Source organism: Falco rusticolus, chromosome 1 (assembly GCF_015220075.1).
Source record: "Falco rusticolus isolate bFalRus1 chromosome 1, bFalRus1.pri, whole genome shotgun sequence".
In the NCBI taxonomy this organism is placed as follows: Eukaryota; Metazoa; Chordata; class Aves; order Falconiformes; family Falconidae; genus Falco; species Falco rusticolus.
In genome coordinates this window covers 49,156,291-49,300,469 of record NC_051187.1, presented here as the reverse complement: position 1 = coordinate 49,300,469, position 144,179 = coordinate 49,156,291, and the positions used below count along the sequence as shown (strand labels likewise).

The following is a 144,179-nucleotide window of genomic DNA, read 5'->3' as shown; positions in this document are numbered from 1 at the left end:
GTCTGTTCCCCTGCAGAATAAAAACAGGGAATGAGAAAGACAGACACATTTTATTCTGAAGGTTTCAAGACTGGCAATCGGTTTGAGGACTCTGCTAGTTTCCAATCCTCTAGTTAGTTCTCTGCACCATCTCTGTGACCCATCACTGTCACCCTGAATAACGGCGCCTTCAGCCTGCAGAAAGTGCCTTGGGGTTTTCACTGGCGAAAATGAAGGAAGCACAAAAATATTTTCAATCAGTACTGGAACAAACTTCACATTGCACAGCTGCAGTGTAAGTGCCGTCCCCCAGAGACTCTCTAGAATTTGATTAAGGTATATGGAAACTTGACTCATATTTTATGAACATTCATTTTCGTGATACATTTTTAAAGCGACAGCATATATTTCCATCATGTGGAAGAAATGAAGGCTGTTATTTTGACAGAAATAATATGTTTCTAACATGCAGCAGTTTTTGACGGCAGCTGAAGAAGCAGCACAGGAGCTGTGGCATTAGCTGCTGCGGGGGACTCTCTGGTGGGAGAATGAACCATGAACCATGGTAGAAATCACAGTGATTTTTATTTTTCGTTTTAAAAAAGAAGAATAATTGGGAAGAGCAGAGAAGCTTTAAAGAGGGAGGATGTGTTTTCCCAAGGTGCCATGGGATGTGGTCCCCAGGCTGGTGGGAGCAGAGTTGAGTGTTTGGCGGCAGCAGGCGGGGAGGGAGGCAGGGGTGCATCCCACACCCCCTGGCGAAAGCCCAGCCGAAAAAGCTGTGATGCACTCTGGGACAGAAAACAGCATCCAAGAGGGATGTGGTTCCACCTGTCTGCCCACAAAAAAGCCTTTGGGCTGACATTTTATCAGCATGGGGGGAAACACACTAATACATGGGCAAAGACTTAAAAGCACATAATGAATAGCAACGCTGGGTAATGCTCAGCAGAGCACACGCTCCTTCGGGCCATACCACGGGCTGCGAGAACTGTCAGCATGTGCTGCACCTGAAAGTGGGGAGCTCGAAAAACCATCTTCCTGTAGACCCTAACACTTCCGCAGGCTGTAACGATGCAACTTGCAGGATGCTCTGGCAACAAGAACGGGCTCTGCCCTGCCTTGTACCTGAGCCTCCAGGGAAGGCAGGGGAGCTGCTGGAGATTTACACCGCTGGTGACAGCAGAATAAACCCTGCTGTTTGTAGAAAGATGGCTGTACTGTGGAAGACATACTTTGCTAAAACATCATTATCGCAGTAGGAACTCTCTCCATCTGTTTTTATGTAAATAATTTCAAAGTGTATGATTTATGTAATGGATTTTGTTTGAATTAGTTTTCACCAGTGAGATGAGGATAAAGATTTTCTTTTATATTACACAGCTGGTTTTACTTCTTCTTAGCATCCGATACTTTTATTATTTCTATAGAAATTCCTTTACTGCAGGAGATTTATTACTCATAGTAATCTTGTGTGGTGTGAATTTCTTATAGCTCATTCATTTGGTCTTTCATGTGACTACTTTAGACTGGAGATAGAACGAAAATGAGGAGATCTAAATCTGGTAAATATTATGGAGTGGTTCGTCAGTGGTCATGCCTGCTGTCTCTCTCACTGTATCCAACATTTTATGCACATCACTCAAAGAATTAACGAACTAGTTAATTCAAACAGAGCAGCAGAACTGAATTATTTCATGTATCAAAATCCCTCAGAGATGGTGAAAAATATGAGAGACAAAGACTGTTTTTATTACAGAGCCAGACAAGGACCCCTAAACCCACAGGTGCTAATGGAAATAATACATAACAATAAGACTTGCAGGAGTAGTTTTGGGAAATGCATTGATGCTGAACACAAAGCTACATGGGTCTAGCTGAGAAGTTGTTTGAGTACAGCAAAAATCTGTTAGGTGATAGAACCAAGAGCAAATTTGGCTTGATTTCCTAGGGCGTTTGGGTCCAAAGAAGAGAAGACAGAAGGAAGGGAATTATGTATGTTCAGATCATTTTCTTTTGGCAATTTCAGAATGAAAGCTTTTGTTGATGCTTTTGTTTTGAAACAACACTACTTTTAGAAATGTTATTTGATTTAAAGAATAAAAGTAGAAATTATCAGAAGAGCAAATAAAACGTCTTTGAGCCAGTATGTGATGTTTCATGCAGCTCAAAACAACATGCATACGGACTGTGACATCTGATCATTTCCTTGGCTGAGCAGCTCTTTGTACAACCCTATGCAGAGGATCAAAGTTTAGTGACAGAAGTCATACGGTTGCATATACTGATGCTTCTCTGTATTACATTAAATCACTGCCCCTCCATTTAGAGGGATAGCCCCACAAGATATAAGACTTAAGAGTCTATTTGGTATGTATCAAAACAATAGAATTTATAAATGAAGCGTGTGAGAGGCAAGGCTGGAGATGTTAAGTAAGCATTACAGAGCTACAGCAGCAGGGCAGCACCATTTAAAACACACTTCAGAGATTAAGGAGTTTAGGAAATCTCTAGGTATCACCCGCATGGATATCTCTACAAATAAGCAAGAACAGTGAGACAGGCAGCTGGAGAGAGGAAGTCACGACGTAAGAATCTCTTTTTGTTTCAGTCCCAGCCCTGGCTGCGCAGGGGATGGATTAAGCAGCGGGACAGAGAGCAGCTGAGGATGACAAACTAATGCTCTCTGGCTGAAAGACAGAGCCCACCGAGCCCCTCTGCTGCCCACAGTGACCATGTCACATGTAACGGCAACAAGGGAGGAAACCTCAACTCACTCCAACCTCGGAAGCCTCTGGAGTTATTGCTGTGTATGACCTTACTGCAGGCCAAGGTAAAAACCTGTCTCCAAAAGCTCTGACCCTACAGTGGTCTGGGGAACAAGATCTGGCAGCTCGATCCGATCCCACCCCTACACACAGGGCACAGGTTCTCTGAGCAGGGTAAGGTGTGCAGCTCCATTTCCACTTTGGGCTACCGCGGGACCAGCATCACATCTTATATAAATCCTCCCTCTGTGTGTGATACGGAGGGGATGCAAAGTACGGAGCTGACAAGGCATCCTCAAAGCCAAGGACTGAAATAGTGTGGAATAAAACTAGTTTTTCCCTCATTTCAGTCTTTGTTTTTAAGTGAATGGATTAAAACTATTAAGCTGGTCAAGACAGAGTAAAAAGGTATAGAACAGAGTAAAATACAACCAATGGCAGAGAGAAAGAAGAGATGCAGAAGTTGTTCCTGTGCAGTGTCTGTTACCTTTGTCCGCTAAAAAGCCTTGTCAGCTATACTGGATTACTATATAGACATTTACTGTATAGACATACTGTATGTGCCTTTAGTTTTCAATGCTTTTTACTTTTTTTTTTTTTAAAGTAGATAATTACTGATATATTTTATCCTGATTAAAACACTAGGATTGCTCATTTTTTTAGTGAGAAATGGAGTTAAGCTTGCAGTTTCTTTTTGTTTCCTGTACTTAAAGCCTCTAAAAACTGAGTACTTTGACTTTAAAGCAGCCACTGGAGACCAGTGGATCAATGCATAGGTGGATTTACCTAAGGACCTACTGCATGCTTGCAAAAGTTATGTTGGACATAAAACAAAGGAAGTAAGATGACTTTTTAAACTTATGGTATACATTTCATTATTGTACAACTCCCCTGCTTATGGGGAACATTTTTAACCTCAACTTCTATCAGCTGTTATAGAGTAAAGGTAGAAGAAAAAATACACAGGACTTTCTGAGGTCTCCTTTGAGTTAGGATAATAAATCAGAACCTGTCCATTAATTTCATTCCTTGTCTGTCCTCAGCATTGCCACAAGAACATTGTGTTTCCCTCAGACTGCTGTTTTGTCCATCACATTTATCACAGTCTTTATAGGTCTGCTTCTATTCTACAGATGGGTCATTAAGCTTTAACCGCACGTATTTGATAGCTGGTACCCAAAATTCAGCCCATCCTCACAAAGGGATTTCATCCTCTAAATCATGTGGTGTAAAGAGCTCCAGAGGGCAGCGGAAGCAAGGTGATCCTCCAAACAAGATGATAACTTTCAGTAATAACCTTTGCAAACCTACGAGCGAGGCAGCGTGGGCTGGAGCACCATCTGCTGGCATCCTCTCCGCTGCCTGCTTGCATCGGGGTGCTGCACATTTTGGTTGCTCCCACACACCCCTGGGCACCACAGCTTATTGCCCCCAGGACACACGGTGGCCAGGGATCCTGGCTCCTACTTCCCTGCGGGGTGTGGGACCCAGCAGCATCACCTGGGGGGATGCAGGAAGGGAAAGGACTGTGGGCATCATCCTCCACCAAAGCGTGGCAGGAGCTCAGGGGGCTGCAAGAGCAGGGGGTCCAGCCTTCCCGGCCATGCTCTGCAGCCATGCACCTGGCCATGCACCACTGGGGCTTCCCCGGGGAGCACAGCCAGCAGTGCCACAGGGCTGTGCATCCGCCACATCCCCACTTCCCCACGACCTGAGCACAGGGGAATCTCGCAGCCGCTGCTGGAGCTTGCCTCTACTGGAGGCACGAGCACCTCCGCAAAAACTCCACATTTTTTGCTTTCTGGGTACCGCTGACCTTGCCTGAGGCCTTCCCTGAGCAGAGGGGAAAAGATTTTTGCAAGGTTGATTGGCTGCCAGGAGAAGTAAATATGTTTGTTTTTTCTCAGCACATTTCCGTAAGTGTTCTCCCTGTAGAGCATCCTTTCACTGTCTTGTCTTTTTAAGTGTCAGAGGACACTCGCATATGTTCCCTTTCCTCACATTAGCTGCTGCAAACTCAGTTGGTGTATGGATTTTTTGCCACAGGCATTCCACAGAGGACAGAAGGGCCCAGGCAGCTGTGGAGAAATCCTGGCTCGCGTGGAGGTCTCCACAACTTGGAGCATCTGCAGGTGCCAAAAGCAACTTTTTGCATGACCACATTTAATAGTCACTGGATAAAATACACAAACACTAGAGAGAGTGCAGAGGGGAGATCAGCAAGAACGAGCTCAAAAATGTGACCTCTGAGGAAAGGCCAAACAAACTGAGGCTGCTCAGAACACCCTTGAGATGCAAAGATCGAGAAAGGGGAAAGTAACTATCCAGTCATGCTGCAAGGAGAAGCAATATGTTGTTCTTTGTGTCCCTGGGAATAGGACAAGGTGTAGAGGGCTCAGCTTACCCTGAAAAAGGTTCATGTTGGACATTTTGGAGACCTCCCAATAGGACAGAAACACAGCACTGCGTCGAGTTGAATGGGGGGTCTCTATGGCCAGGACCAAGTAAGGCTTTTCTCAAGGATGAGGGAGATATAACTGACCTTGTTCCAGTGTGCAGGGGTGGATCTTCGAAGCCTGTTCCAGCTGTGCAAATCTTTGGCTCCTGGGAGCACACTCATGTGTCCCTGACATGTCCCAGGGGGAAACATCTGTCCGCTCAGAGGCACAACTCGGTGTCTGAAGAACAGGAGAAAAGCTATGGATGAAGCTATGGAGCAGATGAAAGTGGATGTCCAGAATTACAAGTTTACATTTAAGGCAGAAATTAGGCCCAAATTCTACTGTAGCCTCTTAAACCTTTCTTCCCCTGCTTTGGAGCTGAAGTTTAGTCCTCCTTATCACAGTCTCATGCATAATGTTAATGAAGATCACGCCAATGTCTAAGCATGCTCAGTGTCTGAACATTTTAGGGCCCAGTTGTATTATCATTTGTTATTCCTGTACACATTCTCAACCTTATAAGCTAAATCTGGTTAAAAAAAACCCACAGGGGCCATTTTAGACTCCAACAGACAGACAGAAAATTTGCCATGTTAGGGTAGACAATGAGGACTCTTTGTCTGTGTAAAATTGATAATTCCCATGGTCAACGACTAGATGTGGGAGGAAAGGGAAAGCAAGGAAATTTTTTTAGGAAAGACAGCAGACTGAATGCAAGACCAAGTTTCAAATGTTTCCAAATCTCTGTCACTGGCATCAGTGCACTTAATAGAAATCATACTAATATGCAAATGTTTTCAATTCAGCTATTAACTTTTCATATTTTATTTGTTTATTTAGTCATGGTATTAACAGTAAAAATATCTTTTCAGCACAGTGCCTTTGGGGATATTAAAGAAAGTTCCTTTATTATTTCAGGCAGCTCCTGAGAATAGCATACGTGCTTTATATAGATGCGGCAGATCAGTAAAAGCATTCGCTTATAAGACATACAAATCCAGCATTTCGCATTTTGCACTCCTGCAAAGGGATAACAGAAAAAAATTAGGAAAGACACAGAGCAGCAAGCTAGGAAAAATCCTACAGTAAAGCAACACAAAGGCCCAAATACTCAAGCCTCTTTTAAATCAGGTCTTTATAACTTGTGTTCTAGATTGCAGTATGTAACTCACACCAGCTTACACTCTCACCTGTTTGGGTACAAGTCTGGAAGGAAACCGAATACTTCAGGTCTGGCCTTCAGCCTGCATGCAGACCCCCATGTATGCCCCAAATGGCTCAAATGTGTCTCTGGCCAAGGGTTAAATTTTAATCTGCATTTGGTGGTAAATGAAAAAACTTAGCAAGAAAAGAAACACTGCTGTAACCACGAGGTTTTCTTAAATTTCATCTATTCCAAACCATCCTGAATGCTGTAGAGGTTGATAAAACCAGCTGGTGAGGTAGATTAATACCTTGCAGGGGGCTGATCTGCTCATACACTTCAGACAATTCATTACACAACACTACTGATATATGTAAGAAAAAGAAATGGTAGGAAGTTTCTCTAAAGTCTATTACGTACATCTGTGTGAAGATGTATGCAAGCAAATCGTGGATGAACTCAGTGATCAAGATGGCAGCATTAGAAAGCTTCTTTGTTACGACCGTACACAACTTGGGGATATTTTTTTCTGCATTTAATTTCAGTACTATGAAAGACCACCAACTTTTGCAAAAAAAGTCACTCTGTATCTTACCATTATCTGTATCCAGCCAATATGTAGAGTATACAGCTGACCCCTGAGTGGAGAGAAGCACCAAGTGTAAAATTTGTTACAGAAGCTTATGCCTTGAGATAGTATTAGTCTCCTGTTTGTCTGGACTGCATCAATACTGCAACGAAAACAAACCAAAGTCTTAAGAGGCCACAAATGCCACATTCTCTCTGCTGTGTTGAAGAAACTTTCAATTACAAAATGAGTGAAGCTAGTTAAACTCCATAAAACTGTTGATTGTGTTGGTCTAACACAATTACCGTTGTTGCAGAAACATACCTTTCTGCTAGCTCTTTTCCCTTTCTCTTAGGCACATTGCTCCAAAAACATGGAAGAATGGAATTTTGAAACTCCACAAAATGCAATTTGCATCACTGGATTTACGATGCAGTTGCTAATGGCCAAGATCAATAAACTGTTTAAGTGTGTCAGTATGCTTTGCTGGCTGCACATAGGTATGAAATGAACCCAGTTTCTGCTGTAGCCTTGTAACCCAAAGAAACAGTGTACTGGAAGAAATCCATATCCACTCACTGGAAAAGTGGGGAGTTTATCTCTGAAAGCACGCTTACACATTTGCTAGCTGTTGAATGAGATCAGTACATAAAATGGATCACATTCATTTTTGGTGCAGTTATGTCATCCTCAAACATGGGTTGAGCTCTACATGTCTTAAATTCCATATCTTACATTTGATTCTGTAATTTTTCTGCATGATTTTGTAACAGCGGTGTCCACCAGTGAACTCGGCTTCAAGTATGCTAAAACTGTGAGTCTTAAATTCATAATTCATTAAAATAAAACATTGCAGGAATGTGAAATAAACATGTATAAATAAAAATATTCCCTAACAGGAGCCGCATGGGTTTTAAGGGAGTTAAACCAAGGATGCTTCTGGCCAATTATTTGATACTAACAATCACTAGATGCTAAGGGAAGTACCTCATGAAGTACTTCTACACGAGTTCTCATGGAAATGTCTGTTATATGGTATTTCTGTGCTGCACAGCTGAGCAAAGAGGGATGCCATGCAGTGTACTGTATCACATATTAGCAAGGCAAGACACTGGCTGTATTAGGCATGGGGAAGGCAAAGCGGATATTATTTTTGAGTTAGCTAAATACGTTTTGATGTTTCTCAAATAAGATAGCAGGACAAATCCTGAGAAAGCCAGGCACCAGATAAAAAGTTATGCTTAGAATTTAATCCAACAATAATGGATACATTTCTACAGGAATAACAGACAAGGCTCCTACAGGCTACATCTATGGTAGTAAATTAAGCAGTGCCAGGAAACATATTGTTGTAGCAGTCCCTACCTGTTTTCCCAAACAGCCATGGGCATGCTGGAGAGAGATTGCCATCTCCACGCTGCCTTTGGTGGGCCCACAAACCAGCATGCATCTTCCAACAGATGTGTACTTTTTGCTTTAGCCACTCCCGTGGTGACTCTCTCCGTCACTGCAGCAAACAGTTTGATGAAAAAGAGCCAGAGGTCTGGAGAAGAGGATTTTCTGAGGGGTTCCTCCCATGTTCACTGCAGTCTCATCTCACGGATGCACTTGGAAAAGTGAAATTCTCTGATACCAAGGGCAGAGAGCTGGCTTTCATCAGTGCATCCAGCACCCCTGCCCGCTCACCCCACTGCGCTTGGCAGCTTCCTTCAACTGTTTTTGCAGGTGCTGAGGAGTGAGAGCTGCAGTTTCAATGCAATAGGCCCACTACCCACTGAGGCTGTGTCCACCCCTCCAGGAAGCACCTGGCAGCCCTGTCTGAGGAGCCGAGAGGGGACAGAAAGGCTGCAGCCACTCCCGTGGTGAGCACGTAGTGCCTATGGCTGTTGCCCCCCTTTTCTGGGATGAGTTGACAGGCTGTATGACGCCCCAGGACTGCATTCCCCTCACGAGATCCCAGGCAGGGGGTTGTGCTGGTGCCACCACCTGCTAGGGAGTTGGAGAGCATCAGAGGGAGGCATAGATGCTGAGCACGTGGCCACCATCAGTGCGAGGCCAAGGACGGCAGCCCCAGGATGAAACCATCTCCGATTGCTACCTCTGATTCCCTGCTTGTTTGCACACACACCGAATCACAAGTCACTCCGAGAAGTCAAAAGACAGCACAATAAACAGAGCCAAGAATCAGACCAAATAGGCTTGAGATCTCCAAAAGCCTTAGTCATATGAGTAGCTCACAAAAGAGTTTCTTCCAACGCCACCCTCGTACCATCAATGTCTGCTTGTCGAAATCAGCATTTTTTGGTTTGCTGCACCTTATGCAATGGCTGTGAGTGGCTTCCCCCCAAAAAACCCCCCTACCAAAACCCAATAAGCAGAAATTGAAGGCATCTCAAGCACTTGCTGAAGTCCAAACAACCGTTTAAATTACATGGGGAGGGCTTATTTACCTCCGCACCCCCAGCTGAGTTGCTCTGCTCAGTCCTGGCATCTTCTCAAGCACAGAAACACCAAATGCAGCTGAAAGGCCCCACCAGGCTGAACAACCCAAACCACTACCCAGTTCCTTTCCATACAGATTTGTCTTGCTGGTCTCCACTGGTTTCTTTTCAGGTTTAATCACAACTGTAAATATTATCTGTTTTTCTAGCTAAGAACTTAATGACGTGGGTGTGGGTCATTTGCTCCAGACACACTCTGTCAGACAGACATGTGGTTTTCAGTAAAGCCCACTGGGTTACTGGGTTTTGACAGCCATGGGGCAAGTCAGCGTGCTAGGCAAAACATCAAAATCCCAAAGCCCAGCTGCTACATTCACAGTTAGCAACACCCAGAAGAGGAAGCCAAGCTCAACTCTTCCTACACCAACCCTGGGAATTACAAAATTATTGACCCCAGCCTGGATGCACCTGGCTGCACGCAACCCCCCTTCGCCCCCTTGTCACAGGGGAGTAGCTGAATCTCCTCAGGCTTTGGTGGAGGCTGCCTGCAGGAGTGGCCCATGGGCAGTGCCAGAGGGACCTCCAGTCAGAAGCCATCTGGACCTGTCCTCAGGGCACACTCAGCCTGAGCATCACTGCTGTGCAGTCAACCTTTGCCAAACCTCAGTGCCCTGTCCCCAGCGTGCCAGTGAGTAAAGCAAGACCAGTCACATCATGTAGCACCCAGTAAAACCACATGGGAATAAAATGTCAGGGTTTTCTTCACCTTTAAAAGTAACTCAAAGTGAAGTCTCCTCAGTGTCCTTTTTTCGGTCAGACTTTTTCCTAAAATCAGACTGGGTTTTTTTCCTAGGAATTATATATTTAGACATATATATGTACATCCACACATACATATATATTTCATATTTGATAGACAGGTTGACAGCTATAAATACTTGCATTTAATTAAGGTGGTACTCCCAGTCTCCTGGCTCTTCACATCTGCACCTGCTTCACACCGATTGCGTTCTGGGTATATTCATCACAAACCACAGTTGGGATTCTGGATGTCATGGTGCTTGTTTTCACGTTTCTCCACTCTCACTGAAAGTGCCTACACATTTAAGGTCACAGGACCTTTTGCATTGGGAACACAGTTAAATCCTGGGGTTTTTTTTCAAGGCTTGTGTTTCTGTGTCATCTGAAATTTGTAACTGGCTTTGTATCGAAAATATCATTTGAACGTGCAGTTTATTTCTACTGAATACCAGTTTGCCACAGTCGAAGGCCCTTGAAACCCCATTAAATCATGGCTTACCTGCAGTTCTGTTTTTCTACAGAGAAAAGAAGTACATATGGCAAAGTACCCACTGCAGCTGGGAGCTACGTGAGGCTTGCCGTAGTATTTTAGCAGTGAAACTTGGGGCCACCCCATCATCATGTAAATCCACCGTCCTTTGTTGGTGTTGTTTGGTAGGAAGCTGTACCATTAGTGTCTCCCCAAGTCCAACAAAACAGCTCATCAGCGGGGAACCCACCAGCCCCGCTTCGCAAGTGAAAGGCTTATCACAAAGTCTTTCAATATCAGCAGGCTATTTAAAAATGGAATTTGTGGCACTCTGCAAGAGACTTCTGCAATTTCAATTAGGCTTTCTTTGGAATGGGCTATCTGAGAAAAGAACAGTTTTGGAAAATAAGGGCTTTATCTACTTATTAGCAAGTCAATAAAAGCCATGAAGACTCCAAACTTCTGCTCTGGCTTTGTGTGCTAACAGGCCAAACAACCTAGCTTCATTTGAAACTGGTTTCAGATTACTTGCAGATGGCTGGATGGAGATGAAAGACTGCATAAAGGTGTTCCTTATTCTATTCTCCACTCCCTAGACTATTGGGCTATGTGCTGACACTTGGATGCTTGTTTTACAATATCATTTGACATGTGGGATTTATGTGTCAAAATTTCATTTAAAGCCAAGAAAACGTCAACTAGCAAGTACAGAGAAGCAGCAAAAGACTGTGCTTTTCAAGACAGAAGTCAGCGAGTCGGACATTGCCAAGTCTTAACCCTGTACCAAGCACACACAGACAAAAATCTGACCCAACTGCCAGCCAACTAAGATTCCTTTGGTGTGTTCTGCTGAGATTCCGTTACTGCCTTTATCATTAAGAAAATAATGTAATAAAATGAGACCTTTTCCCTGAATGCATTAATAAAGATAACTTGTTGGTCAAGCTCCAAAACCACTGGAGCCACATTTAATTTACTGCTTTTATGGATGTAGGATTTGGTTTGCTGCTATGTTCAGTCCACTGCAACAATATAATGGGAAATTGTAATGGCATGTTTAAAAGAAAGGGTTTATAATCTATCACTGAAGCTTTAAAATGTCTTGTGCAGACATCCACAATTAAATGCTACCAAAAATGGGCATTTCACATGGTTTCACCACAGCTCACCAAAGGGGGAAGGGGGGAAGATCCAAATAATCATCAATATAGCTCTGTGTGCTAGTCACCTTCAAACAGTTTGGGGAAGAGAGCTGCTAAAACAGCTTTCAAGGGCTTGTGACCCCATTCTGCTGCTCCTCATATTAAGAGTGTCTGTGCATTACTTCATAAAATATCAGATGGCATACTGCTTTATTTCCAATCAATAGAAATAATGAGTTATCATAGAATCATTTAGATTGGAAAAGACCTTGAAGGTCGTCAAGTCCAACCATGTGAAGGTTATCTGAAGGTCTTTCTGATATCTTATGACTCATTGTTGAGAAAGGCACTGGTCTTGGGTCTGTGCCTAGTTCAGTCAGTGGAGACTTTGCCATCACCAACACATAAAGCACTGAGAAAACCAGAGCACCTGCGGGGCACAGGACCATGGGGCTGTCACACCGTAACAGCGATACAGGTGGTACGAAAGACCTGTATCCCACCAATCTCTGAAAGAGCTCTCCTTTTTAAGGGCCTGACCACAGCCTCCTGCCTTGGGCAGAAACTGCTCCAAATAGCTGCATCCACTTGGGCTTGGTGTTGCCTTGCAATGCAAGAAAAATGGGGAATGGAGTATCGGCTTGCTTAAATGTTTAAAATATCCTTTACCTGCAAAGGAGATCGTTCTTCAGTGAGGTTTTCAGGTGAAATGCCAGCCTGAAGGACTAGACAGAAATTGGCACAGCTTTGGCTGACACGCAACAGATGGGCTCAAGCTATCCTCCAACATCCACATGCGTTTCTTCCCTCCTCCTCCTCCTCCCAGGGCAGCAGGACCTCCTCTTCTGCTCAGGCTTTAGAAGATGACAGCAGGAGCTCGCTCTCCGCACCACTGAGCAGTCTCCCATGACACCATGACATGATCCAGCCCCTGGTGAAAACAAATAGAAGCTCCTGACAGAGAGCGAACACTAAACCCACCCAGTTCCTTTGGATTTATTTTAAGATTGTGGGTTTTGGTAAAGAATTTCTGACAAATCCTTTCAAATTGTCCTAGGAAATGTGCCCGTCTCTTCACTTTCAGGCAAAGGAGGAAGGAATTTGCAATTTTAATTTTACCATCAGGATTGATAAAATGCTTTGTAGGTTATGTTGGGAAAAAGCATTCTCCAACCTAGGTGACAAAAAAAGCCTTATTTAGAAAACACAGCTTGTACAGAGACTTACTCTAGCTGCAGAATTAAACAAACACTTTATTCATGCTCACAAGTTTCTATTTGTGCAATTTTTGCCAGAAGACCGAATTGGTCTGTGATATGTAATTTACTGCTCAGTGATTTTAAAGATGAATATTTGGATTCTCATTGATATTTGATTTTTATTGCTCATTTTGTTATCCAGGAGGTTTCCACATGCAGCTTTATATAAACTCGGTCTGGTTTCTTGTTCTGTTCTCAGGATACAGCGTATCTTGCTTTACTAAGAGTTTGGAAACAAATGCTCTGGTGGGTTTTTTTTTTGTTTGTTTTGCTTTTCTTCCTCTCTACAGCTCATGCTTATACTTTCTATTAATTCCTTGCTGAAGGTAAAGTCTTTATTATTGGGATTTCTATCTGGTTTTGGAACTCCTCATCCTTGCAGACCTGGTAAGCCAGGCTCCCCGCAGCAGAGGCAGCAGGGCATGGCATGTGCTGCCCACATCCACGCTTCTGCATGTCCTAAAACCTACCTGAAGCCTGCGGGCTTGTGTGTCCAGCATTGGCCCACTATGACCAGTGAGAAATGGGTGAGACCCTGAACAGCCCGATGGCACCAGGGCCCTTTCCGCCAGCTCAGCTTGATCACCGTATGGATGCTGGGAAGTCCACTCTGACCAAAGCTGCTTTTAAGAAGCTCCAAGGGGTGAAAGTCCTGAAACCTGAAGTAGAGCTCAGATCAACAGAAGGTTAAATCCAAACCACTAATCCTGACAGCTCATGCCCAGCAGGCAGCTGACCCACCTGGGAGCACTGGGACCTGGATGCTCCACTGATAAGGGCAGAGCATGGTCCCCCTGCCCACACCAGGAGCTGCCCCAAGCCTTGGCATCTCCACAAGCTTAAGCCGTGTCAAAGCCCACTGAGGAGACCCCCTTAGAGGGTCACTCCAGTAGATGCCCAAGGGCAAGCCAAATAGGTGCTGTCAGAATAGGACTCCTCACAAAACACAGCAGCAACGCTCTTGAAAAGTGGACAGAGGGAGGCGATACCCCTTTGCACGCCAGCCAGGCACTGTGACACTGCAAGCAGCAAGCAAATCCACTTCATTTCCCCCTCCCCACGGAGGGCTCGCAGCTCACCAGGTCCCCTGATTGTGTTTCACCTGGGCGCCTAATCAAACAAACTGTTCATGAAATAAGAGCTGACTGAGCAATATTTCAAACCCTGCAACTCTCCGTACAATAGAAGTTGTTTTAAAATTACTTGCCAAATTAGCTGAAGCGAGCCAGAAGCACTAACTCCTGGCCAAAGCCCTCAATGCAAGTTTGAAAGTTGAAATAAAACTTTTAGGGCACTTGAAAAAACAGGAGATGAAGGAAATGGCATTCACATTTATTACAGAAATGTAATTCATAATCCCAGTGGTGGGAATGCTAATGCCTTCTGATTGATTACAGTGATTTCTTTGTGAAAGCAGAAAGATCTCTGGATCTGAGGACGCTACAAAGAGCAAATGAAACGTCCTGTAATCATGGCTATAACTCAGGAAAGCAGTTAGGTAGGTGCCCTACCTCAAGTACCTGCTTAAGTGCTTTGCTGAATAGGGTTGTGCTTAAGTCAATGTTTTAGGGCTTTTTTTTTTCCCTTGTAATAACCTTTGTCTTGCCTTGTTCTTAGTGAATGCATTCTGTTTCTGCTTCACTTGATTTTTAAGAAAAATAGCTTTCCAGAAACAGCTAAAAACATTTTTAGAGATTTACTGCTATGTTTCTTATCGGCCATTAATACAGCATACAAGAACTAAGAACTGTCTCTAAAAATTAACACTGACTTCAGTATATCTGTCATCCCACACAAAAAGCACGTGTCTTCCAACACAACACCTCTAAACACCTCTCTTGGCACTACATATTTTCACCCAATAGTGACCTTTAGTGAATTTTTCTCTCTCCTCTTCCTGCACATCGGCTTGTAGCGTGGCAAGGCTGTGGCAGGCAGAAGGACCTGTCCCGTTCCGTGGGTATTCACCATGGCATATAAACCACCTCTTATTTGTTGCTCTGTTTATAGAAAAATGAGGTGTGTTTACTATCACAATAGCACTGAAGGCCAAAAAGACATCCAGAAAAGTCTGAGTTGCAATGCAATTGTGTTGCATCCCCCACGGACCTTTCTCATGAGTACCTGGTGCAGCACAAATGGTTATTTTGCCATATCTTTTGCCATTAAAAAAGTGCCATCATCCAGCAGAGCACTTCAGTGCTCCCCCAACTTTAAGCGTATGAATAGTCCCATCAATGTCTATGACAAATAATATGGTTCCTCTCACTGCTTCTGCAGTGGATAGGGGACAAGAGAGATCAGATTTTATCAGATCCATGTGTATTTGGAATAACAGGTAAAACAGGGTATCTCCACACATTATGCAGTTTTCTATCATTGATTAAACTCCTGAATCCTTAGAAGCAGATAACTGGGCACCAAGCATATTCCCCTCTGAGAATTAGATGCTCGCTAGTCCTGAGGTTTTAAACCTACACCATCCTTCAGTCAGTCTTGTACAAAAAACCCAGCAATTTTTAAGTTTATGGAAAATGCCTGAGTGGATTTTCTGTGAAGTTTCACATACGAGAAGTGTATGTCACTCCTCTTATGGAGGGAAGGACTTCTAAGCACCTGCAACTAAAGTCTTCAAAAGAAAGCACCACGCAGAAGTATCAGCAGAGTGGTTTAAGTGTCATTTTCCTGGGCATCAGCAGTAAAGCAAACTGTGACCAGTCAGATAACCGAAAGGTCTGCACGTATGTATCATGCATGGTTCCTGTAAATTTCTCCTATGAATAAGCACACTTTCAGATGAAGAACTGGTAATTTATCTCGATTAGCTGCTCCACTCTTGTTGCTTCAGCTACACCCCATCCTGGGTATCACAACAGGGCGTGATTGCCGGCATCCGACAGCTCCCCCTACAAGTAATAATAATAATAATAATAACAACAACAACAATAATAATGCCAAACAAACCGGAAAAGGCGGGGTGGGAAGAGAGAAAGGAAAATAATTGCTAAAACATGGCCTGTACTCAGAAATTACCTTTTTTTCCCCCAAGTAATATACATTGGAATCTCAAGTGAATGGAGTGTATAATTCTTTGTGAAATGGACACAGACTTAATGCAGAAACAAATACTCAGAAACAAATTGGCTCAAGCACACATATGCATATATGTCTGTGTTTTACTCAGACACACACAGAAACTATGACTCCTTTTATCCAGTTAATTGTATGTCTTCCCCTAACGTCTTACTTTCTGTACTTTCAAAACCTTATTTTTTAATTAAAAACACTTAGATTTTTTTTTTATTATTTTTTCTTCTTTTAATGACAAAGCCACAGCAGACTTGTGGTAGGCTTCTGGAGTGCGATTACCCAATTCCACAGCACCAGTCCCTTTTCTTTTTGGATGGTAGTCACAGACTCCAGATGCCAATGTACTGAGGCTAATTTTTTCCATCAGCAACATCTAGCTATTTGGCAGGCTGCTCTAGCATTTTTGCTGGCTGCCTCAGAGCAGTTAAATGGCAGTGCTCTCCATATATTGCCTGGGAAACTGATTTACCTGGGTGGTATTTTAATCAATGTTTTGCCCTACCCATACATTTTATGCAATGGCTTCCTACTAATATACGTGCCTGTGAATTATCTTCTCATTAGATTTCCACAAAAATATATTTTCATTTCCAGTCAGAGTCCTGTGCTTAAATGTTCTTTTGTGATTCGCAGGCTCCTGTGGTCACAAATCCAGGGTACAAGGATTCCTGCACCCCCGTGTTGAGGGGCAGTGGAAGCCATGCAATTAATTCTCCTCAATTCACCAGCCAACCTGAGAGAGACAGAAGGGAAATGGTTTCAGACTGATCCCAATTTCAACTTGCAAGTTTGTTACATCAGCAGAACACTTCCCTTCTCAGTGATACTTCCAGTTGACTAAAACTTTCTATACAATTCAAAACTATTAGAACAAACTAATTTCCAGGTAAAAAACTACTCGACCCCTATTTTTTTCCTAACTTGATTAACAAATGTTGAAAAAAAGGTGGTGGTGTTTGTTTTTCCTTTCTTTTTCTGACCAGAAGTCTTCAGGGAGTTTTATATGAATCTACAAGTAAATTTACTTGCCTCAAAGCTTCATTTTTTTATACATAACATGACATTAATGTCATATTGTACTATAAAGCTGATATAAAAGATTGGTGCTAACTTCACATACATATATGTAAAAGCACATACATATATGTAAAAGCACATACATATATATACACACATATGTGCATGCATACTATTACGTGTCCAACATCCATAATTTACTTGAAAATATATCACACCTAAGCTGAGTGACATAAAATTGGACCTCAGTAAAGGCAAGCAGAGGGCACAGTTCAGCTGGGACAAGGACAAGGCTGCAAGGAGAGTCAAGGTTCTTGGTGCCCACATGGCACTAGGCAAATGGGACAGACCTGCACCTCGGGACACTTGTGTTAGATACCAAGAAAAAAGTTCTCACACTGTAGCTAGTTAAATGCTGTCCAAGTCTGCCCGTGAAGGCGGGAGATACTCAAGGTCAGACTTAAGAAGTGCCGGTTGCAAAAGGTTTGGGTGCAGCTGATGTTGCAAGAGCATCTGGGTGGTCTATGAGCCCAACCTCCACCCCAGTTCTGTGAGCCAGGGACTCCAGACTTGCTCTCCTGGCTGTCCTCACCTCTTTCTTTCATCGGAATTTGCTTCCCTTGCAAGTGAGAGACAACAGGCCGTTGCTAACATCCCCTACAATCAAAACATCAGGCGCTTTCCAGGGAATGATGAACGGTAAGTCTCTCCCCACCAGAAGCCAATGGTGAGCTGCTGTTCAGCTAGAACGCTGGACATCTTTCCTGTGAGATGAGCCACGATGATTAAGCCTTCTACTGGTTTGTATATTAAACCTTTGCATTTTAATTAGGGGTTCAGGAGGAGAGCTGTTTTCTTTGGAAGGTGAAGGGTGTAATTTTCATTTTTTTTCCCCTCTGGTACTCCCTCCTTTTGGGAAAGTCTCCCCATGGAGCTGAAGCATGGATAATATGATTTTGCAGCAGGAAAAGTGTTGTCTGTGGAACACATACTTCAGAGAACAGAGCATCCCCTTGGCTGCAGGGTGCATGCTTCGGAGCAGGTGGACAGCCGTGAGGCAGCGGGCAGCTCTCCCCACAGCGGTGATGGGAAGCGCTGCCCTCTTCACTGCATGCACACTTCCATGAGCAAACAGAGGGCTTCCTACCTCCCTTGCAGAAGCAGGTATCTCTGTGCATCTGTGCTGTGTGGGTGCAGAAAGTGTCAGGGAAAAGCACCAGCGACGGGGTGTTAACGTGGACTCAGACTGCTCTGGGTCCCTCCAGAGCGATGGCACTGCTGCGTTGGCTGTACGCTCTGTGATGGACTTTCTCCACGTGAGAAACAGCTTCTTCATGCTGGGACTTTTCCTCCTGTGCATCTTTTCTGCAATCCCAGCTGGTCTCAGTGCTGTCACAGCCTTCACAAGAGCCATGCCTGCTTCCCCTGGAGCCGATGACAGGCTCCACACAAGAACATTTTGTCTCATTCCTATGCCTAGAGCCTTTCTTCTCCCCACCCCAAACCACAGTCTTAACCCAGAGCTGGGGAATGGAGATGAAGCATTAAAACACATTTTACTCTGTGCTGGTGAAAAAAAAAAAACAACATAGCAAGCAATCATATTTTGTAGAAAGTAGCAAACAAACATTTTTTGTAGGACAAAGCGCATCAGAATGACAAGCAATACCTTTTGAGCTTTTTCTGAAGCAAGACTTCATAGCCGTCCCTGACATGGTAGCATACAATGTCCATCTTCTCACCAACATACCATAATGGGAAATAAACTGATGACTGGAACAATCTGTAATTTTTATTTTAAATTAATGGAGGCCAGGTCCTCTTCAGGATGAATTGAAAAGCCTTCCTCTTGCCTTCAGCAGTGATTTGATGTGCTGGACTGTGCTCAAGTGTCACCAAATCACCTGCAGGCTGGTGCCTCCCTGCTGCAGCTGGAGCCCCAGGGAAGAGCTGGCAGAGCCAGGGCACTCTGTGGAAAACCAGGACAGCTGCTCCCTCCGTTTATCAGTTTCACAAGGAGCCTGCCACCAGCTTTGGACACCTACGTGCTCTTGCAAATCCGGCTCCACTGCAAAATATGACTTCTTCATGGTGTGAAAAAAAAGCATAGTTTTCTTCCTTAACAGCAGAATTGAAGAAACCTCATCCCTGTGTCAAATGTGATATTGCATAATTGTGAATGGTTTGTGAGCAATTATATATTACTTGCAGCCTGACCTCCAGAGCTACTTAGCAATATCTATTTCCATTTAACTCAGCTGAGCCACCTGATTCTCTGATGCCTTTGGCTCACTTATATTGTCTTACAAAAGATAAATTTACAGATGGAGACCCAAGTGTTAAATTATGTAAGATATGAGACCAAGATTAATCTACAGAGGCCTAAAGAAGTCATGGTTTGATGTCAGCCATTACCTCACACTGGCATCCTTCGGCCACTCAGAAATGTAAAGATGCACATGCACGCTCAGTTGATATTGCTCTTTGTCCCACGAAATGTTTCTCCTTGGCCAGCGACAAGTCAGATTCTGGGACATAAATCCCAATGCTGTTTTATCACTGAGTGCTGCCACACAGAAGATAAAACTCGCTACTCTCCCTGCTTTGCTGTCAGCCCTTTCTCCCCTGGCAGCTTGTCACATGCCACTCACAGATTACACAGCTTTCATCTACCCAGCGGTGGACACCAGCCTGCCGTGATTTTGCATGCTTGCATCTGTAGGTCATGGGGAATACTCAGTACCATTCATCCTGCTCATGCAGCCGACAACTGCCTTGCTGCGAAGCTCACTGGTGGCCACCGGGAACAGGAAGATCCTTCGCTTATGATAAGCAGCAACACCAACGTTCTGATACTGCCCTGTAATTTTAAAACTTGAGGCTGCAGCTTCTCACACCCTTAGCCAGTAACAATCTGACAGCTGCCTTCATACCAGCTGGGCTGCAACACCACAGGGCTTCACCTTCCCAAGAGTGGCAGCAGCAGAAAGGAAACACGAAGGAAATAGAGAGAGCAGTGTGACCGGTGGAGGGCTTTGCTTGTGGGCAGCAATGCCTCGTCTTTCATTTTTACTGCATTATCCATCACATATGTCCATAGGCTATGGCTTTCCAGACTCCTGTAAGATCAGGCTTCTAATCAGAGAGATCAGATGAAGGTCTTTAACAGAAGGAGAGAAATCCACTACCATGATAGATGGGTTGTAGCACTTGGAGGTGAAGAAAAGAAAAACAGCCAGCGAACTCTCCTACAGCACACAGCGACAGTCCATATGAAGCAGCCGTAGTTCCCCTTTGGGAGATGTTCCTACGTGAAGTATTCATGGCCAGCAGAGCCAATGTCCACCACAGCCAAGCACAGTGCCAGAAGCATCTCCTGGCTGACTCACAGGCTTCTGAAAACAAGGCCTTGAAGAGATCATACCAGTTTTCGTGTACTTGCATGGCTTGATGCTTAGAAAGTAGTCATCCATCAGCAAGGAAAAGCAGTGCTGAAGAAAAAGGTTTTTCCCCTTTGATAAATCTGCTGATTTTTTAGAGAATATTTTTCATTCTTTCTATGAAAAAAAAGTGCATAAAATTAAAAATTGATAGCACTGAGTGCATCACATCCTAGGTGTTCAACATGAGACGCTCCGAAAGTGTCAGGTCTTTAGAAAGCATCAGGCAGGAACCTAAACGTGAATCCTTTCTGAAGTTATTTTGTTCATGTATCCAAGAAATCTGACCCCTAAAATAAGTTTATTTTAAAAAGTGCTTCTGTAACCTGTGAATCATTCAACTATAATTTTGATGTAGCAATAGTTAATCAAATACTGCTGGATATTTGTACTTGTAATCATTGATGAGATCATTACTTTCTTACCTTGTATTAAGCTAGTATTAATCAACTGCTTGCACAGAACAGGTTGAATTATTATTTTAGGCATAAAATAGCTTGGGTTTATATTAAAAACCACTGCTTATCTCTGTCCAGCAGAAGATTTAAAGCACGGCACTTTTCCAATCTCAAGGAAAATACTCTAGCTGAGGTGGTTCCTCAGTGCTCAATGAGAAACACAGGCCTTGCCAGATAGGAATAATGGCTGTGTGTTAGATGATGGAGATTCAATGCGCTTGTTTAATTTGCAATCATACACAAACTTAATAATAAACCTCCTCAGCAAATAATGAGCATTTGATGTAGGGCATTTTTTACTAGGGACAACAAGCATGAAAGTCAAGATGAATACATTGCTTCAATTTCATGGACAATGTGAATTAGAAACAGGCTGCATACGTTCTGTTTTAACTTAGAGAATAAACTGTTTTCATTTGTCTAAAAAAATAGATTTATTTTCAATAACACTAAAACCCTATTTTTCTTCCTCCTACTGATTTTCCCAAATTTTTCACAAGTAGGGAGTAGCTGTCTTAAATATGGCCAATAAATTTTGTTACTTAGTTGGCTGTGAGACAGCAAACAATAACTTTCTTGCTATTAATTGATAGCTACAGAAAAGATGCAATGGATCACCTCAGACAGCTCAGATCAGTCTTTTCATGTTAACATTTGTTTAGAAAACACAACTTTGCAAGTGATTGATGCAAGGAAAATTGGCTACAGTCTCCTCTGCCATATTGGCTAGAAATGCCTGTATTTAACATCTAAAAGATGGATTTCCATGTTTGGTGGGTTGCTCAGGCACATTTCTCCTATGTACCAGTCCCAGCCCACATCTAAAGGTGCCTAGAGGACACTACAGTGAGAGTGACAGTTCACGGTATGTTCAGAGGCAAGGAAGAAGTAGGTGGAAGCCCCACTTCTATTCCTGCTGCCACATCTGACAGCTGAGTGGCTTCAAGCCACTTCCCTGCGCCTCCCTCTCCTGCAGGAGAGAGCAAGGAGCACCACCACACTACCTGCTCGATGGCTGCCTAGTGCCAGCCCAAGGAGCCTTGCTCAGCCCCTCTGTGCCCTGCACTAAACCAGTTACACCAGCAGACTGCAAGACAGCACAAAAAAAAAAAATTTAAAAAATCCACCAAGATGAGCAAAATCAGCTCAAGCCTGCAAAGTACCAACTACATCTATAGAGTAAGGAAGAAAAGGTTGCAGCATAAGTGCCCCTACAGATGTAAAAAGTGCACAGGAAAGAATTCCACAGTTCAGTAAAGCAAGGGGACAAAAGCCCACCGGGAAGAGTGCGGGAACAGCAAGGAAAGGCTGCCCTGAAAGATAAACAAGCAGGAGGATGGGAAGTAAACCCTGGGAAAAGAGAAAAAAGACGAAGAACAGATGGTAGTGAACAAATAAAGCCAGACACCTAGCAAGGATTATAAATCTTTTTTATATAAACATCAGTAGAGGAAAGAGCCCAATAGACTGGTAAAATATTATTTATTAACTCACAGTTTGTGCATTTTATGGTGCCCAGCTGAGCGGCAGGTGTGTAAGACCAGTTCCTGGGCACTCTTCAGGTGTGCTCCTGCCTCTGGAGGAAGGTGTTCTGTAGCTGTTTTAATGTGGATTTTTGCCTACACCACAGGTTGTGGTTTTGCTCAGAATTCCCCCAAATGCTGCAGGGAAAGAAACAGCCAAAGAGAGTTCAATGTGTAGCTATGACCAGGGAGCTCTCTGCCAAGCCTCTGTAAAAAAACATGTTCTCCCAGTTCTTCAGGGAGGACCTGTGGATGTTTTGCATGGGACATTCAAGTCAAAGGACTAAATTGCTTGGAGGAAACAAGGGTTTCAGGAAAGCTTGAGCTTTCTGAAATTGGAAAATATTCTTGTTCTAGATAAAACCATAGGAAACAGTCCATCCTTGATATGCCAAGTATCTCTACAACAGAGATGAAACTACTTCACCTAATAGCTATTATTTACGAAACTGCAAAACCATGTTATTTTTACTGAAGCAACAGAAGTGAGACAGATGGAAGGATGATATATCCGGGTGCCTCCATCCAGAGACATTGAGACAGACACCCTGCAATACAAGGTCTGTGCTAGGTCACGGGCAGAGGGTCAGTTTATTTTGCATGCTGTGGTCAGTTTGAAGGCTGGAGTCAATGAGAAATTATAATCAGTGAGTTAGCTCCAGAGAGCTAGGATAACAATTATATTTACTGACCACACTGGATCCTACAAAGGCTATTTATTACCTCTTACTAACTAATTAAACTCACTACTGATGGCATGACCAACCCATGCAGTGCCTTTTGTTATTGCCTGGACCTGCTGTTCCCCTCAAAATACTAGAGCAGCTGTCAAAAAACAGTGAGTCTATTCCTGCTGACAGTTGTGCTTCGTTGTGTTTTACATGCTGTGGTTATCCTGTGCTATTTGTGTGTCACGTCGTTACGGGCATCTTTCAACGGTGCCTCTCTTGCTTGCAATCACTGTAGAAACCCGTTGTGTCCCGAGACAAAAAAAAATCACAGCGATGTTTTGTTATTGCATTTAACCTTCATCAGTTCATACTCCTGCCTTGCTCCCGTTTCTCTGGCCTCAGTTGCCAAACCTGCAGGAACTTGAGCTCTCATTTTTTTAAAAAATACACGAGAAGTAAGATTTTATTACTGCTGTCCTGACATTTCTATATGGATTTATGTATTAGATGTGGATTGGCAGATAGATGGGTATGCAGTTTTCTTCAGGAGCCACTATATTTATTTACTATCATTTTCCCCTGTGGTGGATTGAGCACAACAGGTTAATAGTTACCTTTCCAAAACTCCAAAACTGCACTTTGTGGCAAACAGGCTAAAATGATGCCTCCTGCCTGGAAACTGACATGTAAAGCATTCTATGAGTACAATAAAACCCCAAAGGGCAAATATGAAGTGGAAAATATTAACGATAAAAGGTAAGTTGTCATGTCTGACTAAATTAGATGCATCCTATTTCTGTTTAGCTATAGTCCCCTTCAGCAGGGGGACTATGCTAGGGGACTATCACAGGGGACCGATAACACCTGTTTAAAATAAGAACATATTTTTTGCAGTACATGTGAACTGAGAGGAACTTCATTCACCTCTGCCCCCCCCCCGAGGGGGCAGGGATTTTTCTTGGCCACCGACAGTAACTCTTTGATTTGCCTGGGTACATATCCTTGGCGTGTGTGATCAGCGTTATTGGTTTCTTCTGTTCTCTGAAGGAAAGAACGAAATGTCTTTCCTTGATTCTACCCTTTTAAATTGACCCAAAGTTATGATTTTGAATATGCCTTCCTCTGTGCCCAAGGAATCACCCGTCAGGCACCCTAAGGATGACTGGAGCGGGGCAGGTGGGAGGTGCAGTCCCGGGTAGCCTCACGAACAGCCTCAGCGACCTTCTAAAGCATCTCAACCCCACGTGTGATGGGCCACCACAGCCTGTACTTTCTCAAAGACTGGACATTTTCCCAAAGGCTTCTTACATCAAGCTGTTGCGTACATTCCTAGTTCTTTTCCTCAAATGCTGTAAAAAAATCCTTTTACAAATACCGAATCTCTTCCAGGGTTGTATTCAATTTGCAAATGCTGTACACATCTGTGTGTTCGTCATCTGGAGGTGAGGGGGAAGGCATTGGCCACATCAGGATGTTATTTGTGCCAGTTAACATGGGCTTTCCACAAATAAAGACACTAAACCTTTCGCACCATACCCACAGGCTGTCGTCTTTCCAGTTTTTGACTATAAAACACTTTAAAGTGTTTGTTAGTGTCTACAGTGCATAAACTGCTGATCTAATGCTTTAGGTTTTAAATCAAGTTGACATTTGTATCAGTCATAGTAATGAATTTGTGGTTGCATAGAAATATTCCCAAACATACACATCACCCAAAACAATTCATTCTGAATGCTACGAAGAGAAAGGAAGGCCTTTTCCCACAAAGCGCGTGATTAAATGGTGAAATGTATCATCCTTACCTTATGGAAACCTCAAGTTTAAAGGGATTAAAAAAGAGATTAGGGAAGTTAATAGAAAACAGTTTAGTGCAGGGGCTCTCAGCTCGCAGCTTACCATGTGTCACGGTGGATGCCAGGCCCCCAGAAGACCATACTGTGCTGGTTTTGGTACTCTTCTCCCAGGCATCTGCTGTTGGCCATGGCTGGGGCAGGACATGGGATGGCTCCCATGATCATCACTACCTTCCTTGGGAGCTATGGATACAACGAGCCTTCCTGCTGCTGCCTCTGAAGCAAAGTTATGACACTGGGAAGAGACCACCAAGGCATTTGAGCTGTATCCTTGGGAGCAGATGCCCTTTGCTCTTCTGGTGGTACATGTTCCAGCTCCAGTACCATCCCAGAGTAAGACTGGGCTAAATGTGTGCATGGGTGCAAAGAAAAGGAGTCTTTGCAAAGTCAGCTACTACCACAGTCCCTCCACTCTGGGACCACTGATGAATGTTTATGCTCACAGCACTGACTGTTCATTAGCAGAAGCTGTCATTTTTTCATCTGAGATCACTTAACTGAAGTGTTTTGCCAGTAAATTTCTGGCACTTCTCTTCATGAGGAATGCCAGACACAGCAAACTGTTCACTAGTTGCTGCATCTACACTTTTAAATAATTGACAGTTTCATTTTGTTCAATTTTACAGAGACATTGATGTATGTGGCAGTTCCTTTAAGAGATGCCTCTGTGCTCAAACTGAAGCCACATCTGAAGAAACAGCAGACTGGCGAAGCAATATTTCTATTTGCTCTTCCTCCTTAACCTAAATACCTCCAGCCTGAAACGCCAAATGTTGGACTCTACCACCTCCTTTATCTCTCCACGTACAATAAAAAGGAAACGTATTTCCAAAGATGACATTTTTATTGTGAAATAACCTGTTGCTTTTTTAAACACTGTTTTATTTTCCTCTCCATTTTCCCAAACTCTTCACAGTCTACCCAAACTAACTCAGTTTTCTAATGCTGTCCATCATTTAAAAAAATAAATAAATAAATCTGAGCACACATTATTTAAATTATTAAAATCCACCAGGGCCTTTCTACATTCTCTAGCTTGTTTCTTTTTCAAGGAAAAACTGGTTGAGAAAAGCTGGAGGGAAGGAACAACTGGAAGGGGACACGCCGTGGTTGATGTGAGGTTTGGAGACAGGTTTTGTGAATGGCTATGCTGAAGGCAGGAACGATGGAGGTTTTGCTGTGTTTCCTCAAGGGAAACACACTCTCTTCTTGCCTGATCTCTTGCAGGTCCTTGTGACTGAGCCATCGCACAGCGCAGCTGGGTGTGCCGGTCTGCAACGCTACAGCTGTGCTAGTGGCACACAAACTGAAATTCAACCTTTTAACGTAGTTGGGACTTGGCTGATCAACATGGTGGAAGACTGGGGCCTAAGCTCTAACCCAGCATCCAGAGCCAAGAGCCAAGTGAGCAACTTGAACGTGGGCCCAACGTGCTTGCCACATGGAGAAGGCAAGCAGCCATGTGCTGTAACCCTAACCGTCCCGTTCAACCGTCACATATCTAAATACCCCACTAGACTCCACAGCAACAAACAAAAACAGAGTGAAAATGCAGAAATCTTGCAGATTAGTAGATGTGCTCTGAGCTTTGGAAAACTAGACCACTTGGATTAGACTGTTTTAACTTCATCATTTTGGTGAGGCAGGGAGGGAACCTTAATCTCTTTAGTTTATTATCATGTCTAAGCTCTTGCTCACATTTTTGATCAGATGTAGCAGATATACTCAAGAGGGAATATCGTTCTCTGGTGGGATCTTTACGTAGCTTTGCGTAACAGATTAATGACTTTGCTTGGCTGGTTTATAATGTTCTGTTGACTACAGAAGGGTGACACTTTTTTGGAAGAAATGCTTTTCCCCTAAAAAATGTTTAAGTCAACCAAAATTCTTTGTGATTTGGCTGATATTTTTTGGCCAAAAATTATTAAACATTCAAACATTTCAGAGGTTTAAATATTTTTATTTGCCATTTGAGTTGTTTTGCTTCCTGCTTTACCAAGGACTTTTAAAAAATAAAAATGCATTTATTCAGCTCTCAATTAAATTCATTTTTGGTGGTGGTGATGATTTTACAATTTAATTTATTGAATTTTCTTCACCCCTTCTTCCAGTTTTGGGGGTTGTCTACCAAATCCAAAAGCTCATGGTCTTAGCATCTCTGCCATTCAGGCAGTCATGGATAACTATTTGTCCTGCTTACTGCAATTTAGAGACATGTTCCTAGTGAGACTTGCTGCTGCAAAGCTTTAACACTCCCTAATCCAGCTGATCTGAGAGTTCGTAGGCAAAGCAGTGATGCTCAAAATGTCAGGGGGCTTATGATCACTGCACGGGCACTATGCTCCAAACCTGGGTGCACAATTTCCTAGGCGTTCCTAGAGTTGGGTCTATTTTTACCTACATGAGACTGTTTGTTTGTCTAGAGCTTGTATTATTTCATTAAATATCTCACACAGGAAGGTATTCTTCTTAACGTCCTCTTGGCTCTACTTCGCAGTGAAGAGGTAGCCTTTCATTTGTGAAATGGGGTCATGCTATTGCCTCCTCCTGCAGCTTCAGTATTTCAAAGTTAGCAATTACCCTGGAGGTAAAGCCCTAAATCAGCAGTTTAGAGGATTAGGATCACTCTCATAAGGCCTTTCTCACCTGACTGAATCTGGATTTATTTGGCCCTGAGAGGCACAAATCCAGCAGCAGGAAATGAGTGTCACTTCACAATGCTGTTATTGCTCTCATGGCTCAGCTCTAAACCCAACCCATATTCAGCATCTTCTTGAATAACGAGCGCCAGAAAAGGAGAGAATTTGCGCAGCAATCACCGAGCCAAATACGAACACGAAAAAGTCCCCACACCACATAATATCTCCTTGATTATGGACGCAAGGTTGAAGGCTCTGGTCACCTTTTTAAGCCAAAGGATTGTACAGGGAGCCTGAACTAATCCATCAGCCACCACAATTCCCAGCTCTTCTTTCGAATTGCCAAGTTCCACGACAAATGTAGCCAACACCGTGCCAAGACAGAGTGCCGTACCAGAGCAGAAAGTATCTGACTGAGCCCCTTTTGCCATAACATGTCCCCAGACTACCTTTAATTCACCAGCCTCTAGGTTAACTGCAACTTAACGTTTTCTGGCCATTGATAAAAGGTAGGAAACTGCCCTGGTCCAGGATCTGGTCCTGCTCATTTAATTGACTAGGTTATAGAGATTTTGCTCTCTCCTTGTGTCAAAAGTAAAATATAGCAGGGTAAAACAAGTAAAATACCAGGAACCTGACATCAGTACAGAAATCATTAGCAAGTAAATTCACAGTCTTATCACAGCTCTATCAAATTAAATCGGCAAATTCTCTTTTCCCTAACCTCAAGCCTCTGCCTCAGCCTTCATGAACTGGCATTATGTATTTTACTGCTGTTTAATTCCCTCGAGTCACAGCTCAGCCTTTCCAGCACTTTCATTCAGCCAGGCTGATGAGTCCACAATGATGACTCCAGTTGTCTCTACTTAAAAATTGACTTAATATTTACATTTATATGAGTTCCCCAGGGTGTGGGGAACCACCACATATAAAAACCAGCCCCTGCTCAGGTAGCTGTTTACAAACTCTTATGATCTAATTATTGAGAGCTTGACTCCCGTGTTAGTGGAAGGCATTTCACCATCAGCCAGCACAAAAGCATCACTTGCTTGCCTCTTCTGTCTGTCAGCCCCAGTATTTGCCTGACATGAACTTCAGTGCTAAGTCATTCTGCTTAGCTTCATCCGCTGTGGCTGACCCAGCAGGATTAACAGCTTGAGTCATTCAACAGCAAAGACAGCTGCAAACCCAAGCACCGACCCCAGCACCTTGTCGTCACACAGCCACAAGAAGGCTAGACCCTTCTTCAACCATCCTGCACAGGACCTCCATGAGAACAAACTCAGCACGCCCATCTAACTCCGAAGCAGGATGCTAAAAGCGCTCAGGATATTCCCAGCAGCCACAGACGGAGGACCAAGCCTCTGCTTCCTCCATGGACCTCACGACAAAGCAGTAAACATTCAGTCTTCTCGCAGGGAATTTCTCTTCACGCTGCTGTTGTTCTGTTCACCCAAGTTTGAGTATACTGGATCAGAGGTTCATCTAAACCAGCAGATCTAGTTTTTCCAGAATATGTTCCCAAGCTCCAGCCAGCTGCGGCTGAAGGATTTCCTGAGCCAGAAGCAATGTCTTTCTATTAAGACCCCTGGGCAGACCTTTCTTCCACAAACTTTTGCAAGAACATTTTAAACTTTGCATACACACACAGGCATATACACGTGGCACATTTTTGTGGCTATAGATACATTAATTCAGAGAAGGCTATGTATCATTGATAAGCAAAATGATTATTAGAGCAACGGCATGATAGGGGCCAAATAGTTACATAAGCAAAATGAATCCAATTAAAAGCCCATTTTTCTCACAGCCACAGTCTTCTGAATCATTCATTGTTCAGGCTGAAGTTTTCCATGCCTAAAGAGAAGGGTTTTTTTTTCTTATCCCCTTAAAGTCAAAGCAAAATCCCTGCAACCATTTTTAGGTTATGGGAGAGTGATTCTAACCAAACTTTTTCCAGAAGAACTACAGTAAAAACAGATGAAATTTGAAACTTGGCCATGACTGAGTAATCAATGAAAATCAGTGCTCTTGCACGCTTTGAAAGGAATTGGCTTTAATTTAGCAAAGTCGTGGCTTTCCAAAACCAGTGTGCTGTATACTCATAACTGAGATGTTGCCTGCAGGTGGATGCAGTGCAGGGTCGCTGAGCACACATACTGATTTCAAAGAGCTCTCTAAGTTGCTGCAGAACCTGCCACTCACTGAAGTCCCCATGTAGAAGGGGGATATTCTTTTATGGCTATGATGTTAAAAAAATACCATCCAGAGCTTGCTTCCACAAGATCTGAGCTAATCCAACCTTTGAGCTTCCTCCAACCTCCACCAGGTGCGAGAGGGCCCTGTGCACATTCACACTGTGGGAACAGGCTCAGGCTAGCAGAGGCAAAAGGGAAGGAATCCATCAGCCTGCTATCTTTTCTAAGAGCATTACTGGGTCTGAAAGAACCAGGTACTCATTTTTTCCTTCTGGGAAGGAAATTCCTGCAGCAGCTCAGCTTTGGAGGGGAAGGGAGAGTCCTCCCTTGGAAAACCCAGCGGTCCCCTGGCAGTGAGGGACTCCCCTGAGATGCAGATGGTGATGATTAGGACCCCTTAAGATAGATCTTACCTCATAACTCTTATTTCTTGGATGAGTGCTTGAACTCCTGTGCAGCCAGGGAAAACAGGATGAGTCCTGGGTGACCAGAGGCAGCTGAAGATCCCTGCTGTTCTCTGTGCACTTCGTGGGACACTGCCAGCAGCCAGCGCATCTTCTGAGGGTGTCCTTCGGGAGTCAGCAAAGTTACCAGCTGATTGCTCAGTGGCACATCTCCAGAGACACCTGTTGCTTCTGTAAGGAATTCACTGACTAAATAATTCAGACTAGCCAAGAACCTTGGTAGGGCCAAATGGTTAGAAAATTGATAATAGCCCAGTAACCAAGTTAGGCTACTTGAACTTCTCCCCCTGCTTTTTAGAGTGCATATTTCCTGTAATAGCGGCCACATCTGATTATTTTTAAAGCTTGGTTGTGCTTGAAACAATATAAGAAATTGTGTAATGTTGTAAGACAACATCCAACAAACAAAAGCCAGCCCCAGCTTCACCCAGTGACATTTTCTGAGAGTTCTCCTGAAATATCTCCTTATACTTAGGCACCACTCATTTGCACATTTTTGTTTCCTTTACATGAATAAATGGTTCCCACAATATCTGAAAAGTTTCACTTCAAACATTAATCTTGAAAGAAATTTTTATGAAGCAATTTCCACCATGTCAATTTATAGCTCTTTAAGATTCCTCTTCGTCATTTCCTTGGACAACTAATTACAGGAGCAGCCCTTTTTTGTCAGAATTTATAAATGCAAGAATAAAGATAGATAACATCATTCTGACTCATCTGAAAATTGGTATTGTGCTTTTTCTCTATTTTTAAGGTTTTTATAGCATTTGGATGACGCATGACAGATTACTACCTTGACTTTATGCACCGCCAGGAAATGCTGTTATCCAGCAGGCAATACTGGAACACAAAACTCTAGAAATTATTTATATGAATTAGACTTATTGTACTTCCCCCCCCCCCCCCCAAAAAAAAAAAAAAAAAAGAGCTCCTCTGTTCTTCTGGTTTAATATATTATCTATTTTGTCCTTCATCAAAGCACACAATGGCAAGCTCTGAGCCCTTGAGAAAATGAAGTGCACAAAAAGTTTGGCCAGGTAACAGCACATAGAAGATTATGTAAAAACATGATGATAGAATCACTTTTAATATTAAAAGTGCTATAATGGATGACCTGGGGCAGGGTTAGGTATGAAGGAAAGAAAATTTCTTAAATTCTGTAAAATCTCAGGTTTTGACTGCTTTACAAGTTTAAACCCTTTTGCAAAGATACACCTATACAGAATAAAACCTGTTAACGCAAGTCCAAAGATAAATGATCCATGACAATTCCTATTTCTTTCAAAATGTAGAATTACTTTCAATACTAATTCTAGTAGTATTCCAGATTGAAGTGTAATAAGCATCTGGCACAAAACAAGCAACTTGTGTGTTCTTTCCCAAACATCCAAAAAATATTTTAACGTTGGGTTAATCAACCTCTAATTACCCATGTAGGAAGGAGTGGAACACTGAAGCATCACAGCATAGGCATGCAAGAACCAAGTCAGACCCAAGAAGAGAGTCAGCTTTGAAATCCTTTGGCAACATGATATAGTTGTTTCTGTTAGAAACCCTAAATTACCTTTTCTTTTATGGGCTCCCAATCCCACTAGTCGAGTTCTTAATTTTTGTCACTTGCCATAGAAAGACTTTGATCATGTGCTAAATGGTTTTACAGTAAGTGGGTAGGACTGCAAGTAGCAAGATACAGAAAAAGGAATTTATCCTCAAGAGTCTCTCTCATTTTGATGGGTTGCCTTTGATCCCACAAAGACCGGATTATAACTTTAAAGTCTGTCCTAGCAGTGGGTGGATCATCTCAGGAACTGACCGGAGAACAAAGCACATTCCAAAGACAGAAATTGCAGGACCTGGCTTAAAACTGTGAGCTGCAATTCAGGGACTTCACCAAAAAAAGAAACCCAACACTGGTGCCAAGCCATCTGACAACCACAGAATTTGGGAGAGCATTCAGCTCACTTCCTTTTTTATCTCTTTGTCCAGCCTCCAGCTTTCCCCTTCGAGACCATCAGGTTTGTTCTTCAGCAGCCACTGTCAAGCAAAGTTATTCCTTGAATGGTGTTCCGTTTTGCCTATACCTTGTGCAAATAACAGGAACTGTTTGACATTTATGGGAACGAAACAGAGAAAAGAATCTGGCCTTCCATTCCTTTGGGCAGCTTAAATACTGAGGATACAGTGTTGAAATACTTCAAAACTGAGGAATCGGAAGACGAAAAAGTGAGAAAAGCATTCAAAATGTCTACAATAAAAGAAAGAGATGGAAACAAAAGAAGTTAAAGATTTATTTTTCCTTTGGTGAAAGCCAGCAGGGAATTCTTGAAATTCTTCAAGCTACATTGAGCTACATCTTCTAGATCTAAATGTGAAACCACACAGGATTTAAGTACATGCTTCCAAAGGCATTTCAATCACTGGCAATTTTACTCCCACAGGAAGGCTACCTCTTTTCTTCTTTTTCTTCTGCATCTTCTACCATGTCTTCAATAAAGTTGTTTCTCACTCGTAAATTTGGTTTCTGACTAGTGGGTTTTGTGAAAATCATAAAGTGATAGATTTATTGCAGAGGGAAGCATAAAATGACGTGATTTTCACGTTGTGAGCGCTCTTCCATGTATCTAAGAGATCTGTCCTGTGTGAGAATTCCCACTGAAGCCCTGGGGGAGAATTGTATTCAACTGAATTATTCCCAGATGGCTAAGTTGCAGTTTTATACTTACAGATATTGAAAAGAGGGAAACCTTGTGGGTGATGCCAAGAAGCGGAAAAGATGTTAGAGGGAAGAAAAAAAGAGTGGGCTTCTTTCTCCTGTGTCCCATCACAGAAACGGTCCACTGGCTTGAAAGCCATTTGGGGAAGGGAACTATTTGTATTGTGTTGCAGCCCTCTGACCAGAAGGAACATCCATAGGAAAAAAACAGTTAATTAAGCCACCAACAATCCATTTAAAACAACAACAAAGCCTACTGGGAAAGTTCCTGGGGAGGAGATAGTACTGCTGTATTTGGGGCATTTCCTTCAACATTTCCACAGAAACCCACCCAGTTTCCAGGCTGTAATCCATAACATCCAGCGACCGGTTCAGCCCTGGAGTCACAGATGACACTTTGCAGACTTTCAGCAGCCAGGAAACTGAGATCCAGCTGCAGGAGTTTCATTTGCACAGAGGATGCAGACCCCAGTCCTTCTGAGCTGGGTGCCACTTTCCCCAAGTTCACTCCTTTCCCCTAAAAACTACACACCTCCCCCTTAGAATTAGCCTGCTCCAAATAAAAGCTACCAATAAGCTTAACGACCCTCCTAGGCTGTAAACAAAACAATTAATTCCATTAAATTCCATTACAAATTTCCATTGCATTAATTCCAGAAAAGTTACATTCCATTTAATTCCATAAAAAGAGCTAGGAAGCTCTTCCTACCTAAATGTCTATGGTAAAAAAAAAAATATCTCCGTCTGTGGCTGACCATGAGATATTCCCCTTTAAGAAGTGTGTCAAAAGTTCTGCAAATCATTTTTAGAGGTTTCTAAATGCATTATTTATAAGTTCTTTTCCTCTCCCAGAACTCTTTATAGTTGAAATTGTAGCATTAATGGAGCTTGGCTTTACAGGCAGAGACAGAAATAGAAACAATAAAACTTTAAAACTTACTAAAATATTTTACGAATAAGCTGCTGTAAAATACCAGGCATCTACAGAGCACGCTGTGGTGAGAAATATTCTAAAGGCCTTATCATTGCTTCTTGGAGATGACCTACATAACTCACAGCATCTTCACTCAGAAATACTGCATCTTTCCAAATAAATGCTGCGAAACTTTTCCAGACCACATTCTAAAAATGCTACAATCTTTTTATATATCCCATATACATATCTTTCTTACTTTCACATCTCTAAAATGGAGTAAAATGATTCAGTAATGCAATATTAAATAGAAAAATGTGCTTTCAGTCATCTGACTACAGCTCCCCAGTTTGAGTTCGATTCCCAAAACAATTTTTGGCAGGAAGAGATATTGCAGGGAGCAAACAGAGGCAGGGAAAGAGAAAAGGAAAAAGATGTAGATTCATGAAATTGGAAGCTTGAATAAAATGTCCCTGCCTTTGAATTTTCATGCATTATTTATTAAATGTGATCATCACTATTACATTTCAAAATACCTTGATGAAAATTCAAACAAAATATTTTTAAATAATTGAATCCCTGGGCAAATTTTGAAACAACTCTATTGGTCCAAAATTCACATCAAGAAATGGCCGTTCTATACAGCCTAATGGATTAACCAGAGCTCTGTGAGTTATGGTGCCTTTAAGAGTACTGAAGTCCATGCCAATACTCACGATGCTGGACACCACCATCTCTCAGTACATTTTCTTTTGTATTTGCATTCCTGTTTTATGCATTTTTTTCAAATGATAGTATCTTCTTTCTCTGTGAAAATCAAATTATTTCTTCAAACGCAACTGTGCAAAGCAGCATTAATTCAAAAGTGTTCAATATATCTTTCTAGGCTGTACTACTGAAGAAACATGTAGAACCTCCAACATCACTTAGGGAGAGTAAGCATTACCCAGATAACTAGTAAGTGAAGGGAATCGTAATTTTACTAAGGTCAGAGACCTCACAGAGGATAAATATGGCTGAATTAACAGCTAGGTTATTTTGCATTCAAGAATCAAAAAAGAGCTGGCTGCAAATGCTTCAGGTCTACAAGTGTTTTGTTGCAATAATTTTGGTATTATAGGAATATTTGAATAGCAACTGAATTAAATTTATTTCAAGATGCTGAAAAAGTAGGTTCTGATGAGAGCCACAAACACTACTCAGGGACTAGAGAAAGTGTGACAGTAGAAAAGGTCAATATTTTTAGTAGGTGAAGAAAGAGATTAAAATAGATTTGATTACAGTAAGCAATCATACCCGAAATTCAGGTGCTCCTTAACCTATAGCAGAACAAAGTATTATAAGAACCGATAGCTGGAAGATGACGTTTTGTTGACAAATTCCTATATGAAATTAATCCAAATGCCCTCTTAAAAACTGACCAAGCTCCGTTCCAATCAGGCTTGCTTCTGCCACTGGCTCTACCGGAAAATATCTAACAATCCAGAAGAATCTACCTGTCAAAAACAATCTAGGAAAAAACCTGCCTGTCTCTACCAGTGACCTTGCTTCAGCTCTGTCCTTCCCTTTTTAAAGGTCACCCTTTGCTCCCTCTCTAGTAGTGCTCTTCCCACCACACTATTCCGCCAACTGACAATGTACTATGCAATAAACATGTAATTTTGTAATTGTAAAATTAATTCTTCATTGGCAACTGTGTTGAACGCTTTTCTGAAACTCAAATACATTAATTCCATTGAATTTATCTACAGAGTTATCTCCTCAGAGATTGCAGAGTTTGGGCACATGACCTACCCTGAAACCCGCGTGCATCCTATTGCACCTGTGTGTCATGAGTTTTCTCCAAAGCTGATTCTAATCCCATAGAGGTAACTATTCAAAAGTTGTATGAATCGCTGTTTTCCCCTTCTTGTCAGGACTCCATAATGATTTTCTAGTGGCATGCTCTCATCCCTTCCCCAATGAAATTATGTCAATGCCATACACACACACTCTTTCACAATCTCAGGACAAGGACTATTCTTTCCCCTCTATTTGAGCATCTTAAGATCTTTGAGGTAAGTTCCCACCTTATGCGCGGTGGTCTTCTTCCCTGCCCTTACTATTAACTTTGTCCTGTCATTCATTCCACGGTCAACATGATCACTCGCTTTACTGCAAATAGAGGTTAAAAATTATTTCACTTGAGCCAGGAGAGCTTATTTTTAACCTCTACTTCATTTTTCAGGGTTCCTACTTCTTTTCTTCCTTTTTACGAGCAAAGAACCTTTGGCAGTTTGTTGTAATTTTCTTAAGTCTATCCACTGACCTTTTGCAAACCTCACGCTTTGTGCCTCCTTTAAAATACAAACACTTTTTACCGGACAGTCCGTGCCCTGTTCTCTTTGCCCTGGATAACCTTTGCTATCCAGACAGTTCCAGCTAACGTTCACATCTTTGGCTTGACACAATTCTAAACTTCCCCAGCATCCAGACTGCTGGGTCCCAATGTCTTCACCTTTGTATTATTAAAGTTTGCTCTTTGAAGTCAGTAATCCTAGAATTTGGCTTACATGACACAGCTTTGATCATATTCCCTGCTATTTTGGGTAGTGTGGCTATGCCAGTGTGATGCTCCACTTTGAATCTGTTAACTAGAGCAAAGCATGTGGCAGTACAGCTTCTTATATTCAAATCAGCCCATTGCAAATTAATCTGGTTTTCTTTACTGGCTAGATACTGTTGTGTAGACATAATTCTTAGTTACAGACCTATTTCTTCCTTTTACTGGAACAGGCTGTTATTTGGTTGATGATGGTTTTTTTTTTAATTTGAACAAAACTAACTTTGGATTACAGATGCAAGCTTGTTTTGTACAGTCAAGTCTTCCAAGGCATATTAATTAGTTATCGAAGTAGAAAATAATACCGATCACCTTTTGTCAACTGTGTGAATAAATGTGTTAGCTCTATATGGCCCTAGCATGATTAGCACTACCTGTTCACCAGCCATGCATATATTATTACAGAAAAACATTCCAGCACAACAATTACAGAAAACCCTACATGTATGTATATACCTGTGCCTCAGCCAATCTTAGAAAGTACAAACCAGGAGCAGCTCTTTGGCTACTTTCTCCCGAAGTGACAGTAACCCCAAAACAGCTTTATTTTTGCTGTCCCTTCCCATGTCTTCACAGCCTATCACATTAATAATGTATGGTGCTACCACATCACCTTCTGCCTTTAGTTCTGCTCCCCTTGGGCAGCACACATTTTTCTGATACTCGTGTTCCAATTGTAATTATTATACTTAATTTCACATCCTGCACAAGCAGTTTCAGTGCGCTGCCAAGTATCTTTTTGAGAAACACAATGGAACCTCAGCTGCGTCTGCCTAACCTCATTCAGTACCATACCTGACCTTCCAGCTTCCACTGCATCACCTGCCTGATCACTACTCTTGGTAGTAACATTTTTTTCCCACCGTAACAGTTACACAATAATTTAGGTCAGAAAGGACCTCTTGAAGTCTATAATTCAACCTTCTGCTCAAAGCATTTTGAGCTTCAAAGTCACATCTATTTGACCAGGGCCCCATTCAGTTTTGCGAACCTCCAAATCTCTTGGTCGTTCCCCTTGCCTCTGTGACTCCTTTCTCCCTTATCTCCTCACCCGACTTTTCCATATAATAGAACCAGACTTGAGAAATTATGTGTGTCCTCCCTGACCTTCTCCACACTGTTTTGTAGCATCCTTTCCTCCTCCTTGACAGACTGGCAGAACTCTGCTGAAGGTCATCTAGGGTGCAAGGTCTTGAAGCCTCAACTTCTCATCACTATCCTTGATTGATTCCAAGCGACAGTTTCTTTTTTTTGTGAGACCATAGGTGAGAAAAGGAAAAAATTTTGTTTCTTAGAGATTATTTCTTGGTGTCAGATCTTCAACGTGTAATTCTGTCCCTGGCAGGCAGCACAACACTGTCTTCTGGACCAGCTGAGCCGGCAGGCACTCAGTTCTGCTCAACAAGAGTCCTCACTAGCAGATCTGCTCCATGTCTGTATGCATCTCTGCTTTTCCTTTCAACTGCAGTTTGTCTCATCATCTTTTCTCTGTCATGGATTTCCACATATCACCCTCTTTGTTCATTGCTGAGACTCACAACACCTCTGCTCAGGAGACAGACGCAGCAGATAAATGTACACACATTTCAGAAGCATGTAATCAGCAGTCACTGGAAGGATTTTGCTCACATTGTTTATAATTAATTTCTCTCTCAGGAACAATACCTTCAAATCTGTCCTTTTTTATTTCTTTGAGGCAGTTTTTTTTGTAAATTAAGCAGATCAGCAGGTGACAGGTTCAATGGCGTTCTACTAGTCCCCACTATTGCCACAAGCATCACTGATTCTGCCACGGGACACAATACCAGGCACTTTTGTTTGTATACGTGAGCATTATCATTGCTACAAAACAAGCTGTAGCAATGGACTAGCAGCTGCACACTCCCCAAAGCACTACCTAGCAGTCTTGAGTATCACAAGATCTTCCTTGGCAGCTGATGTCCCAAGCAGGCAGATGAACTGCATATGCCTTTTACTTAGTCTCATGTTTTAAAATTTAATTATCAAGATGTCCTCCTTGCCTCGTAATTTTATCTTTACACTATTTGCAGTAATCAAATTTCCTTGTTGCTTTTTGTTTCTATGGTATAAACATCACTACTTAACTCGATTTAAGTCACAAAATATCTCATTAAACCCCATCCAGAAACTGTTGGTAAGAGGTTTGTGTTACTAAACACTCATTTATCTCTAATTATAATGATGGAACATACCACATTCTTTTGATAGGAAGCATTCACATCTTGGCTTCACACCTTAACTACTTAGGAATCAGAATCCCCAGTTTTCAGTTATTAAAACGAAGTTACAAGAAACATATGAGGGATGGAAATGGTGGGCAACGGAACATTTTAGGTAGATATAGAAAAAAACTAGAGGAAAAGTGAGTGAGTTCAAGCATTATCATTGATCAAGCATAGCGTATGATATTCAGAAACTAAGTTATAGTTTTCTGCAATTCTGCTGCCAGAGAACAGAGTAGGTTGCTGGAACTTATCAGTCTCTACCTAGCGAATGTGTGATCAGCTGATAGCACAAGATGCTCCATTAGTGTGACAGAAGCCAAGATTCAAAGTGCAAAAGCTGTATGACCGTGGAGTTCAGCTTAAAGTTGAAAAACCACATGTACCTCTCAAAAACCCCACAAAAACTCCCAAACCCCAAACAAGTCAAATAAACCCAACAACCCACTGAAGAAATCCCAAACCCTTCCTGCCTACCTTAATGTTAACAGTTATCAGGATAATTTTGAAGACTAATTCTACCCACCACTTGACCTCAGGTGAAGTGCTTACAGGATGAAGCCAAGTAGAAAAGTCCCTGTCTGAAGGCGTGATTATTCTGTGCGTTCAGTAAAAGCAGGAGGAAATCAGGCAGCACACTGTAGTTTACATAAAAATAGAACAAGGAAACAGTAAGCGACCTTTCCCTTACAGACCTTCTCAAGACTTCTCTAAAAGTCACTCCAAAATAAGCATATAAAGCAAGGCTTGCATCAATCACCATGAAGCATAGAGGAACCTCCCCTCCAAATCCCGCCCGCCTTCCCCCCTTGCCCCATGCTGGTTCGACTCTCTTTTCCAGGCTCTTGAATTCCCTTCTTTTAATGCTCTTCCTGCTGGTTTACAGCCCTGCACACCGGGGAGCACGTTCTCTGCTGCCAGTGACTCTTGTTACGGTACCAGGGAGGCACACATGTTGTCCATTTCTTCCAGGTGCATTCTTTTATTCAAGTCCCACTGAAATCAGTGGAAGAAGTCTTGGGGTGTTGGATCAGAACCCAGTATTTTCAAACCTTTTGAAATTAAATGAACCCTACAGTTTGTTAAAAGGGACATGCTGGAAATGAGTCTACACCCAGCTAGATGAGGCTCGAGACAGGAATTTCCGAGGTCAATGCAAGCAAGCTTGACTTGCTACTCATTTCTTTTGCTTATGGCACCAGTAACATCATTTTAGAAACTCTTTGGAATTTCCCATTTGAAAGTTTTCAGTGAAATGCTGCAGGCATATATAAGTAACATCAAGGTATTCCTTCAGGCTGGGCTAGTGAGCGGGCATCATCTAGCTCCATCCGTTCTCACGTGTCACCTTTACATACCAGCTACTGTTGGCCGACCAGCTTTCACAATAAACAGCTCAACTTCCATGCTCTGAGTTCTCAGAGAGCCTTTCATAGGCAATTTACATACAATTTTAGGGAAGGCGATTGCATTAGGATTGTGTTAAATACTCTTAAACTTCAAAAAAAACCTGTTAAACATAAGATTATTTTTAAGTGGACAAGGTGATATGGATATGGCTGACAGTTTTAAGTGTAGTTTGTAGTTCAGCATTCCTTTTTTTTTTAACATGATATTCAAGAAATTTGAGTTTTCTAATTGGAATGAAATTTTCAGCTGATGTTTTGAATACCATGGTGGATCACTTCAGTCTTTTACCATTACATCTGCATCTTCAGGCACTGGGTTTGGCATCTAATGCTTCATCCAGTACCGGGCTTGTTTAGGTCAGTCAAACATTGATACAGTAAGGGGCTGCAATTTTTATTTTTGTGACTATCATCAGCTAAAGGATTTGTTATTTCCTATATTGCTCAAGTAACTCACGTGTCAAGAAACAGAACCATTCTGCAATTCTAGCCTACCCCGATGCCTCTCTGTATTCCTTACAGATGCTCTTCTATTATGTTTTACAAATTTTAGAAGAAAAGCATCTGACGTTTTATGACAAATAGCCCTAGCAGCAATTTAAAGTGCAAGTCTAAACCAGAAAGTTTTAGACCTTCAGTTTTCCTTTCTATAAGGCCCCTTTTCTTTTGCTTAGACATCCACATTTTTTCCAACGTTTTTAAAAAGTTGTATGTATTTATGGTGGAATTTTCAAAGCCACCAAGAGGATTTGGATGCCAGACTGCAGCTCTTTTTAATGAGATCTGGACATCCAAATCCATACACAAATTGAATATACATTAAAATTTGTATACGTGCTAGCAAACAGCTAGCAGAGCTAGCAGCTATGCAACACCCAAAAGTATACTCAATTTGATTCTGCAACACCTTAGTCATTCTAACCAGATCATCTACAGGGAACTACGCCATGTACTGCCATAGCGAGTTGGTTTAGTTGTGCCAGATACTAAGAGCAAGAGGCTGCAAAGCCATTTCACTTGCAAAGTAAGCCAAATTCTAAATATAAACCTCCCACCACAGTATATTCAATTACAAAGTCGCAACTGCCTCCTATTCCAATTAGTGTTTTTACAGGACTTTAGAGAATACCACTCTCCGTTCTCAGCCAACCAGTACCAGCTCCCTTCCTGCAAGGATTCCTCTGTGTCCTTCACCCGCAGGGGACTGGTTTTCAAGGAGCACCGTAGTCAGCACACACTGGGAGGAGATCTAATCCCAATGGCCCCACACACCTACGATGGCCAACTGGATTGCCATGAGCTGTAGAAGTATAAAGCCATATGGGCACAATTTTCAGTCTGGTACTAGTTGATGCTCTAGTAACAATTTTTATCAGTGCAGCATTTTTTGGCTTCTAGGTCTCCCAAAGAGAAGATTTAAACATAGCTCTTCAGGAAGCTACATGTCAGTTAAAGAAAACAAGTGACATACAGCACAGAGAATTGATGGCAAGCAAATGTAAACAATAGTAGGAATTGGCAGTGTAATTGACTTAGCAACAAGGGTTCATTTTTATCAGAACTGGTTTTAGCTAGAAGTGCTTTAGGAACAATTCCTGTCTTCAGCTGAGGATAAAATACAAACTAAATATGGACATGTGTAGGTAACTAGTGTTTTTAGTATCATTTTAGAAAATCGGTATATATATTTTTATAATCTGTAAATGATGGATTCCCTAAAAATATGAAGGTTTTTCTTCTTTGCACAGGAATCTGTTTGAACGTCAATTTAATGATTACTACTGGTAGATGGAATTTTGATATCCATTTGGTAGTGATTTACACCAGTGTTTTGAAGGCTGCCAACAAGCAAATCCAGAAGGCAGGCAGCCAAAATTCCAGAACAGACAACTGTCTTTTATTTTATAGCTTATGCATTTTGAGCTTAATATGATTTTCCACTAACAAGTTCTGTACCTTCTCCAAAGTGCTAAAACTGGTGTGCAGAATTGCAAAGTAACACAGTCTCCTCGAGGCAACCTAATATTAAACTCATGGTAAATTATAGAAGTTATACTGTTTACTTAGGGAAAAAAACAGAAATGTTAAAAGAACTACACATGATTTATTGCAGACACTTGCTTCAATGGTCACATTTTTAAGCTTGATTATATATGAAACAACAACCTATCAGCTAAGCGTTGTTTCCCCTTTGATACAGAATGAACAAATACATAAGAGGCAAGGAAAAGATTGCTATAACACTTATGAGGAGCACAAAGTATGCATTGGTTGTATCACACATTTGATAAACAGGATGCAAATCATATTTCATCTTTTCAGAAAGGCATCTAAAAGAAGCTGCATTTTAAGGAGCAAAAAGGGTACAAAGAAACAGGGGTTTCTCACCTTACAAGCAGAACTATAGGAAGTGGGCACACATTAGCATGGTGATGGCCAAATCGTATGCTAAATATGACGACTGAATGCTTTCTAATGCTAATAGTTTTCCATTGGCAACAGAAATATTAGTAAATGAAAAGCTACTTAACCATCAGTCTAGACTCTACAGATGAAACGAGGCCCTAGCTACCACTCTGTATCCATGAGCATGAAAGATCAAACACAGTTTCACTGTACATATTATTCTTCCACCACTCAACCATCAAAGATGATCCCTATCAGAAGAGCACGTGCTCATTACTCCTCGGAGCTATAGCTGCCACTTGACCATTACCACCTGAAACTAAAACCAGATTAGCTAAGTTGTTGACTATATAGAAAAGGTAGTTCTGTGTGCCATGCGTGCCTCCTGAACTATAACCGCACAGAACTGACCACCACAAAGAACACCTTTCATTCCATTAGAAATTACTTTACAAGTTAAGACATACAAGTCCAAACCAAATAGGCATTAGACAGCACGTTAACAGGTGAAAATAGTATCAGTTCTGAAATAATGGCCTTGAAGTGATACTCCATGTTCATTATGAACTGGGAATGAATCTTCTGCATTGCTTTGCTCTTCCTGGCACAGGTTTTTGCCTGACTATAAAACTTACCATCCTGTCTCCTTTCTTAGTACGTTGTCTATCCCAATGAATTTCTAAGCTACATCTTGTTTCATACTCCATGGCAGTAGAAAGAACAAACGCCAACTTTAAAAGAAGCACCCCTGCAGAGCAGCATGGATGCCCTTGCATGACAGTACAATGCAGGTGTAGCCTTAGAAACAGGATCTTATTTAAAGACAGGTTATGAGCCCACAGGATGCAAACCTTGACACGTATGACCAAGGAAATGACAAAAGCCACTGCACACATGCTGCTCATCCCACAAGATCACATAGTCTAACTGGACCGTATGCTTTTCCTCCGCCTGTTACAAGCTGTACAATATATACCTCTGTACACATCCAACTTGTAACAGAGTCCCAGGCACCAATTAGACCCTTCCCTATAGCCCAACTGTAACGCAGTTGATGCAAAAGACTTTTAAATATACACTGAAGAGAAACCGGAGTTACTCTAGATGTATTTTCTGTGTATTTTATTGATCTGATACAATATACAAGCATACACAACAGTATAGGCACGTGCATGTGTCTGAATATGCATACATACACAAAATGCCATATGTATGATACATACAACAAACAAGGCTAGATTATCTGGTCTTGCAGAGATACACCCAGTACAGGACTAAAAAGCAGGTTGCAGGCATACAAGCCCTTCAGAACCGTAACACTGCCTGTTCCTACAGCTGCCTGGGGACCTATTCTGTAATAGGACAGAAAAACAACAGGTATCTATTTTAGATCTGGTAATAAAGTAGATGGTTGCTTTTATCTTACCACTGGTTATTCTGTTTTCCAAGGGTGATCTGTTATTATTCAGATAATTGCGACTCGCTGGCTTTACCTCAGCAGGTAAACAAAAGGTGCGCAGGAACTGCTAAGTGGAATTCCACAGCATGAAGATAAATAAAGCCCACTGGGGAGCCACGGCAGATGATGAAACTGCATCAGGCCCAACAGGTTGTTGGGACCCAGGGGCTGAGATGTGGGAAGTCTGGGCCAACACTTGAGAAAGAGCTCAATAGGGATTATTGCTTTATTCTTTGCCCCTCCAAAACCCACCGTACTTACACATCCCTCTAGTCCCCTCTTCTAATACCACCACAGAAGTCAGAACCCACCAGCATGCTAATAAAGCTTTTCCACAGTGAAGAACTACTACCATTTATTTGTCATTGACATATTTTATGAGGAAAACAGTAAAGTTGGTCAAGTTGGTTATCAGGCACCTGGCTGCGTGATTTGCATAGGAAACCACAGTTGTTGGGAGCTGAAAGAGAAGCCTCATGGCCTCACAGTGTATTCTGAGAAGAACACGATGGATAGTTTCTGGCTAGTTTCTATTTTAACTTTTCCAGCTCCTGAAAACAAAAAGAATACTGATGATATAGCTCTGACAGTCATATTTTGCTTGTTAAACAATAACAAAATACATTTTAAGACACATTTTTTACCATGAACTAACGTCAATTAATAACCTAGACCTGAATTTCTTCCTCTGCGGCAAGTTCACGGCTTGGATCAATAAGACAAGTTCCTATCATTTTCCCATCAGATATTACTGGAGAAGCAGTAGGTGTCTGCATGGTAAGTAAAGAGAGAGAAGGAGAAAAACTGGGGGTCATGGTTGGTGGAGGGTATACAAGATTATGGGTAACGGGAGAACGAGGATATTTTTTAAATGCTTGCCCAGTTATTATATCTGGCATACGTGGTGGCACTGTCCTTATGCCAGGCTGAGCTACTGATGTTATCAAGGGAGGAGGGAAAGCCAGAGATTTCTTCTCCTTAGGGAAGCTATGAATGTGTACATTTTCATCTTCCAGTTTTGCAATATCATTAAACACTGAGGCAAGAGGTTGAAATCTGGGCTCCCAGCTGAGCACATAATCCCAGTTAAAATCGCCTCCGAGATCCTCATCAGAGGTTCCAAGCGCTGCAAGTGAATCATACACAGAGTCCTGCCTACCTGACGTCAAGACATATTCTCTTGTGAGGTCTGTCATTATGTCTTTCTCCTTTATTCCAATCTTAAGTGTTTGAGACAACATTTTATGCGCATAGACTGTGTCGCAGGCTTCTTTTGTGCCTTGTCCTTTAATGGCCCGCATGCTCTCCATGCTCTGCGTGGGAGGCACAACATCCATTTCTCCAGACTGACAGGAGAGCTGATCAGACTCCCTTGGGATCCCCGAATCTGGCACCTGTGAGCCACGCTCGCTCAGCGCCGAGCCAGTGCTCTTTCTGCAAGGATGCTCATTGATCCTTTTGATTTCCTCGTCCTCTGCAGTTTCTCTTTCAGCAGAACCGTGGCCACTGGAATCTGAATGCCTGCAGGGGACACCATCATCCTTCCCCTCTCCGATTCCTGCTAGGCTCAGCCATTCTGCTATGGCACCCATGGGAAGCCTACTGCTCTCAGTGCTTTGGATTTGCTGGCAGTCCTTACCTTCGCTGGCTGAATTCACTTCAGTAGCTGAGGAGGATACTGTGGCTTTTTTCACACAAGAGTGCATCGGATCTTTCTGGTTATGTCTCAGAATAAGCGCAGCAAGACTGACTGCAAGCAGTAGGAACACTGTCAAGGAGACCAAAACACTAATGGTCAGGCTGTATGCTGACGCTACAGGATAACTCTCAGGAGAACTGGAAACATTTACCAAAACGGTGCATACTGTGAACTTTGACTCAATTTTGGGGCTATGAGCTCTTACCAACAATTCCAGTGTGTCATTCCTTCTGCTGCCGTTCTTCTTTCTGTGAACAGTCTGAGTCAAATAAATATTACCACTGGTTTGATTCACAGAAAAGAACGGAGAAGTTTTTAGCAGGGAGTAATGAACAATTCCATCCAGTCCACCATCGCTGTCTGATGCTGTCACTCTGCCAAGCAACTGGCCTGCTTCATTCTTCTCAGGGAGATTAAAGAAATATTGATCTTGTGTAAACACTGGGTCAAATTCATCTCTCCCCTCAATATCTACCTGAACGGTAACGGTAGCCAGTGAGTCACCTTTATCTTTTGCTTGAATTATGAGACAGTACCTATTCTGACTTTCATAGTCAAACATTTGCTTTGTATGAATATCTCCTGTCAAAGGATCAATGAAGAACATGTCATGGTCTCTAGGAGCTTCACGATGAGCCAAACACGAAGACTGGATGGAGTAGGTAAGGTGTCCATAGGAGCCTTTATCAAAATCCAGTGCATTAACAGCACACACAGAAGAAAAGGTAGGCAGATTTTCACTGACAATGCAGCTGAGGCTGGGAAACAAAAACAGTGGGGCATAATCGTTGTCATCTAGGACGCTAACAAGAACAACAGAAAAAGCCACATTTTTTACATCAGTTCCTCCATCTGTGGCTTGGATGATCAAAGTGAATTTCATGGTCTCCTCATAATCCAGCATTTTCATTAAATCCACTGATCCCGTTTTCCCATCCAGGCGAAAATGTCCCTTGTCATTTCCAGAGATGATAGCATAAGTGATCTCAGCGTTAGTGCCTGCATCGCAGTCATTTGCTGAAACTTCAGTAACATGACTACCGACAGGGATGCTTTCTTTGACATGAACATGGTACTCCAGGCTGCTAAATACTGGAGGATTATCATTAACATCCAGCACAGTTATTAGCACAGTAGCAGTTGAATTCAAGGAGGGTATTCCACGATCAGAGGCAAGGAGGACCAAACGGTGAGAAGCCGCCACTTCCCTGTCAAGAACGCTGCTCAAAACAAGACCACCAACAAGTTTGTAGGATGTTTCTGACTCCATGACACTTGTTTCCACAGAGAATAAATTCTCAGCATTGCCATCAATAATGGAGTATTCAACATACGTGTTTTCACGTGTCCAGTCATAGTCAATGGCTGAAAATGTGAGGATGCTTTCTCCAATTGAGGCATCCTCACTCACTGTGAGATTGTACAGAACCCTCGTGAACTGAGGGGCATAGTTATTTACATCTTCTACGTGCACCTCTAGGGTGGTAACTGCACTCAGAGTGGGACTGCCACCATCCGTGGCTTCTATCAGGAGATGAATAAAGGACACCTTTTCCAGCTGTGTCACTGGTCCCGTAGCGAACACCGAACCTGAAAGTAAAACAGAATTAACCAAAGGCCACACTTCACACTCATTAAGACAAGTAAACGTGATTCCGAAAGCTGAATCTAACCAGTTATATTTGAAAATGACTCAGCTGTAAAGACTGCACACTCCCAAGTAACTCTCGCATCCAGAGTAGTGGGTCAATGGCTCAGCGTCTGGATGGAGATCAGGCCGGAGTGGTGTTCCTCAGGGGTCCGTATTGGGACCAGCACTGTTTAATATCTTGATCACTGATGTAGACAGTGGGATCAAGTGAACCCTCGGCAAATCTGCCAACACCACTAAGCTGAGCAGTGCAGCTGACATACCTGAGGGACAGGATGCCATTCAGAGGGACCTGGACAAGCTTGAGAAGTGGGCCCGTGTCAACCTCATCAGGTTCAACAAGGCCAAGTGCAAGGCCCTACACCTGGGACTACATCTGGGGCAGGACAACCCCTGGTATCAATAGAGGCTGGTGAATGAAGGGATTGAGAGCAGCCCTGCAGAAAAGGATTCAGGGGTACTGGTGGGTGAAAAACTGGACATGAGGCAACAATGTGTGCTTACAGCCCAGAAAGCAACCATACCCTGGGCTGCATCAAAAGCAGCAGGTCAAAGGAGGAAATTCTGGCCCTCTTGGTGAGACCCCAACCTGGAGTACTGCATTCAGTTCTGGAATCCTTAGCACCACCAAGACATGGACCCATTGAGGTAGGTCCAGGAGAGCCACAAAAATGATCAGAAGGACGGAACACCACTCCTACAAGGAAACACTGAGAGAGTTGGGGTTGCTCAGCCTGGAGAGACCTTATAAGTGGCCTTCCAATATTTAAAGGGGGTTTGTAAGAAAGATGGGGACAGGCTTTTTAGTAAGGCCTGTTGTGACAGGACAAGTGGTAATAGTTTTAAACTAGAAGAAGGTAGATTAGATTATATGTAATTTTATTATTAATTAGATTAGATATAAGGAAAACATTTTTACAATGCGGGTGATGAAACACTGGAACAGGTTCCCCGAAAGGTGGTAGATGTCCCATCCTTGAAAACATTCAAGATCAGGTTGTATGGGGCTCTGAGAAACCCGATCTCACTGAAGATGTCCCTCATCATTGCAGGCGGGTTGGACTAGATGACCTTTAAAGGTCCCTTCCAACCCAAACTATTCTATGATTCTAAGAAATCATAGCTAATGCTGCAAAGCCAAGGCCTACACACAATGATGCAGTATCAAATAAACATACTGTGTTTAGACCAGCAAAAAATTCTCTTCCTAGTAACAGGCTGAACATGCAAACTGCATAAAATAAAAGGCAAATCAAAGCTAAGGAAATAGAGGCTCCTTATTAGAGGTGGCTATACTGTGCAAGTTCATTACTGAAGGTCATTAGTTCTGTTTTGCTTTCAATCCAGTAACAGGATTATGGGCTTGCCTGTTATTTAGATAGGATTGCCAATAAGTTATGTAAACATGTTTAATTGAAATTGCTTATCTAAACATGGTGGTTGGACTAAATGACCTTGAAAGGTCCCTCCTAACCCAAAACAACCAATGACACTTCATTCATAAGCTATCTACCTCTACTTCGCTCTTCACGGTGTGTAGCTAAGCACCACAGACCAATGCTGTGTGACAATTTTCTGATCACAGTTGGAAACAACCACTAGTCAAACATAAGGACAGGTTGGTCAATACAGAGTAACAAATGGGTAAAAAAGAAAACAGCTTTAACTGGGCAAGACATTTGTATAGTGTTTATAGTTGCCATCACCCAACAAACACTCAAAAATTCATCTCATGTAAAAACCTTATTGCAAATAAGCAATAAGAACTTTCTCATAGAATAGCTGCACATCATTTTTGCAGTATCTAGCAATCTCTAAAGCCGATATTCCAAAAAATCTTCTGTATAAATGCATACAAAAAGAGAGAGACACAATTTTCCACCTCCCAGAGTGTTACAACATTAGGCCAGAAAAAATTAAATTGGTGTATATTTTAACTATTGAAGAAAATTAGGTATTTTGGAGATACACATGTATTTCCATGTTCTCAGTTTAGAAAACTCCTAAAGTTTTCTAAAGAAGCAATCTTAAATACATACTGCCCAAACCCCATTATGACAGTTTCAACTTGTACTGAAAAATAGTAATTACGAACTGAAATTGAGTGAAATCTAATACATCAGCTGAAATGTTACGAATCAATGCAAAACATGCAGCAACTTTTCTATCAAATTACATCAGAAGAATAGCACCTACAGGACGCTGTGACTAGCTGCCTCATGCATGGTTCAGGAACAAACAGAGAACTCTAGTTTTTGATGCGATCAGTTCTTCATCAATAAGCAGTTTAGCAAAAACATATGGTGGACTTTGACCACCAAAGATTTCCAGAACTCAAGTGATCACTGGCAACAGGTAAGGAAGTGCAATAGGACTCTTCCATTTACATTGAAAAAACTGAAATAATAAATTGTGCTTACAGACTCACCATTCTTGTGATTAATAGCAAACCCCTCAGCAGAAGAGAGGATTTTGTAGGAAATTATTCCATTATGCTCTGAATCCCTATCCACAGCAGAGACTGTCAGAACAGTGGCATCCATAGAAATGAGCTCTGGCAAACTCACCTGACATAGAAAGCAAAATTATATTTTTTACAGAGCTTAAGAAAAGGTTTTGAAAATTAAACACACAATTTTCTTCATTTACTCTTAGTGGAAAAAAACAAACACAGTTTTCAGCATTAAAAAAGTTTCACCTACTCATTTTCTTCTGGGACAAAACTAAAGAGTTGAGATATTGAAAACAATGCACACAATACAGCCAAAATTTATAGTAAACTTCAAATGGTAGTAAAATCTGTCTAGTTCTAGTTCATGATGATGATGAGTTCAGAGAATCACTGAATCTCTTTTTTCACCAACTAACGGAAGGAATATCTACAATGGACTGCACTTAAAATTGGATTTTCTCCCTGCTTTCAGAAACACCTTGATTTTCATACCTGGAATACAGTCTGCAGTCCCTGCCTGGAGTGTATGATTGACCATTAAAAAATAAATAAATACACGTACCCAGAAAATTCCACAACCAGAGCACTTAATCATCACTGGAGTATTGCTAGAATTTAGTTTTTTAAAATGCTCCCTTCTTCCTTCATATGTTCTAAGCCAAGAAAGTCCTTTCCCTTCTTAAGAGCTTCCATTATTTCAAGTCCAGACACAGCACTTTTGTGACCAAAGTTTCCTTCCACCTTATAAATCCAATTTCAAATTAACAGTATGATACAGCAGCTACCTTTGATGTACCTTCAACTGTTAGTTTAAATCATTTTAACAGAGAGATTATATGCATATAATAGCCATATATATGAAACTATATTTGAAAAGTATAAATATGAAAACACTTGAAAGAACAATAAAAGGGTAAAAGTCACAGAATGATGAATAGAGAATTATACGTATCACCAACTGAAAAGAAGCAGTGCATCTTACTGTCCAACCAACACATAAAACATCAGGATTGTGGAGAGAGAAGCTCACTTGTTTATGCTCGCATAGCCAACAGAGCTACGCTGGTTTGCATCAGTTAATAACCCTGCCTGCAACATCTGCTCCAATCTACAAAAAAAAAATATCCTAGCACTTGCACAAGCAAGTACTTGCCTAAACTATTCTCCAAAATCAGACACATATGAGGGTTGAGGAAAACTTAAGGCAAAGTCTAAAAATCACTTGAGCTTTAGTGGTGCTTTTTTTATTTCCCCCCCATTCCAGAATTTAGACTTGTAAATGGCCAATTTTCACAAATCCTGACAACTCAGGCACCTGCATATTTCACAGGTATCTACAGTCTGTCCCATAGTTACCTAAAACTGCTGCACCTGCTCAGAGGTTGATATGTCACCTTTACTCAGACAAGTGTTTAGATCTACACCTTGACTGAAGATTTTTAAAAGAAGCATTTTTAAATCCAAGTCTTCTGTGGTGCCTCATATTCTTGGCTCTGAGCACATCCACCACACACAAAAAGCACCAACCCAAGCAGACAGCTCAGCTCACAGGATTGCAGAACGGCGGAGGCTGATGGGCACCTCTGGGGGTTACCTTGTCCTGGCTCTGAGCCGGGTCACCTAGAGCAGGGTACCTGCCCATGGATATAGTTAAGTTTTTAGTATCTTCAGGGATGGAGACTCCAGAACCTCTCTGGGCAACCTGGGCCAGTATTTGGTACACAGATTGGCAGCCTTAGTGCAGCCGACCTTCACCTGGAGCTCCAGGCTTTGTCTCTCTCCCACCCCAACCTTAACTCCAAGCCATGACAGGTGCTGATGCTCAGCCCAAGCCCCACGGCCTGAGGGCTGATGAAGTCACAGCAAACCCCTTTCAACAGGCTCCGTCGAGAGCTCTGTACGATACTGTGCTCACTTTGGCAGCACATATCCTAAAATCCGAATGATACAGAGAAGATTAGCACGGCCCCTGTGCAAGGATGACATGCAAATTCATGAAGCGTTCCAGATTTTCTTAAAGATCTGGGGGTGCTGGCTGGCAGCAGGCTCAGCACGGGTCAGCAGCACGCCCGGACAGCCAAGGGGGCAACCCACATCCTGGGGGGCATCCCAGTATAACCAGCTGGTCAGCAGAGGGGATTATCCCACTGTATTCAGCACCGGTGCGGCCAGACCTTGAACACTGTGTCCAGTTCGGGGCCTTGACATTTAAGAAGGATGTTCAGGTCTTCAAATGTGTCCAGAATATGTCACCAGCAACAAAGCTGGTGGAAGGGCTGGAAGGAATGTCCCATGGGGAGGAGCTGAGGACTTTGGGCTTGTCTAGATGGGAGAGGAGGCGTCTGAGGGGCGACCTCGTTGCTCTCTGCAGCTCCCTGAGGAGGGGAGGTAGAGAGGGGAGGTGCTGAGCTCTTCCCCCTGGTATCCAGTGACTTGTGAGAGTGGTTCAAAGCTGCACCAGGGGAGGTTTATACTGGACACCAGGAAGCACTCCTATACCAAGAGGGTGGTCAAGCGCTGCAAAAGGCTTCCTAGAGAGGTGGTCGATGCCCCAGGCCTGTCGGTGTTTAAGAGGCATTTGGACAGTGCCCTTAGCAACATGCTTTAACTTTTGGTCAGCCCTGAATTGGTCAGGCAGTTGGACTAGATAATCATTGTTTATTACTACAACAATTATTACCACATTACATGTAGTAATAATTGTCCCTTCCAACTGAAATAGTCTAGTCTATTTTATACGTGCTCTAATACCTTTGATCATCTTAGCGGCCCGTAGTTGTCCATAGTTGCTAAAGCAGCTTTGTTTCAAAATACTGTTGGAAAACTTACATCTACAACAGCCTAGCAGTCCAATTGCTTGTCCAGAAGCCCAATAGCTGAGCTGTATGTCCTCCTCAGTCTAGCAGGGGATGCTGGGGAGGTCAAACATGTATACCTTACTTCCTTCTATGACCGCCACTGCTGTAAGGCAGGGTTACACATTACAAACTATATGTGCGTAACCTACCATACGGGCATTTGCTGCACCTCTGTGGTGCTGTGTAACTGAAAATGAAAAAAAATCATGCCATAGTAACAGGGCCAGAATAAACATACAACTTGTTCACCGTTGTCTCAGGAGGAGGAAGTTCTGAACACCGGACCCTGCTCCTCAGACCGGTCTGGATTATATCTGGTAACGCCCAGTGATGAATGCATGGTGTGTGGAGCACAGCTAGCATTCACACCACTTTCCCCCTGAAGTCAGGAATCACAAACATGAAAACTGAACAATTCCTTCAGTCCTTTTTAGCAGAATTCCTACAAAGGGGCTGGGGTTTCACCAGAAGAGCTCTGCTTTGTTTCTGCTCAGTCATAGTTTGCAGAGACCTTCCCTCCCACTGCTCACATGCATTTTTAAGACAAATATAAACAAGCACTCCTACTATTTATCATCATATATGGAAAGACATCACATGTTTGCTGTCCATTTGCTATGTTCCCACCTGATACGAATCCCGAGTAAACACTGGTGGGTTATCATTAACGTCCAAAACAAGGATGGTGAGTTCTGCTTCTGTTTGATGTACAGAATCTGAAACTACAATTCTCAGCTTATGCACAGCAGTTTCTTCAAAATCTAATGGTTCCACCACAGTGACTACACCAGTGTGTTGATCGATGGCAAATTTCATTCCAGGACTATTATCATAAGTAAAACCAAACTGAAGTGCTGGCCTGGAGTCCGCATCACTTGCTGACACTCGAGTCACTATAAAGCCAGGCAGGGCACCTGAAACAATAATTTTCAGAATAAGTCATAGCTAAAATATGATGTTATAATTTCTGAAGATTTTGCCAATTTCCCAATATTGAATCTCAGTTTTTGGTGTATTTTGACTTCCTGTTTCAGAATAAAAGCAATGTCCATAAACGCTACAGAAACAGTAGTGGATTTCTTCAAATGCATCTGCTTTATCCCAGTTTTAATTTCAGTTTCCTTTAGACCTTCCCAGATCCAGTGTAGCCTTAACTGTTTTTTTAGGAGGAACAGGAATTTCCATTATTTTCCCCAAGCATTTATTGAGTATTGTCACAGACTTCCACAAGAATATTTAACTGAGGCATCAGAGTCCCCATGTCTGTGTAGAACGAATGAATGCAATTCTGAAGCTTTTCCAAAGGAGGCCACTAGAGAGAAATGAGACCTCCAGCTAAACTTATGTAGCACAAAAGTCTTAAGAGCTCAAGGTATAGCCCTATGAGATTGAGAAACTGGATACAGAGAGCTTTTGCATTGTGCTAGATTCACATGGGATTGCAAACTGAACCTATTAGTAATCACCTAACAAAGCCTAGAGCTAACAGAAAGCAAAACATTTCCTATTTGCACACCTGGGGAATTAAGCCTCAAAAACACTGTGCAGTGTCCTAAAGCAAGTGTTCTTAAACAAAATACAAAATCTAAATAAGTAGCCAGTAGTTTACAGCTGCTGGGCATCCATGATTCCCATACCTCTCATTACCATTGGGAGCTAAATATAAGACAGGCTAAAAAATATCACTAAGAAAGACAGCCTTGATATTTTTTGTTAACAGGAGTACTGGAATTTCAGCACCTAAATCTTCATAAATTTCCAGCTGTGTATCTTAATGCATCACAAGTACATGTATTTTCAGATGCTGGGCTTAAGACTCAAGGTCTGCAAATGCTGAACTAATGTCACACAACATGCCAGATGTATGCTGGGATGAGAACTCAGGAGGGTCCTGGGTCATCCTCTTCATGATCTTCAACTGCATCAAGCTATACAGCATTTTAATGCTTCAATCAAATTTACAGAAATTATTCTTTCATCACATGAAGTTCAAAATGTCTAATTTCTGGCAATGCTGGTTTTAACACCAAGTATTTTTATTGGAGAAAAGCAGAAATTGAAGACATCTGAAGAATATGACACTGCAGTCCAAAATGAACAGATTACAGATGTATTTTTGCAGAGTTTGTTTTTTTCTTTCTGAATTGCCTATGGTTTTATTCCAAACTATTCTTAAAAACAATGTCTGAAGATTAAGAATAATGCCTCTGAAACAAAAGCAGATCACAATTTACTTTGATATTTCAGTATTAATACAATCCATTATCCTTTTTAGTACAGGTGCTTAGTTACACAAATCACCAAAAGCATCGTTGTCTGACAAATCCAGTTTTACGATAACATTGCTGTACTATCACACTTACTTTCTAGGACCTCCACTTCACCTAGTGGTTGGAGAACTGGAGCATTGTCATTAACATCTAACACTTGTATCCTCACAATACTTGTGGCAGAAAGTCTGGGGTTTCCTTTATCAGCAGCTTGTACAACTAACCTACAATTAAAGGAAGCAGTAGTTGTCACTATTGGTCAGAAATCACTGAATTATCTACCAGTGGTATAAGCAGGGGGAAAATCACAAATGAAAATATTAGCCCTTTCTGCTCCTCATTTCAAGTCTTAAATTCCATCTTTCTTTCTATAAGATTGACTGTCTGGAGGGTGTGTGTGTGTCTTGCAGGAAAAATGTCTAGGAGATTTTAGGTGGCAGAAACGTAAAAAAATCACAGAAAAGGAAGCATTAATCTATTCATTTCACCCGATTTCATACCAAACACAGGTGGTTAAACAAGCTAGCAAGACTTTCAAAAAAAGACACATTTCTCCAGCTGGTAATTCAGAGGAGGAATTAAAACTTAGGTACTAAATTGTCCTTTGGAGGAACCTCATTGTTCAGAAAGGGACAACAGGAATGTGAAAATCGGGTTATATGAAAGCATTCAAAGTAATATTCAGCCAAATTGTTTGCAGAGACCTAGAATAGCCCCTCCAGTATATTATGAATGTAAGCGATAAAGTGAAAAACCTGAATACATGCACCAATTGACAATAGCAAAGTTACCACTGATCTTAGTGGGACCAGAATCTCACCGTCAGATTGAGAGTTTGCCTGTAGGCTTCCATTTTACACCTGCATAAGGATACGTAGTAGATTCTGCTAACAACCTTTTGATTTCCACAAACAACACGGCAAAGACGACAGTACATAACGATGTGATAAACATGGATAAAAGGATGTTCACCGTCTCTGGCAACTAGTTTCTGAACAACAGTGCAGATGTTTATTGTAAGCAAAGATTATCTGGAAAATTTCACTACTCCTCAATACTACAAATTATCCAGAAGGGAATTCAAAATTAAATCTAACTCGATAGGTGCTCTAAAAAACAGGAGCAGACAAAAAACCAAACCAAGCTATGCAAAAGGATATACAAGGCAGAGTCTGGCATCTCAATTAAATGTTTTGTGTATTAACAACTGTTTGCATGGTGCATCATATTTTCTGTCTCCCTGTAGATCTTCTGAATGCTTTATTTCTCCCTCTTTCTGCTAAGTCACAGTTTCAAGTGTCGAAGAGATGTTACTCCCTAAATGTTCACATGTCAGTATGGAACACCAAGGCTGTGACTCAGGCTGCGGGTTGCAGCACTTCCATTCCTGAACCACACCAGCTCTGCTCTGGGTGTCCTTGTGGTTTTTGACACTGACAGAACAACATAACTTGAATTGCAGGCTAGTATTCAATCAGTGACCATGTATAATTCCATATAGAAAGTGTGTTTTTTCTAGAATGAATATTGGTAAGGTATACATATGGAAATATTTTACTAAAAATAATCACTTTCTAAGGTTTCAGGAAAAAACTCTCATAAAAACATCTCAGCCAAGGTATTAAAATTAAGTTTCTGTCAACACTTCCATTATAACTCCTATTATAAGGGACTTAGAACTTCTGCAGATGAAAATGTTCAATTTAGATAAAATAAACAACTCCTTGAAAATTTGAAAGAACCAATGGTAACATTTTGAAATTAAACAGGAAAACAGTTTTGAAAGCTTCTTTTGCTATTCATTTTTCACTTCAAAATGTACAGATTAATAACTTATTAATAAAAAGGAATATGAAGCTTCACATTCCTCAAACCGGCAATTTGAAAGGCTAGAATTCCAATGTAAATACTGAAATAAAATAGGCTGCCCATTAAAGACAGATATGAAAATTATTGTGCTTACATGTTCAATGCTAAATCAACAGTACACATCCTTCCTTTGAAGGACTGATTTTAGGCATTCTTTTAAAGTATTAGTCACAAAAATTCTATTATGATATTTAAACAGCCAAAAATCAGAACTGATGTTTTTGATTCAGTGAAAAACTGAAAAAAAGAAACTCCAAATGAAGTATTCTGCATATTAAGTTAAAACAAAGTATTTCCTTTAGGATACTATTATCAAATTACACTGATACTTTAAAAAAATTATCACATTCTGTTGATTTTTGGATAGGTTTTTTTATTTTCTAAAAGTTATTCTGATTCATAAGAATTCTGAGAGTATGTTTAAAATTTTGAGGTCCCATAGGATAGGAAAGCTTGCAAATATTTTAACTGATGCCACAACCATATTAAAAAAAAAAGGGGGTGGGGGGGGTAATTTCCACTGACACACACAGAGAAATCTACTTTTTGTAGAGATTGCAGTACCTAAAATGGGTGTATTAATGAATCTCGATGTTTTCTCTTTAAGACATGATTTATTTGCTTTCTAATTCCAGTTATGGCATGACCTGTAAAGAAAAACTGTCATGTCCACTTGATCGTATCTACTCACAGTTTCTTGGAAAACAGGAAAAAACCTAATACTTAGTACAAGACAGCTTATAGATGGAAAAGGTTTACAGAAGCATCTTTATCAGGTTATGGAGAAGAAAATTTGAACTATATTCTAATTAAAGAACAGAATATGTCCCTATTTCACGGATTTGGCTTGAGTGTTTTCTCTGTGTCTACATATTTATAAAAAAACATTTCCAGAGAGGGAATGGCTGTACAGTTCTTAATAAACTAAAATCCAGGAACTATCATCATTCCTACAGTGAACCATCACACTCACTTAGATCAGTAAGTGTTGCCACAGATTAAACAAGACTGTATTTCTTCCCCTGAATTTGGGAAGTATGCAAGAACCCACAGTACAAATGGGCAGCTTTAGTCCCATTCTCAACACTGTCTGGCTTGCACCCAGGCTCTGCGGGTAATGGATATCAACAGAAAACTATAAAATAAGTAACATGAGCGATTTCAAGTTAAACTGAACGAAAAGAACAATACATTTTTATAAAAAACTTGCATACAAACCTGTAAGATGAAGTATTTTCATGATCTAGGACTCTATTAGTTGCTAAAATCCCTCGTGCGGAATCAATTAGAAACGTTGCATTTTCATTACCAGATAAAATTGAGTATTCAGTTTCTCCATTCAGCCCACTGTCAAGGTCAGTTGCAAATACCTGTTTGGGAGCAAAACTGAGGCTTAATTCAAAATGGCAGAATGTGATTTCAGAGAGAAAAACCTTATACCAGAGTCATCTATTTCTGGTTACTTTCCTTTTGATTGCACAGATTTAAGGAAATAATCATAGGTCCCCAACATGAGTGTCACGTGAGGTCACAAAATCTGCTCATGAATTGCAATAGGATGCACCTGAATTCTTCCCCTGAGCAATTTGAAATTCAGCTACACAAAGCACTAGGACTGAAGGTAATCGTTTTACACTGCTTATATTACTGTAATGTTACTGTTAGAATGCTTTCTCTGTTTAGTGCATAAAAACACACTTTCTCATGGGTCCAGGACTGGCCTTTAAAGTACTACTGCTATGCAAACAGACAAAGGATAAAATAATTAAACTATTACATTTTCAGAGCTTTCATGGAATGGTTCATTAATTACTTTTTAAAATACGAACCAGAAGATGTAAAAAGGGCAGAGGCAAGCTATAAAACCAACAGAATAAGTAACATTCAACAGCAGCGACCAGGTTTCTCGAAGACTCCTCTGACTCTTTGAAGAGTTGTCTTTGTATTTTCCTGGTTGCTGAACAAGCATTATAATGAGCATGGGATCCAAACCATCGCAGAGGCAGCCAGTCAGATTGAATAAAGGAAACAGAACAGAATGTATTCTGTCATAAAATTTTGACTACACATCTGGGTTTACTGCCTTTTGATTTTTCTCCATTCCTGGACATATGTTTCTCTAAATACAATGTCCATCAGTTTCTAATCACTTTGGCCTGGAGGCATTTGTAGCTTTCCATTTATTTATTCTCTAGAGGAGGAATATCTTTAGTACCTAACATGACCCTCACTGTGACCTGACTTGCAATGCAAGAACATGCACTGAGGAAATTATGCGTTCTTCTAGTCCAATTGATGTCTTCTTTTGCTCTAATATGGCCAGCTGGAAACACTTTTGGAGAATGGATCCTTTCAGAGGAAGAAGTGTTTGCACATTTAAATTGAGACAAGCTGCTCTTTAGGCATCAGATTTTAAATTGAACACTTGGGTTTGACTCTACTAGTCTGATGAGTTGAAAGTATTCTTTTTATTGCTTCAGCCCTTTCAGTAGATGCATTAATGCAAGGCCCAGCCTATATTGTAACCAGAACCACAGCTCTGAATGGTATTTTTCAACTATTTGGAGTGAAACAGAAAAGAAAAAAAAAAAAAAAAAAAGAAGAATTTAAAGTCCAGCTGCAAAAATATTAAGAAGATAAAGAATTCTCTTTCAAGTTAACAAATTTGAATGAAAGATCTGAAACATAGGCTAGAAAAAAAATCATTGAATAATTTAGATATTCAAGCAAATTGGTAGCAACTCCATGAAACCCACTCAGTTTTTAGAGACAGTGGTCCACAACAGATCTAGCTGAAATGTAGGCATGAATGGATCAACCAAACTTCTTTTTAACTACAGCACTGGGCTTGGCAAGATAAATTTCCACTCACCTGTATGATGTCTGTTTTAGGACTCTGGCCTTCCCATACTGATGCTTTGTAATAGCTTTGCTCAAATTTTGGTACATTGTCATTCACATCTTGTATCAAAACCGTCACTCCACAGAGTGCTGAATTCAAGCTATTCTCAGCCAAAACGGAAAGATGTATTTTATTCTTAACTTCAAAATCAAGAAACTTTGGCTCTTTTACTGTGATTGCACCTGGTTTATTAAAATGAAAATAAAATCTGAATGTGACATACGTATTCAGGAAAAAAAATGCACAAATGCAGTTATCAAGTCCCTAACATATATCCTTGAACTCAAGGCAGAATTCTAGCAAGCTCTGCACCATGTCCTCCCTCTACCTAATATCACCCCCACATGCTAGTTACTGTACAAATCGTGGACAGCTAAGTTTTCACTGATCAACCATGTTGGCAATTTCCTAAAACAAGACCAATTGTAGAGCAACAGAGAGCAAGAACATGGCTGCATGATGTATGCTCCTTGATACACAACGTTGAGCTAGCTGTGTCTGAAGAGACTCTTGGCCCTCACCTGAAAATGGCAACATCTGGCCCTTCATCTATATCCAAATCAGGCAATAGTTCTATCAATTTCTGTATCTGTCTGACAGGCAAAATACAGAGCCTTTCTGATGCTGTGAGCAGCTCCCAACTGTTACTCTACCAAAAAAAAAAAAAAAATCAGTGAAAATTATTGAGACTACAAGCACAGTTAGACATCTCCACATTAAACCTGAAACATCCTTGGAAATCCATGGTCATTGTTTTGATGTCCAGGTAATATAGCATTATACTAAAAATTCTTCACTGCATCTACACATCATACATACATAATTTCTAGTTAATTTCATCAGAATTCAAATTCAATTTTGCATGGATTTTCCAGTAATGATGCCAGGAATATCCATATCCCAAACCTGTAATAGCATAAGAACCCATCTACTGTGGCTCTCCAAGCTAGTGGGGTTCAGTTCTCATTTTCTAAGCTAAGCAGCACCGACTTGTTTAATAATAATAAGATTGCTTATGCATCTGTCCAACGTTCAAGAACTGCGTGTTGAACATCAAGATTTCAGAGCTGGCAGGTAGTGTCTCTTCAGCACAACACTGAAAAATTACCACATTCTGTGTACAGAAAAAGCTAAATAGATAGCAGTAGAAGGAATACACTTCAAGATGGTAGAGAGTAACTGAAAGACTCTAGTGTGGAGTGGAGCAAATAATGAAGTTTGAGGTACACCAGCTAGGAGGAACAAGTGAAAGAACCAGATTTTCTCATTCTAGAGAAGCGACCATGAGGAAGTAATAGGGTAACAGTCTTGAAATACATAAAGAACGGGGTTTGCCATTGTCTCATGTCTACCGTTACTAGTTTAAGTAGTAATAAGTTTAAATCCCTTCAAGAAACAATCAGGTAAGTATGAATAAAAGCTTTCCAACTGCCAAGACTTGTATGAACTATTAAGAGGGTTTGCCGAATCACTATCTCTGGAGGCTTTTAAGAACATGACAGACAAACTTCTGTCAAACTCCGGCACAACTGAGTTCCCTTCTGCGTCAGAGGACAGACTAGTTCATGGGTCACTGGGTCACTTCCTAGTATACTTTATATGATTCTAGTATATAATAAATGGCCCTAGAATGGGAGAAAGTCTTCTCCAAAGTGGGGATAATTAACACCAGTGCTTGAAAAGACAAGTAGAGCAGACCTTTAGCTGTTTACAATACCTAAGATAGAATGGGCATAAATATAGCTTGAAGCACATCTGCTGTAGAAACAATGGGTAGAGAGTTACCGGTGTCAAAATTAAGCTAAGAACTGCTCTTAAAATGTCCTGAAAGGCTGCACTTCAATTAATGTCTTCTAAGAAACAGAAGAAAGGTTTCAGAAAAAAGGAAACAGAAGAAACCATAACGGTTCAAGTATCTCAAAAGATGACTTGTGACTTCCACTGCTACAAAAATTCCACTATTGTTTGTAAACAGAGTGCTTAGGAGACTCTTAAAAACATCACATAATAATTTTTCAGCCTGGCTTGATAAAAAAAGGAGGTGATATTGGAGAAGATTCACTTTCTTGGGGATAAACTTCTCTGGGTCTAAGATGTTCTTTAAGATTAATCTTTCTACCTTTATTTCAGTGAAATAAGGACTTGGAAATCAAGTGTATGGTCTTTAATTGCCCCTCATCTAAACAAAACAAAGCAATTTTAACTGTCCACCAGCATCAAACATGATAGCTTTACAGGATGCCTGGGGACATCAGAATAATCAGAGATTAAAGCCTCCAGGAACTCAGGGAGAAAGTAAATTGTTAAGAGTACAAACTATTCTTTTTTGCCTGAAGCAAAGAGCATTAAACTCAACAAGAGTCTAATGTCTCCTACATTTGGGGTGTTTTGGAGGATTATGTTTATTGAGTTTTGGAGCAACTTTATGATGAGAAACAAGACGGAGTCTCACCTTGGATCACAAAGCAGTAGTTTATCAACTCCCAATACCTGGTGATCAAAGTTAATCAGAACTGAACATTTTAAATAGGTATACTTGTGTTCAATTGTTTTCCAAATCAACTTACAATTGTGCAGGTCTCTTCATATCCCTGGTTTTACTAATGATTTATTCATTGTAACAGGAGAGTAATACTTTAAGATACCCCTGGTTCTTGCAGTAGGAACATGCTATGGTTTAGAGATCACACTCTCGAAGCGATAGACACAGACAATTGGGGGGAAAAAAATAATCCAAATGTACCTGTAATGGGATGTATGGAGAATATGCTTTCCTTGTCACTGAAGATGCTGTATTTTATGTTTTCGCCTGTAAATTTTTGTTCATAAGCTTCTACAGTTAGAAGTGATGTACCTATGGAAGCAATAACACATTTTCATCATGTTCACTTTAGAAGGTTTTATTCTAAATTTATATTACTGTGATTAATAGAAGATGCAGAGCCAAATACCTATGTACTAGGTTAGGTGCTCATTTATGAATTAAAATAGTAGATAATAAAAGTAACTCCTCCATAACTTTCACTGCATTGCAACTTTACAGGCAAGGCACTGTCTACACATCTCTGCCCAGTAAATTGCTCATCTCATCACAACTTCATCACCTGCCTAAATAAAACAATGAGATTTAATTTTTTGTAATTGCAAACTCCCATGTACCACCAGAATTACCTCTTACCTGAAGTCATATGTATTCCTTTTATTCAGATTATGCTGTCTTTGGTCATTTAAATCTCACTTTTTCATTAATTCTTTTAAGGAAAACAGTCCTTTTTTTTGTTCACCATAGGAATGCATATTACCCCTGAATCACCATAAAGAGTTTATTTTTCCTTCATTTATCTGAATTCAATTTAGATTTTAATATTTTAAAATAAATATTCTTCAAAAATTTAATTATCAGTCTTTTGACAGAGAGAATGAAAAGGTGGAACTACATGCACAGCTATGTGTGACTTCAAGCAAAATCCAAATTCCATGAAAAAAGCAGTAATTTAATATAGAATGCAAGAGACATGAAATAAAAACCCTGTTTGAAATAGGATTAGAGGAAAAAAAGTGGAACTGAATATATTATCCTGCTCAGCATCATCACATTTAACAAAAACGTAGCAAGTTTAAAAAGCATTATCAAGATTTTAAAATAATTATTACTTTCAAGTGATTTATTAAATTGTTTAGCACATGTGGAAATTTAATGGATTTTAATTATTTTAATTATAATTTATTCCATGCAACTGTGATGGAGTGAGGTTATTGTGCAACCTGAACTCCTCCAAACAGCATTACAGACAACTAGCTATTTCATCTGCTGTTCACACTCAGTGTCCTAGATGTCAGAGGAAAGGACTTTTATCTTTAGTATAAAAATGAGAGGAAATTTTGCTCTTAAGAAATGTAGCAAATATTTGTATTTCAGCGTTGTTCCTTATTAATTTCTAAAAATAGGAAATTTTAAGTGGTTTGGTATTTGCTCCTAAAGTCCGACTGTCAATAGCAAAAATATGCCAATTTTTGCTATTTAGTCAATATTTACTAGAAAATTTCTGGAATTGAGAGCCAACTGTCCAATAAGTAAAAGCTGATTTAACACTGCACTGGGGTTTTTTTTTAGGAACTAGAACAGGGAGGGTTAGGTTGAATTTTCATCGCTGAGGAACTCTGATTTACTACAAAAGTCTGGAAGCAGAGTTAAAGGTAGGAAAAAAATTAAAAGTCCAAAGAAAATCACTATTTATATTCTAATGCTGTCAACAGACTTTTTGTTTGCTTGCATGTTTAAGAAGAAAAAACCTACCAGAAATAAAGGAAGTAGCAGCTTTTCTACTTGAATCTCTTTTTTCAGGGGCTAGAGGTTAATACGTTATTGCTCTCGCCCTCAAACCCTCATCATTTCAGTTTTGTATTTTTCACGTAGTTAAAATAATTTACAACTTATTTTTGCCAGTGAATACATTTCTTCTCTTTCTGATACCTTTCACAGAAAACGACTCCTTCAAACAGCAAAATTTTACAGTTCACTGTCAACACAATCTGAGCAAACTCTGTGGTCTGCCCTGTACAGGTAAACAGCAAACGACAGCACCGTCTGCTGGAGCTCGTGACTGCAAGTCCACATGATTCAAATACTGCTTCAAGCAGAAGACACAACAGGTAACACCTAACACGGAGCAAAAGAAGAGCAATGTGCCACACTAAAATGGCACAATGAGCATGAGATCAGCACTGAAGCAAGTGCAAGGAAGGAGGGAGGTCCGGACCGCAGCAGAAAGCAGAGAGGTTTGCTTGAAATACTATGCCATCAACTTCTGAATTAGTTAAGAATGTTAAAGGAAGTGAAGAGCGATGCAAATGTTTATATTTAGGGTTTTTTTCAGTTCAATCACAGACATCCTGATTGCATTTGAAAGTCTCTCAAACTGCTTTGAATAGCCTACACCAGCCTTCACCTTACGCCTACTGCCCTGGAACTGAAGCCCGGCAGTGTGGACAGCATCTGCCTACCTTGCCAGACAGGCTCAGAAAAATGCCCTGTACTCTGTGTTAGGACATAACAGACACCAGAACTGAGCTACGTATCACTATATCATCATTCTTCTTCTCTTTCCAGTATTCATTACAGCAGTCTCTTTTCCCCTTCTTTGTCATCTAACCCTGGTTCATGTTCGCCATTATTTCTTGAGACCTCCTAGTGATGCATGGAAGAAAAAGCTAACTGAGCACAAAGAGTAGAAGAGGACTTTCAGAGTAAGAGGCTACATTTTTTTTAGACCCATTATGGAAAAAAATAGAAGATTCAACTAGTTTTACTGGTGAAACTGTCTCCAAGGAAGTGCTATGCAACCAACTGTTCCAGTGAAAGCTTGGTGAATAATAAAAGTTTCTTACCCTCTGGAGACTGCAGTGGCTTGTTTAGTTATTAACTGGCTTCTAAGTCTGTTGTAATACAGTTTATAATATTTAAAGACATTAAATATTCAATATTAAACAAAGCAGAAGAATGGGGGTTTGTGAAGGTCATCAAACTTGGAGGTCAAACACTTCAAGAAAATCTGACCACAAGGACCAATTCCTGAGGCACTCACCCAATTGACTGGTTCAGACTAAATTAAAACGAAGGACCCTTAGCTTTGGCTTTCATCGTTTATAGTATTCAGATTTTTTATTCTTTTTAAAATAAACTTAGAGTTTTCCCACTCTATTAGTTAAGGTAGAAATAAAATTAGGAGGAAAAGCCACATTTATTAATACCAGTTCTACAAATAATCAGTACGTAATGTAAATCTCCCCTGGACTGAATACACTGGTACCATTCATATTTGTAGGGGTCTCAGGATCACATATATCCTGTAAGCTAACTCCTGTGAGAGTTTTAATCATAATCATGCTTTTTTTCCCACTAAAATATTTGATATTTACTTATGCTTATATAAATAAGAAAATATTACACACAGAGCCAAAACAGTACTGGTATTTAGTAAAATCTCTCATGCTCTTAAAAGAATTTGATCTTCTTAGCAAATAGACTTATTAAATATACAAACTAACATTTTCGGATGTAACCCTCCTGTTTACCCTGAAGCTTTGTAAAATTTCCTTTAATCAAAACAAATTAAACTGAATCTTATTTATATTTTCTGTAGATTGAATGGGAGAACATGTGACTATGGCATTCTGATACCAGAGTTCCTTGAGGCATTTCCCTGATTTCAGGTTGGATTGTCTACCCTGACCCAGGAATGTATCGACACTTAGGAAAAATTAGGATGAGCTAAGTTTATCTATTGCCATAAAGCCCTGATTTTTATCTTATTTCTGTAAACCTAACAAAACTTACCTTCCCTTTTATTATTTTTTTCTTAATTAGAAAGAAACTTTAATGCAGGATTAATGCAGGTTAATCCCACGTCTCCTGAAAAGACTGAAACCCCCTGGATTTTAGTCAAAAAAATAGAAAAGTCAAAAAAAATGACACTACTCCCCTGGAAAGACCCACAAACAGGTTCTCGCAGCACTTTCTGCAAACACAAGCCTGCTGCAGCAATGAGAGAGAAAACTGAGAGCCTAGAGTTTGCCTCTGGAAACACCTGATCCCTCTGCTTTCCGGACACCTAGGAACGAGGGCCCCCCTCCCCCCGCCATACATCACCATAACTGATTCTCAGTGGACAGATCAATGAAGAGACAGAACATGAGAAATTAACACAGATTGCTGTGACATCCGAACTGTATGTTATGGAAAAAGCAATTCCCCCAGGGCACACTTTCCTTTGGGAAGTGACACACAATTAACTCCTGTGCAGTGCTGATTCCAGTAAAACAGGGCTTGGAGGCCTGGGGGTGCATGACTCACATTCACAGAAAAAAATCAATTTTAGGGTGTTCAAACCTACTTGTATTTCCTGGACAATTTCATGGAATAAAATGCATTTTTTTAAATGTCAGGACAAATATGTTTAGGGATTTTTATTTTTTGCATTTTTGCATTTGTAATGGAAGCAATAAAAGAAGCATAGGTTAAAAAAAAAAAAAAAGAAAGAAAAAGAACACTAACAAACTTCTTATCTCAAAGGTTCCATACTCAAGAGTGCTCAGTACGGAATGAAAGTTAAATAAATGCTCCTCTGCCTGAGCAGACCTGAACCTACACCTTTCCTATTTCAGGAGAGTGTTTTAACCACCAAGCTACTGCATGTTCCATGCCTTCCTGTTGGAAGCCTTCCACTTTTTCCAGAATCCTACATGCTTTTTGGCAGACATTGAGAGCGCTAGACAGATGCTCTAACTTGGTGGTTTGATGTCTCATCATGACTTTTTAAAAAGAGCCTGAAAGTAAAATATTTCATCTACGCTTTAAAAAAAAAGTCACTTAAAAAAAAAAAATCACCTTATTGCCTAGTTTTGATCTGTTAATTGAAACATCAGTAATGCTCACAGCATTATCTTTATCTTAAAACACACTGCTGAAAATTTGGCTTGTAGTCCCGAACAGGCACAGAGAAAGGAATGGCTGAGTAACCACAGCAGTAATTACTGCAACAGCTATTTTCACCCTTCATTCTCTGTTCTGTTTGCAATTAGGCAAGAATATTGACTGGTTTTCCAAAATTATTAACACATTTCTTTTTTACTGATTCCTAATCAAATATATAGGCTGTTACTCAAGATCTAAGAATTCACTAGTCTCACAATACCCTTAGGATATAAAGGAATATTGCTTTCATTTTACTGAGGGAAATTTGAACTATAAAGAGGATAAATTACTTGTTCAAGGTGACCCTCGTGAGGCAGTATTTGAATCAAGAATATAGTGCACGTCAGGTATCTAAATACATCTGGTCAATTGTACAGTGGGATTTGTGGGCAGAAAAACAGGGAAGGCACTCCTTTCCGCCCCTCATTAGAATGAGCCCATCCCCTGAAGTCGAAAAAGGTACTTGCCATATCTAACTGGCAGGGGGCATAACTACAAATATTTTCTGAATGACAAAAATTAGAGCAGTAATTCTGATCATCATACAGCAGAAAAATACAACAAATCTGTAAGCACTTTGTGATTGAGGCTGGTTTGTCTATAGGCAGCATTCAATAGCACAGGATCTATGCAGAGATACACCGTAGAAGCCTGAGTGACAATGTGCCACAGCCTCCAAACTCCTCTCTCCCTCACCCCAATCCCAACCCCCCATTCTCCTTCTTGAAAGTCCAAATCTTCAGCAAGGTTTTGTAGTAGCTTCCAGAGATACTCTATTTCATGAAGGGTTTTTTGCAAAAAAACAAGAAAAGTTGTGTCGCAACTGGTTCACACCACTCACATCATCTGAGCTTGTGTGCACTGACAAGTGAGGCGAGTAAATGCTGTTCACCCATCATTAAAGTCATTTTGCTAAAAGAGTGAACCCACTGATGCTCAGCGCTTCCCAGGCTGAGGGATAGAAACACACCAGGTCTGACAAGGTAACTTTATGTTTCATGTGAGCATCACTATTGTACATGGGCAGCAAACACAAAAGCCAGACGACGCCTCCAACTAACAGACCATGTTTCTTTTTCATGCTGGTGTACTGGAAAAGGACAGATGAGTATTTGCTACACCCAGATAAACCTTTCCATGCTGTTGCACGGGAAAAAGGTTTCCCTATACTATTCATTACAACTACCATTCCAAAAGGAGGGGAGGGTGGCAACCGCAAGAACACAAATTGGGGTTTGATGCCCACCTGCTGCACTGTTCTCTGGCATGCTTGCTTCATACAGGCTACGGCTGAATGAAATCTCCTCCTCTTCTTCCGTAAAAATAATGACCATAGCTGTGGCTGTCCGAGGTGAGATACCTTGATCTGAAGCCACCACTAGCAGCTGGGTGCTGAAGTCCTTGGAAGCCAAGGGTGCCTGAAGAATGATGTCACCTGTCTTTGCATCGATCTGAAATACGGTTTCTGCTATCAAACTAAAACCGACAGTTCCGTTTGATCCCAGGTCCATGTCCTCTGCTCTCACAGTGGCTACTGTCTCATTCACAGAGGTTTCAGCAGGCACAAAGGCCCTGATAGGGTTCTGCAAAAAAACAGGATCATTGTCATTGACATCCTCAATGTGCACCACAACACTGACAGTAGTGCTTCTTGGCAAATAGATGCTAGAGTCACTTGCTACAGCCCTAAATGCGTACTGGGATCTGGTCTCCCGGTCCAGTGCCTTTGTAGTAACTATAGACCCCGTTACACTGTTGATAGCGAATGCTCCAAAGGTGTTGTCAACAAGGGAGTACGTAACTTCGCCATTCAGGCCATCATCTTCGTCAGAAGCAAAGAGGTCGAGGATGGCTGAGCCTTCCTCTAGGTCTTCTCTCACAGAGATTTGATACTGGGTCTTTGCAAACAATGGGTTGTGGTCATTTTCATCCAAGACCGTTAGGTAGAGCTGTGCAGTGGAGCTTCTCGACGGACTGCCTAGGTCACGGCACTCAATTACAAGAGTGAAATTGCTGACGTCTTCTCTGTCTAAGCTACGAGTGACCAGCAGCTTTCCTGAAGTGTTATTTAGTGTGAAGTATTCTCCAACATTTCCACCTTTCAAATACATAAAAAATAACATGATCACAAACAATCGCTTTCTAAAAAAGAATCCCTTGTGAATACCACTATGGTAATTGCAATAACATGATCCAATTGCTCATACAGCTGGTGCGCTTATGTGCTTTTCACATATTTTATTCTCCTTATATGAATTAAAACCTGCATTTCATTTAAATCAGTGGGTGGCAATGACAGTAAATACAGAATGTCATATCAATTTACAGAGTGGCTATTTTGCCAGATGCATGTCTTTTTTCCCAAAGCAGCACACCTTATAAAATCTCCTGCAACTTCGCTGCTGCATGAAGTGACCTCTTCCCAACCTTTGTTACAAATTCCAGAAACCTATAAAGCATTGCTGACAATTGTAATTACTTGCTCCTTGTTCTCTTCTACAAGCCTGTCTCTTGGAAGCGAATAGTTGTGTAAGGTCTTGATTTGGAGGGCATGGGGACGGGGAGGTAAATATGAAGCAGTCAATAGAAAAGTCAGCATTTTAGTAACTGTGAATGGCATATATACTTTATAACATGTAGAAAAATCAAAGGTAATTAAATTAAAGATCATAAAAGATCGTGAAATTAAACCCAAGAAAACATAAAGGAATTCAGAACTGTTTCTTCAAAAGGAAAACGTGTTGGCTGTTACCACAGTAGCTATCTGCCTACGTTTGAGCTATTGTTGAGAGCCGCAAACCAAAGCAAGCACAGCAAATCAGTATTTGTGCAAAGTATTACAGGAGGCTTTGAACAGCTGTAGAGCTTACACTGGCATAGTGGACACGGGGGGAGTTTGGCAATATGAAACCCAAGTACGACACTACTAATTGCTGGGTGAAAGAAACTCTCACGAAATAAAATCAAATAAATAAAATTAATTAAATCAAATTAGATTAATTCTTGTGCTTATTTGCAATGGTATATTTACATGCAGAACTTCCACAACTGTAACAAAAAGGACAAAATTATGCCTTCATGATTAATGCCTGCTTCTAGCATTTGGTAGTTTTTTTTCTTTTCTGTACTATTTCAAATCCAGAAAGCAGATTGAAACTGTGCCTGGAAAGTGCTTATTAATGCTGACAAAGGGGTGAAAGATCTTTTATTTTTTCCCCACACGGAAGTAGCACATGGACAAGATGGGAGCCAGGGAGGCCTGGTAAAATCAAGACTAGTCTAAAACTTCAATACTGCTGTTTATATATTTCCTGATTTATGCTAACAAAAGTGATGGAGTGTAAACTTACCGATTATTTTGTATCTTAGAGCTCCATTATTGCCAGCATCCAAGTCCATAGCCCGGGTAATGTAAATGACAGAAGGCTGTTGGTTCTCTGGAATATGGATCTCAGAGGTGGGAAGAAGAAATATGGGAGAGTGATCATTTTCATCCAGGACCCTGCAGATAACTGTCACCGTGCTTGACAGCAATGGGGTTCCACTATCTCGAACCAAAACTAAGATTAATAAAAATAAAGCAAATTTTATACCGTGGTTATGGCTGCAACAATAGATGTTCCTTAATAACAGCAGAACAGGAAAGTCATTTGTGCTATGCAAAAAGCACATGCTCTTCTGTACCCGAAAATCTTACCACTTCCATCTAATTCAGCCGTCATCAAAAAAGGTAACACCACATCCATTCTCACTTCCAGTTTTACAGGCACTCATAGTTACCTTTAATACTGAAAACCTCCTGGGTTTCCCTGTCCAGTGATGCAGCTGTTACGAGTTCTCCACTGTCCGAGTTCATCTTGAATTTCTCATAACCAGCTCCCGGTACAATTTCATACCGAAGCAAGGAATTCAGTCCTTAAAAGCAAAATGAAAGTCAGTAAAACACAGCCACTGTCCTCACATTCAGGTCTTCAGATTTTTCTTTTTCTTCTCCCCCTCCCCAGGAAATGGGTTATGGGTGAAATTACTATTTTTAGTGCAGTGAGTAATTGCTTCTTCACTAACACAAAAGGGCTAAATTCAAAATCTGGATCTTCAAAATCCTTGTCCAGATGCTGCTTTGTGTCTGACTTTTCCAGCCACTCAAAGCGACCCCAGAAACATTTCTAGGCACTCAGGGCATCTCTCCAAAAAAGCTGACTTATCAACATTGTGCAAGACAGCATTAATTTAGACCACGGGATCCATGCATTTGTCTTCTGCTCCCCCAGAGGTAGGTAGTTTACTTCTCCACAGGCTGTCATGCAGAGTACTAGAGGCTGCCCTGGCACCTCTGGCTCTCCCCTCGGAGCCAATGCAAGGATCTCTATACAGTAAGACACTGAAAAGTAGAAACAGAGAAAACATCCACTTCTTGGCATGCCCACCAGTTCTAAATATCCGTAACACCGAGCAGGCAGTTTCTCAAGTCACAGCAGGACTCACAGGGTAGCCATCTCCTAGTCGTCTTCAACAGAAAAGCCAACTTGGTGGGCATTCCTACAGCTCATCTCAAGCCTTTCGGGTGGCTCCCACTTGTAGCCAGTCTCCAAACGATACTCTTGGTTTTATAATGCTGTGCAGGATTTCCTGAAGGGAAGATGAAACAGTTTCCTTCCCTCCAAGTTTGTCTGAATGTCAATTCCATTCAGTTTCTTATCAGACCTACCATTTGTATATAGTACAGGGATATTAGCCTTCCTGTCTTTCTCTAGGAAACCAAACAGACTTTTAGAAACCTTTCTTCCAAAGTTGCCCACCTGAGTTGAAAAAGAAATGTGACTCCACATTCTTAACTAATGTGGTTATAAAATAATTTCTTCCATATTTCTTCTAGTTTCAACCCCCTCATGAGGAAAGTGTAGTATCGTCTTCATCACGTTTATATTGTTAACTGTAAGGAGTTTAATCCTACATAATATTTGAAGGGCTTGTACTATTGTGTTAATTTTGGGGTTGGTTTTTTTTTCCCAATTTTTCTAAGTTTCATTCTGTGGTTTTCCAACCAACAATTAGTCGTCTTTTAATAAGGTAGGGACAGTTGGTGCACCTGGAAAACTGCAGCACTCCTAGTCATAGGAAAACTGCTATTCAGAGTCAAAACTGCCCGCCTGTTCTCATCTGCTGCAGTCAAAACCAGGACAATCTGCAGTGGAGTTGATGGCAAAACACTGGTGTGAGAGAAGAAACAGAGCCTACAGTTTTTAACATCCATGACTTCGTTTGCCTTTGAATAGTTTTGCTAAACAGTTGACAACACTACTGAAATTTGATTAAGAGAATTATTACCATAAATGCATTTGCACCTAAACTAAGTCAAGGAACAGATACATTCATACAACGTACAGCAGAAGGAAAAATGAGTTACGGAATCCTTCCAGCTTTGTGGAAGAAAGGAGAAAAATCACAGTAGTAAGGACAATCAAGGAGAACGTCTTGAAAGTTTTAAGTTTACCAACACACATTATCTGATCTGTCCATACCAGATACCATTCAACTACATTTAAACAGATATTCATAGCTCTGCCTGCATTTATCTATCCTTAATTACCAATATGCTAAAGATGGAAAAAATGATACTAAAGGGCTGGTATTAACTACTGGCCTTTGGTCTCTTGCCACTGAACTGCTTCAACCGTGTGTGTGCCTTCACTGGCATATTTCACAACAGACATGATTTACAGACAGTGCTGAAAAAACACAGGTACCATCCAAGTTGACTATTCACACACTGTTGAAATTAAAACTTTTAATTAAGGACACAGATACCTGACACCTTAATTACAGTTATTTACCAAGCACTTACTGCTTCCTCTCTCATACACAGCTGCTAGGAGCATACACCTAACAGTACGAGAAAGCTGCACACCCTGCCCAAGAGAGGAGCATGACAACTCTCTGCATTCACATACCATGGCACAGCAGCTGCACATCTGCACTCTTGGTTAACTATTCAGTAGTGCTGGCTACATTTCAGGGGCTGAAATTACAAACTTAAATGAGAAACAAACTATACTTGCCGCACATTATGAGCTGGAAGAGGAGCAAAGCCCCTTCCTTGCCACTGGCCAGTGGCAAGGACCCCTTTCCCTGCAGGCCAGATGGCAGGGTGGACACACGGGGCCCGAGCTCCAGCCAGGGAAAGGCTTCAGCCCTTTTTCCCATTCCCCTGCCACAGCACAGGCAGCCCCGGCGCTCAGCAGCAGCCATGGTAGTACATTGTGCATATGTCTAGTGCCAAGACCAGTGAAGAAGCAATGGGAATAAATGTCCCCACTGCCCCAAACCTAGGCTCAAACCTCATCTTTATGATACCAGTGTTGTTAAGACTATAATCCATGAATATGAGCAAGACAAAATGTCTACTGAACAGCAATAAGCCCTGTCTCCTAACTCTAAGTCAGCACCCCCTATTAACTTTTCGGAGATTTTTCTCCTAAGGCTCCAGACATAGCTACTGAACCACAGAGGTCCACATCAGCTTCAAAGCAGCCCTTGGCACTAGCTCAGTTCGTTCAGAGCTTCTGCAAAGACCTATCTCCAGACAAACCCCTGATCTATCTTAAAAATGCTGCTGCTAACTTTGTTTTCCCATGCATTCCCCGCCCCGCCCCCCCCCCCCCCCCCCAGCTTTTAGCTGTACTACACACATCTTTACACTTGCATTTACTCATGGTGTGGTGTTAGATGTTGGCCTGGGGGCAGGTGGAGAGCTCGCAGAAAGCGAGGCAACATGGAGCTGCAGCAAGTGCAGCTCTTGTATGTGCAAGAGGAACTTGAATGAACATGATGTTTCATGGTTATCCACGTGAAAGAATCATTAGAAACAAAGAAACTTGCAGTGATTTCCTAAAAAAAAAAAAAAAAAAAGAAAAGAAAAAAAGGGAAAAAAAAGAGCAGGAAGCAAACTTAAAGCTTGGGTCAAACACAAAGAAGGTGACAGCTGCTTGCCTTCCCTCATCCCTTCCCAAGGCATGAAGCACAAAGACAAATAAAGCAAAGGTTGATGATGGCTGATACTGTCAATAAAAATGATTCTTACCTGTGGTCAGTCACAGAACATATGGGAAAAAAAAATAAAACTGTGATGGGAGAAAAGTCCTCCACTGAGACTATGCAAATATTACTGGGATGTGAACTGAAATTTAAAAGGCACGTAAAAATAAAAGTAAAAAATGTGATGTAAAAAATTAAGAACAGTGTGAGAGGAGTTACCTTACTCAAAATTCTGTTCCAAAAATGTGAAAAAAGTGAGTAGCTTTTTATTTATATAACTCTTACATAAATTCTATTTCCTTACATTATGAGCATCACTTCAGTACTTGTTTGGAACAATACTTGTACAACACACATATGACATGGGGCCAAAACAGCCAAATGTGAGAAAAAGGCGCAACAGAAAGATTGTGGTTACTGGAAAATGTACTTTAAAAAAAAAAAGGCAGGAAGGAACCATCAGCCACAATAGTGCTCCAGCCCGAAGTGTCTGCACAGGGAGGCACATGCTGTGCCACCCAGTACACTTGGAATGCCCTTCCCTCTCCACCCTGTCAAGCCACCCCCATCCCTCCTCCTAACAGCTCCCAAAATTTCCCTTCTGCTGTATTTCCCACAACATGTGCAATACATAAATATCAGGGATGGAAAAAAAAAGAGGGAGAGGAATTCAAGCAAATTCCCATTTCTTTTCTCTAGTATCTTGCAAATTCTTACTTCAAAGACTGCCTTTTTTTTTTTTTCCCCTCAATAATGTGAGCCACAAAAAGAAAATACTTGGAAGAGCAAGGTACAAAGGTAGACCATAATGCTGCTCAGCTGTCATGGAGATTGTCATAGACAGGGCTACCCACCCAGTCCCACTTTCTAAATACTTTACATACTTGTGGGGAAATGTCTCTTCTATATAGCACCTCTGTTGAGCTCACATCAGCCTTTTGTAATCAATACGTGCTCTACATTAAATGAGAAATCTTACCAAATACAGAAAATAATTTTGGTAACAAGATCGATTGTTTTATCTACTTTTGGATAGCACAACCTTAAACAAGCCTAAAGATGTGCAAAAAGCGAACCTACAGTAACAAGTCACTCACAGAGCTGAGACCACCTTTGGGCCAATTGCAACAGTATTGTAATATTTAATTATTTTCCAGACTTCATCTTTACTGCAGACCGCAGCCTGTGTAGCTGTTCCACGTTACACCAACGGCATGCACTGTGTGTGGTACTACTTCGGACAAGTTTCTCCCCAGCACACAGAGTACCTGTTCCATCACACGCCTGTTAGGTATTCCAAAAGAGCAGGCAGCTGAAGAGATGGAGCGCATTTTTTGTCGCTTAGCAAAGACTCTCACTTTTAGTTCTTACCTGTGATTCAAAGAGCAGAAAAACCACCCCTTCTTCCTCATCCACGCATGTTTGAAAAGCAATGCATTAATATTCTTACATATGCAAAACCCCGTTTGGAATCTGGTGCGGCTTCCACGATCTCTCTGCAGCTCAACTAGCTGGAAAATCTTGGATGACAGTGCCCCTCTCTGGTTAGCAAAGATCAGTGCGTGTCTGCCCGTTCTCTTACAAAACCGGGACCCTTCCCTAATGAACCGTTTTAAAACGGTTCAAAACGCTCTGATGGGAGAGCAACACAACGTTCAAATATTAACTTTAACCCAGCTGAACCATCGTTTGCTGTTTTATAACAAAAGCACGCCGGCTATCCTCACACGAAAGCTAAAGCACACTGAGCTACTGCTCTGCATCACACAAGCGCACATAACACATGTAACATGCCTGTGTGCAAGGCAGAATACCTCCAAGCTGTGAATAAAGGTTGAGGGTCTGAACCACAAGCCACGTTTTGAAACTCAAAACTCATCCATTACCTTGGGAAAAGCACAACGGCTGTACAGGCAAGCACAGCAGGCAGCAAGATTTGATCAGCCTACTATGGTCCGCAACAAAATGAATAGCAAGAGGCCAGAAATCACCTGCATCTCTGTCCACAGCTTCCACCTTTACGACAAACTCCCCTGGATCTTGATTTTCACGAACTGCAGCCTCGTAAAGTTGCTTCAGAAATATTGGGGTCTCGTCATTCACGTCAACAACGATGATGGTTAGAACCTGTGTGGCAGAGAGAGCTGGGCTGCCATCATCGAGAGCCATGACTGTCAAACTGTAGTGCTCCTGAATCTCACGGTCCAGAAGGTGGGCTGTAGTTAAGAGTCCTATTATAAAGAAAGAAGGTATTATAAAAGTATTCTGGTCCAAGTTAGGATCCCAGTTGTTCCAGCACTCTCAGCTCCCATGTAGCATCATCATGCATGCTGTGTCACGGCTGCAAGGCTTCCAGACTCTGGAGTCAATCATTACCTGTGATGCCCTTTAGAATGCTAATTGGCCCAGAAACACCCATTTCGACATCAAAAGAAACTGGGATTCATGGCATATTCAAGTGAAGTTCAGAGATTCCTTTTTATTTAACTTTGGGCTTAACTTCATTTCACTTCTTCTGCACATAAGTTATGCAATTAGGAGCTCTACAGATCAGTGTCAGCTGTATCAAACAGTGGATTCAAAACCAGAAGAACCACCAGAAAACACTGCAATTATTGGGGTGAAATCTGCATTTGTGCGCAGACAGTGTAATAGTTGCAGAACTCATTCAGGAACCAAAGAATTTCAGCGGGCTGAAGAATGAAATTCATCAGCACTTTGAGCCTTCATCGAACATGTTCCATGCACAGTATAGTGCACATTCCTTGATCTTGACTTTGCCTTTTCTCATGTGTACACACAGCAACATACACGTGTGCCCGTGCTGTAAGTATGCATCATGCAATTATCAGAATTAAGTATTTCACTGCACACACTTTCTTCCCACATTCTTTAATGGGCTACTGGAAGATGCTCCAGTACATCTACACAACACAGTGTCATGCAGAAGTTTTTGAGCTGAGTCTCACTGAGTTTGCCTACTGCACACAGGACTTCCAGGCTCATGTGATGCTCTGCCCAAGGTAATCACCCCTGAGGATAAGTCACCTGGGTCAAATACCATAGTAACGTGGTATTTCGGTATTGCATAGTATGCACTCCCAAATATTACTGTGAGAAGCACAGTACAAGAAATTCCTGAGAACAGAAGTTACAGTACCTGTGATTTTATCCAATACAAATACATTGTTTTCATTTCCTGAAAGAAGGTGGTATGTAACTTGCCCGTTTCTTCCCTCATCGGGATCCTTTGCAATTACGCGGTGCAAAAGGGAGCCCACCTCCACATCCTCCATGACATAGGAAAGAGGTGAAGATGTAAAACTGGGACTGTTGTCATTGACATCTAAAATAACAATTTTCACCGCCAGGGAACCAAGCCTGCGGTCAGTTAGATTTATTGCCTGGTCTTCTGCAGACACTGTAAGGATCACAGAGCGAGTCATCTCCCTGTCTAATGGAAAAGCTGTGGTCAAGGTGCCATACGAAGGGTGAATAAGAAACAGATTTTCATGCATGTCACTCATTTCTAGGGAATACTGTATTTTGCTGTTCAGAAAACTGCCATCTCCATCTTTTGCATCGAATGTGTAAACCAGAGTGCCAATAGGTAAATTTTCCTCTATGCCAATCACTACAAAGTCATCTTGAAAATATGGGGAGTGATCATTCTGATCTTCCACATCAATACTTAGGAAGACAGTGTTACCCTCCAGAGGATTCTTACTATAATCCTTTATAATAACTTGCAAAAGGAAGTGTGAAGCTGTTTCATAGTCAAGTTCCTTGGAAAGAAAAATGTCTCCTGTCAAGCTGTCTATTTCAAAATGATCATCATCATAGTCTTTAGCAATAGTGAAATGCAGTTTCCTGTTAGTTGTTAGATGACTTTCAGGCCACTTCAGAGAATTCAACACTTGCGCAGGTTTAAAATTTTCAGGTACGACAAAGCGCTTGAAATCTTGAGAGAAGCCAGATCTCCCATTGGGAAGTGGGATCACCTGCAAAAAAACACACAAAGATTGCAATATTTTCCCATTGTTATTATCAATAGTGTAATGAAAATTGTTTTCCTTAATTTCCTTAATTGAGAGTTTAGTAATTTATTATTTGTGGCTATATTTATACTCATATATTTATATATGTATATACTTATATATGCCCCAAAGCTAGGAAACCAACTCAATGTGCTCCGTAAGAGCTCACACAGTCCTTGGCCAGTCATTCTGTAACTCTATCTTTCATTCCCACATTGAAAAAAAAAATATAAAAAGACACAAGACTGTCTTCTCACCCTCTGAATCACAGGGGTACAACGACGGATGACTTGAATACTGCTATCTCTGCCCCTTCTCTGAAACATTTCAGCTGTCTTTCCACATAGGACAGCATCACAGGGAAAGATGTGACAAAAAGCACGGTACGTTATGTGGTTTGCCAAACACAAGCAGATAACTGGGGTTTTTGGGGGGTTGTTTATGGTATTACAGGGTTTCATTCACTATTGATTGCTGCAGTGTTCCAAGTTAATGCTTTAAAATGAAAGAATGCCTTTAACTGTGAGAACTGCATTTGCCTTGACTGAAGCTGTTTTTTTCCAAGCTATCCAAAATTAACCTTTTTTTTTAGGTGACATGAAAATAGCAGCCTTGGTGACATTCAGCTTCTGATAAAGGAGCACGCAGGTGGCCCGGACAAAGCAGCCCCACTGCGGCTTGATGAACAGCAGGTGGCTGGCTGTGGAAAGAACACACGCTGCATTTCACACTCACATGCAGAGCAGCACTGTATAAACCAGCACAAAGGAATAAGCTATCCTTATACTGGGTTACAAAGACAGAATTTAGAAAAAGAGAATAACATAGCGGAGGGGGAAAAAAAAAAAAGAAATCTACTTTCTCCCTCACTTTCAGTCTCCTCCTGATATCTGCTTTTCCTTCTGCCTACCTTTTCCTTCTCTTTTCTGGTGTTCATAATGACCTCTACTAAATTGCAAACATCATCTATTTGCAAGACAACCCAGTATGCTGTTGTGTATTCTTAACAAATCAAAATCAGTCTGCCCTCTCATTTCCTCCCCTCAACAGAAAAAATTAATAGAGAAAACTACCATGAGACAAGGTGCTTATAATTTTGAATTTCTGCCTTTATTCAGCTTATTTAACTTGTTTCTCCCAAAACTGTTTTTGAAAGAAACAATTTCTAACATAACTGTTCCACCCGTATGACATAAACAAGTACCTGGATGTAAAGAGCAGCATGTCCTTGAAGTGAAGGAATCCCCTGGTCCCTGGCTGTGACCACCATTCTGTAGTCAGATCTCTCAGCATGCGACAGAGACCGGGTTGTTCTTAACTCCCCACTGACAGCATCGATCTGGAAACATCCTATACCTTCTTCTATGGGGAAAAAATGGATACGAGTTATTGCAGATCTCTTCAGCTTGCCTCCATAGTACTGCACATCGTAATTAACGGTAAGAGCAGGACCCAGAGGACAGGGAACCTGCTGCACTCACTTGGTTCACAACTCCGTCCTTCACTGAGTACATGGTTAACATAAACCTCTTACTCTGGATTTAGAAAGCTACAGAGAGAAATGCTATTGAGTCCTAAAGCAACTGCTCAATTTTGGATCATTATTGACACCAGTGGTGCATGCAACGGGAAAGCAGAAGACACCCCAGGACTGGTACTCCTACTTCCAACATCAGTTGGCAGGCAGGGCCAGAGGAAGAATTAAGTCTTGGTCTCTGAACCAGCATGAAAAGTCAAGTAATGCTGGATACACTGGCTGGCTCATGTCCTTCATAGCCTATGGGTAGCAGAGAGCCATATCTACCCCTAAGACACCATAATTGAGTGATGCCACCTGCCCTGTCTGTACTCTGAACCAGGAGCTGATTGGGGTAGCTAAAACCTTAGAGTAAATTGTTGCAAAGCAACATGTGAATATTGGAAATTATGTTTACATCCCTCATCAAGGACTGGCTGCATGCTAATAACAAGCAACTTTAAGTAAAATTACTACTTGCAGCTACATCACATTACATTTATTCTAGAGTTTCAGAGAAAAATTCTACCATAGAAGAGTAAATAGCTCTGTGACTTGGAATCATAGAATCATTTAAATTGGACTTGCTCTTAAGCATCTTTTCCAACTGCAAACCTCACACTACCAAGTCCACCACTAAGCCATGTCCCTAAGTGCCACATCTACACACACATCTTGTAAATACTCCCAGGGGTGGTGACACAACCACTTCCCTGGGCAGCCTGTTACAGTGCCTGAAAACCCTTTCAGTGAAAAAACTCTTCCTAATATCCAATGTAAACCTCCCCTGGTGCAACTTGAGGCTGTTTCCTCTCATCCTACCTCTTGTTACTTGGGAAAAGAGACCGCCACCACCCACCTCCCCTCCCATCATTTTCAAGGAACGCAATACAGATTACTCTCCAATATTTAGTAAAATGGGAAAGTATCTATTACTTGGTATACCCTACCTGAAACTGAGAAAACTGAATTTGTCGTAACTACTTCTCTCTTCAAATACTATGCAAACAACATTTTTCTATGTGAATTTTTAATAAGGTGTGCTAGTAGGTTAAACAAAGTCATGCAGCATAACAGCTGCTATTCTAATAAGCAACTGTGGTAAAAATAAATTCTGTGCAGATGTAGTACACAAAACACCCATAAAGAACTGTATTTCCATAGGCACCTAAGTGAGCATGAAGCTGTTTACGTTCTCCAAATCTGCACATGCAAATTAATTAGCTACACATAGAGATGTTCATTTTTGTATCCAATCATGTCACCTGGAACTGTAAAATATTTGCACCTGTACAATCTGAAAAAACACTGAGCAGGTTAATTAGCAAACAGGGTTTTCACAGCCAACAAATAGGAGTTTTTTTCCAATATTGTTCTGCTATTTTTGACTGACTATAGGTTTCTAGTGCTCCACGAGTCCCTTCTGGGTTGACTCTTGCAGTCTGGAACGTAACAAGGAAATTGCCAACAAAAGACAAATATGCAGAGACAATTATATTGAATGAGACAGTTCTGCATTCTTCATGATAGTTTCAAAATATTAATGATGCCGTGTTACTGTTTTCATAAATTGCTTTTGGTTACTTTCCTGGTTTAGGTCTCAACAGTATGTCTACGTTCACAGATAGGCTATTTTGTTCCATATACTGTTTCACGACACAAAATCCCACCTAAGCAAAAGACAGGGGATATGAAAAACAGAACACATAATGTGAACTGCATGCATATTTTTAAGATTTTGCTAAAACTGACATTTAAGATAACTGATAGGAATAACTAACAAGAAAACAATTCAGTAAACAGATGAGCACAAACATTATTCCCATAATTTTTCTACCAAAAATGGAGCTACAGTTACCAAACTGAATGAAAAATAAAAATTATTTTTTTTTAAAAAGGTAATCAGAGAACAAAACCATTGCAAGTGCATAATTGCAATCTGAGCATGAAGCTATGAGGATTCACCCTTGCTTCAGCAGTGATGAGGGTAGTCAGTACCTCTTAACATCAAGACCAATACTTGTTCAGTTTCAAGTAGCAGAACATAGATAGCTAAGCTCAACTGAAGGTGTCAGTCCACAGAGCTTTGGAAAGGTTGAGGCTTATACATAGGAGAAAGGAATGGTCAGAATCTACGTTTCTGAATAACATAAAGGAGAAGTGGTCAGAAAAATTACCAATAGCCTTATTCACTAGAGACTGCATCTCCACTCAAATCCAAATACTGCATGAAACGCTCCATTGTGCACATATTTTGGCAGTGATGAAAGTAACAGAAAAGTCTAATAATGTTGGAAAGAGATACTGTATAAAACCAGAACCCCTTGGGACTTACATTTTGAAAGTCTCATTTTCATCTATTTCATCTGGTACTGCACTATGAAGACAATCAAAACTGAAACATCTTTATTTCTATTTTTCTGGTGGTTTTTATCAGTCTAATTTTTAATTTATTCATGGACAGTTTCAAAGTGTAGCTATTTCATTCCAAATGAGAAAAAAATTCAAGAAAAAACCCTTATGAAATTGATTTCCCTTCATCTACAGACTAATCAAACTTTTATATTACATCTTTTACATAAAGCAATTCCTTTAATTTCTTTCATTTCAAAAATCTACCTAAAGACAGATCTTGCTTTTGAACTGATTTCATAGATGATGTGCTAAGAGAAGAGATAGACCACTTTTGAATACTTTTGCCTAAGATTACTGAGGGCATGTGCACGTGAGTGGTATCTTGCTCAGTTTCTAAATACACTCCAAATCATCCTCCTCGTTTTTTTGAAGTTCAAAGTGAGGAATAAGGGAAAAGGCAGTTTCAGGTTTTACACTCAAATAGCATGTCAGTCATAGCTCTAAAAGCTCGTGCACCCTGCACCTCCAGAAACAACTGCTCAGCTTTCATCTCCCTAAGTCGCCTGAATTAGGCAACTGCTGCTTATATCATATACTCCAAAGATGTCCCTTTTTGTATGAAGAGAAAAGGAAGAAAGCATAGAAGACATGGACAAGAAAGAAGGAAATTGAGAAGAGCAGATGAAACGTGGAACAGAAAAAAATTACAACTCTTAATAACTAGACTCTAATGGCCCCAGTCTCTTCTTGTGCTTGCAATTCTACCTTAACGTGCCAATAAATGGATAAGCATTTTCACTTAAATTTCCCACCTCTGCGTTTTCCAGCCTGTTGGCCAGACTTTGATTTACATGAGGTTCTCCAAAGCCCAGGCACCTTCTCAGCTCTGTGCCCTCAAATAATAATCTGCAGTATTGGACAAAAAAAGATGGCCTGAGAAATTCCAGGCCACGTGTGGCTGTGAACTGTGGCAGAACAGTCAAGCCTTCCAGGCACTGGCATTCAGGCAAAATGGCCCAGAAAGCAGAGAGAAGGTGACACTAGAGTTTTCTCAGACATTCATGACCTCAGCACACAGTGGTTGTGTACAGCTAACTCTTACCTAATGTCCTGAAGAACAGTATCTTCCCTAGGTTTTAAAATAGTTAGTGCCTTGGCCATCTCATTCTCCTTTGAGAGGAAAGAAAAGATGTTTCTCTTAACAGAAAAAGAGGAAGGCAATGCCACGGCTCCCAGAGCTCGAACACCACTGGGCTGCTGCAGAAATGCAGCCCTCTCAAGTTAAGAGATGCTCTTTTGCTGCTTGCAAATCACCCTGGAGAACGAGTACTCATCCACGGACACATACACCACTTGCCAACTCCTGTGTGTATGCAGTGCGAACCAGGCTCCTCCTCTCCTGGCACTCTGGTGGTCTAGTGCCAATGTATCTGCAGAACTGGTCCAAATACAACTGTAAAAGCCTCTACTTCGCCAGTGCTAGTCTTAAAACAAAAAGCAATAGTTTACGATGCACTTTAAATACAGACTAATTTTTGTTATAAATGCTATACTCTAACCTATTGACAATCATAAAGAAGGGCAGACAAATCACTTAGCAATTGCCAGTGTCACTAAGGAATAGTACACATAGCCGGGATCCTCCTCCCTCTGAACTAGGTTACGCTTTCAGTGATAACACTGAAGCGGAGGTATGGCCATATGATCATGCATTTCTATACACCTAAATGTTTATGGATGATTTGTTTTGATTTCCTGGGAAGAGGGAGGGGCATTCTGAAGGAAATACTTGTCCTCTGAAGGCTAAAATTAATCTGTTGGGTAAACCTCATAGTTCTTTTACAGATTTTTCCTTACATAATTTGTTGGAATTTGGCATTAGCCCTCCTGCGTAGCTTACTCTATTGCTGCTATCCTGGCATTTCTTTAAGGTCTCAAGAACATGAAAAACTACCCTGTGAGTCTTACAAGCTTCTTAACAGCTGACACTGACACTCACAGCTCTTAATCTTGTGGCAGTCCCTCAACTGTTGAAAAGAGCACTGGTCTGCATGCAGTCCGCCAATTAACCTGATGTCTTTGTGTTTAACAAATATGGCTGTAAATTAGATCATGTTTCTTCACATTTTAGTACTGAACAGTGTCCCAGAACTAGAATATACTATTTTAAATATAAACCAGGCAAGAACTTCACCATGAAACAGAAGACCAGATGTTAAAGGCTGTGAGCCAACTAACAACAACAACAAAAATGAGTATCAGAGAAGCTCAGCTGTTTCTGGATTTGTTTATCAGGAAAATATCTAGTTCCAAGGCTGGCAGGGCTCTTTTAGAGAGGTTTTTTTGCTGCTGTTTTTATCCTTTCGTTCTTTCTAGAGACAACATTTACAAGACCAAGGATATTTTGTGTTGCTAGTCATTTTTATAATCTGAACTCTTACTTACTCCCCTCCCGGGCTCTACAGTGAAGCCAGTAAGAAACTCCAATGTGCTGTTTAAAGGAGGGGGATATAGTTAGATACACAGACAGCCAGAGACCCCTGAAGGACACTTCCCGTGTTGCCTGGCCATCACCCTCCAAACAAAGCGTTATATACTACTCATTCCCTTTTTCTTAAGGGGGATCAATTTTGTGCAAAATACTATTACTCATAGTGCAGAAGTCTATGATTCTGTCCAATTCCCTCTAGAAGAGGCAGCCACTTGTATCCAAATTAAGGGAATAACAGTATGGCCATAAACTGACTCTACAGTCTTTTATTATCAATATATATTTCAACAGCAAAATTTTCAATAGAGTTATTAAATGTCTCATTTTTTTTAAAGCATCTCTTGGTGGAAGAGAGCAGAGTTAGTTCGCTGGCCCTTGAGGATTTGGATCTTAAAGTCCTTCCATTACTCCACAGAAGTCAAAAGGGTACATAAAGACACAGTATAACATAATCCACGGGAATCTTTTGGTAATCTCAACCTTGGCAAGAGGAAGCTACAGATTCTCTTGGTCTTTAAAAGCGAGAAGTAATGTAGCTTTGCAGTATTTTGTCTCTGCAGTGACAAAAAACTGTAATGAGTTTAAACGAACTGAGCCCACGTTTGAGCTCTGCCTACACGGGAAAGAACACGTGAGGAAATGCGCTGAGTGGGTGGAAATACTGGAAATGTTTTCTTGCTCTGATGAAACAGTATGCTCCACATGCAAGTTATCATAGACTACAAATACTGAGATTGAAAGGTATTGATTACTTTAAACTGGTAGAATAGAGCAGGTACCAAAATGAAATAAATAGTTCTGTTCTTAGCACCTCTTGCTGTTTTGAACCAATAGTGAAGCAAAGCAGGAGGAACAGGCACGTCTTCCTCACTTGTTACAGAAAGGAATTCTCTCTCGTGTAAAAGTGTAGCAAGTGGTATATAGGAAAAAGAGAGATCACAGCTATGTCTCTTACCATTATTAATGCCCCAGTCCCACTTACGCTCTAATTTAGGACTGTTCTGTTATTGATTTCACTGCAAAAAACCCCCTAGATCCTATAGCTTATCCCAGAAGTGAACTACTACATGTAGGAATTACAGGGAAAACTGAAGAAGGTAAGTGTTTTTAAGCAGCCAGGCTATGTCAGGCTAACAGAGTGCTGAACAAAGGGTGAAACACGAACTAAAAACCACAAGCCTCATTGCTTGCTCAGATTATTTGCTGATCCCTCTGATCCCCATCTCAAACTGTCATGTACCATTCTTCTAGCAGGAAAATTTTCAGCTGGTCATGGGAAAAGGGAGATCATCTTTCCTTTAAGATGTTAAACAACTGACTGAAACACTAAACTGTACGGTGCAAGATCACAGTCCTAATCTTTTCTGAGTGCTGTTTGAATGCTCTCCGGCCGGCCACACAAGCAAACCAAACCCCCGGGGAGATGGAGCAGAGGGGGAAGGGAAGAAAGGTAGCAGCTTGCACCTCCTTAGATCATTCATAAGACATATATAATGGTCCTGATTCCTATTTACACAGGCACCTTCATTATCTAACAGACACAAAACATACATAAAATCCTGCCTGTATACGTGGCACCCTTAAAGCTCCAGTTATTTCAATGTATCTTTTCTTATGAATAACACTATAAATTCTTACCTGATTCTACTGAATATAATACAACACCGTTGTTTCCAGAATCAAAGTCTTTTGCAAAGAGAGTGGTAATGAGCGTCCCCGATGGCTGCCCTTCCAAAACCTGTCATCAAGCAATTTATAAATAATTTAGAAATATCCATGGACAACAGCAAGTCTTAAAATAAATTCCTTGCCATAACATGAGGGTTTAGCTGTTGTTCTATTTTCCATTTCAGTAACATTTACAGTCAGTGCAAACGGCATTTCAGGAAATGGTTAAATAATAACAGTTCTAACAATCCTGTTACGGTCTGCTTGTATTGCTAATTAAAAAATCTTTAGTAGAGCAGACTCAGAGATTAGAAATCAGAAGAGATTCTACTGCATCCATAAATGAAATTATACATGTATATCCTTTACATCTAACAGTATAGAAGGCAGAAAAGTGCAACCCTTTCATGAATCTTGAAATTCACAAAAAAAGTCTCGATTCAGAACGGGTTACATGTCTGTTTTGGTGCTGTGCTGTCCCTGTTCCACAGCACGGGGGTTTGGGCTCCTGCCACAGGGTGGTGCTCAGACACCGCCAGCACCCCGGGGCCAGACCCACCTTGAGGCGCAGCTCCTGCCCCGGTGCCACCTGCGGGAAGAGGGGCTTGTTGTCGTTGAGGTCCCTCACTGCGACGTACACGGCTGCTGTCGCGTTACGCCGCGGTGCCCCGTGGTCAGTCACTAGCACGGCCAGCTGGTGGTGAGCTTGTTTTTCACGGTCAAGTGCAACCCAGTTTATGATTTCACCTGACAGAGAAAGAAAATGAAGGAGAAAGGGAGCTTGATATCTACTATATGCTAGCACTCATCTTTCTACATGCAATTACACATTTAATTTATCATGAAATAACAATACATGTCTTCTAATACAACTTACTTATATCGTAAGTATATAACCTCAGATGTCCAAGCTCCATTCCATACAAATGTGTCAATCACAGTTTGCACTTGTACATTAGTACCATCTCACATCCTTTACTGTACAGTGGAAGCCTCAGAGCAAAGGCAGAACACAGTACAAACCAACACACTGACCTTCCACAGAAATCCATCTGGCCTTTTCTTCACCACACTTTAGGGCAGACAATATTTAAGCACAGGGTTTTAACTGCTGACATTTTGCCTTTATTATGCCCTTGAGTTAGGAAATTCTCAACACAACGTCTGTACGCTAATCAGGAACCCTCACGTCTCCTATACATTCTGGTAAACACTGTGAATAAATCTGACCCAATCTTCTCCCCATCTGCTCAACCATGCTCAAGCTATCTGTAGGTTTGCAGTTGACCAAAGTCCTTCACACAGATAACCACATATTATTTCAAGAACTTCTTGGTTAACTCCTAGTACTCTGTTTGCCTTTAAACTTCCATAAGCATACTATACTCAGCAGGAACCTGCTTTGAAATGACAATTTTATTTTGACATTCATACAGAGAAGTTCTCCGAGAGCCTATTCACTCCCCATGAGGACAGGACAGCTGGGAACAGGAATTTTAACAGCAGATCTTTGCTCAGTATGGATCATTTTACTAAACCAGAGGATTCTCTTTCTCTGAGCTCTCCATGCCATGGTCTGTGGTGTTAAACTGTGTGGACTTAGTAGCTATTACTCAAGGCATTTAGGATTCGCTATTCAGAGTATACTCTGTGCCGTGGAAAATGTCCCTCGGCCACTTTGATTTCTGCGGTGCCCTGTACAACATGAACTCAGTCTTGATGTAACTTACAGAAGTTTTCACAAATATTTTAAATCACTGTAACTGCCAAATGTCATAGTTACCCTTACAATTATTTATGGCTGATCTGTTCTTTTCAACTGCACTTAATCACAGGCAATTAAGTTCCTCATATGAACTACTGAAGCTATAATTTCAAACTCTTTCTTTTAATTTGTTAGTCAAACACTGAAACTTATGACCAAGTGACCAGCATGAAGTCATGAAAAAATAAAATACTAAGAGTTAGTTAATTCTTCATGACCACGTATTAGATTTATTTCACTCCCCAAATTGCGAAGCTGGGAGTTAGAATAGTCACATATCAACCCAAGAGATTCACAGCGATTCCTGAAAGCTTTACACTTTACTTCCTTTAGGGAAGGCTGCTTTCCCCAAGCAGTATTAGGCAGATGACAAATCATAAAATGCTACCTGTGTTGGAATTCATCTTGAAATATTTCCCATCAGACAAGAGGAAATAAGAAAGTTGTCCATTTCTTCCTGAGTCTTTGTCAACAGCTGTAATGGTGCCAACCACACCCCTGGGAATTGGATTTTCCTCCACTTCAAAGAAGTAGCTCTCGTGCATAAACATGGGAGAATTATCATTTTCATCCAGGACATTAACTATTACCGATGTACTTGCATTTTGCCTGAGGTCTTCATCTTCAGAGGTGCTGACTAGGGCTCTAAAACTTAGGATCTGTGCACATTCATAGTTCAGATGCCTCCGAAGATAAATCCAGCCAGTATCAGAGCTGATTCCAAATGCAACAGATTCTGTGCTAGGCTCTAAGGAATACATCAGCTTGGAGGTAGCACTGTGTGGATCAAGCGAGTGGGCTTGAACCTGAAGGATTTGGGCACCTGGAGGGGTAGCTTCACTGATTTCTACTTGATACACCAAGTTCTGAAAACACAAAGTAGGGCCCACCTTCTGCTCTTCAATAATCACCGTCAACATCAGCGAAGAAGTCAGAGGAGGCCTTCCGCAGTCTTCAGCTGCTATGTGTAGAGTATATTCCTGCTGCTTATCTGCAAACACTGTGCTGCTGAGGTTTACCACTCCAAGGCTTGGATCAATGCTGAACACATTTGACTGCTTGCTTGCAATACTGTATTTGATCACCCCATTTAGACCACTGTCTTTGTCTTCTGCATGAGCAATATAGACAGCGGTACCAGGAGGCTGGGTATGTGAAATAGTTACCTTATCAGATTTGGTAAGAAATACGGGAGGGTTGTCATTAATATCTATCACAGATATGTTGACCTGGGTGCTACTGTAGACAGGGGAGTTACCCAACTGTGACTGAACAGTCAGCATCACAACAGCCTGAGTTTCATAGTCCAGATGTTTTTTGGTGCGGATGATGCCAAACTGGGGGTCAATAGAGAAACTTCCATGTGGATCACCGGAGGAAATTCTGTAAGAAACCACTTCTAAAGAATCTAGAAATGGAAATAAAAAATGTAAAAAGGTATATGAAAGTAGTAACATGAAGGTTGGTAAGAAAATCTGTGAAGGACGCATGCAGTTACATTCAGCAGAACAAATGTAAGCTACAGAGTCTTTTGACTTTCTTGGGCTTTTTATGCTTCCTTCTTCCCATCCCCGGAGCCCTTCAGTAAAATATGACTGTATACAGTTTGTCCACTGGTGTGCCATTTGATTTTCATCTCACTGGTATGATAAAATTCTATACAGAAAATAGTATAATAGCCTCTTGTTTTTCCCTGATCTAAAATACAGAAAAACCACTCCTATAAATTAGTCTTATGGGAGTAATTTCACTACACACCGGCATTCACTATAGCCAGGAATGAAACAGGTGCCAGTTCTCTGAAAGAACTGCATTTTACTGAACTTACTGCTCACGGATGACAATTGCTGTAACTCTTATACATCAGATGCCACCTAAAGCAAAAGCTGTCTAAAGGTTCAGGCTTATTACCACGGCTGCTCCACAGGTGCTACCTCACCCTGAGGACAGTGGTTAATGCATTGTCCTTCCAAGAAGGAGAACATGGGAGGACCTGACTAATCAAACTTAAATAAAACCTCTGCCTCTACCACCTTAAATGTAAAGGTCCTTCATCAAGCTGGTATGTGGACTCATGGCTCCCACTGCTCTGCATAGGAATCAAACACATATGTCCCTCAGGACAGGGTCTTTTATGACTAAGGCCTGGCAGGAGCTAATCCATTTCCCTCCAAAAATGACAATGAAACCAAACAGATTAAATACATTTTCAAAAGGTTCCATAAACATTCATCTGGAGTTCACCACTTAATTCGAGGCACTGGGGGGAGGGGGGGGGCGGGCGTTTTTTTGTTTCTTTCTTTCTTTGGGTTTTTTTTGGTGAGGGGAGTCATCTGGTTGGTTTTGGGTTGTTTTTTTTTCTCCAGCAGCAGCAGCACTTCATATAGATTTTCTGAAACTTCTGAATACTCTGATCATGAATACTGCTCTGAGATGTGTCTTGCATGGCTAATGCTTCAACAGAAGCCACACTGCCACACAAACCCTTCCTTACACTTTTCACAATGTGCTTCCCATCTCCCCATTTACAATTACAGAAATCTATCCAGAAGAAAATGGAAGCAATTGCCAATCTCCATGGACCACCAAGGAGAGTACCACAAATCTTCATCTGTTCTAAAGAGCATCCTGATAAGCAGCGCTTACACCAATTGCTGTAAATACCAACAGTAAATACTATTTAATGCTAGACAGACTGAATAAACTATATGAAGGCTTAAAAGAAATTATCTGCAGATATTTCCAGTTAATGGTCACAGCAGAAATGCAATGTAATCCCTGACTGAGCACACAACTTACTTGGAGGCCCTCTGGCCTTTACAGTGCCAACTGGGCTGTCTTCATGTGCATCTTCAGGAACAGAAAAAGTATACCGGGATCTCTCAAAGACAGCAGGGGCCAAAGCAGCCTGAAGGACGTTGACTGTGACAGCTGCATTGGCGGCAGAGGGAAGGCCACCCCCGTCCCGTGCAGAAACAGTCAGGAAGAGCACAGAACGTGCCAGGTGGCTGAGAGCTGAGATCAGGTAAATAATTCCTGAAAGCACACAGAAAAAAAAAATATTAAAAAAAATAAATTCAGCAGGCTGACAAAATAGTATATATGACAACATATACAGCTGCTCTAAGAGAAGACCAGACAATGAGGAGACTGCACTCCCAATTCCTCTCTGAGAGCCAAGTTTTTTCAAATTGTATGGTCTTTACCATGCACAAAGCCACTGATGCACGCTAAGTTCTGTGTCAAAACACAGTGTTGATAATTCTGATTTTAGAAACACAGATTCAGCTAAATCTTGAACAACTTCACCGAGTTGGTGGATGACTTCTGAATTTTCAGCAATGTTAGGAAAAACACAATTTTACCAGTACTAGTCTATAGGAGTCTGGAAGTGCATTGGGAGGAAAAAATGCTTAATTTATCTTTGCAAACAAAGTTAACTTTTATTTCCAACAGGCTGCGGAGACATTCTGCTTGAATAAGCCCCCAAATAAAGCACGCACACAGACAGAGTTGAAGCCACAAAATAAAAAACTTAAGGGGAGTGGCCTCCGTGGAAAGTATCTGGGAAGCAATCACCTGCTGTCTGATCACAAGTTTCTGGTAAAGTACCCTTTAATAGTGAACTCTAAGGTCTGATGAATTTGCAAGCTGCTAACAATTACATTATATACAAACTATATGAAATAATTCTTTGAAAAGAAAATGCAATACTCTGTCCCGAAGTACAGCACTTCAGATGTGCCTTCTTCAAGATAAATACATTTTCATTCTTTAACTCTGCTAAATAAGACTAGCTGTCTCCAAATACATTCTCTTTGACTGCTAAAAAAAGTCTTTAGTAATAATGATAATTATGCCCAATTTTCAAATACTCTCTATATAACTACAGAAACCCACATTAACTCTTATTACTTAACATGGTAGTATGGGTGAAAGAATGAATGTAGCAGGAATCCTGTCCCATCTTTTACAGTAAAAGTTTTTTTACTTTCTTTAAAGTTCATACAAGCTTTGCTTGAGTGAAGACTTCAGTCTCAGCAATAAGAATTATATTCAAACCATAGCTCTCTGTGGAATGTTCATAACTGTCCACAATGATTATCCAAAACTGATACCTGTTAATTATTCCATGACAGACAATCATTCATTGCCCTTTGCAAGCAAATTAAAAGGTTTATGATTGAATATACAAACCTGTAAAAAAAATCATTAGCCCTCAGAGCACTCGTGAAATCTCTGGTCTAGATGATGTGAACACAAATACTTAAATTTAGGGGTCAACACTAGATCACAGAGCAATACAGCAGATCACGTTATGTTCATAACCTCATAAATTGTATAACTAAATTGTAACCTGAGGCACACAGTCGAAGGCCAAGTGCTTTCATCCAGGTAAAAGACAGAATAAGGAAACATAACTGTGTCCTAGGGAGCATTACTACGGGGTTTTCTTATTGTTTCCAGCAACTGCTCTATCATTGAGCAGGAGAAAGAACACTTTCACTTATTCTGAGATGACAAAAAAGTCATCAATATTCTAAGACCCTTTGGTAGTCACAGATTTTGCAACACACAAATAACTACTTATAAAGCAAGTTTTTCAACATTTAAATGAAGATGAGAGGCGACCAAATGCAAGAAAATTCTTCTTAACAATGACCGAGTTTAACTATACACTAAATGCTAAAATTGCAGTAGGCCAAGTAGTGAGGTTGCAATAAACTCAAGTGATTGAGGTAATAGGGACAACTTTCTACATACCAACTGATATTTTCAAGAAATCAAGTAGGCTTTTTGTAGAAGCTGGTAAAAACAAAAAACCTCTAGCAGCTCAATAAAACCAAACCTTTAAACTGTGAGTTACCCTTGTAATTTCCTGAATCTCAAGACAGGTTTAGTAGGGATGATGCTTGGCATTCAAGTCAGACATTTAGTGGTCCTATTTGCCAGATAGGGTAAAAATTAGATTTAACTCAAACTGCCTTAGGAGAATCAGTGCATAATTCAACTACAATATATCTTCTCAAAATTCAGGGTGAAGCCACAATGCCAATTTGCTACAATGCATTTTTAAGCAGAATAATGGAAAATACATAAAATCCTTATAAATATTCAGATGTGCATGTGGTATACTTTCCAGTTATCTGCCAGGACATTATAACAAACTCTGTCTTGACATGCTTAAAATGCATTCAGAGGGTCTTCAGGATCAGGTCAAGGAAGAACGCTTTCCACTAACAACAAAGGACACTAATTCCAGTGAGACAAACAACAGTAAAAACACAACAGAGATACAGATGGATTCAGAATTCATTGCTGATCCAGCTCCTATGCCAATATAACTGGAGCACTTCCAAGAATCAACCTTATTTTGGCCTTTCATTTTCTTTTTTGTCTTCTGATGACTGGGTTTTATGATTAATTAGATACCTCAAAAAATTAGTCTTCCAAGGACATAAACTTTTGGCATTTCCTGAGGTCATCTGAGCAACTGTAGCTCAAAGGAAAAAAGGTTTTAACCTTTTTTCCCCCAGAGGTTAAATGCATAAACATGGATTTTACACACTGTTGCTCTCAAATGAAATGAAACCAATCAGACTGTATTTGACTAACTTGACCAACTGGGTATTTTTCTATTGACAAGGCCAAAAGTATTTCATTCCTGTTTTTGATACCTCAAGATGTATGTGAAGGGTGGGAAAAGTACAGAAAAAGCATCACATTGAAACTCTCTCAAAGCAGTAACTAATGACTCCAGAACATCGGAGCAAACAGTACTCCACTCCAGGAACTCTGAAGACCCGGTGGAACAGAAATATTTCGAACCAAAATCCATTCTCTGGTGACCTGGACGGATTACAGCACAGTCCATGCCAGTTCAGCTATAGAAAGCAGACAGAAAAGGAAACGGATAAAAGATTTTGCTTTCTCTCTTCATTCTTTTGCTGTGCCCAAGGGAGGGAGGAGAATAGGCAAGTACATCTCACCAACTCTGCCTCCTCTTGCAGGACCAGTGATGCCCTAAGAACAGTGGCAGATTCCAAGTAAAAATTACGTGTCTTCCGTGTGGTTCCTTCCAGCCTCAAAACTGTAGTATGCAGAAAACTGTACAACCCGGGTCAACTTTTAATTACGTACATTCTGTTCCTTTCAGCATTTGTAGGACTGGGCAGTAGCATTGTGTCTGCTGATCTATAATTTACACAGACATGTGAGACAGTTCTACCGTACGTTGGGGAACACACCACACTAGACTCTGTTTTGGCACCATATAGACAGGAAAGCAGCTGTAGAAGCAAGCACACCTGGGATCCTACGTTCTATATGGTTAGGTAAAAACACTGGACTGACTAAAACAGTCGTGACTGCCTGTGTGGAAAGCAGCTGCCAGCACACCTCAGAGCGGGCTAGGTGTACCTGATCCACTGAAGCACGGTGCAGGAGATCCCCAGCGCCACATCGCAAAGGCAGAAATGGGGCTATCTGCAAGAAGCACACAGCAGGAACTAGCTGTGTAAGTCACACATTCGGTGTGAGAAACTCAACAGAAGCATGCCTGGCTAAGTAACAGGCTGAAGAGAGTCACCGTTTTCCCTTCTTTCCTGTTCTGTAATCAGGAAAAGACAGAGGCTTATTGTTGTTATTCCCATAGTCTTCTGCAGCATGCAGTTCGTGGCTTCGGCAAACTTAAAAGACAAGGAACGCTTGTTCCCAGCAGGGAACACCACAGACACAAATTTGGTTCCACTTTAAGAAATCACTGCATTAAAAATGCCACCTTCTTTCCTACAGCTTGGCTCCCTATATAAATGGATGGTCTTACCTGCTGCCTTAAATAACACTTAATTCCCTTTTTAATTGTTTATATTACTGCAGTGCACTGAAGATCTTCCCTCTGGTAATTCTACATTCTGCACAAGAGAGCTGGAATCAATTCTGCTTCGCAGGTGAACAATCATAATTACATACCAAGTGAAGTATGAACATCCACCTCGCACCCTGGCAGCCTCATTTTCTTGACTAGATCTGCACGGGTGTAACTGACTGCAGAGTCCAACCTTTATGAATCAGGAAGATGATGCAGACATTGCCTATCATGATTTGCATCACATTTTAGACAGAACCTGCAATGCTGGTTGCATGTTAGCAACTGTCACTGCAGGCTGTAGTTTGGGAACAGCTCTGCTCCAGGGGACGTTAGCTCAGCCCAGTCACGTTGAAATTTATGATGCTTTGCTGCAGAACGATCTGAGCTCACTGGCCAGCATAAATCGTTACAACAGTTTTGGGGATTCAATGTACCGTGAGAGCTAGTGCTAATGAAGGGTGAAATCATGACTGACAACTCTGATCTGTTTCATACTGCCTCACTCACTGTACATGCTAGGGCATTAACTTCCAAGAAGTTCTTGCTCTCCACTTCGTGCCTACCAACAACAAAAGGTAAATAAAGCCCCTATCCACCCAGAATGTGCAAACACATCAGTGAAAGACACGACTCTATGGCACCCGCCATCCTCTGGCTATGACAAAGTTTCTCATGGGTTTTTGTTGTTATTGATGTGGAGATGCATCCTACTCCACAGGTGGGTTAGCTGCTAAGTGCTGTTTCTCAAGAGTTAAAGGCAGGAGACAGGCACTTGCATACAGCGATTCTTTTAAAATGTAGTTCTGATCATCTTCATGATCCTTTGTTCAGTTCTAACATTACAACAGCATACATCACCAAAGTAGGTCCACTCATCAAAAGCACTTTTTGTGTGACAGAAATAACACTGGTTACCCCAATAGGATTTCCACACATAATCCGAGCTAACCACTTTGAAAACATACCTGCTTTTCCACAGGGTCCTCAGGTAAGCAAAGCAAAAACCAGCCCTACATTTATAGACTTTCACAGGTATACAAAACATTTTCCACTAGTCAAACATTGCAGAGGCAAAGATAAAAATCAGGATGTGCTAACTTTGGTAACAAAGTTTGGATTGCATAGAAATGTGTACTCATGTAAACAGCTTCTAGTATTTTCTCATTGTTCATGAAATAAAAAAGCAACTTTAAAACATGGCAAGAGGAATAAAAATCCACAACACTACATCAGTAGTGTTCCCTAAGACCACAACACTGAACACCCTAACAACTTTAAACGATAGCAGTATTTCTTCAGCAAATACCCTAGGAGGCGGTCAGCTAGCATGATCTGAAACACAGCTCAGACAGTAAGCAGATGGCAAAAAGGTACGCATGGTTCATCACCCCAACTCACCTTCAAGCTGGCCGCTGGACCTACTGTTAATACTGTGTAGGTCTGCGCTGACCCCCGATACACTCAGAGGATGTCTCGCCCAGCCCAGCATGCCATCTTCTCAGTGCAGATGCACATATTTGTTTGCTTTTTATGCTGGAAAAATTTTGAAGATGAGCATAGACAGGGTCATTCGCCGGGAGGTGGATGCAGTTAGGTGAGGACTTGCATTAACATTAAACTCATCATTGTTCTAGTGAAGAATAATAGTGTTTCTGCTTGACATTTCTATTTATCTAACTCATTGCCTATGCTCTAATCTTAGCATCGTGTTTAGGTTCCAGTTTTAGCAATTTACTGTACCTAAAATGCACCTTTTTTAGTGAAGCTGCATTCTTGATGGTAACCATAACACTGCCAAATGCACTGTTCAAAGAGCTGGTTTAATAACTTTAATTACTGTGCTTAATCACAAGACTTTGCTTAGCATATGGAAGTCTATTCCAGAGCACTTCATCCAAATTTGCCAAGGTTGGTAATTAGCAATGTAAGAAACCACTACCTGGATCTATTAGCTAATGTACACAGTTTTAACAGTGAGGCTCTCCCACAAGCACAACGTTTTTTTTAAATACTATGGGTTACAGACAATTTTAGTGAGCTAAGTAGTACTCATCAATACACAAAATACTAGTTTCTAATTAAGGAAGTTCCATTATTCACAAGCAGAATACCCACCTGAGCATCAGCCTCTAATGTTGGGCAACAGTGGGAACGAGCCTAGTACTAGAATGATTTTGCATCATCTAGGCTCAGTTTTCTGTTACACAAGTGCTTTCAGACAACGTCTTGCAATGGACTATTCGGGATGCAAACTTACTTTGTCTCTGGAGACTACAGTTTGCTAGTTTAGGAGGCCACATGCCTCCCAGTGCTCAGGGGCAGGTGAAGGAACATGTCAAGCCAGCCTCTTTCAGCCTTCCTATCTGCCATCTAGCCATTAAAAGGTTAAACAATTCTGCAACTTGAAGTAGTGAGCTAGAGGGCTGGACTTAAAAATGTAAGGTGGTACTTTTATTTACATTACCAACTTTTTGAATCAAGTGCCTGGCCTAACTGCTATCAAAACACCACCAAAATTTAAAATTCTTTATTTAAAAAAATTTTAGGAACTTAAATTAGAGGTAATATTAAGATTTCAGTGGTGCACTTAATGCATGGTTCAAAGTTCACTACAAATCAAATTAGCATGATGGTTGTTTATTTTGTAGAGGAAAAACTTATTTATAAATTATCTTCTGTAAAAAGTCCTCAGGTGCTGGACAATCCTAAAAAATGCTCATGAATTCCATGAAAAGCTGCAGACAGATAAAAGAACCTCGTAATGCTTTTTTCCAATCATTTTGAGAAGCTGAGAGATTAAAGAAGGCAAATTTTTCAGAGCAACAGTAAGAGCCCATCAAAGAAAGGTCTCAAGCTGGATTCAGAGCTTTCCAAACCCCTTCATTGGTTCAAAAATGAGTGTTTCATTGAACAAGCTCTCAATGAAGAGAGCAAGCAAAGCAAGCTGAACGTGCCCCACCAGCTACAAGCCAGGCAGTAGCACTCTGAATGAGTTGCAGGCAACAAAACGCTCTCACACTTCTCATTTAGCAAGAAATGGCACTGCTTTAGCTATGAAGCCCCCAGTACATGTGGCTATCCTGAGCTGGAAAGCAGCTCCACTTTGCCCAAAATGCTTAAAGAAATATTAATAGAGTAAAAAAAAAAACACGTCCTGCAACTCCCAACTTTAATCAGGTGATTACAACATCAAGCAGAAGGCACACAGATCCAATGTTTCTCAAAGCAAAGAAAGAACTCCACCAGGTCTTTCTGGTGACCACAGCAATCGCTAAATGGTTAGGGAATTCACTTTCTTGCTTGCTTTTCAAAACTATTGCTTCATTTCCTTTATTTTTAATGTTCAAGTCAAATGAAACATTTTGCTTGATCCTTTTCCTCCCATTTTAAATTTCAATTGAACCCCCCCTAAACTGTCAACAAATTTATTTTTGCTACATATTCTTCAGAATACTGTCAAACCTAAAATGCAGCTCCTCAAAAACTCTTCTTTTCTACAGCACATCTTGAAAGAAACCTGGAGATACTGAACCAACTGATTATCATGTCAATCCACTGCTGTCTCACTGTGTCAACCTACTACAAACCTCCTGGGACAGGACTAGGGTTTGGGTTTGGGGATTTTTGCTTAGTACAACCCTAATGTTAGCACAACAAAGGTTTTATGACTCAAAGGACATCAAAACTAAACTTAGTACAAAAAAAACAACTATTACTTTGATGTAGCTATTTCTATATTGTACTACTACATGTTGAAGTAATTCTTCCCTAACAAAAAAAAAAACCCACAAACCAAAACCACCATAGTAATTTGTCAGTAAACCAGCATATAAGCAAAGAGACGTAATTTGCTATGGCAGAGAAATCTCCTCTGTTTCTGCCTTGTTTTGTTTCCTTTTATCTGACATAATAGTAGCTCAGAGTATGTTTGTTGTCTGATTGCATCCAAAGAACACTTCCACATAAAACAGGGGCTTTAAAAAACCTCACATCAAGAATCAAAGCAATACTGGGCAGGACAGTGGCCTGGTGAACTGCTGCATTTTCAAAGACAAAGGCAGAGCCTTCCCCACACAATCCACACAGCTCCAGTACTGCCACCCCACCCCACCAGGTCACCTTTGCTTGCCTGGCTTATTGAAGTTTTCAAAAAACATCTTTTTAATCCAGGACCTTTTCAGTCAAGCTGCCAGCCTGCTGATCCAAAAATAGCTCAATGCAAAACCTGTTAAAAAAACTCAACTGCCAAGGTAATCGGAGATGATATTTCTTTGAAGGTGCTGTACCAAAAGATGCATGTTTCCAGCACAGCTATAGAATGAAGCCTAGTATCAGCCCAATCAGATATATTTGCTGTTCTTATATTAAGAGCATTACGAAACATTCCAGGTGCTCATCTTAAATACTTACGAACTGATTTTCTACTACATGCGCTCCCCTACTATATTCATTTTACCAGTCCAACAGCGTGAAGGCATTTTGCCAAGGCTATCTGAACTCTTTGTGTAACCTGCCGCTTTCTTCTTTCCTTTAGGTTAACTGAGAATAAGTACATCTGTTCTTAAGACTCACGCAGTCTCTGTCAAAGAGAAAGTCCTGATTGTCTGAACTTTACAAATCTCACGTTATTCCTCTCCTCCAAATTGGGAGGTTTGGGCATAATTTTTCCAAAATTTTTCTCCATTTTTCTGGTTACCAGCCCACAGCATCTGTGCAATGCTATGGCAGTTCACTCTTTGTCCCATCTGGTGGGTTCTTCTGATTCCAAGATCTGTCATTGACTTAACTACAGGGAAGGGGGATGGGCTACAGCATTTTTGTAAATACTTTGCGCTGTGTCATGCACAATGAATCTCACGTACGCCTGTCACCCCACTGTCGCGTGGTTGAGTTTTTGGCAGATAGCTTGTAGGAATTTTTCTCTTTGTAGATGGTTGATTCTATTGGATTGTATTCATTAAAGAAAAAAAAAGATCCATTAAGAGCTGGTACTACGCATATTTTTCCATGCTGTTTTGCTACACGGCTTTCTTTCAGGGCCAAAATCTGTCCTCTCACACTTACTACAGCAAATTCTGTGTGCTTCAAGGAGAATATACCGTTTCCTGTATTCTTCATGTTAGATTTCTCATTAGATAAGACCTCACTGAAGGTAAAGGTTCACAAATTACTCGACTGAGACCACTAATTTTTCCTTTGTGACTTAACTCCAAACTCTTAGAAAGTGAAAACTTAGTGAGCTAAACCAGTGTCTCAGACATCTTCCTCTGATCTGCAGCATTCTGAATATGCTATCAATTTGTATGAAAGATCAGAAAAATAGTAATTGAAGAAACTGCAGTTTAAAAAAAACAAGTGGCCTCAAAATGTTCCAAAACAAAACACTCCTAATTTTAAATGTTATTTATGTGAACCTCTTCATATGTTTAGCAAATGTACTACATGCTGTATGAAAATGCCAGAAGTAGTTTAAAAATAAACCATTTTTTTCCTACAATACTACAGGAAAACATCATTAATCATCATAAAAATGGCCTTGTTTTCTTTAGAAAGGATGCATCCCCATTTCACTTTGATGCATATTACAATCTGCTATATATTAAACATTGTATAATACATGGAGTTAAGCAAAGTTTAGATTTTTGTTTTTCCCCAAAATGAAATTTTGGTATTTTAACTTTTGTTTCCAACCTGTATTGTAATAAAAACAGAGCAAAACCTTTTCATGCAATGAAAACGTCCTAAGATGTGACTGTTGAACAACAACATTTCCATTTTCTTCAATAAAACAAAACTTGTCAACATCCTTAACTGGAATGAATCTATTCTGGTGCTCTGGATTAAATCAAAAAGTTTATTTTAAGTCAGTTTGACATAAAATCACATTTACATATGGTGCCACAGTACAGTAATGGAAGTAGTACAGCACTAAATTGCACACTGCCAAAACAAAGAAAAAATGTCAGTGGGGGGACTGTTCCGTACAAGCGCTACACTTCACCTCTCTTTTTGTATCCATTACCAGACACTGTTAAAGAGATAAGATGCTGGACTTAAATCTGCCTTTTGGCTGATTAAGTTAATAATTCTTATATTCTTAAATTTGCATGTCCTCAGTTGTATCCCTCCTTTTATCCTTCTCCAACGGACTAAGCTCCCAGACTGCTCTACAACTCTTACAGGACATTTTAGTCACATGATACACTATGCTATTCACTTAAGAAATCAGAATTAATCTTGGAGGAAATTATTTTTTCAGCAAATCAAAATGTCCTCAAAACAATGCTCATTTTGCAGAAGCTGTACTTCTGTGCTGACAAAAAAAATATTAACGCTAAACTACTAAACAGCTCTTGTAACAAGACTTGTCTGCTGTACTCAATATGTATTTTTTGGCATAAATAAGTAACAGATGGTATTATGACAAAGTTGATCGAAGTATCTTCAAGTCAACGCAAAGACCTCCGAATTCCTCAATGTATTGGGTTTGTGCAGCAAGGCTTTGGTAGCAGGGGGGCTACAGGGGTGGCTCTGTGAGAAGCTGCTAGAAGCTTCCCCCATGTGCGATGGAGCCAATGCCAGGGGGCTCCGAGACAGACCCACCGCTGGCCAAAACAGTTTGTCAGTGATGGTGGTAGCACCTCTGGGATACCATGTTTGAGAATGGGGAGAAAAAGTTTCCGCACAGCAGCAGGAGAGGAGTGAGAATATGTGAGCGGAGCAGCCCTGCAGCCCCCCAGGCCGGCACAGGGGGAGAGGCAGGGGGTGCTCCAGGGCCGGAGCAGAAGCTCCCCTGCAGCCCCAGGGGAAGCCCATGGGGAGGCCGGCTGTGCCCTCAGCCCGTGGGGGTTAACGCTGGAGCAGATCCCACCCGCAGCCTGTGGGGACCCCACGCTGGAGCAGATCCCACCCCCAGCCCGTGGGGGTTAACGCTGGAGCAGGTGGATGCCCAAAGGAGGCTGTGACCCGTGGCCCCATGGAGAGAGGAGCCTGGGCTGGGGCGGGTTTGCTGGCGGGACTTGTGGCCCCACAAGGCACCCACGCTGGAGCAGTTTGTGAAGAACAGCAGCCCACGGGAATGACTCATGTTGGAGAAGTTCATGGAGGTCTGTCTGCCTCAGGAGGACCCCACGCTGGAGCAGGGGAAGAGCATGAGGAAGAAGGAGCAGCAGAGATGTGTGATGAGGTGACCGCAGCCCCTGCTCCTCATCCCCCTGTGCCACTGGGTGAGAGGAGGTAGAGAAATTGGGAGTGAAACTGAGCTTGGAAAAAGGGAGGAGTGTGGGGAAGGGGTTTTAAGTTTGGGTTTTATTTCTCATTACCCTACCATAATTTGATTGGCAATAAAGTAAATTATTTCCCTAAACCGAGTCTCTTTTGCCCATGACAGCAATTGCTGAGTGATCTCCCTGCCCTTATCTCGACCCACGAGCCTTTCATTGTATTTTCTCTCCCCTGTCCAGCAGAGGAGGGCAGTGACAGGGTGGCTTGGGGGGGCACCCGGCATCCAGCCAGGGTCCAACCACCACACTCACAGAAATATTCTCAGTAAAATACAAAGGAGGAATGTCATAGCCTCTGTTTCAAGCATCTGATTTAGGCAGGAGTCACAGAAACACAAGCCTAAATATCTTTTACAGGCAAAAGAAACAGAGCAGCTCAGTTAAATGCTTATATTGCTGTAATGTACATTGTGTGAATGCTACTTTCCCTACAGCCTTTTCATACTACGTTTAAATCACTAATACCTTCAAATGACCAGAAACCAATGGCTGCTGCCTTTGACTTAGCTTTGATAAGAGTTTTTCTCTGCACACAGTGACTAGGTAGGGCACTTGTTCTAAAAATATGAACAGGCCATTTACCTGAAAACCGACACGAAGTCACATTGCCCCAAAATAATTTTCAAAAAATATTAACTTTGTTGATTTGAAAGAGCTTCCCTGAACCAGGGCTACAGTAAGATGATAACCATCTTTTTATCCAGCTCTCAAGAAGGTTATCACTAAGATCAATGGAAAAATGAATTATATGCCCTTGGGTGAAAGAAAATATTAAAGCTTGTAACTTAATGAAAGTTTAGAAATTCAATTATTAATCCCAAAGCTTTAAAGTTAAGCACTGCATAGGTTTTCAGTCACACTTGTGATTGTCTTCTGTGACTTACATTCTTAATTACCTGCTGAGCCATAACTATAAATATACTGTTTTTCAGATAGCTTGTTGGGTAATGATGGGAAAATAAACAAACATAGCTCAAACAGTTTCTTAGCCAGAAGAGCGTTTCAACTTGCTCTGTTCTAATCAATTCACGAGTGCTGTTCATAGATCATGCATGGATCAGATATCTACAAAAGGAAACATAATGAAGCCAAGATGTTGTTTACACTAACACTAGAAACAAACGATAGCAAGAGTCACGAACTAGCACAGGAACTGGTTTAGAGTTCCCTATCCATATATTTTTTTAGTTACACAGTTCTTAAAGTGGTTTTTTTTGTGGACAGTCTACCATCAATCAAACAAAATATTTCATTTCAATTTTTTTATCAAAGGGAAATGCAATAAATGTTATTTAAGAGTTATTAAAAGAGCATATCACAAACAATAAATGCACTACCTAAAAGCTAAAATAGGAAACAAATGTAACTAATAGATACAATAAATATAAATAAAGACTTGTTTAGAATTCAAAAAACTTTTTAACGGAGTATCTGTCTGCTCTGTGAAAGGCTCTTCCTTCCTACTCTCATTGAATTTATCTGCACATCCACATGTCACAGTGCCTGAAACAAAAGATGGAGCCCTTCAAGGAGCTTGGATGTGGCTCATCCTCATAGTATCTATATATCAAAAGCACCACTGATATATGCTATACAGTCAGCGGTTGACCAGCTGGTATGATATCCTGTGTTGTGAACACAGCTTGCTATGCAAAGCCAAAAGCTTTCTTGATTCATCCATACAATTGTTTTAACGAAACAACAGCCAGAAGCAAGGCATAGTAGTGAAGGATTCGGGTTGCACTTTTTATTATTTTATCAATTCCTCTTTTAAAGATGAAAAAGGGGATAGGGGAATAAAAAGTTAATCTTTAGTGAGTATTTTAAGTACAGCACTCCAAAAACATCCCTGAAGAAAACTACAGTAAGATAAACATTCAAAATCACAATCTAGATGCCATAAAAAAGAAATTACATATGCCATGGAGAACAGCATCAGCCTGCATATGATTTTAATGTGACAAACTGTTAGCTACTGATTAACTTAAAGCTCATACTATTGAAAATATCTCTGTCCACTTACAGGTATAATGCTAAGGACTGCAATGAACGTAAGTCAAAGAGATTAATGCACTGATTTTCATTCCTCATTTATAAATGCTTTATCAGCACCACCACTGCTGAGCCTCCTTTTAGGTCCTCTAATAATCAAAAGAGCAGCCCAACCAGAATATGCCATACTGCAAATTGGAAGAACTGCAGAACTCATCACTAACAGACTGCACACCCAGAAGATCAGAAAACCAAAGACCAAAACTGTATTACGATCGTTTGGCTTACAGGTTTGGGGATCCACCTCCTGAAGAATTCTTATTTCTTGTCAGACTTGTCCATTGCCCTCTGTTCACAAAATACAGCTCACAACTAGATAAAGTCACTCATGTAACCTTCAGAAAGCCACATCTAAATCAGGCCATGTATCAGAGCACATGAAGACAGCTTTATCACAATGAAAACTGGGAAATGTCAGTCCTAACAAGAAGGAGAAAGAGCTCAAAATCTCTGTGACCTAATACCAAGCCACTTGTTTCATCTTCCTCTGAACACTGAACAGCTTTTGCAGCTATTTAACATGCAACAATTGCAAGATTTCAGTGTGACAAATTGGCAGTTTTAATGTTTGTTTTGTTTCTGATGTTTATTTTTGCCAAGAGCTTAAAAATCATTCTGTTCATCAGTGATGGAGCATAAGCACTACTGTAGGCAGACGTGGAAGAATATGAAAGGAAAACATGTAATCTTCAGGGAATAAAAATCCCACACACCATTAATATTAGTAAGTTAAAATTAGACACAGTCTTGACGTCCTGAATTGCCCAGGAGTGTAATCAGATTCCAAGCATTATAACGTTGGGAAGAGTGTCTCTGACCTAAATGCTCTTCTCATCATGAAATGTCAGCAATAGTGACCTAAAGCAACTTCACCCTGAATTTGGTCTGCCTTTGATAAAATACCATGATGAATCTGCAAGATAATAGTAACTTACATGCCAAAACTAGAAAAAAAGGCCAAAAGGTCACAATTCGAGGAAGAAGCCTTTCAGAAGAGAGGACTGCTGCAAAGCCAGTGCTGCTAGCATGATCCACAGGGGCTCCCCTGACAAGCCTGCCTGGGGCACTGTTAAAATGACCAGTTCAATGCCTGTGGAGATCCAGTTCCCTAATTTTTGATCGAGCTATGTATTCTTGGCATCAGTTATGCCCCACAGAATCTGATTTGACAGGCAATTAAAAGTCCATTGTTAAATAAATTCTGAAATAGCCAAGACAAGCGGACTGACTTCCTAAGATTAGTTTCTTCTGTTCATATTTTGGGGACTGTGTAAGAAAGTGAAAATAGGCACTATTTTGAAAGAACAGATCCTTGTGACATTTCATACACCAAACAGCTAATACATACAGATGTGCAACAGCCCAAAAAAATTCTTAAAACATATAAAATAGTCCCCTGTGCCACGACCATCACAAAGCAAAACTGCTGAACAGGGTACATTCATGTGCAAGGGCTGGCTCTCAAGTAAAATGGTAGCTGCAGTTTAGTTAACCACTCCCTGAAAGACACCATGGACATTTGTAGATACGCTGCTCGTGTGCTTTCCAGCTGAAGTTAGTAACTATTTTAAGGCTAGAAAAGCAGACTACAGGGGCTGCTTTATGGCCGTGGGAAAGGTAATTCAATCTGTGAAATTCAACCTGTCATCAAAAAATTTCACCCAGATTTCCTTTCGCCATCATTGTTTTCTTGCTCTTGTCATCACTTCTTCACTGAACCTCTCTCCAGAAACCAGAAGGATGAAGAATCATATCAGGAAGTAAAAGGCAGAAAAAGCCACTTACGAAGCCAATCATTGAGTCAAACAGGAAGGCAGCTGGATATCGTAAGACTATGAGCAGAACAGGGCCTTATTCTAGCATAGCGTGCAGAAAGAAGACTGGGACAGAAACAGAGAGATTAAACAAAAGGGCAACTTGAAAAGTCGTTTACTGCTCCTCAAGAGTAAGACCTAAAAATTTCAGGAATTCAGATATTACTGTAAAAAATAATGCTTTGATTATTTCCTACAATGATGAATAGATTTATAGCTGAAAATAGTGGATGCAGCATACTGCTTGTCCTGTATTGCATTGGCATGTACTCTGTTCCCCATTCTCCTGTTTATTCCAGTGAAAGCAAATGCTTCACATAAGACCTAAATCCTCCTCCTTCCTCTAGAATCATTTTCCAGCAGAATATGTTTCAACTGTATGACAGGACTCCAAATAAAAGCAAAAAAGCATCATCAAGCCAAAAATACATGTTGTATAATTATAGTCTTTCTGAATCAGAGTACCTGTGGATGTATCCACTGTGAAAAAAGAAGAAAATTCTCCCGGGACTAGTTCATATGTGACAATGCCATATATTCCCGAATCTCTGTCTGTGGCAACAACATTGATGATCTCTGTTCCTGGCTGTGTGTGACTACTGATGCTCGCCACATACACGGCTTGCTCAAAAACAGGTTGATTATCATTAATATCTTCTATCTCGATGCGAACAAAAGCTTGGGCACTCAATCCACCCTGTTGGATAAATTAGAAAGATAAAAGCAAAAACCAAGGTCAATTTTAAAAGTGTACACAATAAAATGATACAAATCTGGCTTCAGCCCATCATTAGGAAACAGAACATGCTACAACAATATTGAAAATGTCTGTTAAAACCAACTTACCCTATCTGTAGTACCTCAAAATACTGCATTTAGGCAAGCTACATGCTCAGAACACCACCAGTGGGCTAAGTACACAAAGAAGTTCAACTTCTTACAATTGTGAGGCCTGAACACAAAGTTATTTTTGTTAATACTAATGAGCACTACGCATATCACATCCTTGCTAGTCTAACCACACTTGGTTTTACTGTAATCACCTACACACCACTTTTTCCTTCACAGATAGAAGTCAGGGTTTTCTGCCCCAGAAATACATGCCCCTCAGGTGACCAGTGCTTCAGTAAAACAAAATAACTTTCTATCTACCAATCTTCCAGTTTTTAAAAGTATAACCATCATAACAGCAAATATCCGGCTTTTTCAACTATTAAGAACCCAGACTGAGAGCAGAGCAGTGCAGGACAGCCAAAAGCTACCTGTCAGCTGCTATCTGCAAGACCTATCCTCAATTTATCACTCTGGCAGGTTCAAGCAGTTCTGTTCATGCAGTGTGTGTCCGTGTTCATAGATGCATATTTTATTTGTGTATATATGTGTGTGAGTGTGTGCATATATATGTACATGTGTTTGTCTACATGCCCATACCTTCACTTTGTGTACACTGAGTTGGAACACTGTAAATTCAACTGAAGCACATAGCTGAAACAATTTGTCAATACAAAATTCGTAACCGATTACATAAAATTATTTCCAGTGCATTTGTGATTTTGCAGGGAAAGAGGTCTGACCATGCTTTCTAGGGGGTTTGGCTCAACTGCTCTGCTTTTGTTTCTTTTCCCTACACAAAGAGCTAGGAAAAGCGCCAGGCCTTGGTCGCAGGTTTGGCACATCTCTTCGCTACCCCAGCTCAGCTGCTGCGCTGCTCTCCACACAGTTGAAGTTCCTGCTCCAGGTGCCCACCAAGACCCCACTGGAATACTACATGGGCAGCCAGGGGACCACCTTCAACCTTGCTCTGCAGTGGAACCAGAGAACCAAGGAGCAACTGCAAGCTGGCTTACCAAACTGTGCTACAGCAAAATCACAATTTGCAATGGCAAAGTACTGAATTTGTGACAACCTGGAAAAAAACACAATTCTGAGGGTGCTGAAGTGTAGACCCCACAGGGCCATGAGTGAAACAAATGGCAATTTACTTCTTAGAGATGCTACCTCATATTCTCTGCAGACTCTGTCCATCAGTTTGGAAGGGTTCGTATTTCCAAACTTAATTTACAGCTGTAACTACAAACATTTTTAAAAGCAGCTCCACTGCACACATCTAACAGTGAATGCTGTGGCACTGACATGTGCAATAGAGGCACAAAGCAAAAGATGTGATGTATAGCCTGCATGTGCTGTACGCAGTACATGAAGACACAGAGGAAGTATACTGTGCTCAAAGTCATGCTGAGCACGCTGTGCTTGCACCCATCAGTCACTTACAGAAACTGCTGACACAGATCAGATGTTGGTGCATACACATGCCAAGCTATGCTGAGCTAGCCCAAACTTCATCTTGCAGTCACAGTAGCTATGATATAAAAAAAAACAAACTAGGTTGCATATTTCAGCAACCTAATTGTTCATGTCAATTGTTTTTAAACTTGACCTTCATGAGACTATCCAATGATTCAGACTGACTACTATTCCTTTAGGCTTGCCCTGCAGCATAACAATCACCCCAAAACTACTTCTGAGGGTTTGCTTATTATGTCCACAATTTCAGACTTACTTTTGGCCAAAAAGTACTACCAGCATTCTCTTCCACATTTCCATTGGGATTTTTGCCTTGTTCTGTTTTGGGTTTTTTCTTCCATGTAGTAATATCACCTCTGTTGAGTGACAGTGACATTCCCATGAAGGCTCAAGTATGTGGAAAATTAAAGATGACCTTGTGTATCGTGTGTCTGTTTCACTCTCAGACTAGGAGATCTGGCCCACATGCTCCTGCTGTGCTTGGGTTTTCTTCTGAAGAATATAAGGCATGGCATGTGTCCAGGGCTTACATTGCTATGGAGGCAGCCAGCAGTCAGGACACATACCTGGGGACTAGGACTGTGAAGGCATGCTGGTTTTGGCTGGGATAGAGTTAATTTTCTTCATGATAGTTAGTATGAGGCTATGTTTTGGATTTGTGCTGAAAACAATGTTGATAACACAGGGATGTTTTAGTCACTGCTGAGCAACACGAGGCCTTTTCTGTCTCTCACCCCATGAGCAAGCTGACCTCAACTGACCAAGGGGATATTCCAGACCATATGACATCACACTCAGCATACAAAGCTGGGAGGAGGAGGAGGAGGAAGGGGAGCACATTTGGAGTGATGGCATTTGTCTTCCCAAGCAACCATTACTGTGATGGAGCCCCACTTTCCTGGAGATGGCTGAACACCTGCCTGCCAACGGGAAGTGCTGAATGAATTCCTTGTTCTGCTTTGCTTGTGTGCATGGCTTTTGCTTTACCTATTACGCTGCCTTTAACCATCCGTTCTCTCACTTTTACCCTTCCAATTCTCTCCCCCAACCAAGCAGGGGGAAGCGGGCAAGCAGCTGCATGGTGCTTAGCTGCTGGCTGGGGTTAAACCATGGCAGCAGGGTACTGTGCTACCATCAGCCTCAAAACGGAAGCAGCCATGAAACCCTCTGCTGATAGGGACAAGTGGAGAATGCAGATCTAGTGGGCTCACTACTGACACCCCAACCCCACCTTGGAGAGAGTTTCTTCCCCAATACCTTGGTTTCCACAGGAAAGAAACCCCTGCACAGGAGCTAAAAGGGAGGCCCATGTGCTCTGTTCACTGTCAGAAGATGCTCTGTGGCTATCAAGTACTTTAGGACAGAATCAGAAACATTTCTAAGAGGGCCAAGGGAGAAGCGAGGTCAAGAATAAAAACCATCTAAAAAGATGGTTCTAACAGCATGAAACCAAACTGCAAAAACTCATGAGAACTTCTCATGAAGTTAAATTACTTCTTCCAAGGTTCATTATTGCTAAACAGACATTAAAAAAACCCTAACACCACACTCCAACCAATTCATATTTATCCTACAGAGTTACATAAAGACTGGAAAGTCTTTGGAAATTGATTAATTCTAAGTATATGGGGGAACCTAATCTCTCAGAAGACAGACCAAATTCTATGATGGAGACAGAACCTTCTTTTTCAAAAGCAGCAGTGTATCCCCCACACACAACTCAAGTACAATATTAACTGGTAATGGCCCATTTCTTGCTCTGGCTATCAGAATTCTTAACTATCATCCCAAATAGGAAGGGACAAACTGCTTTATTTCTAACCACATGGATGTAATTTATCTACTCAGGAGCAAGCACAACATAGATCTTCCAAAATACGAAGGCTGATTTAAACAAGTCTGTTGCTGATAGAAAATCACATTTGTCAAAACATGTTACAAGCAACAGAAACCCATAGTTTTTTCGTTTTGCAAGCCCCTTCTCAAATATTAAAGTATTTTTAACGACTGTTGGGCTGTTTGATGCCACAAGTAGTCACAATTAGAATGGCTTCTTCGTCAGACTCCTGAGAGTTGTGTGCCCTGTGGAACAAAGAGGGGACATAAACTACCACCAAATCAAAATAGCCACAAGTAGTATTTTCTTTACTTTTTGCAGGACCAAACTTGTGTGAAAATCCAAAGCCATTAGTATGCTTCTATCATGTGTCAAAAAAAAAAAAAGGAAAATTAATCCTGCCTTTGGCATGAGTCTCTTTAGCTTAGTAAGTAGAAAAGGTGCTATTTTGAATAGCTGTATTTCTTTGTCTTGATGCTGTAAAATGATTAAGAATCCATCAAGATTTGGACCACTGGTAGCCTCCAATGTTTTTGTCAATGAACTGTGCTGTCAACTTTTTGTTCCAAACTAAACTGTGATATACAAGATCTGACATGAAGACATATTTTCTTTTTTCTTCTTTTTTGTCAAACCTAAAAAGACATGTCACCTTGCAGTCATAATGCTGTCAAAATAGAGAGATATCACCAATTCTTATAAAAGCCTTAACCTCTCCAGAAGGTTTTCCTGCGTCGAGTATTTCTCTCTGTGTTTCAATTGCTTCAGTGTAAAAGAGAAAATTGGACAAGCAGTACGGTTTAGAAAAAAGCAAGTGATGAAGAACAAAGTATTTTTCTATGCTGAAAGGCAGTAAGAGGGTCACTAATAGACCTGCCAATGGTATTTTACCTTTTGCAATGATTATGTAGCAGCTGAAAAACTGAAGATCTAACATTCCTATTGAAGATATACACAAGGATGCTTCTTCTCATCTCCAGTTGATTATTAAGATAATAAGAATTTTAATTACCTCCCAACACCATTAAATGGCAGTCTTCAAATCACCATTAGGGGCAGTCCTATCACAGCATTCAAGAACCTCACTTGGAGAAAACAAAACCAAGGCAGTCCAATCTGCAAAGGGAAAAGGCATCAACCCCCCTAAACCCAACCTCTGGACTATCAGTAGGGCACAGAGATTGGTCTGTGGCACCCCTTATACTGGTGGGGGACAAAGTGGAAGAACACACTGCCTGTGCTCTGCAGTTTTTGAAACTTCTCACCACACCGATGAAGAGAGTGGGTACACCAGCACAAGGTCCTGTTAGCTTCAGAAATGTGCATTGCTGGAATTGGTCCATGCCTGGTAGCAGCTCTTACAAGCATAGGTCATACAGTCTTCCCCAGGTTTTGAAGAAAACTGCGTGGGCCAGCTGCTCCCAGAGTCAAGGCTGGACACTCCTGTACGCTTCTATTTGTGCACCAACCCCAAGACTGCAAAACTCAGATTTTGGCTTTGAAGGCCAGACAACTGTCGTGTGTAAGCAGGTAGTGCAGATGCTACTAGACAGAATTTAAATTAGCATTAGTCCAATTAAAATTTCCCTGGATGACAACAGGTTTTCTTTAGCAGTCACAGTCATTACTGTTTATTTGGTTGAAAGAAAAAGAGGAGTGACAGGCATCATAAAAATGCAAATGAATAAACAAAATGATTGAATTATGCATGATACAGAGCAATAAAATTTGCCACTGTACAGCAGCAAAAGTGTGTGCTGTTAAAATAAAAGGTTTCCTGGATGAAAATGAATTCACATCAAGACTCTTAAAGGCAGAAGAACACAAAACAAAGGAAGCACAAATTTACATATATGGTTAGTTTGGAGACCCCCAAGAAAATAGAGAAGAACACACAATGGAGTGTCCACTACAGTCACATTGGCTCTTTTTTGTTTGTTTTCACAAACAGAAGAATTAAAAATGTATCAGATCAAATTTGCACATATTCAAAACAAATGAACAAACAAAATCACTAATTTTGTCCCCTATACTGCTTTGGAAGCATGCATATACTTTGATTACTGATTGATTTTATTATTAATCTGATTTTTTTTCCAGAGAGAGAAAAAAATTACAATTTTAATATCATTACAAGAAATTTTCAGCTGACTGTAAATTCGAAGACTGCTCAAACACCTGCTGAGGCTGTTTCTGATGTGTCACAAGTGCATAAATATAGCTGATGTGACCAAGGGTGCAGTTTGAGCAGGGGATGTCCCAGGCAGAGCTGGCACACAAATCCCAGGAGTTACCCTCCCTACTGGAACAGCTCTGTCTGCTGCAGTTCAGAGACCAAAGGAGAGGGCTAGATGCAGATGCTGTGGAATTCCGTGCAAACACCTTTCTATAAACCTAACTACATGATTTCTTTTCATATAAAAGCATTTCAAAGAGGAGTACCAAATATGTACGTGAAGTGACTTTGCGACCAAAACTAGCTCTGCCAACTGGAAAGGTCAATGCTAATATTATGATCAGCCTCAACCCCACTTAATCAGGATGTGTATTTAACACCAGTTTAACAGAATCTGTTTTCCACTTGCCTCCCCACAGGCTTTTGTGTGTTATTTCAGTTCTCCATTACACTTGCTGCATAACACGTAAAAGACGTGACCAACAAGCTCCGAAACCATGTAATGGAGTAGGCATGGACAGGTGGAGGAAACTGATAGTTTTGCTGTAAGATAAACTGAGCACCACCTGGAAAATACTTTCTTTTCCTCCTCACTTAATTAACTTTGTTACCTTCTTTTCATCTCTCTTCCCCCCCTCCCCTTGTCAGCAGTGACCCTTAGTCTTCCTCTGTCTTTTCTGCACACACATCTCCCCTGATCATAGCCTCTGCTTTGAACTCCACACCTAACATCTTTAATCCATCAAAACTAGCAGCAGAATGCCAGGAGATAAAATAGCCTACTGTAATTCAATTGCAGAGTGGCTCAGCATAACTTCAGGTTTAGCGAAAATTTTAAAAAGCCAATATTGAATTTAGGTGCTTTAGTATTTAGGTGTCAGGCAAATTTTTAGAAGAGAAATCAATGGGATCTACAAAATGCTGACTTTCAGTAAAAAGCGCAAGTCCTGCTTGTCACAGACGAGGCAATAAAAAATTGATCCCCTCTCCCCATTACTGAATTTCTGAAAACACAAGGATCCTAAATTAAGACCAATTTAAAAATGAAATACTCTATAGTTTCAATGCATTGGGTGTTTTCCTTTAACTTCTGATGTAAGATTTATCACTCAAAATAACGTAACCAAAAAAATGCATCAAGCTTTCTTCATGTTAACTTTTTTCCCCTGCCTCCCCACATTTTCAAAATAATCTTCTGGACCAGACCAGATATCTTAGAAACTTGTCAGAATTTCAGTGCTATTATTCAGCTCTCACGTACACTGTTAGTGACACTGATCTTGATATTCCAGATATGTGTATGTTTTTTACATTTAAACAGCTTCAAACCACATGAGTGAGAGGAAAAATGAAGTGATAAAGTATAGCAGAACACAATTTTCTGCTGTTATACATTGTAATACTGCTTTACTGTTCGAGGCCTGGATGTCTGTACTCAGGTGCATGCTACAAAATTTTGCCTAGAAAGGAATTCTGAAGACAGAAATCACAAATCAGAGAAATTCCAAAATGGTCACATGGACTTACTTCTGCTGTAAAGATTACAGATGCTGTCGTAACAAAAAAGACTTACATTTTTAAATCATTAGGTGTTCAAATAAGATAGAGTCAGAAAACATACCAAAAAAAATCCTTATATAACCATTTATCCTCAAAAGAAATCTATGGGGAAGAAAAGGCACACTCCTAAAGGCACCATTCATACCAAAAAATGCTTCTGTAGCCTCTGAAATAAACACTGAATAGTGACAGCTAAAGAAATAAAGCAGATTAACTGCTTAGCTATTACACATATATCCAAATTCAACAGCATACAAATATACCCTCAACTTCTATATTCTCAAAATGCAACAATACCAAGCATCAACTGCAGCTATTTAAGTTCACTAAGTTTCTTCAGTGTACAGTAACAAAAAGTACACACATTTTAATGAAAAATACCATATTTCTAGCACAACTGCATTTTTAAAAACTCATATTAGATACACCTACGACAGTATCTTAAATGCAATGTTAATATTCAAAGTATGAAATAAAGATTGTATAGCCTGAAACAACTTAATTTCAATGTTTTTCAGCTCAAATTGTGCTGTAAAATGCAGCCTGAAAAACATTTTTAATAGTGTCCTTATGTTTATTTTAGTATTCAAAGACAACCAGTAATCTTCTTCAGCCTCCTCACAGTTCACCACTTAAGCTGAAAATAATTAAGTACCAGCTGCTCTCTTTCTGGGCCTCTGATTGCAAATAGCCTGTGGATACCTTCATAACAAAATGAACCCAGGAATTTCTTCCCATCTTTTCAGGGGTCACGCTACGCAAATTTTCTTTTCACCTGGCATCAGATAGACCACGTGTTTACACCCAGAAATCTCAATGTGTTTCTACCACAATGAACGTCTCCTCGCCCTTCCTGCCAGAGATCTGAAATGGATTGTTTCAGGCACATACTACCACCCTGCCCTCACCATACCATGAATACCCACTTCCAAGCACCAGATCTTGTAATGTGGGAAAAATTTCAGACATGCCGCTGCAGGGAGGCTGTACCCAGCCACAGCAGCAGCAATGGCATCAGCTAGCTAGAAAGGACAAGGAATTTATCCAGGAAAGTCACTGGCATGCACAGGAGCCACGCAGCTCTAGCACAAGTTTATTACTGCTGCAGTCACCTTGAAAGCAGGAAGCAGAGGTAACCTGGAGTCCACTGGTTCCAAGAGGAGGAAGAAAATCAGCAGGGACTTACACATCCTAGAAAGGTTTCAACACCTTGTTTAGGAGTAATTGGGGATTTCACAGCCAATGTTATCAGTTTGGGTCAAAATTTATGGTTCATGAAGTATCACTTTCTGCGTTCTGTAGAGGTAAGAAATGCACATTCATGCAATTTTTACCTACTCATTACATTCTCATTTAGAAGTACACACCACATCCAAATTTACAAGTGCATTCACAAATCTGGCAGCATGGAAAGATGAAACTTACCCCATCTGTAGCTTTTACTAAGAGATCATAAGTGGTCGGATCTTCTTCTCTGTCAATGTCTTGAGACACACAGATCTGACCAGTACGTGGGTCAATCTGGAAGGCTTTGGATTTTTCATAATAATGAAATCCATCGTAAAGAAAATACTCAATTTCACCAAACCGGTCGGCATCTGCATCTGTTGCCTTGACCTGCCAGGAAACAGAGAGGCAAAATTAAGCCAGTGAAACTATTACTCATTCATTCAAAAATCAGAGATACTTTGTTCTGAAGTTACCTGTTTGTGTTGTAAAAGCAAATGTGCATGCGCACAATAAATACAAACATATTCTGCTACCTAAGCTGTCTGCCTGCAGTTCATAAAATAATGACCACGACTGACAGTGTAAGCACTGCAACAAGCATGCAACATCGATTAGACCTGTCCATAATATTACCTGTTTATGTGTCAATAATTACCTCAATCAAGTGGGCTTCCTGTGACTGGGAAAGCCACGCATGTTAAGCCGTGTCAGTAGACCATACATGAAGCCACTTTCCTTTCATGTTATTTTTACCAGTTGCGGTAGGTCTTACGAAAACTACAGCATAAATAGATCAGAAAAGGGCTGCAGGACATTCTTACCTAATGCATTTTCTAAAAGACTCCCCCAAGCTCAATTCAGCACTCTTTCAGGGCCTGGTGGCACAGTGAGCCATGCAAGTCAAGGAATGGAGAAGTTTTTGATGTCCAGTCCACTCTTCAAGGACCTAGAGCTCTACCAACACAACTAAACACGACCATCACATGCATGCACAGCACAAAGCAGGACATGCACAGGCTGCGGCAGGTCGCTGTGAGAGGCTTTATCACCTCACCTGTGTAGTCTTGCATGTAGCTGTAACTGCTGAATGACAAACGAGCCTAACATCTTTTATTTTCAGCTATATTAAGTACATCTGATGCAGCATAAATTCTGCCATAAATCCCAAACAAGACATGAAAACCTGGAGCAGCTTTCAAGATGCTGCATGACCGTCCCTCAGCTGCATTTTAAAGGACTCACAAGGCATTACACAAACAGTAGGAGATCAATGCTCTTTAACAGAACATGCGATTAAGGCACGCACCACCCGATAATTTAAAATCATCAGGTGATTTTAGATTTTAATACAGGAAAAACCCAAACCTTTCAGGTATGTTCTAACATTAATACTTTGGGGTTTATGCACATAGGAGTAGTCAGAAATCAACCTACCTCTTAAAATATTTTAATAAACGCTTACCATAGTGATATGTTTTGCCAATAACATATACATGTGCACTGCACGAGGAGAAGCTGAGGGATCTGGGCTCGTTTAGGATGGAGAAGAGAAGGTTTGAGAGGGGCTTTAATAGCCACCCTCCAGTGCCCAAGAGGAAGCTACTGGAAGACACTGCCAGGCTCTGTCCCCAGACGAGCCAACAGCAGTCACACACTGAAGCTGGAGAGCTGGACCTAAGGCAGGATTTTCACTGTGAAGATGATTCAGCACTAGAGGTTCCCTGCTCAGAGCGGCTGGAGTCTTCATCTTTGGAGTTTCAAGACTCAAGTGGGCACAGCCCTGTGTGGACAGAGACATCCCACCACCCCCTCCATCCCCAGCAGGGCCAAGGAATAAATGCTGCCCAGCTGCGTCAGCACCACGACACAACTGTTCTGCTTCACCAGCTTGACCAGTCAAGTCAACAGGATGCTCAAGTGTGAAAATCTTGCTCTTTGGACAAAGGGTGGATTGGTTAAATAAGTGTTTGATAAACAGAACAGTTTTGTACAATGCACCGTCAATTTTATCACCTTATAATCTCTGACAACAAATTGTTCTGTGCTGAGTTTGGCTATCCTGCATGTCCCATTGTGAAAGCTTTCATTTAAATATACAAACATCTCAGAAGAAAACAATTCATAAAAACATGTATACATTAAGAGAGCCAATATTTCTAGTTCTCTAATTTGTCATTATTGGAGATACTTAAAGGCTTTTTCCTCCTCAGTTGATTTCATTCTCTACTTACTCATTGAAGATGATAAATCCTGTGGTTTTTCCATCAGTCTACCTGCACAAGTACAACGCCTGAAGACCTTAATGCAGCTTTGGAAACCATACTATCACAAAGCCTGAGAGTTAGAACTGGTGGGAGTTCACAGAGAAGACCCGTGCCAGGTACCGCACACACCTGACCCAGGTTGGTACGGGGAGACCCACAGCCATCAGCCACAGACAGGGCAAAGCTGGAGGTCTGTACGTGACTGCCCATACAGATCAGCGTCTGGCAAGGTTTTAGGCACAACTGCAGAAAAGGCCAAGCAGGACAAGCCAGGGTCTATTTGTAGTAGTAAGTCTGGATGAGGTCATCCTGGTCTGGGGATGTAAATGAATTTAGCTGCATGGACACAAGCTGTGCCAGGTCATCTGGCCTTCAGGTCCCAGAACAGCCTTTGGCTGCTTCTCCCACTAGTACAAACACTGCCTGAAAGACCAGTCAGTGCCTTCATTACACACTCGCTTCTTTGCCCACAGAGGAATTGTTTTGGCATTAAGATACTGAACTAAGACTGAATTAAAACCAAATGAATGAAAACGTGGCTTGGGAAGGCTAAAAATCCTAGCAGTGGGGAAAGGGAAACCATGTAAAAAGTGCCAAAGCAAATTATAAAGCTAAATCTTACTTTAGACCAGTTACTTCCATCAGAATTTTAAAGTGACAGATAGCCCCAAAGACACACATGTTATTTCAGTATTTTATTCATTGTGGTTTGTTGTCTGTTTTTAAGCACCCTGTGGAATTCCCCACTTCTTCCACACAAAATGAGATTTGCTGTTTCAGAAGAGGTATCACTGTGTCTGCAATTGTACCATGTACTCCAACGCACCTTGCCCCTCCCCAACAGTTTCTCACAGCACTGAAGGCCATCCATCATACCAGAGTTTCTGGTGCTGTAGATAGAAAGTTCCTCCATGGGAGCCCCGTGTTTGCAGAGCCCCCCAAGACCCTTTCATGCCTTGCAGTTGGTATCCCATGGCTGCAGCATGGGGTGGATGCATGGCCACTCCTGACCCCAGTCCAACCACTCCTTCTGGCTAAGTTAAAGGCAGAACTCACACTCAACTTCAGCAGAACAAAGACCTGGCCCTAAAATTGCTTTACAGCTGTATATAAATCAAACCTACACCACAGGTATTTCACTAACCTTGTACTTCGTTATTTCTATCATAAAAAATTAAAACTAATTCTAGCATGCTCTCAGTCCTCTGCCACCCTGATGCTATGGAACAGTAATTCACTTGGCCCTTGTAAGAAAGTACTTCATTTCTTGTGCCTGAAATCTAATGCAGGACAACACTGAAAGGTTCTGTGTCCCTGTGCCTGGCACACAGGTACATGTTTGTATTTACACATTTATGGCTGCAATTGAGAGTGGGTGATTAATTACAGGTGTGAAATTCGAGGGTATTGTTAGAAGTCTAGCCCATTATGTTCAGCAACTTGTTCTCTTTTTGGTAAATTATGCAGTCCTCAGACAATGAATAGCACATGCAAAGGCATAATGAATGACAAATTTAAATAAAAATGCTTCAGTTCAAAGCAATACTAATTTGAAGGTCTAATTGTGATCAACTTCAATTACTTTAATCATCTCTTAGGCAGCATAACTAAGTGGCATCAATTTTTGCATTTATAAAAACTTGGGGTTTTTTCCCCTGTTCAAGTGCCTCACATCCATTGAATTTCCACCCACTTGAAAGTCTATTTTTTACTCATTTACCATGGAACATTTGATTTTAAGAAGGAAGAATATGGAATTAAAAGCAAATGAAAATTTTACTGTAGCAGACAGAGCTGAGGTTGAATGGCAGTACAGCTGAGGTCAGAGGAGCAATTAATGATTATGATAGAATAGTTCAGGTTGCAAAACACCCTTAAGATCATCAAGTCAATGCAAGCTGATTTAGAAGGAGGAATCCAGTGAAAACATGCTTACAAAAAAAAGTTTTCTGATTTTCATGGTTTAAGCCCAGCTGGCAAGTAGCCACTTGCTCACTCCCACCCTCAGCAGGATGGGAAGGAGAATGGGGAAAAAGGTAGAACTCATGGGTTAAGAACGACTTATTAAAATAAAATATAATAACAACAAGAACTGTAACGAAAAGGAGAGAGAGTGAGAGAGGAATAAAACCCAAGAGAAAAAAAAAAAAGCGATGCACGATGGAATTGCTCACCACCCTCTGACTGCTACCCAGGCAGTCCCAAGCAGTGATTTGCAGCTCCTGGCCAACTCCCCCCAGTTTATACACTGACCATGACACTCTATGGTATGGAACATCCCTTTGGCTAGTTGGGATGAGCTGTCCTGGCTCTGCTCCCTCCCGGCTGCTTGTGCACCTGCTCACTGGCAGAGCACGGGAAGCTGAAAAGTCCCCGATTTAGAGTAAGCACTACTGAGCCACAACTACATCACCAGTGTGTTATCAACATGATTCTTGTACTAAATACAAAACACAGCACCGTACCACTACCAAGAAGAAAATTTTCCCAGCCAAAACCAGGACACTGATACGTTTACGAGGCCAAGTAATCCCAGATTTTAGAAATTAAAGCGCAGTAGTCACTGTCCCAAACACATCAGGTTATGATAGCATACCGTGCCATGACCAACCCTACGGAGCATTGCAGCTAAGTGCCCGAGAGCTGTGAATTACAGCAGTCCAAACGAGGAAATGAAGACAGCAGCAGGAATTTTCACAGTGGATTGATCAAGGGTGTTGTACATCAGCGGTATCACAGAGCTGACAGGGCTGAAAGGATTTATGTGCCTTGGAGATGTGGGAAGCAAGGGAGTACCAAATCTGTAACACCTCTGTTCTGACAGGCTGGATATGAGACTGGAATCCAGGAGAAAAGAAATAGAAGGAAGGGTTATGCTCACAGGGCTTTTCTTTCACTAAGTATGTTTTCAATACACTAAGTTGAAGACCTTGTTAAGGAGTATAAACTTGGCAATAAGTACTGACAGGATGAAGTATTTCCCCAAGAAACATTTTTAAAAGCCAAGAGAAGTCACGGTATGGACAGCTACTCGCTGGACCTCTCCCATCAGTCATGATTTCTGTCCCCCAAACCCTTTATTCTGTTTGTACACTGTGTAAACTGCAAATCTGTCAGAGAAAAATTAAGTTTCTTCTGTTCTGTTCACACTGCCAATAGAGTAATAAATGCTCAGAATGCAGACATCCTCTCAGGAGAAGGAAAAGGGGGACCTAGAGAAACATTACAGAGAACAATTAAAAAAGGCTGATCGACCCATCTATGTGATGCTCAGACAGACCAGGGCATGAGGAGAATAAATGGTGGAAACTGGCAGACACCAAAGGGTGTAAAAAGATAAAGAAAATTAAACAGTGTTGGAAGTGCAGAAATAACCTTTCTATGTGCATTCGTAAAGAGGGGTTCATCTCAAAGAAAATAAAGGGAACCACTGTGTAATTAACCTCATCTTATGTGATGTACACCTGAGTGTACATCTTAAGTGTACACTCACCTTAGTGTTCACTAATGAACCTCACCTTAGATGTACACCTTAATCCTATAACACATGTGCAAGTTTGAAGGAGAAAAAAATGCTGGCAATACCTCTAAATAGGAGGGAATAGAACCATATTGCTGAGGAAGGAAAGATTTTAGAGCTTATAGAAAGCAAACATTTGGCAGATCCTCAGTTGCTTGCATTCACGTCAGTGGAATGATGACAACTCACAGCAACGGGCAGTATGTCCCCATATTTTATGGCCAGGAAAACAGTGTTACCAATCAGAGAATAGTAAACAAGATTTTAGAGAATTATATCACCTCCTGATGCCCAGATTGTCTTAAACACTAAGCTATTTTATGAGAAAAGTCCCCTGTTTTTTGTTGTTGGGGTTTTTTTTTATTTTTTATTATTTCCAGTGCTTAAATCCTCAAACATGTATTTAGGTGTGTCATCCTATCATTTGAACAGATTAAAATAAAGTTCCTGTCTATAGATTCAGCTTTTTTATTTTCTTTCCTAGGCATTATATATATTGCATCCTGTTTTACAATAACTGAATATTTTGAAAAGCAGAGCAAATATTTTATTTCATATGCAAAATGGGAGACATTGCTTGTGCACTCAAAACCACATCAGAAAATACAATCTTATTAACTGTGCGGATCAAAAATTCAGGACCTATATAAAGACCATTTGTAGGATTCACAGTATGCAGCCTTAAATCTGACTGTTTTGCAATGCTGAGTTTCACATGTGGGTTACCATAATTAATTTTATGGCTTTCAGATTGACAGAATAAAGTAGACTACAATGGGAAAGAGCAGGCAGTTTGGCCACATAACTCATGACTGCGGTCATCTCCGATGGCAATTAAATGAGACAAAAAAATATTAAATCAATTTTTTATGGCTTAAGAATTGCTCCCATACCACAAATTTTGTCAAGTTTACTTGATTGGATTGCAGCTAACCAAGACACAGCTTTTATAGCTTATAAAATCTGTTTGGGGGACTCAATGTCAGAGCATGAGACAGTTTATTTTGTGCATAAAAAGCGTGTTTAATTCTTTCAGTTGTACCGCTATCGTGAAAAGCATGTTAATTGCCAGCAGTCGGTTTTAAGGAAAATCAGAATGTAGGGTAAATAACAACATACTCCACTACTCCAAAATATTCATCATCAAAATGTAAGGCGGACAAAACAGGTGGATACAGACAGAGGGAACCTACCAGGAAAATGAAAGGAAACAGTTCAACAGGAGAGTTATGCTGCTGCTGAATGGTGTAAGCACAGCCCCGTCCTGCAGACACCACCGACACAAAGCGTACATCCTTCCAACGAAAGGACTGAAGGACAGAAGGGCCTGTTTGCGTAGGTACAGCAATGCCTGATGGCAGACCCTTACCAGAGGAACGCTGCAAGCCAAGTGCTACTGGAACGGCTGGCCACCAGTACTGTGAAAGTGTCTGCTACGCCAGACCTTCATGGCAGGTCCATGGCCACAGGGAAGGAGAGGTGCAGCCTGTGCTGGTGGCATGCAGTCAGTAAGATGAGACTGTAGGAATACTGGCAGTTAAATTCCTGGTAGTTGATACTCTTCAAGAGTCCCTTGGGTGTAACGGTGAGATTATCCCCTGAGATACCAGAGACATGCGTCAGAGGTCTTCAATTCAGTGCCCTCGCTTATTCCCCTGGCTGGCAAGAAAACAGTCTATAAAACAAAAACCAATGATCTTTACCTCCTAACTACCTAAGGCAGTGCAGACAATGCTGACACCAAACCTGAAGAGTTCTAGTAAATATATTACTTCTCTGGATTTTCATCTGTCCGTCTCAACATGCATGATCACCGCCCATCTCCCTGGTATGGCAGGTTTAACATACAGAAACAGGAATTAAGCTTCAGATCTACTTGCTTTAGTCCTAGAGGCATAAACATTGACTTCAAGAACAGGAACCGTTTGCCTGAGGACTTAACAGCATGTCCTTGAACAACACCTGGCATTGACAACAAAACCCCACTCCTCATCCTCAAACTGGGGTCCATCTGGAAAGCCACAGACCAAAATAGTATCTGGAATTTAAGCTGAACATTCAACTGACACTGATGCTCACTTTGCCAACCACCACAGGTACAATGTACTCAGGAAAAAAAAAAAGGCAGCAAAATCCTTAGCCTTCATCCTTGCTCTGATGCAAAATATCTCCACTATGCTGGTCAAGTCCATTGACGTGACCAATCTCAGTCTGTGCATTCTTTTCATCTACTATAGCACAGAGACTACCAGAGCTCAACAACCAACTAAGCACCACACAGCCATGACCTTGTTAATCTCTCCCGCAGCATCTGCCAATTCCCCCAGGTCACTCCAGAATTGTCATCAGTTTTCCAAAGGTGCTCATCACCGCTCGATTCAAGTCCCATCAGAAATACTCGGTAATTAGATTTCTACAACCTTTAAAATGGAAGCACAGAAGCCTAAACACAAGCAGAGAAAGAGTGTGGACACCCTCTGGGCTCAACGACACCGTATGGAATGTGCTGTAACCTCAAGAAAGCATTACATTTCTTAATTATGATAAGGCTTTTGGTTTGGCATTTCAAACAGTTATGAAATAGTTCCCCAAATGCATTTTGTGCTTACCTGCATTTTTTTTTTTCTTTTGCTTATGGGGACCCCCATGAATGGTATAAAAATTCCCAAAAAACTACAGGGTTTTAAAATGAGGTAAGACTAACCCCATTTTACCTATGAATCTCTCACGAAAGATCACACTGATTTTTATCTTTTTAATAACACATTGATTTTTTTATAACATTCTGTATCTTCCCCAAGACAAGTAAACGAAAGGAAACAATTTTCCTTGATGAATGAATATGAGATTTTAGCTTTTTGCCTTCTCTGCTCTTCTGTGTATATAACTGATGACAATGAACAAACCTGCCAATAAAAAATATTGACATATATTTGATTTACTGCTTCCAGTTAGTCTATAGAAAGCAAGAAAGATTAAAATTACTGGAGGAGAAAACAGCGTAAGTACATTACAACATCATGCTTTCATTCTGAAAACCAGACATCATCCAGCAAGCCAGGTCCAGATCCAGGAAGAACTGGGCATTTCAGTCTGTACAGTAATCCACAGTTCCTGCTCTATGGCTAGCCAGAGCCTGAACACACCCCTATTTAACCCCAAAAAGTTCCTGGCATGCCTTCAGTTTTGTTGCTGTGCCCCCTGTGAAACAGCACGAGCAGCTGAATCCCACTGATACTAGCCAGGGTCCCAAAGCGTGGGATGCAGGTCCAACCTGGAAGGCATGCCCTTCTCATTCTGAACACACCAATAGAATATGGACTGCTACAAAGTAAAGGTTTTGATGTCTGAATTTATAGCAAGCAGCAGTGCTGCTAATGCCTACTTATTACGTGGTAGAGTAGTGGTTATAAAATACGTTTTAGGAGCAGGAAGCTTAGGTTCCAGCTCTGAAAGTATCTGCTAAAAGGACCATCTATTCTGTCAGTCTATTTGGTCTACATTGCCACCCTTCTTATCATGCTAACATAACCAAACAGAACATCATTTATTTTTAAATGCCCATGTAAACTGGAAAAACGGGAATGAAAATAGAATGTATTTCTGAGGGAGGAAAACTAATTTTCATAGTAACTAGCAAGTACTTGCAGGTCTAAAGTCTTATTTAATCATCAAAGTCAAGACCCCTACTTTTCAGTAAAAGCTCTATCATTTCATTAATGCTGCTCACATATTCTGCTATAATTTTAGATTTTATAACATGCTAAAACCTTGCTATGCACTGTTAAGAGTTTAAGTACAAATCCATTTTTATTCATTAACTTTAGTAAGCTACAGAGCTCCAAGTCTGAGTACCTCTGCCAAGAAACAGCAATGCACAAAAACTTCCCTATTCTGTGCTAATGGCACAAAGCAAGGAGCCATGGATTTAATAATACAGAATATCTTTTACACAAAGAAATATTGTGTACAGAACATGTTATTTTAATAATCTTGCAGTGGAGCATGTTTTAAATTTTCGTAGGAGAATTAGTTTTAAAATTATATTTAATAAGATGGTTTAGAAAGCATGATGCCAGGTATTGGCTATCTTGTTGCTTAGGTTGTTTTTCCCATTAGGAAGTCTTACTATGAACGATAAGTAGATAACACGACTTCTATTGGCAGCATGTATTATTACATTGATTAAAATTACTTAGAATAATTCAAAATTTTTTGCTTAGATCAATCAATATGATGACTATATTTATAAAGCTGCAATGCGATATACTATCTGAGCCTAAATGATCAAAATGATCCTGAATACAGGCTAGGTGTGTAACCTTGAAACAGAACATGAATGACAAAAAGATCTTTCAACTATACTGGTGTCTCCAAGAGAGAAATGATAGGAGGATGCTACAAAGGAGAGAAAGAACTGCAGCAGTGGATAAGCAACCTTGCACCGGGCTGCCCCTTCCTTCTGGCACACAGGTTTGTGCAACTGGCCTTCGAGTCAGATCAGAGAGATAATCCAGTAAAAGCTCATCGTAAACAGTTCATTATTGGTGCAGCACTAAATTTCAGCCAAGCCAGTTCCTCATGCAGCCGACCCCAGAGCAAACAGTAGGAGGGTGGCAGGGAAATGCAGTCCAGGTAGAACTTACAAGCTCTTTAAGCAGTGCCGTGGACTTAGGCTGAAAATGCACACTTACACATTTGTGCAAATGTCTTCCAAGCCCCAAGACCAGTCTGAGCTGCTTATTCCTGCCCACAAACCACAATGCTCCTACCAATACTCCTGGTTAGACTGATACAACTGTTAACGAAGCAGTGTTTTGAACAAGATCACTAAAAGCAGAGTTTAATTCCTCCACTGAAAGAAAAAGAAAACAGAGTAAACCCCAGGAAGCTTTATTTGTATTTAGTCAAGATTATTTCAAAAATTCTTTTCCTAATTCGCTTCAGAATCACACTAGCAAGGATCAATGAGTATCCAGAGTAGAAATCTCTTAGACTGATTTTGCTGTCAAGAGTAAAAGGGTTTGTTATTACACTTTTATGGTAAATAAAGGCCATGTGTGGGGTGCCTAAATTGCCACTTACGAATACAGTTGTAAATTGCTGCACTTGTTGGGTACATGTGGTGGTTTAGCATAGGGGAAAGGGTAGTCTGGCAGGCCAGCTGGAAGCCTGCTGTCACCAGACAAGCAAGTCAAAACAGATAATATTACTGGCCCAAAGACCCCTAGCAGAAGTTTGCTTCAGAAAATGTACAGCTTTGCTCAGGCCCAGAGAAGGTCTCAGAGCAGGTCCACCCAGAGCTCCATCCCCCCCAAGCCTGTATTACAGCTGTGGCTATTCTATGCATTGCACATGGATGTTTGCTGATGGCTAGTCACCACCTTTCCATAAATCAGGAAGGAGTCCTCAAAAAAACCCCAAACAAGCTGACCAAAGCTAGACAGCCTCTTTTGCATTCCTCATGGCATCAGCTTTTGACCCGCCATTTCAGTTTCTTTCTTTCTTCAATTAGTGATGGGCTTCCTTCTAGCCATAATTATTTTAAAAATATTTATCCTTTTGATTGCTACATGAGTCAATGAGTTAAGTAACAACGGATTTGTTAAATTTACCTACGCTCATCCAAACACCCTTGAAAAACAGGTATTTTTATTGCATTCATTAAAAGTCAGCTTTTGTAATGACTACAGCCAATGGTACTAATGTAGGTCAGATAACAGCAATACCATTTTGTTTTGATCAGCCTGGTGATGTTCAACACCACCACTTCAAGATAGGCTTTACAGGACACATCAGCACAGGCAGGCTAAGATTTCTATCACTTTGCACCTCTAATGCTCTGAATATGAATGCTCAAACAGTCTGCTGCCAAATACTAACAAGTAAGAAATGCCTTCCAGTGTTCTGACACTGCTTGGTTACAGATTGAGGCCCGACTCTCCTCCCACGTCCTCCAGCAGTTAGAATGACAGAAAAAAAATGAGCTTGAATTGCCCCACAGGGAATATGTGAAAGGACACAGGGAAAAAAAAATAATCCATGAGTGTTCTGGACTTGGACAACAGCGGTCAGTCAGTAATGCTTTTGTTTCCCGCTCCTTGCTCTGCAAGTGGTGATTGACCATTTTCTTGAAGGAGTCTGACACCAGTTAGAATTAAGAGGGTTTTGGGCTGGCTTTTTGGGGTTGGTCGGGGTTTGGGTTTTGGGCCTTTTGAGGGTTTATTTTTTGGTTTGTTTTGGTTGGGTGTTGGATTTTGTGGGGTTTTTTTGGTTTGTATTTCAGTTTTGTTCTGCTTAAGGTGTCTGTGCATCCACAGGAGTCACAGAAGTTTGCAAATCCCATAGCAAATTATCTCAGGTACATTGTAGCACCTGAATCTCTTCAGAAAGCTGGCCCCTACTGCCCTGTCCTCTTGTTAATATCTATTAATGTGCTTATATGCAAAATCACACTATTAATACCATCTCCTAATCACCAATTAGAACCTTAGCTTGGCTCTCAGAAATATAGCCTGCACACTGCTCTCACTTACTCCCTGTAAAAGTTGTGTCCCTAAGCACTGAAAAGAATAATAAACTCTCCCCTAAGGAAAACAGGTATTTTGTGTAACTGGAGTCTTATAAATCATAGCCAATTTATATTTGGAAGCAAGCAGATGAGGTCTCTCTTGGTTCATTTCTGCTTTTATGGAAAATTTTCAACATGTCCAAACTCACAGCTTGGATAATGTATTCATAGCACTTAAAATATTTTTTTATTTTGTTCACTGTAGACAAAAAATTAGCAAGGGATCTATATATCTCCTAGCGATTGGTGCAGAAATGAAGCCTAACAAAGTATAAAGACACTTCTTCCCTCCTTCCTTCTAAATCAATTATACACACCAATTTTGCTTCCTAACTCTCCAACGCTGCACGTCTATATCTCTAGCTATTTTTGCTCTGTCTCTCAATTTAGAGGCTAGCAGACTACAACGTGCAACAATAAGCAATCATCAGAAAGATCAAAAGGCACAGAACATGCAAAACCTTGACAGGAAGCAAAACCTTGACAGGAAGCAAAATCTGGGATACCGTCAAAAAGGAAGCCTTTAGTACTTTATACTGTAATACTTTGTACTGAAAGAGAAAGCCCCCCAAGTGCACAAAAAATGTGTGTAACCAAGCCAGCAACTTCAATTTGTTGTATATATATTTTAAAAATATGATTCAGATGGCCCAGCTCTGACTGCATGGAGGTGGCAGGGCCACTCCCAGAAAGTTAAGGACATCAGCTATGATCCATGATGTTCAAGCAATGATATGCAGAAGTACCACAAAGTACCACTCAGTTAACACAAGCTCTTCTAAAAAGAGCTTTCAAGCACTCTCAGTATCTAAAAGGAGCTTACTATAAATTACTTCCTTATCCCAAACTACAAATCCTAATTAGCATTATAAGAATTACACTTAACATGCATACAAAGAAAACTTTAGTGAAGGGCTAGTATAAGTTACCTGATACACATTATCATGCCAACTAGGCCATACATATCAATAATGAAAATAATTGTGTGTACATACCCTTTCACAAGCTACAGATCCTCAAACGAACACCGTGACATCTAGGTCATTAACTCACCATCTCAGAATTTTGGGGCCAGAAATACCTCTATCCCCTCTGCAGATCGGACTAGATGTCTGAATGAAACCATGATGTGCATCAGCCCTCCTTCTCCTACAATCCACCTTTGTCCACACACCCTCCGTGCACAACCCCAGTTACATGAGCCACGAGACCAGCATGTTCCATGTATGCAAGTCAGGACACACAGGCACAGGGTGCATGACATGCACGTTTCATTTAACAACACGATGGATGTGCCTCCATCAGATGGGGATCCAGGAGTAGACTGTCCTGCTGGGCCATTGTTGGGGTCTGCAGACAAGTTAGTTGACTTCAAAGACTTAGCTGTGTACCTTTAAGACAGCCACAAATTGTCAGGTATGTAAACAGGATGTGAAGAACCAGAACTTAGAAACACAGCATAAGGGCACCTACAGCAACAGCAAATAGCAAGCAAGAAGAAGGACACAAAAACCTATCAGGGTCTGACACCTGCACTAAGATATATAAATAGTTTGTATAAACAATAAAGGCCATTTTGTCCGAACCCAGCCACGCAGACATAGTGTTTCTTTTCAGTCCGCCTCGACTTGCGTCACCACAGGCCACAACCACTACACAGCTGAGAAACGTCCGGTTACAAAAGTTCTCAGGCCAGAACCGTGCAGATCAACTAACAGTGTCAAAGCAGACAGGGGATTTATGTTATATAAATATATATATTTATATATAACAAACCTGCAGCACAAGTGGATCCCAGGCCATTACAGCTGATGTATTACAAGCTCCATTCACTTTATTCATAGTATCTTTTGCTGCACAAGTTGAGAGTTTTTAAAGCATCATGATCTAATACTTGGGGAACCTTTAAGCCTTTACGAAATAAACCACATAACAAATGGAATATCGTATGTGGGAGTAGCTCAAGCACATCTAGAAGCACAGAATACGGCTAAGTGTTATAGTGTAACATCTAAGGAAAGCACACTGTATACTAGCAGAAAATTTTCATGAGTAAAAGCAACAGATTAATTAAGTTCAGGGAAGAAAATGGCAGGGCTGACAGGGCATAAACTGACCACATCAGTGATACAGACAAGCATCCCTTTTTTTTTTTCTCTTGATAAGAAAATCTTCCACAACCAGGACACTGGAGCCCTATGCTGTTCCTGTATTTCTTGCACAGCAGTAGTGAAAGCTGTTTTGAAGTGGGAGATGATGAAAATCAGATAGCTAGGCCCATTTCCTCAGCTCCAGAACTCTCCCAAGTCTTTTATCTCCTCTTAGGAAAAGGAAATACTCTGTTCTGGGGACTGGTTCTGAGCATTTTGGATGTAGCTCCTTCAGTGATCAATACAGTTAACCAGAATGGATTTCAGCTTCAGCAATCACAAGAGCGAGGTGGTGCTGGCAAGTAGAGGCATTCTTCAGTATCTGGTCTGCAGAAACAAAAATTAAAAACATAGCAACTCCAAAAAGAAGTGTATGTCCAACTTGGTATACGCAGAATGTGTACATCCCGATGTTCAAGGAGGCTTGAGGCCTCCCTGAATAATCGGACAGTATGTCTCTAATACTAAATCACTTTATCACATGTGCTACTTTTAGATTATCCAGTCCTTATTTCCTCATCGCATTTTTCTCAAACTAATGGATGAGACCATTTGTAGCATGGTATTTAAACTATAAACAGACCAGATATTCTTATTAAGCCAAAAGGATCCCTGCAGTTTTGTCACATCTATGTACTAAATTTGTAGCTCTTTAGTTTTCATTGTTGTGTAGTGTTCCTCTGCTTTCTGGAGAAACTAAAAAGACACATTAGAACAGGGAACTGCTCAATAATGAGATTCTGCTCTCAATTGCTTCTGTCTCTCATGCATACTGCTGGTACCTGTCCATAATGCTAGTTCATCTCAGCTGCCTTCATTGGAGCTTTTCACCATCTGGACAAAAAAAAATGGCTTGTTTTTCCCAAGCTCTGCCATGCCATTTCATCCCTAGCCCTGGTTCCATCCTTTCCCAGACCTCTGCAGAGACTGGCAGCTCCTCCCCCCCTCCCCAGCAGCTATACAGCAGACACAGCAAGAGTCTTTTGATTTAACTTGCTAAACAGTTTCTTACAGAGACCTGGCTCCTGCTGAACTACACAAATGGGAATCACAGCAGCTAAAATTTCACAAGAGAGCTATTATATTTCAGCCACACAAGAGACACTGGAGAGCGTACAGTAGAGACGGGGATGTCTGGGATACAATGTGTGCTCTTTCCACTTTGCACCACTGTTTCCACTTCCCTTGTAAATACACCCGCATATTTTATTCTCAAGATCTTGTTCCAGTGCACAGAATTACAGCTTGTTTCCTAGTTTGTCCAACCACATTATAACTTCTTTTTTTTTCTTCCCTTCCTCCTTCCCCAAGTGAAACTCTAGCTTTTGAGAGAACATTATAAACATGTAAAACTTCCACACTGGAGCACAACTGAGCCTTTAGTCCCAGACCTTGTTTCTGGACTATGGCCAGTTCCAGAGCCTGAACAGTAAGATGCAAGAAAACCAGTCAATAAAACTACTCTCTCCCCCTCTCCTCCCCCATGAAGGATTCAACATAACAGTTAAATAGACTAATAACCAAAGGTCAGGGTTTATTCTTGCCCAAACTTTTCTGAATGAACAGTCTTTACTTATTTTATGTGCATAAATTCCAAGCTTTCTCCAAAGACATTACGCTACCCACCAAGACAAGTCATGGCTACAAGTTTTCTGCTCAGGAAGAATTCTATCTCATTATTTTTAAATTTATGTCTTTTCAACTTAATGGAGTAATTCCTGTTGTTAAACAAGGAGTGAAAAGCTCCTAATACCTACTCTGAACTATTCATTACTTCTTAATTCCTCTACTACATCCCTTTGTTCATTTTCTGGCCAAGATAAACAATACCAATCTTTCTTTCCTATTTCTCAAACTGAAAACATTTGACACCAGTCACAGCTTGCACTGAGAAAGCAGGCTAACTGATCTGCAGACTCCCATCATTCAGCCATAAAAAACCCACCCCTTTGAGTATGAAGCTGGCATTAGTCAGCACAGTAGAAAAGGGAAACCTGAGTCTTTGACAATGTTCTAGATAATGGTGGAGCAGTACCAGTAAAGATCTTTCTCCACTGAACATGATCAACTTATCCTTGATGTCCACCCATACTTCTGTCCATGGGAATTGCAGTAAGGTCTCTTGAGCCTGTGGGAACACTAGTAATGACTAATAACCAATAACTGCTAATGATCACTTAGGAAGATGAAAAGGCATGAAGTAATCTCTTACAGGAAAGACCCTAATGTGCCAGAGTCCTCCATCAAGAAGGAAGATGGAGCTAGTTGATGTACCTTCTTTAGATCTTTATCATCCTCTGAGCTGACATCAACAGACACCGATGTGGCATACCTCCACCACAACTTCTGACATTTAGATTCACTTCACCATAAACTATTGCACTCTTAATTAGCAGATTTTTCAAATGCAGAAATAGATCACTTACTGTAATGCTAGAAGCATTCAGTGTGCAGATTTAAAGGTAGGATGCAATAACGGTACACAGAGCAGGACTGAAATCAACCAATACAAAGGCTAAAAAATACAAATTGACGTTAAGGAATAATAGAAGAACACATGGGACCTAAAGCAAGCAAGGCACCTGTGCAGCTCTAACTCCAGCAGAGAAGCGATGGGGGCAGGGGGAAGGCATGCAGTTGGAGGAAACCCAGTGTCTTAACAGCAAATGTTAAAGTTAAAAAATGACATTTTTAAAAAGTCAGTCCCAAGGGAAAAAGCCCACCATGACTATGCATGTGTGCTAGCATCAAAGAACTAGACTTTCCAGAACGATGTGAAAACTAAGAATGAACAGAGAGCAATCCTAACAGGAAAAAAAGCAGTAAAATAATGTTTTATAACTGATTCTTCTTATTACTGTTAAAAAAGACACTTCAGAAACGTATGAAAGAATTAATTATACTGAGAGTGATGGGGTTTGGTGGGAAAGCACCTGCTCTACCACAAAGTAAGTGTAGACCATCTGGCCCACCAGCTACACACGTGCTCTAATTCTTAGGAGAATTAAGAGAAGCCTGTGCACTTTAGAAGTCAACCGCTGCACTTTGCAGATGCAAGTTTTTGTGACAGGAAACAAACAGAGTCTCCACATAGCCACCATGCTCTGTGCTCCATTAAGATTCACAACTCTGTCACTCGAGCTGCTTTTGCATCTGTAACCTAATGCTCCAGCAGCCCAGCCTGAACATACATCTGGTCATGTCGTGCACACTGCATGCACCAGGAGCACAGGTGGGATGATATAAAGTGAGTGTGTTTTGAAGTGAATGCTGAATGGATTGGCAGTACATCCAGAATGCAGTGACCATGTCAGTAGCAGCCAAAGCTCAGGAACAGCGAGCTGTCTTTAATAATTCTTGGTAGAACTACTTTACCATTAACACATGCTTACAAATAGCCTACATGGAAAAAAGAAACTGATGCTTCTTGACAGCAGCTGACCTAAATCCGATTGCCACACAGCAGGGGATGCTTGCCAAGTATTTGATTACAATAATTACCTGCTAGGCTGTGCAATATGCTCAAAAAGATTGGTAAGCAAGGTAAAGAGATTTATAGAAAAAAATAAACAATGATGATACTTTGTGTTCTCACTGAGGGGCAAAACTTTCTTTGAAGTTACAATGCATTCTCCATCTGCCAGAGGCAGTCTCCAAAGGCACTGTAAGATGGAACGATAATATGTACAGTAATTTTCTCTCACTAGTGAGAATTTAAAGTGTTTTTTCTGTGTCTGAAAACTATCCATAGGAACCGTAGTATTCTTTACTCACAAAAGATTGCCATTATCAAGAGAAAATACAGGCAAATGCACTGCTTCATACATGCACCACTACTACACTTTATAATGTAAATCCAAACTGGTAAGTTAAGGCCAGTAAGTGCCTGGAGCTTTTTGCCTAGTTGTGCCAGGAACACACCATTACAGCTAATGGAAGTTGACTGTATCAACTCCTGCAAACTATTTAAGCAGCCTCCAGTAAAGCCAAAGGAGACAGATTCACTAGCTAAACATAACCAATCCTTAAAAGACCCTTCATGTAATCTCCTGGTTCTTCCGTCACTTGTACAGTGCCAACACCATGGTCTCATTTCCTGCAGCCTTCTCCTTTCCACCCACTCTGCAGTATTTGCTTTACTTCTCCCCAGTTAGAGTAAAGGTACATAACACTGCACAACTCCCGATGACAACACTTATGCACTGTACACACATGCTCGTTTGTGAACCATCTGTCAACTGGGGCACTACATGTTGTATGCTATTGCAGTTAGTATGCACAATCCAGGCAAATACTGACAGCCAATTCATCTGTTTCATAACAAAATTAATTTACTTTTCCTCTAATTGGAAATAATGGTCAGAGAAGGTTCAGTTGTCTCGTCCTAAGAGTAACAGGGGGATTTTAGGGTCACCAAGGGTTCCCACCCCTCTTGTGTCATAGCAGGATCATGGCACGTATGTCACTACTGTGCTTGGAAAGACATGACTAAAGAGCTAAAGTAATGTTTCCTTTTATTTTCAGAATAACATCTGTAATGAGAATAAAATAACAGAATGCAATAAAGATATCGGGGGGGTCCCACACAATTATAAAAAGCTATTCTATACAGTAGTTCAAAAAGCTGGAACTGCAAACTGATCCTTTACTAAATCCTGGGGTATTTTACCTTTATTTCTGTAGAGGAGTACTTCATTTCCACTAAGTTCCATAAGCATCTTCTATAGGCACTGTTTAAGAAGCTAGGGAATACCTCAAAATCAGCAGCTCTTAGTCATACTTTGTTGCACAGACCAAGACTTTAATTATTATGAGCAGTGATAATTAATGCAAGACATGAGAATATCAACCCTTGGACCGAGCACTACGAAAAACAACACTGCAATTTCATTACAAAAGCAGAAATGGAGTGAAGGGGAAACAGCACCAATCTCTAGGAAAATGAGATCACCAGAGAAATCCAGGTCTTCAGCCTTCAGAGAAAACAAGATAGACATCATGGGTACCAAGTGGTACACTCCTTTGTACTAAAGCTGCTCTCAATACTAACACCATACTGGCTACAGTGTCAGGCTTTTCACAGACCACAATGCAAAGGTCTTCCTTTTCTGCTCACATAAAGATCCACTTCCACCAAATTAGAGCAATTTACCCATTCATAAAAAGTAACATCAATTTCTAGGATAATTTCAGAGCCAAAAAATACTCTTTCCGAAGTCATTATGGTTCCTCCATCTCAGCCTACTAGCAGGAGAAAAAAGAATGGAGAAAAAAGGCCTCTCCAGTTCAAGAGAAAGTTTAGTAACCTAAATTATTTACACTAAAAAGACAACTTTAAAGCAAAAGAATAGAGTAAGCTGAACAAGTCAAAAGGGCAAATTCCATTCAAATTTTGCTGGCGTGTAAGGAAACAAAGCGACTGAAGGAAAGAACGAGCTTTCATGTAAAGACACTGACACCAGAGTTATGCATTGCTCTAGCTGCATGTCTTCCTGGAAAAGCTGTGGCCAGCCACACACAGAGCAAACTGAAAAACCCAAGAGCAAATTCAAGTTCATATTTGTTTTGTAATTATATGGCCACAGGCCAATACCTTTTAAAGTACATAATACAGAAGAAAGCAAAGGAACAACAGGCTGACACCAAAGAAAGGACAAAGAAAACTGTAGAAAATGTGTGAAAAAAAAAAAAAACATTTCCTAAAGCCAGAGACCTGATAGGAAAAGCAAAATTTGGGGGATGTTACAAAATTCCACTATAAAATTAATATAAAATTATACTACAAAGATAAAAATTAAAAAAGCAACATAATTGCTCTTGTGCTAAAGATAAAAACTACATCGCAACACTGCTATTAGTTCCTACTGTTCTGCAGCATGAGGAATTCAGGATTTTAATAACACTATCACGGTAGCACGCAAAGGCATTTGCAAAATGTATGTCAAAATCCATTTCCCAGCGTAGCCTGTATTCTCTATTACGGCATGAAATCCCAAGGGACTGATTTTAACTGGCCATGACCGCACTTTAACACATTTTGAAATTAACCCCACTGTCACCACCTGTAGGTTCCAGACAAAAGAAAAGCCCTTTATGCAGGCCAGCATGCAGAGCAAGGTCTCTTTCTCAGCATTATTGTCTCCTTTCTGCCCTGCCACCTAATCTGTAACATGATGAAAAGTAACTACTAGTTGCTCTAGCTTCCCCCTTGTCTCAATGACTCCTTTAATTCCAGAATTACATCTGCAGTGTTTCAACATTCTTGAACTACAAATTTTCATAAATAAACACTCATACAATTTCTTGTTTATTATGGAATGAATAAAAATATATTTAATACAAAAGCAAACTGTGCCACGGTATATTTAGCCTTCTTTAATAATCTTGCCCCTTGCAAAGAATTCCACTATTTTTTTTAATATGCTAGCAATAATTATGAAGTTTCAGAAAAAATATTATTAGCTTTATATTGTCATCACCTTGGCATTTAAAGGAAAAGTAATGCAGACTCCACGCCTGATTCAAAGCTTGTTTCACATCTAGTATAGAAAATAACATCATTCCATGGCAATAGTATCAGTGATAAAATGTGTGTAAAGTCAGGCTGGCAGGTATTCACCTGATACCTGTGCCCAGATCAACCACATCAGGATAACTTCCCCAAAGACTATGAAAATAAATTACTAAGTATTGTCAATGTTCTGCAAAATAAATAAAGGGATAAAGACAAATTATGGGAAACCTGGAACAATCAACTGGTTTGGACTACAACTTCATGAGTGCCCTCTGCTTCCAGGCAGCCACGGGCAGGAGTGACTGCTGCTATGGATGATACCACTGTGGGCCAAGAGCCCTGCCCACAGCCCAGGCTACCAATGCCTCGATACCAAATGCAACAGGGGGGAAAAACCCAATGCATTTCAGGAATTAAGCAAGCTGTAGGATTCATGCATTAAGCATAAAAACTCCCCTTCTAAAATTCAGTTCTATGGTTCTTAATTTCTGGACTTTTGGCAATAAAAGCAAGGAGGGTTTGTTAATACTGGATGGGATAATTTCATGACTGAAGTGAGAACTATATCTTGCTGCAAAATACAGTGGTTCAAAGCCTCTTCAAACAAGTAAAATTAGCACAGAACTCAACAGAAGAATTTAAAGATTTAACAAATACCTGCTTATTATACAATTGTGTCTGTCAGAGTGATCTCACCTGGAAAAACTCATTAACTAAAAAAAAAAGAATTACATGACAGCAAATGACAGAACTCAAAAGATCAAGTGTAAAAAAAGCAGAATCTTTAGTAAACAAATCCTGCGGTGACTGTGTTTGCAGTATGCTTTACTTCACACACAGCTCCTCTGCATTCTTTGAGTAATTAGCACTACTGACCAAAGATCACCTGACATCATCCATGTACATGTTGGTCATTGACAGGCCCCTTGGCAATCTTTAAAAGCTTCTCATCTTCATATGTGTTACCAACACCAGTTTCTGCTGGTTTGCAGATAACAAGCATCTACAGTTTTGAACTTTGAACCAGTGGCAATCTGAAAAACCAGCACCGCGATACAACTTACTGCTTGTTCAGCACCAAGACAAAGTTCTGCAGTGAAACAGCCTTTTTCTGCAACACTTTGAAGCATGAATAGTACTAGATCCTTTATTGTGTGCAAAAATGGCTCATCATGTGGGCTTCATTTCTGTATGAAGCTGTAGCAGCTGTCACACATTAACATGTTTAAACACATAAATACAGTTACAATATAGATGTGAAGTTACAGAAGTTGAATTCATTTTAAGGTAGTATATAGTTGTTATAATTATTTTTTTCCAGTGAGCATCAGAATCCCATAAATCTCAGCTACTGTTGAGGTCTCTATCCTTATTTTATTTGGCTGGGTAATATCTAAACAGATCTACTTTCCCTCTTTTTTAGGCTTTAATCACTCAGTAAAGTAACTATTATTATTTTGTCTATTGGGTTAAACTGTCCACAACTACATACTAGTTTTATCAAATTTGAAAGGTCACACAGCAGTCACGTTGTGTGTGACCAGATAATGCCATGTGAACAACTGCATTTGGACCTTTTAATGTAAACAAGTGTAATGAGACTTTATGAATTTCGTGGGAAACTGATATTTCCTTAACATACATTTGGTTTCCCATAAAAGCTCCAAACCAACAGCACTGGCAAAATGAAACCCCTTCTCTCCTCTAACAGGAGTTGATCTTGTTGATGCATATCAGCACCAACTACACAGGAACACACTTCTAGTACAGAGGTTTCACTATCTGTACGCTTTTGGACTTTCTTCTTTTTTCTCAGCTGCAAAAAGGAGCAGCTTCTTCCACAGTGGTTTCTGTGACAAAGACAAATGAAGCAGCAGTAACCAGCCCAAGACATTCAGTCCCATTCCTGAAGGCTAAGGAGGAGTGAAGAGTAAAAGCATTCATTAGTAACATGCTACAAAGCTATTCCCAACAATCTGGGTTTGTAGGATAAGGACAAATTTAAGTTCTTCCTTATTTTTCAGTTACATCATATTCCCTCTTAAAACTCTTTCAAGAAGGGTCTCCTTTGAAGCACAGCGTATTTGGCTCTCCATTTGTTCAACACCTCTACTCACTGTCTGTAATACAACCTCCCAATTCCCAAGGAAGCCAAGTAAGAGACTTGACAAGAACTGCCTGCAAGTCTATGCACAACTTCCAAGAAGTGGGATTCCTCCTGGCTTGGGATGTTACTGCCATAAACACTTCACAGGGGTTACAGAGCTTGTGCTGAGCTGGTTTCAGAGCAATTCTTAAAAAAAACTCATAAAGCATCCCTGTTCTTCCTCTTCACAAAACCACTGAGGAAAAATTAAAGTATAATGGCTTATGTACTGCTAATATCCCTCTCTGCTATCAAACATGAAAGCGCTATTTCCTAGATAACCAAGATGTAGGATCTACATGTGGATGCTAGACAGCTAGGTAAACCCTAGCAATCCTAAGCTGGTGCTGCTGGAAAAGAAGAGTTGCTAAAAAAGCCATACCACCTTTCAAGGATCACCTGTATCAAATGTAATCTCCCTACAGATCATTAGGCTACCTGTTTTGGTATTCACCTGAATTTCTCATTCTCCCCAAACACTCAGAAGGCCAGAGCAGCTCAAAGAGTCCCATTCCCACCACCACTAGGCTTAATCACAACAATCACAAGCTGTTTCACCTTCAGGCCTCACGACTTTGACTGCAACAGCGGAGATAACTGAACACACCACAACTCTGAATTCTACGAAGGCTCCAACCAGACTGAAAGGCAGCAAGGCCGCTGCTCAGCAGCTACAGTCACTCAGCACATCTCCTCTCAGTCTGTTCTCCTTTGACTAACTCTCCATTAAACAACAGGTCAAATTTAAGGATCCCACCCTTACCTTTAGACCTCTCCATTGGAAATGGCTCCCCTATGGTGAGAAACTAATTTCCTGAAGTGAAAGAACTATCAGTTTCGAGTTACATGTTCAAATGGTCTTTTCTGTGGTGGGGACAAAAGAAATTTGGAGATAGTTTCCAGAAAGGATGAGGGCAATGAAAAACCTGCTTTATCAAAATAGAACGCAAAACCCACTTCCTCAAGCTACTCTTCTGACAGTAACAGCCAACACAAAATTCATCTCCCTACCAAGTAAGCAGTGTTTGGTCAGCACCATCAAAAGAAAGGAAGAAACATATCTGCGTTCCCTTCGGCGAACAAGTACCACAGCCAACGGCACCACTGATTTCTGAAGGAGGCAGACGTGAAAGTCCTTCCCTTAAAGAAATTTAAATTCTTTCCAGATGATTACAGAACCTCCCTTCTTAACAAAGCAACGAACACTGAAGAAGCTGTTCAGTGGGAGCAATCTACAGCTGTGGTTCAGACAGGTCCCACGCTGCAAGGATGGAGACTCCCAGAAGCACTGGCAGATTCTGGAGAGGCTGGGGACAGTTGGGTATAACACAGGTATGTAAACAGGGAGAGAGAAAGGAAAGAATGGAATTGCGGAAGGAGAATTACAGCCAATGAAAGAATTACTGTTATTTGGGGCCTAAAGAAAAGACATTGCTGATGCCCATTAGAGGAACAAGATCTGACACAATGTTGAGGCAGAGGAGAATTCTCACATTTTCAACACTATCATACTCTACCTACCTATGAAGTTATGTATTCTTATTGACAGACAAAATCCTTCCTTTTCAAAACCACTTTGAACACAGTTGATGAGGAGGACTTGAAGCTTATTAAGGGGTTACTTCACAAAAGGTCAGAAGTGCCTCTTTTCAATATAGCCATTTCAACAAGCTAAGCATTTATGTAACTACTAAATGAAAATCTCACAAGGACATATTATGAAAACAGTATTTTTATAGTATAGTTATTCAACATGCTTAAGAAAAACAGATTTTTTTTTCCTTACACTAACAAAAATCCAGTACATTGACAAGTTTTATAAATTAGACTTAATGTGCTCCTTCTCCAGTCATTAATGTTACATAGTGGTGCCTCATTTTATACACAGAGAAGTTATTAAAGTGTATCATCTGGCAGTGCCAAGCTTCCAACCCAAGGGTCTGAATAAGGAGGTGGCACCAGAGCTCTGTCGTGTTCCATAAAGACTTTCTACTCCCAAGAAGCAGCAGGTCAGCTACACTGGCTGCTTTTGTCCCAGAAGATAATGTATGCACAATTCCCTCCTTACTATAACTGCATCTCCCACGCACCTAGTGCCAGCATGGAAAAAGTACTCTTTATGGTTCATTTTAGGTTCTGCCCTGTGAAGTTTTCTTCCCTCCCAAGAAATCCACGTTTGTTTTTGTCATGTAGCCTCAAGAGCAAAGCTGCTTGTGAAAACAAGTCTGCTCACACCTACTTACCTACACATCTACCCATTCTCTGCAGTCAGAGCTGAGGATAAGCAGCTGTGGAAACAGTCATCACCCAAGCACAGAGAATAATAACATCCAGGCAAGTGGAAGGAATGAGAGTAGTCAGGTTTCTTGCTACCTAAGGACAATGAACACAAGCCTCACGGAAGCATGTGAGCTTTCTCAAGAGAAACTAAAAGCAGCTGTTGAGTTTCTCATTCTCCTTTGAGCCCTGATTTCACAGTGAGGAGTCAGTATCCTGTTTTACAAAGAAAAGTGGGCGGTTGGTTTCTTTTTCACAATAGGACCTGACCTGCTGGCTCTGGAGCTCCTCAGATGAAGGCAGTTGGACACACTACAGCTGCTCAGCTCCGGAAGAAAGCAAGTTTCATTCTGTAATAAAATACTGCCTGCAGTCATTCTGAAGCTATAAAATGTGTGGCTTTAGATTGGTTTTAGGACAGTTGTTGACAAACTGTATCTGTGAGATACGTAGGAAATCTACACAGCTGGGGTGGAATTTTTCTGCAATAAAGGCACCTGGAAATTTGGCAGTTACCATCAACTAAAGTGATCCCACAAAGTTTTTCAATTCCTGCTGCAATACAGCAGTATCAAAGAATTCAGGTTTTGAACTTAAACACCTGTGGACTAAGACAGTGAAATCAATCTGCTCCTCCTGTATAGATGCATTTAAAGACAGGATGCAATGAATCAGAATGTTTGTTCAGAATAACTCTTCACAATATCACAGAAATTTAGAGAAAAATTCACAATAGCAAAAATTATAAAGTAGAAAACCTTAGAAAGGTTACTCACAATTATAAGGAATTTATACTATAATACTAATGAAAATAGTGACGTCAGATTCCAGAAACAAATGGAAATCTAAATGCCAGTGCCAAGCGTTTTGAGTTTTACTGTTTTTCATGGCTGCTATGACTGTAGTCAATGAGATAGCTTGAACTGCTATAAAAGTACACTACCCAGAGCTAGATCTAAATAAACAGGAAGAGTAATATTATAACAGACATCAGAGAACCAATAGTGATAAAATTAAAACTGGTCTTCCTCTTTATAATTACAGGTACATTCATGTTTTGGTAAAGCCCTCAGTACCAGCCATTTTCAAGGGTTTAAGACAGGACTAGACTGCAAGAAGGATTTTACTTTTGCTCTAAAACTTTGGACAGCATTGCCAGAGGGTAATCAACAGCTTCAACAGAAGACACTTGATCTCTTTTCAAGTCAGTACTAAATGTGAAAACTAAGAACAGCAGCAGGAAGAGGAACAAATGGCTGAGAAACCATCCCTGAGCGATTATTTTCACCCCGTTTTTAGCAATTAAAGCTTTGAACTTGAGCAGACAAGGAATTATAAGACTATATACTCAATTCCACAATTACTGAACTAGAAGTAAAGAATCATCATGACCAAGAATACAGAAGAAAAATATACTTTTTGATAGAAAACTATAACCACACTGAGAAAACCAGAGAAGCATGATGGTTAATAGACTAATCTTTGACATTTGGAAAAGTCTGCCAATATGCATCAGTAATTCTCTGCAGGAATGAAACAGACTGACCACTATCTTGAGTAAGACTGAAACCAGCCACACCACAGAGGGACAAGAAAAGAGTCTTTGCTTGATCTCATTAGAAAAAGAGAAACTCTGCCACGCACCAAAAATGCATCATGACAGGACTAAATGTTCCACATTTGTCACGTTGATGTTACTAAGCATTCCTGACTGTTAAAGCATGAAAATGCAAAGGTTGCTGACAAACATAAAAGCTGCTTCAATAATCTACTGCCATCTGTATTATTAAAAGCACATTTTTCATATGAGCAAGCTTCTTAACAGCATACAGAACAAGTCTCCATCCTGGCTCATGCTATGAAAAAATCTAACAATTCTATTGAGCTGATGAATATAATGTAAAAGTTCAACATGAACAATTAGAAAGAAACCCCATGTAACTGAAGTCGCTTTATATACTTGGAAATGTTACTGTATCAAAATCAGTCTTCACAGTTCATGTATATGTCAGTTTACTATGCTATTGCTTATAACATGAAGAGTTTCATGGGATAAAGCACAGTGCAGCAGTACACGCATTTCGTATGATGCCTTTGGAAGGAATGTATCTGTCCAGCCGGAACGTACATGACAGATGTAAGAAGCTGAAACACCTTCAGTTGCAAATCAAGTAAGAAAAGTCAACTAGTCACACAGTCAGAGGGTCAAAACACTACACACCTTGATAAAAACATTAAAAATACAGAAGAAACAAGATTTGCTTTTGAAGGTTGTGTAGAAGAGCAAAGTAGGAGTGAAGAACCCTCCCTCCCATGCCAATTCAAGCACTATCAGTCACCCCCGCTCACTGCTCAGTGACACTGGCTTACCTGAAAGCACGACTGCAGAAAAGCCTTGGCAATCGGGCACGCTCCCTGTTCCGTACTGCTGGGTTTGGAGGCCAAAGGCTTTACATGAGGCAAGATATGGGTCAGAGCTGGACTCTGGCATAGGTAGGAGTAGGAAAGGTAACTAATCACTATTTTTAATTCCCTTTCCTACGAACATTGGTGTCACAGAGAAAAATCAGTGCATCTTTTTGCACAATTCCTATGAGAAATATTGATGTCTAAAATTCTCCAAAAGATCTGGTTCAAATATTTGCTGGACTTGTGGAAGTTTCTAGATACCACCTCTACCAAAATGTAAAAAACTCCTAATTTCTGCTGTGCAGACTCACCACAACCTGACATTAAAGTGTAAAGGGGACTTTCCAATCAAATAGTAAAGCCTGTGCACAGCAGAGTAAGTCACTATTCCCGTGCAGTAGCAAGCTAACTGTAACTGTAACACATTGTCCTAAGGAGCTCTATAGTCTAACCTGGGGACTTTAAATTGGGCACGCACTTACCACATCTCAGTATCTTCACAATACTTTTGAGATATCAAAATGGCTAAATAAAGACAAGAAGATGACAAAGACATCTACTGTTAACTTCTTAAACCCATCCGTTGCCAATTGCAGGGAGCCACAGCATAAGCTCGAGTTAAGCAGAGTTCACCAAAATACAATCCTCAAAGGAAAATAAAGTCTAAGACACAAATACCTGAAAGTACTAAAGGCTTTTCCCACATACAACTACCAAAATGAAGAGCTTTGTGATCAACAGCCATTCATGACACTATCTAAACTTAGTGAGGTTTTAATTATAATACACAGGTTTAAGTTTCCAGTAACCTATTTTTCCTGCTCACAACATGTGCTAACCAAAAAAACAAAGACTAACATGCAGCAGAGGGATCAGTGACACAGTACTCTACTAAGTTGCAAGCAAAGGCAAGTGGCACATTAAACGCTGAACAGGTGACATTTCTAGGGAATGGAAATGAATACATTAGTAATCTCTCCCACAGAAATTAAATCTGTTAGGCAATTAACTGCCTACAGCATTGCATCCCACTAAAGTGAACACAG

General features: G+C 40.8%; 1 protein-coding gene and 1 non-coding gene across 2 annotated transcripts; one reads left to right on the top strand and one right to left on the bottom strand.

Moving 5' to 3' along the window:
- Window positions 1–43,780: 43,780 nt before the first annotated feature.
- Window positions 43,781–116,777, bottom strand: LOC119155728 (protocadherin-23-like). Its single transcript, XM_037404708.1, has 20 exons — window positions 116,745–116,777; window positions 115,478–115,669; window positions 106,641–106,872; window positions 90,955–91,191; window positions 88,544–89,563; window positions 86,950–87,137; window positions 86,361–86,460; window positions 79,565–79,722; window positions 77,484–78,324; window positions 76,315–76,554; window positions 71,069–71,203; window positions 70,639–70,848; window positions 68,535–69,386; window positions 62,558–62,668; window positions 59,785–59,996; window positions 58,131–58,282; window positions 55,137–55,267; window positions 53,401–53,687; window positions 49,892–50,030; window positions 43,781–47,402 (listed from the first exon to the last, which is right to left on the bottom strand). The coding sequence occupies exons 1-20, from the start codon at window positions 116,775–116,777 to the stop codon at window positions 44,782–44,784; spliced, it is 8,091 nt and encodes a 2,696-aa protein (XP_037260605.1). The 3' UTR covers window positions 43,781–44,781.
- LOC119142561 lies at window positions 51,823–51,929 on the top strand. Its single transcript, XR_005102321.1, has one exon. It is a non-coding gene; the product is annotated as a U6 spliceosomal RNA (small nuclear RNA).
- Window positions 116,778–144,179: the final 27,402 nt, after the last annotated feature.

Bases quoted from the DNA above. Each gene is read 5' to 3' on its own strand.
- LOC119155728 (XM_037404708.1), bottom strand. From the start codon at position 116,777: ATGTATATGTTATTGGCAAAACATATCACTATG. The intron at 89,564-90,954 runs GTAAGTTGTGTG...TTCCATTTCTAG, and splicing joins AAAGGCCAGAGGGCCTCCAA to ATTCTTTAGAAGTGGTTTCT. The intron at 47,403-49,891 runs GTGAGTCTGTAA...TTTTACTTTCAG, and splicing joins TGCTATTAATCACAAGAATG to GTTCGGTGTTCGCTACGGGA.